A 144,179-nucleotide genomic window follows, 5' to 3' on the forward strand; every position below is an offset into this window, starting at 1 on the left:
TGAATCGAATTTAAATTTTATTAATAAAATATTTGATTTTTACTAATTCAACATTGAGAAAAACAAGAAAAAATAAAACTCATGAAAATTTAACTATGGTCAATGACTAGATACAACAATATTAAATAAAGGTTATTTTTGGGAATAAAAAAAATTGTTGGAAATTTAAAAGTGAAAAATAAAATTTTTTGATTTCTCATTAAAATTCTTTAAGGATTTCTCTAAAATTCCACCTTACCAATTATTTAAGAGAAATAATATAATATTTATTACTTAATTATAATTTATAATGTCTTGCTTAATGCTCTTTATTCGTTAATAAAAAACATATATTTGACAAAAAAAATTAATGAAGTCAATTGGAGAATAATTGGTTTGCAATCTTAATGCTTTGATATATTCTTTTATTCTAGTTGGTTGGGAGGACCATTTATTAAGGAATTTCAATTGTTATTTTATTTAGGAATTTCTTTTTTAAAATTAATGTTAGTTTTTTTTTTTTATCAATTTTATAAGAAAAATGGTGCATGTTTAAGAATAATGAAAATGAAAATATAATTTGGCTTAATTGTAAGTGAATGTATTAACTTTTCAATTTGTAAGTTTGAATTTTAATAATTATTTAAATTTTTTAGCATGATATTACAATTAAATAAGTACTAAATTTTTTATTTTTAATTAATTAATTTTTTAAATATTTATTTTTATTCAATTAAATTTTTAAATATTTATTTCACTCTAATTAAATTTTTTATTAAACCAAAAGTAAATTTTAATAATTTAACAATTTCATTTAATAAGAGTTCAATGGATAAAAATAAAATATTTTAAATAATTATTAAATGTTTATTTAAAAATTTTTTTAACCTTTTAACCTAGCGTTTATTCTTTGAAACAGTCAAGATTATATCACTTAAAGTAAAAGTTTATGTAAAAAATTTAATAGTTTAACATTTTATATAAAATATTAAAAAATTAATGCCACCTTGCATTTAAAAATCTAACATACAGGTAAGATATTCTCTTAAAATAAAAACAAAATAAATAAATAAATAAAAATGAAAAAGAGAAACCCTAATTGAATAAATACAAGCAACGATATTCCTTTTCATTATTCTTTAGCCTTACGCTGAACACACTGTTCTTTCTTTCTTTCCTTTCACTTCTTAAAACGTAAAATACAGCTAAGCCTTGTTCAAAACAACAACCAAACACCAACGTTGTCAGATAATCAAAACTATTTTGGCTTCTCAAACCAACCGAAATGCCCTGCCACCAACATCTCCTCCTCCCACTCCTCCTTCTCTCTGCCGTTTTGGCTGCCGCGGACGACGGCGCAACAATTCTAAAACTAGCTTCATCGTTCAGTCCTGCTCCCAGCGGGTGGTCTTCCACATCTTCAGACAACTACTGCAACTGGCCAGGCATAAACTGTGACAAATCCAACCGTGTTACTTCCATCAACCTGTCTTCCAAATCCCTGTCTGGAACCGTTGCTCCTGACATCTCCGCCTTATCGGAACTCCGTAGTGTGTCTCTTCAAAGCAACTCTTTATCTGGGACCATCCCGTCTTTCGCCAACCTCTCCAACTTACAATCCGTTTACCTAGACGGCAACGCGTTCACCTCAGTCTCTGCAAACGCGTTTTCAGGATTGACGAGCTTGCAGACGTTGAGTTTGAGTGAAAATGCGAAGCTTAGTCCATGGACTTTCCCAGATTTGTCCCAATCTACAAGCCTCGTCGAACTTCAACTAGACAACACCAGCTTGTATGGCAACTTGCCCGATATCTTCGAATCTATGAACAGTTTACAAAGTATAAGGTTGTCTTACAACAATCTGAGCGGTACATTGCCGGCTTCTCTTGGTGGTTCCATGATTCAGAATCTTTGGATCAACAATCAGAATGGTGGGTTCTCGGGAACTTTAGAAGTTTTGTCCAACATGACAGAGTTGTCTCAGGTTTGGCTTCATAAAAACATGTTTACGGGTCCCATCCCAGATTTGTCTAAATGTTTGGGTCTGTTCGATCTGCAGCTTAGAGACAACCAGTTGACAGGGCCTGTTCCGGAATCTTTGATTAATCTTCCGAATTTGAAGAATATTTCATTGTCTAATAATAAATTGCAAGGTCCTTTACCAAAGTTTCCTAGCTCAGTTGAGAAAGTTGTTGTTAATGGAACCAATAATTTCTGTACGACTAATGGGGATCCTTGTGATCCTCAAGTTACTACATTGCTTGAGATTGCGGGTGGTTTTGGATACCCTGTTTTTCTTTCTGATGATTGGGCTGGAAATGATTCTTGCCAATGGGCTTTTGTTACTTGCGATACAAAAGGGAGTGTGATTACAGTGAATCTCGCAAAGAAAATTTTGGTTGGGACGATTTCTCCGGCGTTTGGGAATCTCACGGCCTTGATGAATTTGAATCTGAATGATAATCAATTAACAGGTTCGATTCCTGGTGGTCTGACTAAGCTGAGTAGTTTGCAGCTTCTTGATGTGTCTAATAACAATCTTACTGGAGACATCCCAACATTTCCAAGTTCAGTAAAATTTGCTTACTCGGGGAATAGTTTACTTGGAAAATCTAGTGGTTCTGGTGATGGAGGAACTTCAGGTTCTGGAGCATCCGGTGGAGGTTCTGCTGGTAACTCAAAAAGTGGTGGCAAGGGTAAGAATTCGATTGCTTTGATTGTAGGAATTGTTGTTGGAGTATTGATTTTCGTTGCTGTTGTCTGCTTTGTTTCTTTTAAGTATATTAAGAACAAGAGGTATGGAAATTTTGGTAAGATGGAGGGCAGTGATGCTGAGAAAGGAGTTCTTAAGAATGGGGCTATGGGTGGTGGAAAGAATGGGTATGGGGGAGTTCCTGGTGAAATGCAAAGCCAAAGCAGTGGTGATCATAGCGACCGCTATTTCTTCGAGGGTGGAAATGTTGTGATATCAATTCAAGTCCTAAGACAGGTGACAGATAATTTCAGTGAGGCTAATATTTTAGGAAGAGGGGGTTTCGGGGTTGTGTATAAAGGGGAATTGCATGATGGCACACAGATTGCTGTCAAGAGGATGGAGTGTGTGGCAACAGGTACTAAAGGAATGAATGAGTTTCAGGCTGAAATTGCAGTGCTTACAAAAGTTAGGCATAGGCATCTGGTTGCACTTCTGGGTTATTGTATTAATGGTAATGAAAGGCTCCTGGTTTATGAGTATATGCCTCAAGGTACCCTTGGTCAGCATCTGTTTGAATGGCGGGAAAATGGCTATGCTCCACTCACCTGGAAGCAGAGAGTCACCATTGCACTGGATGTTGCACGGGGGGTGGAGTATTTGCACTCTCTTGCACAACAAAGTTTCATTCACAGGGATTTGAAGCCCTCCAACATACTGCTTGGGGATGACATGAGGGCAAAGGTTGCAGATTTTGGACTGGTTAAAAATGCACCCGAGGGCAAATACTCTGTGGAGACAAGATTGGCAGGAACTTTTGGATATCTTGCTCCTGAATATGCTGGTACATGGATGTTTATCTGGAAATGGTTTAAGATTTTATATGAGCTGCTTAGTTCTATATATTCTATAATAATTTGCTTTAGGCAAATCAAACCTTTCAAATCTCAATGTTATTATAAGTGTTCCAATTCCATGAGTAGCTAAGATATTGGCAGTTAATGTGATTTGGGGCTCTTCATGGTGTTATCTGTTTTAGACATGTCAAAATGGTGCTAACAAGCCATTTTTTAGACTTAATTTGCTTAGGGAGGGAAAAAGGGTGGCAGACTTGGGGACAGGTCTCACACAACATGCTTTATAAGTTATGAGGCCTCAAAGAATATTCGGTATTCTTATGAGAAAGATTAAAAATAATGTTTGATTGAAAGAATTGTCTTCTTCTAAGCATTCAGAATATGTAACATTCATAGAAGCATCTTTTAGTGATATGGGAAGGCTTTTATTTGTTGCTAAATTATGTTCTTTGCATTTATTTAGCAAATCATTTTGATAAAACCAATAAATATTTTCTTTTGTCGTCTCCTTTTGCCTGTCTGTTCTCTTCAAAACATTGCCTTATTCTTAAATTTGTTCAGGATTTTATTTTAACTAAGCCTCTGCTGTTTAGCCAACTGATGTTGAATGCAAAATCCGTAATAATTTGATGAATTTTGCATAACTGGAACAGCTAGAAGCAAGTCCATATGAGATAAACTAGGTCAACTTTTAGAGAAGATATAGACTATATGATCTTTTGTTGTTTGGTTAAATGTTGAATTTTCTAAGCAGATATGTTTTTTCTTTTTATTTTTTTAATTTTAACAGCAACTGGAAGGGTGACGACAAAGGTGGATGTTTATGCATTTGGAGTGGTCTTGATGGAGATAATCACTGGCAGAAAAGCTTTAGATGAAACCTTAACTGATGAGAAGTCACATTTGGTCACATGGTTCCGCAGGGTCCTTATCAACAAAGACAACATTCCAAAAGTGGTTGATGAAACAATCAACTGTGATGATGAGACAATGGAAAGCATCTTCAAGGTAGCTGAGCTGGCAGGACATTGCACAGCTCGTGAGCCTTATCAGCGACCCGACATGGGGCATGCAGTCAATGTGCTAGGCCCTCTTGTTGAGCAGTGGAAACCTACCGGCCAAGAGGATGATGAAAACTCAGGCATTGACCTTCACATGAGCCTTCCTCAGGCTCTACAAAGATGGCAAGCGGATGAAGGTACTTCAACAATGTATGGAGATATATCATACTCTGAAACCCAGTCAAGCATCCCGGCAAAGCCCTTGGGATTTCCACACACGTTTAGCTCATCTGATGGCCGGTGATGGAAATGGTATAATCGGCATAAACTTGATGAGGTAAGCACTGTAAAAATTGTGATGAGGCCGAAAAAAGCTAGGTTCAGCTACTGTTGAGTTGATAACAAAGAGTATTATGGTCATATTATGTTTAATAATTCAGGTTGTTTCTCTTATCTTTGTTGTGCTAAACCTGAGCCAATAGAGCTGTTGTTGTTTCTTCTTACATTCTTCAAAAGCTAACCAATTAATTTGCTTTGTTTGGTGGAGCATTTACTCAGGACAGGGGTCGGGGGCCGGGGGGGGGGGGGAGGGAGAGAAAAATTGTATCATATTTTCTTAACCTTTTCCATTGTAATGTATAATTATGTTGTTCAATCATGTTTGGTTGGTGCACAACTTACTTTCTGTTCTTCCCCTCCTCTCCTTTGCTAACTTCTCTTGTTCTTCATGTTTGATTTACTTAAAAAAAAGTCAGTTCATAGTTCATGCTTTAGCCTGTAAAGAGTTGGGTGGGTCTGAAAGCTTGAAAGCTTGAAAGTCATAACACATGGCCAAGTTACATAGTTGCTTTAAAAAGTATGGAACTTTCCATTGGAAGTATGACTTTTGTTAGTGCTACTGCACATGTTGTGGGGCCCTTTTTTTTTTCTTACAAGAAATCATGGGTTGATTTGATGTTCTAGATACCCACCATTGGCCAGCAGACCAACAAAATTATGGTTTGGAACTATGAAAATGACAGGAATATTTTTTATTATATTGAGTAGGAAGAATGGAAGCCGATCTGTTGATAACTTGAATATGAATATGAGATCATCTGTCTTAAGCTGTCACAACTCACTGCCCACAAACCACAATGTGGTGGTTGAACCTGAAATTCGGTAATGGATTTCTTTGAATTGACTGCTTGAAGGGGATATATGATTAAACAAACTAAGTTTGGTTTATTTGTCTTGGCAGCAACTGTTATGTTTAACACACACAATCATCTTTTGGTTGAATAATGCCTAGTTTGATACCACAAATTCAATTAGTCACAATCAATTAAAATTTTGTTATTATAATTAAATTACGTCAAAATTTCATGATAATTTTCACGGAATTAAATTTATTAAATCGGAATTTAAATTATGTAAAAACCCATTTTTTAATTTTTTTTTGGATTTATGATAATATTAATCATAAATGTTTAATTTGATATACGTGGATTGTCTAATTACTATTTAGTAGGAACAATTTTTTTTAATTTTAATAAACAGTCTTCTTTTTCTTTTATTGAATCTAAATATAGTAGTAGTAATTAAAATTTTACGCTAATAATATATTAAATATTAATTTATAAAATAATATTATTTTGATTAAAATTATAAATGTGTCAATTTGGTTGTAGACCAACATCTCATTAGGAAAAACTATTAATTATTGATGGCACTTATCATTAAGTGAAATTTGTCAAACAGTATCAAACTTGATTTTAACAAATTTTAGCTGTATATTACCTACTTTTGCAACTTTGCATGAAACTGGTAGGTCCCATGAAGACACTTGGGCTTTGTTTGTTACAGATGATGAAAAGAGATGAGAATAAAAAATTTGTTAATTTAATTATTAAAATTTATTTTTTTATATTTTAAAATTTAATTATTAAATTAATAAATTTTTTTATCTTTTATCTCTTTCTACTCTCTTTGTCAAACAAAGCCTTATGGTTCATTTGGATTCAACCATGGCGTTTGGAGTTATTTTTTTTAAATTTGATAATTTATGTATTTTTATCATGTAAAATATTTATAATTTGTGTATTCGTATCATATTTTATATAAAAATTACGTGTCATAATTAATATTAATATGAAAATATAAAATATTTTTTAAAATTTTATTAAACTTATTTATAATTTTTACTAAAATTTTAAATTGTATTATTTTTAAATTTTAAATTTTTATTATTTTTATATTGTATTATTATATCATATTTAAAATTATTAGTTCTTCTTTTTTGTTCGGTAGCAATCGCACCATTAAGCCTTTTTGGATATCATGGGTTATGATGCAATTGGACTTTTCAAATGTCCTGGACCCATGATTTTGGGCTGGAGGGTATACGGTCCAATGAGTCATTGCAGTGCTTCCTGACCATAGTACCCTCAATGTACATTATTTGATTCCTTAAATATCTCTCAAGCTAAAATCTTTTATTTTTTATTTTGTTTTTTATATTTCATTTTTTAAATATATACTCAAAATTTTTATTAGTATTATTTCTTTAAATATTTTAATTTTAATATTTAAAAGCCTAATTATTATTTTCAAAATTTTAAATACATTAAAATATACATAAAAAATATTTTACTAATAGACTTTTAGATTAAAATAAAACATTAGTTATTTTTATATGAATATATGCATTATTATCTTTTTAAGAAAAAAACTACAATTTTAATATAAAAGTTATCATATAAAAATATTTTAATATTTTAATAATTTATTAATTTCATTTTATACAATTTTTAATCTAATTTTTTAATGATAATTTTTTTTCACTATACTTTACTTCATTGCCACCATTGCATTTGTAATCAAATAACTATCTTACCACTAATTTTAATTTAACCGCTATAGTAACTAATCTTATTATTATAATAATCAATTTTATTTTCATCGTTATTTTTAATTTCACTGAAATCAATCTTATCATCCATCAAAATAGACCTATATTAATATATATTGTTAGTTTTTGAGATAAAATTTAAGCACAAATTCTTTTGTATTTAAATTACATCTTTCTCTATATAAAAAAAAGTAATTGCTTTAACCTTTGACATAAGCTTAATATCTAAAAATGTGGTTCATAAAAAATGTGGTTATTAAATTAATGATAAGTAATGTCATAATAAATTGCACCATCATTGATGGTAAGCAAATTGACCATTTAAAAATTTTTTGTGATTTGTTGATGTCAACTACCTCAAATAATTGTTGGGCCAAAAAAAAAATTCCTCAAATAAAGATTTTGGATATATTTTCATTTTAATTTGATTAATCAAACTTTATTTTTCTAAATAAGTTTAAACACCTTTATTGATTTTTTTTTATAAAAAAATCATATTATCCTATTTTTCCATATTTAATTATATTATTTTAGGTAACATTTTTATAAATAAAAGATACAAATATTTTCCATATCAGCAAGACCAAACAAATAAAAAAGAATTTTAATTGAAATATTCTATTTTCATCATGGATTATTAAAATTGTATAAAAAATATAATAATATTTTAATTTTTGAATGATATTTTATTTTTAACATTAAATATCATAAAACTTTAATTTTATAAAAAATTTAAATTTAATATTAAACACATTAAATTAAATTTTTTAAAATTTTCATAAAAAAATCTAAATAATTTAATTCAGAGTAAGTAGTTGGTATTTGGCAGTGGGGGGTGAAAGTTGGTTTCTTAGGACCGGCACTTTAATGTTGGCATCAAAAGGCAAAGGTTTTAATGCCAACACTGTTGGTTAGGGCAACATACGAATGATATCATTAACTCATTTGTCTGAGATTCCCTCCATTACAACAGTGTTTATTGAACCTACCATGAATCACCTTTCCTTTTTACTATAAGAAGCCCATCAAAGGATTTGATCTCAAGCACAAGAAACAGATGTTGACTGTAGTGGAAGATATACAGGAAATTAATTGAAGAAGATACATATGTAGTCACTAATAATTAGATTTCATAATTTTAAATATTACATGATAAGATAATATAAAAAAAATACAAAAATGATGTGATTTAAAATTTTTAATAAAAATTATATATAAAATTAAAAAAGAATGAAAAAATATTTATAATTTTGTAATATTTTAATCTCATATTAGAAGAATATATGAATATAATATGATATATATGTAAAATTTTAAATCCAAAATTATGAGGCGTTTTTTGTGAGATAAAATCATGAGACTTTTGGATCAAAGTAGATAATAATTCATAAATTGGGTGTGGATCTCTATAAATGGTGTCAAAGTGATCATCAATTGACAAGAACTAAATGTTATATCGTGAAAGTCACTAAATACTGTATGGTAAAGAGTTTAAAATCTCAACGTCTAATATGATATATATGTAGAGATCTAAATTCAACTAAAATCTTAACATTTAGTATAATATATATATATATCTAAATCTAAATTTATGATGTACCTTTTATAAGATAAAATCGTGAGACCTTCTGGTTATAATAGATAATATCTTATAAGTTGAGTGTGAATCTTCATGTATTAACACGTTAACATAAATTATATTATAATATTTTTTATATTTTATAAATATTTAATATAAAATAAATATGATATAAAAATGATATAAATATTTTTAAAAAAATTAAATCGATTTATTGGGAGTAAAAAAAATCTAGAGTGCGAAGGAAACATTAATAAAATAGCAAAGAAAATCTAAACTTTTTTCTTTCTTATTGAAGTTAAGCATTAATAAAATAGTGCTAGAAATATCTTTATTATCTAATTAAAAAAGTTCCCAATTCTCACGCATTACTATTAAAAAATCAAGAATAATTTGTTTAATTTAAAGGTCTAAGTTCAACGTAAGTTGGATTTTGAATATATGTTCAAATTCGATTTAATTCATTTAAAAATTTTATTTTATTAATAAAATTTTATTTTTTAAAATATATTAAAATTAATAAAAATATAATATTTATATTATTTTAAATATTTTAACATATATAAAAATTTAAAATTTTTAAAATTTAACAGATCAGATAAATTTTTGTATAAAACTTTTAAATAATCAATCAAGCAGATTTGATTCAATCATAAACAGTTTTTCTATTGTTGTTTGTTTGTACTCAATGTCAACGGCGATAAGATTTTCTTTTAATTGTGTTTGTTTTTACATTGATACGAGGATTAATATACTTTTGTATAATATAAATTATTAAAATTTATATATTTATTTCATATTTTATATAAAAATTATTTATTATAATTTATATTAATTCAAAATATAAAATATATATTATTAATTATATATATTTATTCAATTTTATTAAATTTATACATAATTATTATTAAAATATTAAACAGTATTATTTTTATATATTATTTTCGTATCACGTTAATACCATATCCATATTTGACAGGTTTATTTGTACAACCAGTGTCGTTCCAGTACCTACGATAAATAAATTTTCCATTTTTTTTTTTAAAGGACTTCGGTTACTTCAAGATCCCATCTTTCGCTCCTGACAATAACCCCATTGCTTCTTTGCCTTCTTTCTCTCTCTGTTACTCTCTATGTTTGTTTTTTGTATGTGAAAATGCTGGAACTTCGATAAGTCCCATATAAGCAACTTCTTTTTCTTCTGGCTGTTCTTCTTGTGAGCAGAGAATGGCAACCATGTTGGTCTCCGCATCTTCTTTTGATAATTATAAATACTCTTATCAGTTTCTTTTCTCTCGTTCTAAATTGCACTGCTCCAAAACTTTGGCCACCAAGCTCCCTGGAGTCAGGTTCCGGGTCTCCCCAGGATCTAAATTTCGAGTTTTCTGTGAATCCAAGGTGATTCTCACATACCCTTTTTATAACTCCTTGAATTTTTTTACTGAATTATGATGGGATCATAACAGATGATAGGCTGTAATGGGTTCTTATCAGAATTGTGTAAAGATAAGGTTTTGGATGTCTTCAGTTCCTTCAATTTGGCCTTTTTTTTTTTATCAGTTCTGTTCTTCAATTCTGTAGCTTTTTTAAGCGTACGTTAGCTGTGGAGTTTTGGCTTTGAATGGACTTAATACTTCTGAGTTTAGATTAAAACCTTTGAATTTTGGTGAATAGGAAAAATTTTCAACAGTTTTAGAAAGTATAATAGTGTAAAGTTGAGAATTGAATTATTTAATGCCTACCCAAATGAAGTTAGTTGGGGTTTAATCAACCACCCAACTTCTCGTGGTCTTTTGTTTCAACCCAAGTTTTTTGTTATTTGACATTGTTTTTAGTTCTTTTTATTGAAAAAAAACAAAAAACAAATAGCAAAAGCATTAATCAGAGGAAGCCTAAGACAGTGTCAGCATATCACATGGTCCTTACCAACTATTTACTAGCAATTAAGGCTTCCTTTTATTGGTTTTCTTTTCTATTTATCTTTTACTTCTTCCTAAAATGTTGCTATAAAGTAAAGCAAATACTTAGAAAGCAAAACTGTAATTGATTAAAATGAATAAATGACAAAAATCAAACACTAATTCTACCATTAAGTGTTCTGTATAAGAACTAAAGAAAACTATCCAATACACCATTGGTGAACTCCACAAGTAGGTTTTGAGGGTTACCCCATGTCCATTAGGCTATAACTAAGGAAATTAACAAATTATTTAACATAATTACTAGATGGATGTGGTGTTTCTATAAAACTGCTTGTTGCGTTTAAAAACTCTGTTGTCTGTATATAGAATACTACTTATAAAGTAAAATCATGTATTTTGTTTCCACAATTTTCGTTTTTCACTTTTAATTCTTAAAAAAATTTTGTTTGCTTTTTGTATTCAAGTGCTTTTTACCTTTTTTTTTTTTCTTTTGGAAGCAAAAGCAACTACCAAAAGTAACTACCAAACAGTATCTTAAGATTTATAGTCACCACTTCTGTTGAAAAATAAGTTTTTCTTTTCCTTGTAAGTGTTACAATATTGATATTGCCATATTCCTAGTTCATAGGGGCATTACCTGCATTCCATTATAGATGGTTTAACCCTGTATTTCATTTTTATAGCAACACCATGTGGACCATGCCATTGCATTTACAATTCACTTGTAATCTGGATTGCCCATTTTTTTGTATCATTGCTGTCAATAGGCTTACTCCTTGTTGGCTTTATCTAGTTGAACTTTTACCCCTTGAAGCTACAATATTTTAAATTCCTTGTGGATCCCTGTATAATACTCTTATAGTTAGCCTGAGCTTGCTAGTCTTATTGCAATTATTTAAATGGATGTTAAAATACTTTTTCTCAAAGATTTTAAAATTTCTTTTCCTTGAAAAACTTTTTAGTTTTTGTATACATGTTCCAATGGAGCCAGAGGTATATTTTGGGGTCTTACCATCTATCCATGTTCTTTTTTATGTCCTAGATGCAGGAGTTGCAGATCAGAAGGTGTTCACCTTTACTAGAAAAAGAATCACTGTCAAGTAATGGTGCACTGGTCTCTGATGAATGGAAAGCAGTCCCTGATATTTGGAGGTCTTCAGCAGAAAAGTATTGTGATCAAGTAGCAGTGGTGGATCCATATCATGATCCACCTTCCACCATGACTTATAAACAGGTAAATTTTACCCCTATTCTTCTATTAGTTATTACAAAAACTAATTATACGTTGAAATAGAAAAAGAGAAGTGCATTGCATAATTTGTTAAAATAATATCTGAATACTTATTCCTTTCATAATTTGTTTTTATTGTATTATCTCAAATTTTATTAGTAGTTCAGAAACTGATGCTTCTTTTCCAGTTTTTAGCAAAACAAGTCATTATATCTTTTCAATAACCTTATTTTCAACTCCTTCCATACTGCAGCTAGAGCTGGAAATATTGGACTTTACTGAAGGTTTAAGGGTTATTGGACTAAAGCCAGAAGAAAAGCTTGCACTTTTTGCTGATAATTCATGCCGATGGCTTGTTGCAGATCAAGGTGTGTGTCATTTTGTAATTTGCCCTTGACTTGCTTAACTCCAATAGCTAAAAAATAGGGTTCCTTGGTTGTGTAATTTTGTTACCATATATTATACAATCATTTCATTGCTAGTTTAAAATACATTTATGATCTTGTTAAAGGGATTCAATATTTTCTGTTTTTCATAGTAAGACTCTGGCTTTAGATAGATTCCTTTATTTGCTTTTGAATCAGAGGTACTTAAATCTGTTTCTGTAGAACTGATAAAGGATGAAGATAGTATATTCTATATAAAAACAAGTGAGATTGGATTGGCACACAGATTGAGAGAAAAGTTGGTTAATGTGCTATTGAATATTAAGAGCCTAAAACATGTGCATTTTGAATTCAAGCAATAATTATGCAGGACTTTTAAAGCTCATGCAGCTGTGTTCGCATGCATTCTCTCTTACCTGGCCGTATATCTTCTATTTCATTTCTAGATGTTCCACTTCCAATGAATTCAATACCTATTGGTCCCCATGAATTTACACTATCTATTTTTGGAACCAGATGACTTATGCTTGAGCCTTATTGCAGCGTCAAATTCAGTTTTTTCTATTGAACTTGTTTCATACTGAAACACTAAGTTTATTAAGAGTTTTTTCCTGAACAACTTGGAATTTTTGTTATGAATTTTGTATGCTTTAGGTTATAACCATCAAAGGTGTTTGTCTGATTTTATGATCTTATTTTTTCTTGTGGGAGGTAAAAGATTTCCCTGTAGATAGCAGATCTATTCCGCTTTGAGTCTTGAAACTTCTATGTTTTTATTATGAAAGTAGTGTGACTATTCAATATTATATCTTTCAATTTGATATAATAGGACCTCTTTTATCTTTCACTCAGTTACAATCTTATTAGTATTGAATTTCTGAAATTTGAAAATAATTTCGCTGCTTACTTTGACCAAGGTATAATGGCAACGGGAGCAATTAATGTTGTCAGAGGGTCAAGATCAGCTTTGGAAGAGCTTTTACATATATACAATCATTCGGAAAGGTTTGGGGAAATAAGTGCTTTTGTAATATACTTCAATTTCTCTTAAAAAAAGAAAAATTGAAGTTTTATGTTTCAAGTGAACATCTCTTGTTCCCTTGTTATCCAAGCAAAAGATGTCCTAAAATCATGTGTTTTGCTTGAATTTGATATATATAAATATATATATATATATATATCCATAGATTTCATTGCAATTTCAACCTACATAGACTTGCTATCTGATGTTTATTGTGCACTTACAGTTTCAATTTGCTCTGTAGTTTACATCCGCATGTATGTGTCCTGGAGCCTTCCTCTTGTGGGATTTATCCTGACTGAACATTATTAATTCTGATGATTTGTAGTATTTTCAACTGTTAATTTGATATTCAAATATAATCTGCATATAATCATGACAAAAGATGTTTTCATAGGTAATGATTGTTGATAATCATTGCTTACAATGTATAACACACATATACTCATGCAAACTCATATGAATCTCATGTCTTCTGATCAGCTATAGTTCCTATTTGTGAAGTTGTAAATGCTTCTTCAGGTTTCTTTACCTGGACTATTTTGTCTTCATTGTGATTAGTATTACAGAAGTTGCTGATTTTATGTTATTATTGTGGCAGTGTTGGGCTTGTTGTCGACAATCCTGAATTTTTCAATCGTCTTGCTGGAACATTTTGTTCCAAGGCAACGATGAGATTTATTGTTCTACTTTGGGGGGAGAAATCATGCCTCGCCAGTGATGAAACACTGGATGTTCCTATATTCAGTTATAAAGAGATTATGGAGTTAGGAAGAAAAAGCCGTGTTGCTCTTATTGATTCTCATGATGCTAGTAAGTTGATTAACATGCTCAAATTTTGGATCATATATTTGACCTTTTCACTTCATTATCCTCGAGTTCATTACTTAATTATGTATTTTCATATTCTCTTCTGTGTTGTTTCGCTGTTTGGTTGCCCAAAGTGTAAATTGATAGAAACTAAGATCTTATCCGTCCAAATGGAGCTTTGGAATCAAAATTGTGTTGAAACTTTTTCATTTTGGGATTACCTGCAAATTTTGCATGCACAAATGATCAGTTTAATACAAGTTTTGACCTGTTGCTGGTTCTTACTTCATTGAAGGGCTTCTGATTTAAGAAGTGTTCGTTCCAACAAAGCCTTGATGTGTTGTTATTTATGGAATGGTCCTTGGTTGTGAAAGTAAATATCTATATGAATTTATGATAGCTTCTATGTGAAACATATAGTGATGAAATTGTAGTTAAATATTGGGCTAGCTAGCTCCTAAAATGATTTGAAGATAGGGATTCTCTTCTCCCAATATTCTACTTAATGTTATTTTAAAAGAAAATTATGTTTACTTTATTGATTAACACAATGTTGGGAAATTTTGTTTTGTTTTGTTTTTTTTTTTTTTAAATCTGGTTGGTGGTAAGCCCAATGCATTCAAGAATTTTCATTCACTGAGATGACAAAACCTGGAGCATTGAGCCCATGGATGGAGGGTGTTACACCTTTGTCTATTTATGTCCTCCATGTTCTTCATTCTTACTACCTTAAATTTCATCCAGGCCTAAATAGCCCACTTCGTATGGTTTTTTATATGTTACTTTTATTTAATCATGCACATCTTACTACTTGTCTAAAACATATAGTTTTACCGTTAGTCAACATTTTAAAGAGAAGTGTAATAGTGATTGTATTACTTATTTTGTGTTGAATACATGATAACTATAACATTTTAGAATGAATACAACTGTTTTAGCAAGGAAATTAAGAGTGTGCTTATTGGGGACAAGGACACTATCTTATGATTGGAACCTCATATCTTATGAACTTATCTGTCTGTAGAGTTCCCCTTTCCTTTGTAGAATTATAGCAGTTGGCTACATGTGATTTTAGGACAAGGTTACAAATATGAAGCCATCAGCTCAGATGATATTGCTACCCTTGTATATACAAGTGGAACCACTGGTAATCCAAAAGGAGTTATGCTCACACATAAGAATTTATTACACCAGGTAACTGCTTACTACTGATTACATACCTTTTAGGTATTTTAATTTTGGAAAGTTCCATAATGATTGAGTACTAAGCCATTTTTGTCTCATCTGAAGTAATATGCTGGATATAAGGGATGAATTAGCGAATACAGCAAAATTGTTAGTAGCGATGTATCTGTGAAATTGTTTTCTGGGCAAAGTTTTTGCTTTTGTCAGTGGGTTAATAAAGTTTCAATTTTTGTAACTTGTGTCATTCTTGTTTTACGTCCGGTTTATTCCAAACCTAGGCTGACCAAAATTTATCCAGGGACTTTGAAGTTCAGGTTGTTTGAAATCTAGAGTAGGACATGTTGCCAAAGCTGTGTATTTGTGGCTTATCTTTCGGTATAGAACATTCAACTATTTCATTTCTGATCATTGAAAGCAACATCTTGCTTAATTTAATCTGCTGTATAGTATTATTTCCTGTCTGAATTATTTTCCAGGTAGGAAATTTGTGGGATACTGTACCTGCTGAAGCTGGGGATAGATTTCTAAGCATCCTTCCTACTTGGCATGCATATGAGCGAGCTTGTGAGTATTTCATATTTACTCATGGAATTGAGCAAGTATACACAAGTGTGAGAAATTTGAAGGTATTATTTGTTGGTTATATATGATTATAGGTTCTCTTTGAAGCATGAAAGTTCTTTAAATTATCGTAAATGAATGGGAAGTTACAAAACAGTTTTACTTATCCACTACCATGTTCTACTTTGTTTACATAATGATTCTCCCCATGGCATGGTTATTAGTTTATTACTTATTTATATCTTGATTACATATTTTGGTTTTGCCTTGTAGGATGATTTGAGACATTATCAGCCACAATACCTGATTTCTGTACCTTTAGTCTATGAGACACTCTATAGGTATGTCCTTTACTCAGGATTTCTACAATATTAATTAATCATCTCCAGAAAAGTTTTTTGGGATACATTACTATGCAAACAATCATTGATTATTATATTTGTCACTGCAATTTTAGGATGACTGGTTTCTCTTAAACTCACTTAAGAAAAGAAAATGCTAATAGTAAGTGTTGCATCCATATGTGCTATAATTTCATGTGTTCCATCAGTTTTCAGTCTTGTAGTATATCTGATGAATATGATAAACTATATCATGGTATATTCATCTTGTGTAAAAAAATTTCCCTGCATTTTTTAAAGTTATAAAATCATATTTAAATTTTCTCGTTATACAGTCTGACGAGGAAACCTATTTCAGAGAAGTAATCTCTTGATCAGAGCTTAGATTGTACTCGAAATCTTTTATATAAAATTTCCTTGATACTTTTTTGCACATATTCTTGTGGCATTGAGACGTGATAGCTCATAAACTTTTAAAAAGTTTGTTGAAGTACGATGTAAAAGGAGTCAATGTTATAGCACTCAGTTAAACAATATAATAATTTTTTTTTTCTAAAGATTGTTGGAACATACAAGTCTCTACTTTATGAAAAAATTGTTTTGATTCAGGTTGAAACTGATAAGAACTACATAGGAATGGCATCTTGATAATCATTTTCTTAGATATGAGAGTTGTGTTTGTAATTCTAGGTTCCAGCTGCATCATGCATTTAGTTTATTAAATACTAACTTACTCCATTGAATCAAAATAAATTTGTTTTATGATTAATTTTCGTCTCTCTCTCTCTCTCTGTCATCATGTTTGTTGGACTGACTTTCATGTCTAAACTATCAGACTTAAATGATAATTATGCAGCCATGATAAGTCTCCAGTTCAACTTATTGTGTAGGGAAACTAGATTCTAAATGCAGCCCTTAAATTTTTTGAATTACCTTGCAGTGGGATTCAAAAACAGCTTTCTACAAGCTCCACTGCTCGTAAATTAATAGCACTTTCATTCATAAGGGTCAGCTTGGCATATATGGAGTTGAAGAGAATTTACGAGGTGGCGACACTGAGCAAGTCTTGTTCATGTTTTCAAGCCTTCTACTATTTTATGAAACTAAAGTTGAATTGTGCAGATTCCTTGTTTATGCTTTATGTTCGTCCAATAATGTTCTTTAATTAGTTACTTGTTTCTACTTTTTTTTTTCTTTTGCTTTTATTCGATTAACAGGGACTATACCTAACAAGGAATCAGAAGCAACCTTCATATCTTGTATCCATGTTAGATTGGTTATGGGCAAGAATTATTGCTACAATATTGTGGCCATTGCATGTGTTAGCAAAGAAGCTTGTCTATGAAAAAATTCACTCTGCTATTGGAATATCAAAGGTTTGATCTATTTGCCATATAAACTTGTTATTGAATATTTCTTCTTTAAGATATTCAAGTTATCTCTATTTATCAAATGTTAAGTATTTAGGTTAAATGGCATATTAGTCATTTGAACTACTTAATGTTCAAATATAAATACATAGTAGACTACCACGTAGGTAGACGCTATTTTTTCTCCATTAACATCAACCAATAAGAATCTGTATGTATTGTAATAAAAAAATAAGAAAAGGGAAAAAGGAAAAAAAAAAAAAAAGAAGAGTAACCCATATTGTTGTTTGTTCATATGTGCAAAGTTAATGGTTGCTATGTGCTTCTTATTTTTCTGTGTACAATATTTATAGTATATTTGTTCTGGGTTTTATTGATTGTTTTCTTAATCATCCTCCAGGCTGGCATAAGTGGGGGTGGAAGTTTGCCTATGCATATTGACAAGTTTTTTGAGGTTAGTTGCTAGTATGTTCTTAGTATTTGAATCAAAAGGTTAGTAGTCATTAACTCTTACTTTATGGAGTCATGTACATGCAGGCAATTGGTGTGAAAGTACAGAATGGATATGGTTTAACAGAATCATCACCTGTCATTGCAGCACGAAGACCTTACTGTAATGTACGTCACCTCTAGCTTTTTCTGGTGTATTTTTTTTTTATACTACTCTCTTTCTTCCATGTCACCTGTGATAGTGCATGCAGTTTCTCATAACCAATGTGAATAAATTCTCATAAGAGAATTAGTAGTTGCATAATGGCAATCTACTTTTCTAAATCCAAGACATTGCGAAAGAAATGTGTTTTAGATCAATTGTGCGGGTACTATCTTTTTTCCTTTTCTTGCTAAGTTCCTTATTAAGATCAAAGGAAAAGGATGTCCCTAGGTGCTTTGGGATTAAAGTCTTAGTTGAGTGGTCTCGACTTTTCTTCTTCTTTTTTTTTTTTTTTGGGTACAGTGGATTTTGATAACCCCAAGTTCTTGCAGGATCTGGGGCTTGAACCCCAGACTTGCTGGAATCCTTTTTTATGTTGAAAAGAATGGTGACACATTTTCCTCATGTAATCATCAAAATTGGTGATTGCACAACTTCAGATGTTTGAGAATTCTTTATGTCCCTGAATGAAAATGCAAGGTACTAAATTTGTACACACCATATTACACAACAAAGAATTTCATCCGATTGATTTTCTTGAAATAGAATAAAACCTGGATTTTCTAGGTGCAACCACTTAAACTATACCAAACAATAACTATCTAGTCCTTGGTAAAACCTTGTTAAACACATACTTACTAAATTGTCTAGTTGCATTAACTTACTAATCTGTGTCATTATGTTAATCTTTTTACATGTTAAATGTATCTTAATGGGTTCAACTGTAACTTTTTCCAAAATTTTAATTTTTTTAGTTTATCTATGTAAACCTTCTGCATATTATGCACTAATTTTCTATATTAAGTTGAACAACCATTTTGATCATAAACTCTTCTTACCACCTTTTGTTTTTGAGGTTGTCTTCATATCATCTAGTGTTGGTCATGTACTTTTCTTTTTGTCTAAATTGTGTCTATCTCTAGAAAGAGTGTTCCATCATATGACAATCTCTCATATTTGAATTTTGAAGGTTCTTGGTTCAGTTGGGCATCCAATTCAGCACACAGAATTCAAAATCGTAGATGCTGAAACTGATGAAATTCTCCCACCTGGCTCCACAGGCATTGTGAAGGTTAGGGGGCCACAAGTGATGAAAGGTTACTATAAGGTAATACTAAAGTGAAATATGTTCAAGAGTTTAACCAATGAAAGCATAGTATCTGTGATAAATGTAGGCAAATGTTCATATATTATGCAGTTTTTACAACATTCCTCTTGAGTTAGTATTATAATCTTTGTTATTTTTTATTTTATAAAGTGAAGGAAAGATAAAATCGAAAAATTTAGGCATTAGCCACAAGTGATTAATGATTGAAATAAATATGGGGTCAATTACAGATTTAGTATTCAAACCATGACCAAATGTTTGATTTAGTATCTAAAGTTTAAAAATTCGCAATTTGATACTCAAACTTTGCTTCATTTAGTAGTTTGCACCTAAGACTAACTCCATTAGTCCAAAAGGTTATGTGGCATAAAACAGGCAATAGGAATGCACCACATGTCTAACTCCTATTTGCTGTTTTTTGCCATGACACTCATTTGACTAACGAAGTTAGCAAGGTGTACAATCTGCTTAACAGAATGAAAGTTGGAGTATTTAACTGTGAATTTATTTTCTTCAAGTACCAAATTGACAAGTTTATTATAGTTCTGATACTAAATGTGTAATTGACTTATAAAGATGTTATAAAATTGGTCTTGCGTACAGCAAATCTTTTGTGTCATAAGTTATGCTTTTGGAATTTGGATGACTCAACCAAGAAACTGAACCTAATCAGTTTTAACTTTAGACTATTTCAGGATTGTGTTTAAGGATTCAAAACCGGTAATTAAAAAGTCAATATATTTGCTGTTCTTGGTTGTGTAGAAAATGAAAAACCTGAATGAAGCCAAGTAAATAATAACACATAATCTATATTTTGCATATAACAAACACCAATATTGTTTCATTGAACAGATGTTGTCAGATTAAGAATTAAAAAATTATGTGAGTATACAACTGTTAATCTTCTAGGATTTCCTATTTCCAATTAGAAGTTTCATTGTTTGTCACTGTCATATTACGTGCATATGAGTTATTGTGGCATCTCAGATGATGTACTTTGCTTGTTCTTTGTATTAGAATCCACTGGCTACAAAGCATGCCCTAGATGAAGATGGTTGGCTAAACACTGGAGATATAGGTTGGATTGCTCCTCATCATTCGGTAGGGCGAAGTCATCGATGTGGAGGTGTGATAGTTATTGAAGGACGTGCCAAGGACACCATTGTTCTTTCTTCTGGTATAAAGCCTACTTAACTCGTGTAACCTTGCAAGTGCAATCTTTTTACAAGCAATTTAAAACAATCATCTCCTTGTGGTTCTGATTTGATCATTTGGGTCCTTTATGCATATTGTTTTATGTCAGTTCAGTTAGAGTATTGAATGTTTTAGATTTTAACTATCCACCGTATATCTGTATGCACTCTTCTCTCACTTTTTAGTATGAGACCATTTTATTTCTTTGCTGTATGCTTGTAGATTTCTAGTTATAATTTTGGCAAAGTTATCTTCCACAATTTAACTACTTAGGGCCTCAATTTCATACTCAATTTATGCTTTTAATATGATTATAATAATATAAATCTCTTCTTAGAATTTGGCATTTTTTTCAATATCCATCAAACCTGATAAGAGTTACCTAGGCTCAGTTCATGTGTTTGGACAAGGGGGTTTTTAGCGGAGATTATCAGTTTGAGAGATAGTGCTCTCTCCTTCTCTTCCTAGTTGGGAAAAAACTTATGTGATAGCACATTGCCAGTGGAAGTTTACTAAGTTGAACTCTGATGCTGCAATCCTGCCTTGAAGTCTTTCTTTTTCTTAACTCTGTTAAACACTCATTTGACATACTTTCCTTTATTAACTAAATGGATTTCTTTGGAGAAAATAGGTGAAAATGTTGAACCTTTGGAGATTGAAGAAGCTGCCATGAGGAGTAGTCTTATTCAACAAATTGTTGTCATTGGCCAGGCAAGTTGGACACCTTTCTTTCCACAAAGTTGCTTGTGGATTTTACACGTAGTTTCTTTCTTTATTTACATGTATCATTGTTTATCGACATATTCTGTACAGGATCAACGACGCCTTGCAGCTATCATTGTCCCAAACAAAGATGAGGTGCTCCAGGCTGCAAAAAATTCCTCTATCGTAGATGCAGATGCCGTAGATCTTGGCAGGGACAAAATGACAAGCCTGTTATATGAAGAATTGAAGAAGAGGTAATACTTCCAAATTCAGTTATTTGAATTATTTTAGTTCGGATTTAAGGCCTTCAACGGGTGTCATTTCCTCCTCTCTCTTTGCTTTCTTCCTGTTGCAGTACTTAAGACAGGGAGGGACAGAATTTTTGGTTTTGAGGAAATATGGATCAACAGTTAATAGGTTTAATGTGCTATGAACCCTGCAGAGATATAGATTCCATTATTAATAATGCAACTTGCCCTCTCAGAAAAATTGCCTGCAAGTTCCTTAACTCTCCAGGAGTAGACTCATTTTTTTATGCAAAACATGTCAAAAAAATTAGACATAGTTTTCCTGCTTGTTTCATGTCATTGGATTTGTTTCTGAACCCTTCAAATTTTTTCCAGTTTTATTTAGGGATTTTTTTTCTCAATAGATAGCTACAGTAGTATCTGCATATATGTTGCCAGCACTCCTATTTTCCAAAAATAGTGATGAAATGTATCTTGTTATTAGGAGATGTTTACAGTCCACAGCCGATTTTGTGCAAGGCTGTTGTCTGACTTGATTCTCTTTTGCACAGGACCTCGGAGTGTTTGTTTCAAATTGGACCTATCCTTATTGTGGATGAACCGTTTACGGTAAGACTTTCATGCCGGCAATGCAGGATCAACAATTCCGCATAAATTATGTTAGACTTAAGTATATGCGCAAAATTTTTTTGCAGATTGATGGTGGCTTAATGACCCCAACCATGAAAATCCGAAGAGACAGAGTTGTAGCTCAATACAAGGAGGAAATAGCCAATCTCTACAAGTAAATTCCCTTTGACAAATATGATTATAACTTAATTGTATACTTGAAGACTATAATATGAACCTAATTATGTAAGTTACACCAATAATTTTGTAACTTTATGAAATTGTATATTCTTCAAATTTTAAGTATTTGGCTTTTCTTGTTTTCATGCATTTTATCTTTGTTTTTATTTGGTAATGGAGGATTGCATATTATGCATACAAAATAGTTTCAAATAGCAAAGGAAATATCAGGATGAAATGAGAATTGGGTTACTTGGGTGCCCAAATGGGACAAATTAATGGTGGAAGACTATTCTGAAACTAATTCTTTGAGTAATGAAACAAAGCATGGAATGCATTGCATCAATCATTGATTTTTTTTTTTTGAAACAGTATCAATCAATGAATGAAATGTTTGGATTTTTCAAATAAAAATTTATTAACTCGATTCCATTTAAGCCTGATGAATACACATGGGCAGCATTGTTAAGTGTTTGTAATTAAGCATTATGGAAATGCCAAAATGGCTATTAGGTTTGCTGACCATCTACTGAGCTTGAAACCTAAAGAACCTTCAACATTTATTCTGTTATCTAAGATTTATGTTAGTTCCAGTTTGTGGGAACATGCTTCAAAAGCAAAGCACATGCTGGAAACTTTGAAAGTCAGAAAGGAACTGGGTTATAGCTCCATTGATTTTGGCAAAGCAAGCCAAAGGAAACATCTCATCCCATGAAGGATGAGAATTTTGGTTTGCTTAAGGAGTTAAATGATACGAGAGTTAATGAAGTAAATGAAAATGTTGTTATTGTTGATAGAAATGAGTAATGTAAAAAGATTTAAAACTATAATTTTACTTTTTTGTTTTTAACCTTTCAATATAGTTCGATTTCAGAATTATGAGATAAAAGGCTTAGTTTATTGTTGAAGGAGTTGGATGTAGAGACGAGAAGAAGAGGTTGATGTTCCTGATAGCTGCTGTGTTTTGCATAACATGGAACAGCAAGAGGAGGGCCAATTATTTTGGCATAGTGAGAGATTGGCTGTGGCTTATGGGCTTCTGAAATTTGTTCCAGGAACTGTTATTTGGACAGTGAAGAATCTTCCTGTATGTGGAGACCGTCATGCTGTCTTAAAATTCATTAGTCACATTGTCAAGGGAGAAATTATTGTCATATATGCCAAAAGATGTCACCATTTTAAAGATAGGAAGTGTTCATGCAATGATTTTTTGGTGAATTTATGATTTTTTTTTTTTGGGTTCCCTCGTTTAACTGTCTATTAAAGTCATAGAGATTGGTAAAAATTAATTCGATTTTAATTATCGATTCGATAAATTTAAATTTAAATATGATCAATTTGATTGGATATAACATAAATTTATATTATTAGTAAATTATTTTTTAATTATTTAACGTTGATATTTTAATTTTTATATAATTTAATTATATTTATTAAATTTTATATTTATTTTTAAAAAATTAGTCAAATCTAAAATATCAATTCATAAATCTAAATTTAAATACGATCGATTTGATTTGATATAACATAATTTTATATTATTAATAAATTATTTTTAAATAATTTAATGATGATATTTTAATTTTTATATAACTTAATTATATTTATTAAATTTTAAAAATTAATAAATTGAATATAAATAATAATTAAACCCTAATGGTATGAACGTTAAATCAAATTGATCTAAATCCAATCTAATCTAAATTTGAAAATGATTAGATTTTTTTTAATCCAATGCTCTAATCCGAAATATAATGCAATTGTTGTGTTGTGATTAAGGGTATAAATGATACATTAGTATTCGTAAGTTACTCGGATTCGATTCGAATAAAACTCGAATTCGATTCGATTATTATCGAGTCGAGCTCGAGTTCGAGTAGCTTGACTCATCGATCAAGTCGAATTCGAATATTCTTATACTCAGTTCGATTAGCTCGCGAGCCTAATCGAGCTTTTATATTTAAAATTTTTTTATTATTTTAATTAATAAAATATCTCGAATTCGAGCTCAACTTCGAACACAAATAATCAAACTCTTGTCAAGTATAAGAATTGAGTTTATTTTTACATATTTTTAAACTTAATCGAGCGAGTTCGAGTAGCTTAAATTCGATCATAAATCGAGTTCAAAATACGTATCGAACCGTGAATCGAAAGTCGAATTCGAATTTAAATTTTTCATTATATCGATTCGATTTGACTCGTTTACGCATCTAATCGTAACTTTACGGAGATAAAAAGACAAATTTATTGGTATAAAATAATGGATATAAATAATTATGATGGTACAATTTAAAAAAAAAAAAAGGATAAATGAATTGAATCATAGAAAAGTCGACAATGCAAAATTTTCAAACTGTCCAATCTTTGGAAGATAGCATTTCAACTTTTCCATGGACAATATCATGGAAAAATCAACAAGGCAAAAATTTCCTTTAATATGATAAGATTTTTTTTTTTTTTGGTGGACTTGGCACTATCTATAGTGCTAAATGCAATCATTGTTATACTTATTCATCTAATTTACATTTTTTTAGTTTTTTTGTTAATATTTATTTAAAAAATATTAATATAAAAATTGAAGTCATAATTAAGTATTATTATTATATGTAAATTTTAGATCATAAATAAAAAATTAATGAATTAAATTATCAACCAATAAATTAATATATAATTAGATAAATCAATAAAATTAAATTAAAATTACATATGATGGAATTTAAACTTGAAACCTCAAAGTAATTTTTAATTTAGTTTTTCTTTCCACAAGGTAATTATATGGATGATGTTGCTTACTCACCACTATACCTTGTTCAATATCTTCAAAAAATTCATTACTAAATTTCATTTGTTTAATTTCATACGGATTTCATTTTTTTTTCTCAAATGGATAAGGTTTTATTATTAAATTTTTTCTTAAAATTTATTAAATAATAGTTAAAATTTTAAATATTAATTATAATTAAATTAAAAATATTAATTTTTTAAAAAAACGTGCTTTGAAAATTTTAAAAGTCAAACTTTACAAATTTTATTTTAAAAAATTTTATAATTTTATTAAAAATATAATAAAATTAAAAAAAATTGACTAAAAAATAATAAAATATAAATAAATTAAAAAAATAATATTTTAAAAACCACAAAAACAAATCAAATCATAACTTACAATAGAAAAAAAAATTACAAATATTAAATACTAAATTATATTTTTTCTAATCCAAAATGCTTAACCTAATTATAGACTAATATTTTAATCGTCATTCTCGTCAAATCAAATCAAATCACGTGACAGTTCAATCCGATATGCCACGTGTACCAACGGGTCCCACTTCTGCCTCAGCTAAAGATTCCATAGAACAAACAAAACTGCCGCAATTTACGAAACACACCCGACAGGTGTCAATCTGAACACTGTCAGATGAGATAATGCTGACACGGATGTGGAAAATCGGAAATCTCTATACATCGCACCTAGACATGTTGCATGGAGACAAAACTCATAGCCATATTCAGAAAAAAAAAAAAAGAAAAAAAAGATACTCGATGTAACGTAATTTCCACTTTACCCAGTTTTATCACCATAAATTACAGAGATTTCCTATGTATCAGTGAGTTTCTGTTGGAAAAGCTTTTTATAAAATAAGTTTGGTATTGAAAGAAAATAGAAGAAAAAGAGAGATTTTGCCATGGCTACAGAAACTGAGTGTTGCAAGACTTCAGGACCAGGGTATGGTTCTCCATTGGAAGCCATGTCTGGTCCTAGAGAAGCTCTTATTTATGTTACTTGTGTTTATACTGGTACTTTACTTTCCTTATTTCTTTTTTTTTTTTCTTTTTCTGGGTGTGATTTTTACTATATGTTATTTGCAAGAAACGTTTATGTGCAATTTTTCTGGGAAGTTTGAATAATTTTTTGATTTGATCCATGTGTTCCTAGAATTATAGATTGTTATGTGTTCATTACTAGTTATAAAAAATTTTAGAAAAAGTTGTGTGGGTGGGTTTCTTTCTACTTTTAACAATTAAGGAAAGTAGACTTTTTTCATACTTTTTTTTTACATCTTTCCATTTTATTTTTCTACTTATAGCTAGAAATTTTTGGTCATTTTAAGACAAGGAATTTCTAAGTTCTTCCGCTTTTGATTTCTTCTAAAGAAATTTTAACCATAATTTTATTGTTTAGGGCCTCACTTTCCAACAAAAATTTTCCTCACATAACAAATTTAGTCGCAATTTGATTGAGTGAGATCTTTAAAAGTTATTTGATTATCCCAAGCCTCTACTGGAATGTGAATTTTTATGCTGCCTGACATGTTAGCAGGCTTTGACCTCTGTTTTGCATCCACAAGGAACTGGTTAATTGTCATCACTCTGCTTTGTTTCATCATTCATCTCAAATAAAAGTACATTTGATCCTTTTCTTGAAGCAAAACTTGCCGGGTTATTTAATTACTTGTGTTCATCTTTGTGGTTATTTTGGGCTGGTTTTCTTAGTTTTGAAGTTGTAAAACGAGTTTTGAATGGTTCAGTATCTATGCAGGAACTGGAAGAGAGAAGCCTGATTACCTTGCAACAGTTGATGTTGATCCAAATTCACCTACTTATTCTAAAATTATAAACAGGCTACCTGTGCCATATTTTGGTGATGAACTACACCACTCAGGATGGAATGCATGCAGCTCTTGTCATGGAGATCCATCTGCAGATCGACGATTTCTGATCCTGCCTTCATTGATGTAAGAGACTGTATTTTTTTACTTAATTCTGGATTTTCATTTCCCTTTCGGCTGTAATAAATAGCATTATTGTGGTGAACTGAAGCAAGCGGAGAGGAGAGAAGAAATCAATGTAGCAAAAAAGTACTGCAAATACAATTGAAAAGGCTACCATTTAAATTTCAGCATAATATGTCTAAAATTAATTGGTTGGAGCCTGGACCAATACAAACTGCTGAAGGTTACTGATTGTGTTTACCATTTTCCATTTCTTCCAAGTAGTCAGTTTTGTTTCTACATATATCCTGAAGGTGATGGGTATTTCTACCCATGTTAGATGCATTCTCATACCTCTTTGTGAGATTTGAATGCTTGACTCAAATTTTCTTCAAGATTTCTTCTTTGGTTGCATGTGTCACGGGCTGAGACTCGTGTGTGCGGGTCGTGACACATGCCTCTGCGTACTGATCATATACTATTCACTGCAGTATAGGATATTATATGTCTCTCACCTCAGACTGTCAGACATGTCTCTATCAAACTGAATAAATGAATTATGATGTCTATTTCTTACATCATCTATCTTTTATAACGATAAACAATGTGCTTTCAATTGTAGCATTAGCTATTGAGATAGTAGAATTTTTATTATACAGACATAATTTAACTGTTCCACTTCCACGATGTTAAGGTACCGAAATTTCATTATATAGTATTCTGCTTCTTTCAGATCTGGTCGTATCTATGTGGTTGACACAAAGAAGAATCCCAAGGCTCCCTCATTGCATAAAGTGGTGCAGCCTGAGGATATCGTTAAGAAGACAGGCCTAGCATATCCGCACACATCTCACTGCCTAGCCTCTGGAGATATAATGGTGTCATGTCTCGGGGACAAAGATGGAAATGCTGAAGGAAATGGATTTCTTCTCCTTGATTCTGAATTTAATGTGAAAGGAAGGTAATGCCAAAAACCCAAAAAAAAAAAAGGAAAATGATTGTGAATGATAGAAATGATTGCTAGCTGTGGTTTTTGGTTTATGATATAAGCTTTGAAACAATCAGATTCAACCTATTAACTACTATTGTGTTCTTCAGGTGGGAGAAACCAGGGCATAGTCCGCTGTTTGGCTATGACTTTTGGTACCAACCTCTACATAAAACAATGATCAGCTCATCATGGGGTGCTCCTGCAGCCTTCACCAAAGGTTTCAACCTTCAGCATGTCACAGATGGTCTGTATGGGAGACATCTGTATGTGTATAGCTGGCCTGATGGTGAATTGAAACAAACATTGGATCTCGGTGACACTGGTCTCATACCATTAGAGGTGTATTACATGTTAACATTATGAACATGTTATTATGTTTTAAGACTAGATTTTGCTTAAAGATAATATGTAGTTCTGTTTCATTTTCATTGTTATAATGATACAGTGAGATCCTGGATTCACTGCATATAATTTTGTCATTTCTATGCAGATAAGATTCCTGCATGATCCCTCTAAAGATACAGGGTATGTTGGGTGTGCGTTGACAAGTAACATGGTGCGGTTTTTCAAAACCCAAGATGGATCATGGAGCCATGAGGTGTGCGCATAAATAACTTTTTATTGTTTTTGTATTGTTATTGTTTATGGTTTTTGCAAGTCTTTGCATTCCACAAGCCTAATAATATGAATATCCTAATCAACTTCTACAGGTGGCAATCTCAGTGAAATCATTGAAGGTGCAAAACTGGATTCTTCCTGAAATGCCTGGACTTATAACCGACTTTCTAATCTCTCTTGATGATCGTTTTCTGTATTTTGTCAACTGGCTTCATGGAGATGTCCGACAATATAATATTGAGGACCCTAAATATCCAGTCTTGGCTGGCCAAGTGTCGGTTGGAGGACTGATTCAAAATGGAAGCCCTATACTGGCAGTGACAGAAGATGGTAAAACGTGGCAATCCAATGTTCCTGAGATCCAGGTCGGTTCTGATATTCATGTTAGTTATAAACTAGAAGTTTGAGTAGTAGTTAAGAAAAAGGCAAAATGACGTATGACCTCATCAGGGCTACACCTCCTAATTTTAAACATAACATGATAACACAACACGAAAGAAGACACAAATTATCAGGTTTAATCAGGGCATAATGATAGGTTTGATAGATTCTTAACATTGTTTTAGAAGTTAGAAAACAAGATTGTCTATCCCCACATTGAATAAACAAAAACAAGAAATAGGCCAGGAGATGCATGGAGAGGGGGGGGGGGGGGGGTTGAGGTTCAATCTGGTTCTTTTTGGCCTGATTGCTACGGCTACTGACTTATCATTTGATGCTCAGGCTACCTAGACAAACAGCCTGGTTTGACACTTGACAGGCTGCTGTGCTCGCTAATTCTTAGGAATGGTATCACATCAGCCAATTAACCATATTCACTACAAAAACCCCTTCTTTTAACTTAATTGTTAGGTGGTAAACTTCTTATCTTCTTTATAGGGACACCGTCTCAGAGGGGGACCCCAGATGATCCAATTGAGCTTAGATGGGAAGAGGCTATATGTAACGAACTCACTGTTCAGCACATGGGATCGCCAATTCTATCCTGATCTTGTGGAGAAGGGTTCCCACATGTTACAAATTGATGTTGACACTGAGAAAGGTGGTCTTAAAATAAACCCGAACTTTTTTGTTGACTTTGGAGCTGAACCTGATGGCCCTTCTCTGGCTCATGAGATGAGATATCCAGGTGGTGACTGCACTTCAGATATTTGGATTTAAGCACCCTGAACCAATTTAGCAGTGAAGAATCATCCTTTATTGTAGTAGGACAAAAAAAAAAAAAAAATCAATGCAATTCCAGTTACAATGTGTTGAGGCAGGATCATCTGGAAAGATATAATGTATGAATAAACTGTAGATCAGCATGTCTATGTAAAATTATAACCAGCTGAAAGTAGTCAATAAAGAGTCCAAATTGCATTGTCTGAGCTAATTCTCTTTTTAAGCTTTTAGGTATTGGAAGATTGTTTTTAAAACAGAATTATAGTAGTATCATTTTAAAATCTGATATATAATAGCCAGTTACATATAAATATGACAGATTCCATAGGTAGACTCTTGAAAGAACAAGGTACCTGTTGCAGGAATCCTAATTGACAGAATTGTCAGACTCTTGAAGAAACTGCTTATGGCTTCTTGAGCCTGAAGAAAACAGATAATAACAGAATATGACTCCAATTGAAAACACAATAACAGACCCCACCACCAACCATAAAATGCTGTCTCTAGGAATGAACCATCTTCCGATCATAGCAATTCCGTTGCCCGTGAAGGAAAATGAGATCTCTATCAGAGGAGGAACATAATTCTCTTCTGATGAATTACTTCTTTGCTGACCTTCAACTTTCTTCAAACCAACCCAATTTTGATACGAAATGTGGATGCAATAAAACGAAAGAAATAATACCCCCCAAAAAAAATTAAGTTCCCTTTTTCAAAGTCTTGGTCATTGCTCTCGCAAACTGCAGTAAGATGAGCTGCCACGAACAATAAATGGTGCCAACAGAGGTTGGCAAATGATTTTTTCCATTTCCGGACAATTAGAGATGATGAAGAAGCAGGAAGGTACTGATAGAAAAGCCACCAGCAATGTTAAATGGCATGGTAGGGAAAGCTGACAGATGAGGGCAAACCATGACTAAAAGCAAGGAAAGCTCTGTTGCGTGGAGAGTTGGTCATGGTTTTGTCATCTTTGGTATAGAAAATGAACAATTAATCCGATGGAAAGAATTGAGAAAAATGAAGATGATGGGGCTTTGTTTGCTTCAAATTGAGGTAAGTTCATTTCTCGGATGACTTCATTTACTAGCATTTTCAGTCAACGGGAAGGTATGAGCAAGTTAGATCAAGATTAGGACCACTTGACATGTGACAGCTGCGATGGTCATTTTTAAAGGCAGTGAGTCAGTGAATTCAACTATATTGGCTTGGTTTTTTTCCTTTGATTTCATTTATTTTTTTTTCCATTGTCCATCGATATTTTCAAAGCAGGGCCCCACTGATTTAATGAACTTTTTTGGTGCGGTTCCTAATCATACTAACAGCCCAAAAAAAAAAAAAAAAAATTAATGTGAATACTAGTAACGATCTTGACAGTGTAATTTCCAGATGGATGTACTAAATTTTCAAAAATCATTTTTTCCATTGCATTTTTTTCTTTGACTTTCCTGGCTGTCAAAGGTTTCTCTGAAACATCTTCGTTAATTTTTTTTTAATTTCTTTTTTAAAGTAAATTCTAAGAAAAACAAAAGACAAGACCTAAGTGAATGAAAATTGTCTATCAATGATCTCTTTAATTTTTAAAATAATATAAATTATTTGAATTTAAGTTTATATATTTTCTTATTTATGTATGAAGATATAAATATATATAAAGTACAATATTAATTAAAAAAAGAAAAGTAGTCTTTTAAAGAGCTAATTATTTGACACTCACCACGCAATTATTAATATTTTATAATTTTTTTGTAATTTTTTACAAAAAACTTTTTTGTTTTAATCTAAAAGCTTATTTAGACAGTTTAATTTTAACTTTATTTTTAATTAATATAAAAAATTATTAAACATCCAATCATAAGATGACAAATGTCATCAAATTAGATGTCTTATGAATAGTAATAAATTTGGAGATTTTTTTTTTTTATTTAGAGGTATGAGGTTTTTGGATTCTACCAAATACATCTTTTTCTAGATCAATTTTAAATAGGTTTATTTATATTGGGTCTAATAAATTCACGAGAAGTTATCTTTGCTTAACCTTTCAGTGGATTCGAACCTAGGTAACAAAGAGAAAACACACTTTATTTGCCATTTAAATTAACCATCTGTTAATAAATTTGGGAACTACTTTAAATAATAATAATAGATTTATTAAATTTTAAAATAAAATTTAATTGAAGGGTAATTATAAAGCAACAAGTGTTATACAATGGAAACTTCAATTGAACAATTATTTAATGTTTTAATTAGGGGATAACTTTTACATTATGGTATAGATTTTAGAAAATATAACATAAAAATATATGTAAATATCGCTCAACACTAATGGAGTTCAAATTTTAGATATTTAAGATAGTGTCGAGTCTTGTAATTAGTAATTTTTACACTTTATGAAAAATCAAATATTAAAATTTAAAAGATTATCTCTATATGTGGTTGACAATGATAAGATCTTGTTTTAATAATAAAAGTAAGATTTTAAAATTTGTAAATTTAAGTTCAAATCGTACCACATATTCATTTAATTTTTTTTTATATTGGTTTTGCTTATTAATTTATTTTTTTATATATAATAGGCATAGTTATAGAGGAAGAGAGAGGAGATCTTAGTTTTGAAATCAAGATTTTTACGTTATTCTAAAAATTCTTTAATCACTAAATCAAGAAATTCTTTAATTACTAAATTAAGAAGTTGAGGATAAAATATTATATAATATATTATTTAAATTCAAATAAAATATTACTCACACTTTGTAATAATAATGTTAATGTTTATGTAATCAGATAATATATAGAAGGGAGAAATCAACTTACACTAATGATTTCTATATTACACACTTTTTTTTTTTTAACAATTGATTTTTATAGATCTAAGGGATGGGAGACATAAGTGAAAAAAAAAAGTTTTACACTTTTTTTTAATTATTAATTTTAATAGATCTAAGGGATGAAAGACACAAGTTAAAAAAGAAAGTTTAATCTCATCCTTTAAATTTATTGAAATCAATACTCAAAAATACATATAAAACTTTTTTAGTGTAAGTTAATTTTTCTCCATATATATATAAAATTGGTGGTCAATGCTTTATAAATTCTAAACCAGCAATAACATAGATATGTAGTGATATATGTTTTTAACATCTTAAACTAAAACTTTTAAATTAATTGAATATTTTTCCTAAGAAAAAAAAGAATATTTTTCAACCATATGCATTTTAAGATAAGATATACATATATATATATATATATATCCTTTTAACAAAAATTCAAAAATATAAAAAACTTAAATTTGTATTTACTAGACCATGAAATAGACTATAATTAACTTTGATACATATATAAATCCCGATACAAATATATAATATATTTATATATTATTAGTAAAAAACTTATATATTGTAGTAAAAATATAAGTATTTTTAGTAAAAAACTTAACAATTGTTTTTCTGTTAAATAAGTATTTATCAAATTTGAATTACAAATAATTTTTTTAATAATTTTTTTACATATCATTGATCTACTCAATGAAATGTATCAATCATTCAATTTTTATTTTTTATTTTAAATTCTATTTAATTATTTTTAATAAAAAATTTCACAAATTTCACTAAAAATTTTCATACCTTAATATTTCCTAGCCACCAACATCTTCTCCTTTGTTATTTCTTCTAACAAAGTAACAACATAAAAAAGGTTTACGGTCCACATAATTTAACTTTACCATTGTCCAACTAGTATTTAAGGCTTTTTTTCAATGCAGTCAAACTAAACTTTCATAAAGGAGAACAGAGTTGCCATTAACATTGAAAATAATATTGAAGTTCACATCACAATGCACCCACTCTTCCTTCAAGTCATTTCCCATTAATTTCCACTCCGCGTATGAATTTCTTGGTGGGTTCCTAGTCATTAACTTGAATAGTAACGATTAGTAATGACCCTTATATTTTAATTTTCAGATGGATGTACTAAGTTTCCGAAAACCATTTTTTCCATTGCAATTTTTTGTTTGACTTTCAATGGCTGCCAAAGGTTTCTCTGAAGCATCTTCTTCTGGCTTCAAATGGAACCATGATGTCTTTCTAAGTTTCAGAGGTGAAGACACACGGAAGAACTTCACGCATCATCTCTACGGAGCTTTGGTGAGAGATGGAGTGGTTACCTTCAGAGATGACAATGACCTTCCCAGGGGAAAAGACATCTCCTCGGAGCTCCTCAAAGCAATCGAAGAATCAAAACTTTCTATTGTGGTTTTCTCTAAAAGCTATGCTTCTTCCAGGTGGTGTCTTGATGAGCTTGTCAAGATTATTGAGTGCAAAAACGCAACAGGCCAGGTCGTTATTCCAGTCTTCTACGATGTTGATCCATCTGATGTCCGGAAACAGATCGGAAGTTATGAAGAAGCTTTTGCTAAACATGAAGAACGGTTTAAAGATAAGATGGAAAGGATCAAAAAGTGGAGAGAAGCTCTTACAGAAGCTGGAAATTTATCCGGCTGGGACCTTCGAAACATGACAAATGGGTAATATTTAACTTTTAAGATGAATCATCCAAAAAATTCTAAGATATATATATATATATATATATGTATATATGTACATCTTCGTTTTTAATTGATTTTTTTATGTTTGACGATTTAAACCTTAAAATTAAAAATGGAAATTCTACCCAAACTATAAATACCTGAAAAAAATGTCGAATTTATTTTTGTTGTAAAATTGTTTTTTTGTAGAGTATAATGAGAATATATCATACATAATTATTGTAGCATAATTAATCAATTATAATTTAGTATAGTGAAGTGTCCATCAAAAAATTATTTAAATCTCATTTATATATTAAGTGATGAATTCCTAAATAATTTTTTATTGTAATTGATTAATTTTAGTATTGTAAGCAAGAGAATCACAAAAATTATATAACTAAAAGTATGTGTTTACTGATAATCAAATTTTCTTATGTTTTTTTTGTGTTCTTTTATCACAAATGATTTCACAGGTATGAATCGAGATTTATCCAAGAGATTGTCAAAGATGTGATCGAAAATTTAAATCGTAATATTCGCAATAGCTTGCATATCGTCGCTCACCCAGTAGCTCTAGAATCACGTGTCGAAAAGGTGATGAGATTATTAGATATTGGGTCTGAAGAAGTTCGCGTAGTGGGCATCTATGGAATGAGCGGGATAGGTAAGACCATCATCGCAAAAGCTGTCTACAACCTAATGGTCTGTGAAGGATTTGAAGGATGCAGTTTCCTTTCAAATATTAAAGATGACTCGCAGCAACCTAATGGTCTTGCTAGAATGCAAGAGCAGCTCCTTTCTGATATCTTGAATTGGAAAAAAATCAAGATAGATAATATTGACAGGGGTGTCAATTTAATCAAGGAGAGGCTTTGTTGTAGAAGAGTTTTTATAGTTCTTGATGACTTGGATGAGTCAGCACAATGGAGACCATTAGTTGGTGATCGGAAGTGGTTCGGTCGGGGAAGTAGGATTCTCGTCACAACCAGAGATGAACATTTGCTGACTGAATTAGAGGTGGATGAAAGATATAAGGTTAAGCAATTGAATCATATGGATTCAATTCAGCTTTTAAGTTGGCATGCATTTAGGGGGCCTGCTCCAGAAAAAGATTACTTCGAACTTTCCAATAGTTTGGTGGAGCATGCTGAAGGACTCCCTTTAGCTCTTGAAAATTTTGGTTCTTCTTTGTTTAAAAGAAGCCTACCAGAATGGGAAAATTTTGTGGAAAAATTACAAAAGGTCCCTCACCAACAAATTCAAAAGAAGCTTAGGATAAGCTTTGACACACTAGATGATGATTTATTGAAAGCCATATTTCTTGATATTGCATGTTTTTATGTTGGGATGGATAAAGATTATGTGATGACAATACTAGATGGTTGTGGATTCTTTCCAAAAATTGGTATTAAAGTTCTTCTTGAAAGGTCTCTTATAGCAATTGACCCACATGATCAAAAGCTACAAATGCATAATCTACTCCGAGAAATGGGAAGAGAGATTGTTCGTGAAGTATCACCATCTCACCCTGGATATCGAAGTAGGCTTTGGTTTCATCAGGATGTTGTAGATGTATTAACAAAACACACGGTAAAAAGTTAAATGCATTTCGTATATAGATATAAAAATGCACTATATGCTATACTAAACTAGAATTAATAAAATTTTTATTTGTATATAGGGGATGGAAGCAGTGGAAGGTCTCAGCTTAGATGTACCAGCACTAGAAGATGACCCTATAAGCACCGAAGCATTTGCAAAGATGATCAACTTAAGATTGCTAAAAATCGATTCTGTACGTTTCACTGGTTCCTATGAAAAATTTTCTAGAAAGTTAAGATGGCTCTGGTGGCGTCGATGTCCACTAATGGTTTTACCGCCCAACCTTCATCTATACAACTTAGTTGCTCTTGAAATGCGAGACAGTAGTATCAAAAAAGTTTGGACGGAGACAAAAGTAATTAAAATCACTCTGACAATGCTATGTGTTATCTTTCTATTTTGATATTCTAGATTTTTTTTTCTTAGCCGATATTATGGATTTATTGTTGTTTTCTTTTCCTTGTTTTAACAGGCTCTTCACAAGCTTAAAATACTAGATCTGAGTTATTCGGTATACCTTGGAGAGACACCAAACTTTGCAAGACTCTCAAGCCTACAAAGACTTGAACTTGAAGGTTGCACAGGTTTAGTTGGGGTTGATCAATCTATTGGACAACTGGAAAAACTTGAATTCTTGAATTTGGCAGAGTGCAAGAACATAAGTGAACTTCCAGACAGCATTTGCAACTTAAGGTCTCTTGAGACAATGAACCTCAATGGCTGCTCAAAACTTTGTAGTTTGCCAGAGCATTTGGGTAAATTGGAAGCTTTGAGAAAGCTTGTTTTAAGTGGATCTGCTGTTACAGAGTTGCCTACTTCGATCGGACTTTTGAAGAACCTTGAACAACTATCTTTGGCTGGACTGAGAGAAGAGTTACCTTTGAAGTCTTGTTTCTCTTTCTTTTCCTCGTGGATCTCTCCAAAATGTAGTGTGGGTCCTTCTTCTTTACTGCTACCAGCAACGTTCTCTCAGTTAAGCTCATTAAGAAAGCTTAATCTATGTGACCTCAACTTGTATGACCATGAAATTTCTATTGATTTTGGGAGTTTCCGTTTTTTGTGGAGTTTGACATTAGAGGGAAACAAATTCTGCAACCTACCAGCAGGAATCAGCAACCATCCAAGGTTAGAGACACTTGAGTTGAATAACTGCAGAAACCTTCGATCCCTTACAGAGCTTCCTAAAAATTTAAGGACCTTAGAGGCAAAGCAATGCACATCACTTGAGAGATACCCAAACGTAAACAAAGGTAGAAAACTTCATATAATCGCAATTCGTAATTGTCGCGAAGTAGCTAACATTCAAGATTGTGATTTTCGCTCATTTCATCAATCGCCTTTTAGATGGAATCTGGGACCAGATGTTAACCAGCCAGAGGTCTTTCTCTATCTCTCTCTGTATACGTATAATATATATTATGATGCATGATAATGTTCATAACTAAAAGTATTTCTTTGAAACAGATGTGCTTTTATTCCAAGTGGAAGTATTTGGAAGCTTACTTCCCAGCAAGAGAGGTGCCAGATTGGTTCGACTACAAAGAAATTGGATCTTCAATACTGTTTTGTATGCCTTCAATCCCGATTGGTATAAGTCGAGCTACAATTGTGTGCGCAATCTATTCGGTTAATGAAGAATGTAATGACGAAAGTACTTCTGAAGCTTCTCTTACCATATGTTTTAAGAATAAAACAAAGGGCTGTGAGACTTTTGATAGGTCAGACAATTCCATTGATGGTAATAATATATGTCAAGATCATGCGTGGGTGAGTTACATGGCACCTTTTGTTACCGACGGTGAAAACAACTTGATCGATGGTGTAAACGCTGAAGAAGGAGATGAAATTGAAGTTTCAATTGAGCCGCATGGTGGAATTATTGTGAAGAAATGTGGTATTCATCTGCGAATTCATGATAGATGGGGTTTTAAGAGCCTTAATTGATTTATTTTATTTATTGTTGAGACCAATATTAATTTTATTTGTTGTCAATATCATGATAGTTTAACTATATATATTGAAAACAAATATGTTCAAAATATTGATATCAAAATTATTACACAAATATTTTTAAAATATGAAATTACATCAAATAATTGTAAAATTTTTAACAATTACGAGTGAATATGAAAGTTTTAATTTTTACTAGTATTATTTTATTCTTATTTTATTTTAAATTTAATGTATTTAAATTAAACTAGTAAAATTTCTAACTACGTTGCTAATTACCAATTCCTTGTAAGCCAACCACCCACCCAAAATTGAATTATTCCAATATTAATGCAGAACAAAGAAGATCGTTGAGCACGAAAAGCAACAATCTAAAAGACAAAAAGCTGGAAAGTGCACAAAAGTAAAAAGAAGTGTGACCTGTTTCGTTCTCTACAAAGCATGCACACTTGGGTTAGTTTCCTTTTTATTTCATGGTTTATGCTTCGGCCTCCAATTCTACATCTCTCATCTGTTTTCTTATATATGGAGGTAAGAAGAATGAACTTAGGTTTGGACCTTGAATCTCAATTTTTTGGGTGAATTGTTAGGTTTTTAAACTCAAATTTATTTCAGTAAAGTTGTTTAGTAACATTTTTATTTTGATAAATTAATTTAAGATTTTTTTTACTGTCTATAAATAAGTGATTATGTTTAAGGTTAATAATAATATTTGGTAAGATACTCATAAGCTATTATTATCCATGAAACCATGTTTGTTGACATTATTTTTGTTAAAAAATGAACCACTATTTATTAATTTATCATTTTTAAGATGTTTATTAAATACAATAAAACAAATAAAATTAATTTTAAAAGATAATAATTGATGCAACAATATAATTACATGCACCCTATAAGAAATTGAAAATATATAAAACCAAAAAATCTGCTTAATTTTTCTCCATAATTTAGAATAAAAATATATAATTATATGTTTTTAATTTAGTTATTGATTTTTTTTGCATTAAATTCATAATTTAAATCTTTGCAAATGAGTATAAAATTTTCTTTATAGCTGATTTTAGACAATTACAATATTCATTACCACCTAATATGCATAGCACCTTTTATTTGAAATATTCAAACTTGCCACTATCAATCATTGACCATATCATTACCACCAAGCAATAATTTTGTGGTTTCCATAATTTCATATAGTAAATTTTTTTAATTTAAAATTTTAAGTTTTGATTAAAAAAATATGAAATATGCAATAAAGTCGACAATTATATAGTAAAAAAATAAATAATTTTAAAATATTGGTTGTAAAAAATATAAAAATTATAAAAAATGATTTTAAGTGAAAAAATTTGTAAAAAAAAATTTTCAATTTTAACAATAATAATGATAAATATTAATAATTTAAATTTTATTTTAATATAAATATAAGTAAAATTTGATAATTTTTTTTATATAATTTTGATTTTGATAACTTTTAATAAAATTTTGTAACCTCTAACACAATTTTGGTAACATTTAATATTTGGTAACTTATAATATAATTTTGATAACTATTAATAAAATTTTGATAATCTCTTGATTTAATTTTTGTAATTAACCTTCTAGTAACTTATAGTATATTTTTAGTAATCATTAATAAAATTTGTGTCATCATATATTTAGCAATGCATTACTATAAGAAAGTGTAATTTCAATTGTAATATAAGGTACTTTTTTATATAATAATAATATTGTTTCATTTAAATTTAGAATTTTTTACTAATTTTTTTATTAAATAGATTCGTGGTAGGTTTATCCTAATTTCTCAAGATGAAATTTTTAGTTTCATTTTTGCTAATTAAGAAAGTTCAATTTCTAACAGTTTTAAGTATAAAAATTTGTTCAATGATTGATAATTAAGTTATTATTGATTTACTATTTTTTTTGGTGGCATTTTAGCTCAGCTAGATGTGAATGCCCCCTACTTGGTATGTCAAAATGTTTGTACTAAGCTGTCAGAGAAAGGTAAAACCCTTAAAACATAATAAAGAGAAATCAGTGAACAATAAAGATCGTGAGTGATTCTAGCATTTGTGCTCCACTTAAGTCAGAGTTTGGTCTAGGAAAAGGAAGGGGAATAAAGCTTAAAAGCTAAGAGTCTACTTAGAAATACCTAGATGAAACTATTTATACCTGTGTGATCGGGATTTTGGGCCTACATAGACCAAGGTTAGCATAGGAAATTAAGGCTAATTTTATAGGCTCGAGCTAAGCTGGTAGTTGATTGTTCACTCAAGGCATATAAGTCAACACCTTAGGGCATTAGCTAGTAGGTTACTAAAAGAGTCGAGTTGATGTGGATCTCGATATTTCATATTGACCCGATATGTTAGCTCGATCGAAATGATTAGAATGACCCTTTTTGTCAATAGACTTATACTCTGGAAAGAAATGTTTATTTTATCTTTTAGAGACTAAAATGCCTTTAATAGTTCCATTGTTTTATTCTTTTATTACTCTTTTTTTGTCTGTTTTCCTTTGGGAAAATTGAGGAGCTTGTTTATTTCTCTAGCAATGATAGCTCAAAGTATCAGCCAATTAATTTTGCTAGAAATTCAATTTATACTAAAACTCCATTAGATAACTCAAAGAAGAAGATTTCTAGTTTTATTGGTTAAAATTCAATGAATATGTGTTGGGTCATTACATTTATGATTATGATCTTCCTAAAAAATTCAATGAAGATGTGCTCAAAGATTGTTAGTTGATTTCTAGGGCTACTGATAAATCCAGTATGTGTTCATATATAAAAAAGTCTGGTTAAGGTCCTCAGATTGAAAGTTCTATGCTTTGGATTTATGGAATAGCAATTGGTTTTCAACAAACCAAATCTTACTTGAGGTTATTTTCCATAATAGAATGAAGAAATACAAGTGCTTAACCAATGATTTGACCCTCGCCTCTGCTATTTTTATGCCATATTATACTAGCTTGGACCTTCATTATCTATAGGGATTCAATACCTTTATAAGAGATTCATTTGGTCTTAATTTTGGTTAAATGGCTTGCAAGAAAACCTGAGTGGAAAAGAATGTGGGGTAATGATCATTTCTTGATTTCAAGTAGGATTGCTCGAGATTTCAGGAGACAATCAAACAGGAAGTCTGATTGGGGTAGCAACTTCAAGTTCCTAACAAAATATGAGAACATGTCAATGTTAACAATTGTAGACACCCATTTGTGTCCAGGCTTGATTAGGCCTAATCGATGTTCGAGCCTGATTAGGTCCATTGATGTCTCGGCCTAATTAGGCCCATCCTTGCCATGGTCTAATTAAATGGTTTTTAAGTTGATTATATATTATTATTATTATTATTATTATTATTTTTCATTTTCATTTTCTATTTTTTTCCATTTACTGTTTTTTTTTCTATTTTAATCCACACATGCTCAAAAGAGTGAATCATGATCAGAATCCCTTGGTCAAATTAAATCAATGATTGCTAAAATTTTGGACCTAAAATCTCGTTCGGACAAAATGCAATCCCAGGATTCAAGCTTGAGATTGATTCTATTCATTTCCTAAAATCATTTTTAAGGCTACCTATAAATTACACTAATTTCTACACAGAAACATAGAGAAAGTTGAGAGAAAATTATTGGAAAATTTTTGAAAAATTTTAGGTAGAAAAGGTTCTGGGAGGTTAATTCTGAGATTCAATGTTTGATTCATAGTTCTAGGTTGATTCTAGGCTTCTGGAGGTGAATTTAAGGTTGTAGAAGGTTTGGAGAAGGTTTCAAGTTATCTAGGAATTTTTTTGGATTTTTTTTGAATTTTTAAAAATTTTTTTGGGTTTTTCTAGGTTTTTTTAAAGAACTTTGAATTTTTCGTTGAAATTTTCTGGCAAAGGTTGAAGTTTTTGACAATATTCTAGCAAGATTTCCAAAATTTAACATGTTTTCTAGAAATCAATAGTTTTTTCAGTTTTCAGTTGAATTTTCCAACGACATTCTCAAAAATCGATGAGATTTCTAGTTTTCGGTTGAATATGCCAGTGGATTTTCTAGAGAAAAGGTAGAGAAAAAATCGACTAGAGAAAGAGAGGAAAAGAGGCATCTGAAGGAAAACACTGAAACTTGACTTTTATACTACAATGAAACGATGTCATTTTGAATAAGCTAGGATCCACTGTAGTCCCAATGACCCGTGTACAGACCCGCGCTCCAACCCAACTCGATCACAAGTTTTTTTTTTCATTTTATTTTATTTTTTGATTTCTATTTTATTTTATTTTTAGCCTATTTTTTATTTTTTGGATTTAAAAAAATGAAAAATGAGGAAAAAAGTTATTTCTGCCACTTTTATTAAAAAAAAGTTAAAAAAATAATTCTACAAAAAAATGAAAAATTTTTTTAATAAAAAATAATAATTTTTATCCTCTAAACTATTGAATGATTGCTTTGATGTGAGCCCTACCAAACTATTGGGAGGCTTCACTAATTTTTCTAGAATAAAATTAATAAATTCAATAATGAAGCCTCTTCAGAGTGGGACACTAGTCTCCATGAATACTCTTGAAGTGAGAGAATTATCTTAAATTGCTACCAAACTATTAGGACAATTCTAGGGTTAATTTTAAATATTAAATTATTTGGTAAACCATAAACATGATCAAGGCTTGGATAATTTAAAATCAAACTGGTACCATCCTTTGGGTGGACATTATGGGGGTGCTACAACCTTTCCCATATGTAACCGACTCTCAAACTTAACATCTATTTTGTAGAACAGATTCAATCAAGTGATTAATCACACCTAGATAAAAAAAGATTGGTGGCAACTCCTCTAATCCATGTCTAGCAGTAGGTCCATGGATCTATACGTTATGACAGTTTGGTGACTCCATTGGGGACATAGAAAGTCAAGTTAGTAAATGATTTTTTATTATCCAAGCCTTGCTTAATAAATTTGGAATTATTCCCTTTCATTGCTTATATTTGCTTTATTATTTATTTTCCTTATGTATACCTGTTTATTTATTTATTCATATGTGTTTGATTCTTTGTTTATTGTATATATGTATCTGTCATTTATATATATATGCATAACATAAGCCTTCCACTCGGGCTCTACCTTAAAGGGGGAGTGAAGTACATATGCCCTTGTGAGATTTCATGTCTTCGTATGGGCTTGTGAAACACTCTCACTCAGATTGAACCCTTTCCACTTGTAGCTTATGATAGGTGAGGATCGGGGTGCCTTACTAGTCTATAATGGACTGTGATGTAGGGAACAATTTGGAAACCTTTTAGAATTGACCTAAATTGCTTATAGTCAACTTTAAGAACCCAACTATAGATAAAGCCTTGTCTTTTTACCCTATATAGATAATCCAAGATTCAAGGTCATACTATTATCTTACTTGCTATGTGATGTTTACTTTATGTTTTATTGAAATGACTAACTAATCTCTTTGTCTTTTTTTATTTTTTTTCTTTTTGTGCACATTCATAAACATATTTATAGATTGTATAGTGTTCTTATCCCAAAGCTATTTTAATAAAAGCCTTATGGATTCCATAAAATTTCAAGTTTGCACCTCATCTATACTATTCAAATGTGACTCTCCCCTAGATGTAAGGATGGAATAAAAAAAAAAGGCAGCTAGAAGAGGGAGATTGTTTGCCACTGGGTTATGTCCCTACACTATTAGAAGAAGTCCATCTACTCAAACATAATGATCTAAAAGTTTATTAGATATATAGAATAATATGACCTTTTCAAAGTAGGAGGCTTTTTGTGAGAAATTTGGGCACATGGCATATCTCATGTCAATAGAGGTTGACTACTCACTTATTAGGGTGATGGTACAGTTTTGGGATCATTCCTACCAATGTTTCATCTGTAATGAGGTTGATATAGTACCAACAATAGAGGAGTACTCAACTCTAGTGGGTATGCATCTACTATATCCAGATAGGATATACATGAAGAAACATAAATCAAAAAGTCATAAAAAGTTAGGTTAAATGTTAGGAATGGGAAAGGAGGTCATAGATTCATACATTCGAAAGAAATGAGACCATAAGGGTATTCCATGAGAGGTTTTTTGGGATTTCATTATCAAGCATCCAGATGATGATCAGGGAATGAATGCATATGCTCTAGCCATATATGGGTTGGTCATTTTCCCCAAGGTCTTAGGACACATTAAGATAGAAGTGATGGATTTATTTGAGTAGATTGAAAGGGGGTGTAATCTTTCACCAACTAGATTGGTAGAAACTATCAGATCTCTGAATTTTATTGACAGATGGACAAAACACATTTCATGAGCTGTATACCTTTATTATTTGTATGGATGAAGAGCCATTTTGAATGCAAGACAAGTGTTTTTATGAAACTTTATTTCTACACTTGGAGTTCGATTAGGGAATTTTGTCAGAGCACTTGGCCAGAAACAAAGACTCAAAAAGAGTGGAAATATCTGCTACAAGGGCTCATAACTAGTCAGATAAAATGGTTAGCTCTGTGGATGGATAGGGAACCTATTTTGTATCAATGTGGAGATGAGATAGGGGTTTCACTTTTAAGTCTATGAGGGTCAACAAGTTATGCACCAATGATAGTAAAGAGATACCATAGAGCTAAACAGTTTACTCTTATGACCTGTAAGCTCAACTAGTTTGACTGCTTATATGGGGAACCCAAAACTTTCTAAAAGATTGATGGCATGATTAAGGCCTGGAAAAAGCCCAAGAGAGTAAGCCCAAGACCATTCATTAATCGAGTCACTTAGGGGTATTTGATTTGGAGAAATAAAAAGAGTTAGGAAATTACATTTATGCCTTAAGATCTTCACTTGCCAGTAGGTTAAGAGTCAGACAAAAAGCTTCCTAAGTTAGAGCATGAAATGGAGAAGAAGAAACTGAGACAAGAAATTTTGAAGCTATAGAAAGAAAAGGACCAATGGTAAAATAAAGCAGAGAAATTAAAAATGCAAGTCCATAAGATTTCCAAGAAATACAGTAAGGCTCAAAAAGTTCTTAGAGAATAGGATGATACCCTTAAAGAGCTGAAAGAGCTATAACAAGAGCATTAGAGATTTTGCATATAGGTGTAGGCCAAAGAAATAAATAACGCAGAGCTAGCTCATGAGAAAGAAGATTGAAGAAAGAGTGTGCCTAAATAGAATAGGGCTTCATAGAGGTTGAGTAGGAGAATCGGGTGCTTGCAGATTACATTTTAACTTTGACATTGAAGTTAATTGAACAAAAAAATTGTGTTAGAACCGTCACAAAAAGGCAAAGAAAACTATTTTATCAAGTGTGGTGTGGCAAAAGAGAAGGGTTGGGAAGACAAAGATACATAGAGTAACTCACAGCTCAGATAAGCAAGGTCATGGTCAAAGTGGGTGAGATGGTAGAAAAGGCTGAGGCATTGAGAGCTTTGGTTACACCAATAAGTATCATAACATATAGATCCGTAAATCTATAGCTAGATTTAACAAATAAATGGAGTCGTCACCAATCATTTTTTTACTAGGTGTGATTGGTCACCTAAAGAATCTATCCTTTTAAGGAACTCCTAAGCTTGACTAAGGGTCCCTAAAAAAAAATAAGTTTGGGTCTACTAACCAAAACAGGGTTCGAGAGTCAATTACATATGGGGAAGGTTATAGCACCCTCACATGCCCATCCAAAGGGTGGTACCATATTATTTTGAATTCATCCTATGGTCTTGAGTCTAATGGTTTTAAATTTTTATGTTGAAATATTGGACATAATTTATAATATTCTCCATCAATCTAGTAGAATTCTTAAAAAATATTTTTCACTCAAGAGTATTCAAGAATCCAATTTGATTTCTTGAAGAGGCTCCATCGTCAAAAAAAGATTTATTTATTATTTTTTAGTAAAAAACATATCTAATTATTCCACTATTTGGGCTAAATTAGAAATATTTTCTCTTTTTGAATTTCTAAAATTTCCCCCATTTGAGCCTACTTAGAAATTCTTTTTATTTTTCTTTGGAAAGAAAATAATATGACAATTACTTTTATTGAAATTTTTCATCTAAACTATTCCACCATTTGGGCCAAATTTAGAGAAAAATTTTCACCTAGAGATTTCTTAGAAAATTTACCATTTGAAATTTCTAAAAATCTCATCCTTGGATAATTTGTATTTAATTCCAAAATTGTATATTTTTTATTATATTTTATATATTTTTTAATTTTTTTTGGATTGAAAATAAATATTAATTATTGTTATTGAAACCTTGTCTAAATTATTCCACAATTTGGGTCAAATTAGACAAAATTTCTCACCTAGGAATTTTATAAAAATTTACCATTTGAAATTTTTATAAATTCCATCATTGGATAATTAATATTTATTCCCAAAATTTTATTTTTTATTTTTACTTTTTTTATTTTATTTAATATCAAATAATGAAAATCATAAAATAAAGTGAATAAATAAACAATTATGCATAAAATAAAAAAAATGAATAAACAATCAATTAAAGAAAAAAACAAGTACCAAACAAATTAAAAAGAAACTAAATAAAAGTAAGAAAAAGTACCAAAATTGATGTAAGCCTTTGAAATTCTACCAAATCAATGTGCTAGCCTATCACATGACACTAAGGCATCAAAGCACACTAAGGCACCTGCTCCACACGTACGTGGTTCCCCTCCACTGTTGCTTTCCACTATTTTTTGGTTCCTGCTAGCTTCTTCTATTCTTGGTGTTTAATCTTCTTTTTGGTTCCACTGTTGCCTTCCACTATTTTTTGGTTCCTACTAGCTTCTTCCATTTTTGTTGTTCAATCTTCTTTTTGGTTTTTCTTTTTTTTTTTAGTGCCAGCAATTTCACATTCCTTTGCCTGCCGCCAATTTTTTATTTCTCTCCCTAATTTTTTTTTATGTGTTTGTGTGATATGTGTAGGCATGTATTTATAGGGTTCTGAATATGAGAACTCCAATCCAGAAAGTAATCCTAATTTATTTTGAATTCTAAACTTAAACCCAACTCTAACTTTACAAACCAATTCCAATAATTTCGCACAAACTCAACCATCTATTTTTTTCATTTTTTATTTTTTTTCATTATTTTTTATGCGTAAAAATCAAAAGTAGACCTAGACAAATTGGGTGTCTACAATAGGGAAGCATGGACAAAAGCTACTAAACTTCATTGAGAAAGCTAAGGGCCAGTATGAGCAAGTTAGGCGTTTCTATAAAAGGGATAGTACTAGATTCAATGTAAAATAAATTTTTATGGAATAAATGAAAGTTTCTTTTTGTTGGATTTATTTTAAAGGGGTAAATAGTTTTTTTTCTTTTCTTTTCTGTTCTTTTTCATGCATTTGGATCACACTCATTCACTCATTATCATAACATCATCATTGAATCTTCAATTATGGTACTAAGGTGCAAAAATACTACACTTCAATATAATACCCGAGCTAGAACCAAGAGGATGGAATAGGACAATGCAAGTCACCTTGAAAGGATAGAAAAAGCTCAAGAAGCATTAAAAGAAAAGTTGAGCAGGATTCTAAAAGCCATGGAAAAGGCAAATAGAGGAAAAAAAATAGAAGGGGATGCCTTACCGAAAGCTATTGAATCAATATATCCTCTAGGTTTTGATCCATAACAAACTCAAACTGCCCTAATATTCCAACCTCAATAGGCAGCTTTTCCAAAGTACAATTACCTAAGAATGACCTATGCACCAGGTCATGAGAATGTCCAAAGTTATGATAATCTTGTCTTTGTTGAAAAGGTAATTGAGCCCATTCAATTCCTTACTGTAGATGAAGTAAAGGAGAAAAAAAAACCATAAAAAGAAAAGCCACAGATAGCTATGCCCTTAGAGAGTTCTAAAATTGATCAGGCCATAAGCAGGCTTAAGCAAAGATTAAAAGCTGTAAAAGGAATGGATTTCTATGGATCCAAGGATATAGTAAGACTTTAACTAGTACCAGATGTGGTGATGCCATCAAAGTTTAAAGTATCATAGTTTGAGAAGTATGACAATTCTAAGTATCCTATCGCACATATTACCATATACTATCGCAAAATGGCAGCACATGCTAGTAATGAGAAGTTGCTTATACATGTGTTTCAAGATAGCTTAACTGGGTCAGCGACAAGGTGGTATATCCAGTTAGATGAGACCCACATAAAGACATGAAAAGATCTTACTAGATCTTTTATTAATTAGTACCATCACATTATTGATATGGCCCTCGACTGTTTTTCCTTACAAGCAATGGAAAAGAAAGCATCTGAATCTTTCAAGCAATACGCTCAAAAGTGACAAGATGTAGCTGTCAAGTACAACCTCTTTTGACAAAGAAAGAAATTACTATGTTGTTTCTGAGCACTCTAACGTCACCCTATTATGAGAGGATGATCGAAAATGCAACTAAAAACTTTATTGATATGGTGATTTTGGGAGAGGTCATCGAAAATACCATAAAAATGGTAAGCTTGAATGAGGTGAGTCTTTTTAAAGAGCACTTAAGAAGAAGAAAAGTGAGACTTAAGCTGTGAGTCTTGAAAAATAGTAATTCAAAAACTACTCTTGACCTACCTACCCTACATACCATCACACGATAAACTATACTTCTATATCCCCTTACCAATCAACCACCCGACCATTCTACCCAACTTCACTAAAATCCCTGCTTATCCAATCAACACTAAAAGTAATACGAGAAAACCATGAACCAGATAAAAACTTACATTCAACTTTATCTTAAAGTTACATGGAGCTATATTAAGAACTCTACAAGAACCATTTAATTACTCATGTCCCCGCCAAACAACTTGAGCCTTCTTATCCTAAATGGTATGATTCTAATGCTCACTGCGACTACCATTTTGGAGTAGCATGACATTCTACTGAAAACTGTGTTCCTTTCAAGCATAGGGTATAAAGCTTGATTAAGAAAAGGGTTGACAAGTTTCGACATTCATGGGAATTCAGCACCTAATGTTAGTGGAAACCCTTTGCCTAGTCATATGATCAATGCCTTGGATACGGGTGAAAAACATGTGAGAAAGAAAGTAAAGAAGCTTAAGATGCCATTTGACTAACTATATAAAGCCTTATATAGAACTGGGATGATACAACTTGTGGCTCTAAGTACTTATGTGGAGAGATGCATCTCAAATCAAAGATATAAGTATCATGGCAGGGCCTTAGAACACTCAATTGATGTCTGTAAGTAATTTTGTGATAAAGTTTAGAAGCTGATGGACTCTTACCAAATAGAATTATATGAAGAGTTAAGAGCCTCGGAAGACATTGGGATGGCTATGGTAGACAGGTGGGTGTCGAAACCCATCACTATACGCTGCAAGAAAAAGCCACAATCAGTTGGAATAAGTTTGTTCCTAAACCAATAGCTCTCAAAGTTCCATGCCCATTTCTTTATAAAGATAACAAAGCAATACATTAAATATATAAGTGTGAAAATGATGCCTTAAGGGCAGCAAAGGCCTAAAGCTGTAACTACCAATATAACAGGAGTAAGGGGCATAACTAAAAGTGAAAAATGTTACACTTCAGCACCCTTAAAAAAAGAAAAAGAGAAGCAGATTGAACCAACTACTCCAAAGAAAGATGCCTCGACATCAATGCCTGAAAAAAAGGCCTATGAGTTTTTAAAGTTAGTCAAGCACAACGAATATTCTGTGGTGGAGCAACTGAATAAGATGCTAGCTATAATTTCTTTACTATCACTTTTTTTGAACTCTGAATCACATCACAATGCCTTGCTAAAGGTATTAAATCAGGCTTATGTATCCCATAATGTCTCCGTAGAGAGTGTGAATCACTTGGCAGGGAATCTGGTAATGCCACACCATATCTTTTTCAGCGATGATGAGATTTCGCCTGAGGGTAGAAAAAGCACCAATGCATTGCACATCACCATTAAATGTAAAGGCCATATAGTAGCTAAGGTTCTTATTGATAATGGATTAGCTATTAATGTTATGCCTATGTCCACTTGTCATAACGTCTAGATTCGGAGATCTATCGCTAGATATTGACTTTAAGGAGTCACCACCAATCTTTTTTATCTAGGTGTGATTGGCCACCTAAGGAATCTATCCTTTTAAGAAACACCTAAGCTTAAGGGTCCCTAAAAAAATAGGTTCAGGTCTACTAACCAGAACAGGGTTCGAGAGTTTGATTACGTGTGAGGAAGGTTATAGCACCCTCACAACGCCCATCGAAAGATGGTACCAACTTAATTTTATGTTATCCAATAAGCCTTAAAAATTTACCAAGTAATTAATTATTGGAAATTATTCTCAATTGACTCTAATACTTTTAGCAGAAAATTAAAAAAATTTTCTCATCTCAAGAGTATGCAAGAAAACTACTGTTTCACTTGCAGAGGCTCTATCGTCGGATTATTTAACATTAAAGAAAATCCAAGAAAATAAAAAAGAAAAAAAATAATTACTTTTGTACAGAAAAAATTGATACTTTCAAATTTTTCCTAAAAATATTTTTTTTGAAAAGCTTATTTTCAAGAAAAATTGATACTTTCAACTTTTCCTCAAAATTTTTTTTTTTGAAAAAAAATTATTTTCAAGGAAAATTTATACTTTCAACTTTTCCTTAAAAATATTTTTTTGAATTTTATTTAAAGAAAATAAAATTAAAAAAATAAAATAAAATAAAAATAAAAATAAAAGTATTAAACAATTCTAATATAATCAATAAATAATAGTAATAATAAATAAATAAATAAAATGAAAAAAAAACCTGGGAACGGCTCGGCTCGGCTCAGCTTGAGGAAGAAAGGATGACTCGAAGATGCAGCTCGGCTCGGCTCGGCTTGACTTCAGACACGGCTCGCACTCAGGTTGCACGTGGGTCGAAAGCGAGTTGACGCTCAGGTTAGGTCGTCTGATTTTAAAACGCGAGGATCTTTTGGGCACAGTAACGTTAAAATGACATCGTTTTCAACAGGTATAAAAGGCTAATTCCTCTATTTTTCAGTAGACTGAGCCTTTTCTCTCTCTTTTTTCCCTTCTTTTCCTCTCTCTTCTCTCTAAACAGAAAAAGAACTCTGATTGAATTCTCACCGGATTCTGGAAATTTTCACCAGAATCTAAGTTTTTTGTCGAAAGTTGATCGAAAAGTTGGTCGGTTTTTAAAAATAGTTACCGAAAACTGGGTAGCTGGCCGAAAAATTCAAACTTGGCTGAAAAAGTTGTCAAAAAATTCAAACTTCGTCGAAAAATTCAACCGAAGTATGGAAATTTTCCAGAAATTTCCAAAAAAAAATTTATCAAAAATTCTAAAAAATTCTAATCGATTCTTAGAGCTATTCTAACGCACTAAAACCCTTTTTTTAGCTTCTGTTTCTTCTCTATGTCTGCGTTTCTGTGTTCTGGTCCTTTGATTTGTGGAACTATTTATAGGAATTAATCAGAAGAGTTTCTAATCAATCCCAACTCCTCCTTGGATTGGGATTCAATCCTTGAATCCAATATAGACTCTGATTGAATCTCAAATCCACGGTAGAATTTTCAAATTCCATCCCAATCTCAATCGAATAAAAAGAAAAAGAAAATCAAATCAAATAATGTTAACAGATAATTAAAAGAAAATAATTAGATAAATAAAAATAGTAACAGATAAATAAAAAAATAGATAAATTATAATATATAAATAGATAAATAATAAAAATACATATATATAATAATATATAAATAGATAAATAATAAAAATACATATATATAATAATATATAAATAGATAAATAATGAATATATATTAACAGATAAATAATAAAATAAAAAATAAAATAAATATATATTAATGAATAATAATAATAATAAATAAATAAATAAATAAATACATAAGATACAAAATATATATAAATAAATAAATAAATAAAAATAAAAAAATAAAATGGGCCTACCCATTTGGACCAGGCCCAATTGATCTGGGCCTAGACTAAATTGGGTGTCTACAACTACCCCTTTTTGTATATTTTTTGTGAAACAGAAAATTACGCAAAGACGTAGACACCCATTCAAGACTCCACTTGACCCTTTTTTTTCATTTTTCATTAAAATTCTGATCAAAGCTCCTCTAAGCAGAGGCTCTATGACTTTGAAAAACATAAACAAAGCTCTTCTAATCAGAGGCTCAACAACTTTGAAAATAAATAAAGCTCCTCTAATCAGAGGCTCAACAACTTTGGAAAATAAATAAAGCTCCTATAAACAAAGGCTCAACGGTTTTGAAAATAAATAAAGCTCCTCTAAGTAGAGGCTCAACCACTTTGAAAAGTAAATTGCTCCTCTAATCAGAGGCTCAATGACTTTTAAAATAAATTGCTCCTCTAAACAGAGGCATCACAACTTTGAAAAATAAATTGCTCCTTACAATCATGTCCCAAGGAGTTGAAAATCGTGTTTAAAGAAATTTCAGAAGATTATGCCCAAAGGTCTTACAAATCAACCTTGATACCGAGAGACATCCTATTTCAAGGATTAGAAACTTACCTGACAAGCTTTTTCTCAAATTTGAAAATGTCTTCACATCCGTCTTCTCTATGTGGGATGTTGGAATACCCCTGTTTCTTGAATTTATGCACTATATTTTCTTGAATGTAGTTTATGCTATGCAATGCATGTGAAATTCAATGCATGCTATGCAAATATTGGCTAATTAATTCCTATTCAATTGTGGTACTCAAGTTTCTCAAGCTCTTTTCTTAGGCATCACCTTTTATTTTTCAAAGACCAAATTATGCTGTTCTTCTAAGATCGAGCCATTGTAGCTCTCAATCATCTCTTCCACTTATATTTTTCTTGTAAGAAATCTCTTTTCAAGTTCAATGTCTTTATCAGGAACTGAACATCTCGATTTTACCTTTATCACTCTTGACTTTTTCAATGTAATGTAAAATCTTTCATGCCATTATTCATTTATCAATCATTATTTCAAACTCAACAAGTAAGAATGCATTTGCACATTTCTTCCATTGTAGGTTATTAAGAAGAAAAGAATAAGAATGGTTGAGAAACAGTCAATAGAAGCGGCACACAAAGAGTGAAGTAAAATGTCTTTTATTAACAAAATGTTGGCAAACTTTGGCTAAGAAAGAAATACAAGGATAAGTATTGGGAAACAAAACCCAAAAATGAATAATCGAACAATCATGATAACACATCTTAAGGTTTTTCTGAAAACCCAACCATCTGATGTACTTAACAACTTAGAGCTCTTCCGAATTTGCTGGTCTCCATGCCAATAGATTTTTAAATTTGATGCTGTATTCTTTTTATCTAAACTGCTTTTTCAGGTTTTCAACTTAAATAAACCCCTTATGACTCAAACCGTCCTTTTAGGGTTTTCGCCTTGAGTCATCCTTTTTCATTCACTTTTTTTTTCTTTTTTCCATTTCATTTTCTCTTTTTTTTTTCAAGCATAATATTTCTTCACAGCATCAAAATTTATAGGATGAGGTAAATCATTTCCATCCATCTTAGTCAGTATCAGCGTTTCACCCAAGAAAGCCCATTTCACCACATACGGCTCTTCTCAATTCGAAGTCCATTTTCCTCTATTATTGTGTTGGATTGGGAGGATTCTTTTCAAGATCAACTCTCCTTCTTGAAAGTAATGGGATCGAATCTTTTTGTCATGAGCCCTCATCATTCTTCTTTGGTATAGCTGATCATGGCACAGTGCAATCAATCTCTTTTCTTCTATGAAATTTAACTGTTCATAGCATTCTCGAATCCATTCAGCTTCTTCCAATCCAACCTATTTTAGAACCCTCAAGGATGGGATCTTCACTTTCACTGGTAGTACAGCTTCCATCCCATAAACCAAAGAAAATGGGGTTGCCCTAGTAGAGGTGTGCATTGATGTTCAATATGTATGCAGTGCAAATGGCAACTTCTTATGCCAATCTTTATAAGTCTCAGTCATCTTTTCAAGAACTCTTTTTATGTTTTTGTTGGCTGCCTCAACTGTCCCATTCATTTTTGAACAGTATGGTGTCGAGTTATAATGCTTGATCTTGTATTGAGCACATATTTCTTGCATCATCTTACTATTTAGATCTTGGTATTATCTGAAATAATTCTCTCTAAAAGTCTATATCTACAGATGATATCTCTCTTTATGAACTTGTAAACCACAAATTATGTTACATTTGCATATGATGCCACTTTCACCCATTTTGTGAAGTAATCTATCATCACAAAAATGAATCTATGCCCGTTAGAAACCTTTGGGGTGATAGGACCAATGACCTTCATACCCCACATTGAGAATGGCTAAGGTGGTGCCATAACATGTAAAGCAGATGGCGGTGCATAGATCTTATCATCATATATTCGACATTTTATGGCACTTATGAGCATAATTAATGCAATCACTCTCCATTGTTAACCAGTAGTATCCTGCTCTTATGATCTATCTCGTTATCATATGTCCACTGGTATGTGCCCCACATATTCTATCATGCATATCTTCAATGATTTTCTTTGCTTCAACCTTACTTATGCATCTTAGTAATACTTGATCACGACTTCTTTTGTACAGAACATCCCCATCCAGGAAGAAACTCATAGCTAATCTTCGGATGACCCTTTTATCATTTTTTGTTGCTTGAACTAGGTATTGCTGATCCTTACTATACTGTAAGATATCATAATACCAAGGCTTCATATCTTCCTCTTCTTTTATATTGGAGCAATGAGCTGGCATATCCTTAACATCTAGCTTGATAGGTTGAATGTCAGTATTATCATTAATTCGAATCATTACAGCTATAGTAGCCAAGACATCGGTAATTAAATTTTTTTCTCGAGGTAAATGGTCAAATTGGATATCTTCAAATTATTTTATCAACTCTAGAATATACTTATGATATGGAATAAGTTTTGAATCTCTCGTCTCCCATTCCCCTTTCAACTAATATAACTAGAACTGAGTCCCCAAACAATTTTAGTGCTTTCACTCTTCTATCTATAGCAGCTTGTAAGCCCATGACACATGCCTCATATTTAGTAATGTTATTTGTGCAATTAAAATTTAACCTTGCTATTATAGGGCAGTATTGTTTTTTTGGAGAGATCAGAATTACCTCAATTCTGTGTCTCAAGGCATTAGCAGCTCCATCAAAATACATTCTCTAACATTTTCTTTCATGCTCCCTTTTTTCCTATTGGGAAATAGTCATTATATCTTCATCAGGGAATTCCAATCTCATTGGTTCATATTCATCAATAGCACGATCTGCAAAGAACTCCGCTATAGCACCCCATTTTATTACTTTTTGGCTTACATATATAATATCATACTTCGAGAGCATTACTTGCCATCAGCAATCTTTTCAGACAAAAAAGGTTTCTCAAAGATGTATTTAATTAGATCCAATTTTGCTATGAGCCATGTGGTATGATAGAGGATATATTGTCTGAGTCTTTTGGCAGTCCATGCTAATGCACAACATATTTTCTCCAATAAAGAATACTTGGATTCATATTCTGTGAACTTTTTACTCAGATAGTAAATAGCTTTCTCCTTTCGACTAGACTCATCTTGTTGCCCCAGCACACATCCCATTGAATTTTCACCCACTGTCAAGTATAGAATTAAAAGTTTCTTTAGAACAGGTGGCACCAACACTGGAGGGTTTAACAAGTATTGCTTAATTTTATCAAAAGTCACTTGACATTCCTCATTCTATTTTTCAGGATTATTCTTGTGGAGAAGCTTAAATATGGGATCACATTTGTAGGTAAGTTAAGAGATAAACCGAGAAATATAATTCAATCTTTTCAGAAAACCTCAAACTTCCTTTGGTGTACTCAGAGGTGATAAATTTTGAATGGCCTGTATCTTGTCTGGATCAACTTTAATTCCTCTTTCACTGACCACAAAGCCTAGTAACTTCCCTGATTTTACCCCAAAGATACACTTGGTTGGGTTTAACTTGAGCTGTAACCTTCTTAATCTCTCAAATAACTTTCTGAGGTTGGTGACATGATCTTCACTCTCGTAAAATTTTACAATCATATCGTCTATATATACCTCGATCTCTTTATGCATCATGTCATGAAAGAGTGTTACCATGGCCCTTTGATATGTTACCCCAGCATTTTTTAACCCAAAAGGCATGACTTTGTAACAAAAGGTTTCTCACATGTCATGAAAGTGGTTTTTTTTATATCATTTGCAGTCATTTTTATCTGATTAGACCTTGAGAAACTATCCATAAAGGAGAAAATTGAATGCCTAGTCGTGTTATCTACTAGTGTGTCAATATAAGGCAAAGAAAAGTTATCCTTTGGACTAGCCTTATTCAAGTCACGATAGTCTACACATATTCATACCTTTCCGTCTTTCTTAAAAACTGGTACTATATTGGCTACCCACTCTGGATACTTAGCCACTTGTAGAAAACCTGCATCAAACTATTTTTTCACCTTTTTTTTTTTTATCTTTAGTAGCATTTTAGGCTTCATCCATCTCAGTTTCTATTGAATTGGCTTACATTCTGGCTTTAGGGGTAATCTGTGCTTCACTATCTCCGTGCTCAGCCCTAGCATATCCTGGTAAGATCAAGCAAATACATCTATGAATTTTTGAAATAGATCTGCTAAACATTGTCTATCTTCTGATGAAAGTGAAATGTCAATTCTGACATCTTTCTTATTCTCTTCATCTCTCAGATTCACTAAGTCAACTATCTCCTGATGAGGCTCAATTGGCTTATTTTCTTGTTCAATCAATCTCATTAGGTTCGGAGGCATAACATATTCCTCAAAATTCTCTTCATTGTCAAGTTCATCAGTGTTAATTGAATTCTCAAAACTAACCTCTTGATTGTTATCATAATTATCTTCATGTTCATTTAATGACCTAAAATTAGATGAAATGGGATATGTTGGCAAGATGTGTTTGAAAAAATGGCAATAATGAAGACACAAGAAGAAATGAATGAAAATGCATCCTTCCTAATTTTTATTAAAATAATAAAAGATAAATGACCCAAACAAGAAAGATCACCCAATGCTTTAGGCAATAGCTATTGGGATGTTACAATTACATTGTATTAGTTTCAATAGTCACAAGTATTTCAATGGTACTCCAATTGTTCAGCTCATAATCTGGCAGACAAAGGTAGACCCACCCCTCTTGATTAAACCCTACTTCATCTTCAATAGCATTAATGGTTAACTGGGTAAAAGTTTTTTTTACGTTTTTTTTGTATCTGGGTACATGAATCCTCCAGGTCTGAAAGTCTTGTACAGGTGTGGGATAACTATTAGTCTTACTGTTTTTCCTGTTGGCCTTCTCTTGATCTCCCATTCTGCTCCCTCATAGCCTAGGCCTAACCTTTCACTATTGTCTATCACTGTCAGGGGTTCCTTTATTCCCTGTAAGTTCTTACCCAACCTTAATCTTGGATACCAGCCCTTATTGATGACTTGGCTCATCACTATTCTTGAAAAAAGCTAATTTTTAAGTCCTTCACCTACAAAATTAACTAGCTTAAAAGATCGATAGGAGCATTCTACAGCTTTTTTGACAGCCTCTACATACAGAGCATTCAACGGTTGGGTCACTAGCACGTCTTTCTCCCTAACTACCATTACTAATTGACCTTCTACATTAAACTTGATCTTTTGGTGCAAGGTAGAGGGTACAGCTCCTGTCATGTGAATCTATAACCTTCCTAATAGATAGCCGTAAGATGGAGAGATATCCATCACTTGAAACTTCATATTAAAAATGCACGACCTAATTTGTAGGGGCATCTCGATATCCTTTAAGACTTCTTTTTTGGTCTCATCGAAAGCTTTCATGATCATCTGACTATCTTTCATATAAGAATAGTCAATGGGTAACCTTGCCAAAGTTGATATAGGCATGACGTTGATAGCAGAGCCATTATCAATAAGGACCTTGGCTATAATATGGCTCTTGCACTTGACCATGATATGCAAAGCCTTGGCATTTCTTTTTTTCTCTAAGGGAATCTCATCATCGCTGAATGAAATGTGATTCGACATGACTAGATTTTCAGCCAGGTGGTTCACATATTCAATAGATATATTATGTGCCACGTATGCTTGATTCAACACTTTCAACAGGGCATTTTGGTGTGGCTCTGAATTTAATAATAGGGATAATAATGAAATTCGTGTTGACATTTTATTCAACTATTCAACAACTGAATACTAGTTATGTTTTACCAGCTTCAAGAATTCATAAGCCTCTTTTTCTGACACTAGCTTTGGGTGATCTTCTTCAGGGTCTACTTTCAGATTATTTCATTCTTCCTCTTTCTTGGCTTTTTCTCTTCTAGCCTTCTTCAATATTTCAGGAGTGTAGCACCTTCCACTTCAGGTAATGCCTCCTACACCAGTTATATTGAAAGCGTTAGCTTTAGAGACATTCCCTTTTTGCCCCTGAACTACTGTATCACAGCCATATCTCTAAGGTATAACTTTATCATCCTTGTATGAAAAAAGAGTCAAAACTTTAAAAGTTACTGACCTGGGAATGAGTTTGTCTATGATTGACTTTGGTTTGTTCCCACAATGAATTGTCACTGGCTTTGGAAACAGCTTTGCAGGCTTATCAGTCATGGACACCTCAATACTTTTTAAGTATTCTCCTCTTTCATAGACCTTCATCTAGTATGAATCCAAGAGTTTTTGCACTTCTTGGTGAAACTGCTCACAAGTTTAAATAGAATGACCCATTACCCCACTATGATATTTACAACTAGTACCGACTATATATGCTCCATGATAGCTGTGTGGACCCACTGGTTGTATCATGTCAGCTTTTCATAAAACGTCAAACAGTTGGCTAAGAGGTGTCTTAATATCTGTCATTTTTTTTTCACATGACGTTCCTATTCTTCACTCAAAGCATTCACATTATGATTGGATAAGGGATTGCCACTAACATTTAGTGCAGTCATCCCTTTTGTATCAAAGGTAATCATTCCATCCTTGATCAATCATTGCACTTTGTGTTTCAAGGTGGTGTAATTCTTAGTGGAATGACCAGCAATCCTATAGTGATAGTCGCAATGGGCTATGGGATCGTACCACTTAGGATAAGGTGGCTTGAGGGGTTTTAACTTACTAGGAGCAATCAAATGACTATTGTAAAGCTTTCGATATAATTTTGTATAAGTTATTGGGATTGGGTCAAATACAAATTTTTCGCGAGTAGTTCGTTGCTCCCGTGAACCACCAATTGGGTTAGTTGGATGAGTTTGGGGTCTTGGGGTAGGCTGAGTGTTAGGACTATATGTGGTATTTTGAGGCTTAAGAGGAGGTTGATATGTTTGGGGATAAGGTGATTGTACAAATGGTTGGTATGGGTAAAGGAAAATGTTATTTACAGTAGGGTAATATGAAAGGTATCCTTGTGGTGAGTAGGGTTGATAACCCTTAAATTACTGTCTATCAAAGCTCACAGCCTAAGCTTCAGTCTCTTTCTTCTTTGGGACTCTTTTGTTGGATGCTTCACTTCCTTTCAACTTGCCATTCTTGATGGCACTATCAATAATTTCTCTTAAAATTATCATATCAGTAAAATTTTTGGTTGTATTTCCTATCATCTTTTCATAATAGGGAGGTTTCAAAGTGCTAACAAATAGTACTATAGTTTTTTTCTCAGTCATAAGAGGTTGTACTTGAGAAGTTAAATCTTTCTATCTCTGGGTGTATTCTTTAAAGGACTTATTTGCCTTTTTCTCCAGGTTCTGTAAAGATAAACAATCAGAAGTCAGATCGATAATATGTCGATATTGGCTGATAAAGTCATGAGCCATATCACTCTAAGAGCGAATACGGGTTCGATCCAGCTGGACATACTATCTAGCAGTAGAGACTGTAAGGCTATCTTGAAAAACATGCATTAAGATTTTTTCATTATGAGCATGGGCTGCCATTTTCCGGCAATACATGGTGATGTGAGTTTTGGGGCATTTTGTATCATCGTATTTCTTAAATTCTAGTACTTTGAACTTTGGTGAAACGACACATCCGGGACTAAGCACAACCCAGCAACATCAACAAAACCATAAAATCCAATCCCTTCCATAGCCTGTAACCTTTGTTCCATCATACTAATCTTTGTATCTTCTTGAGACTTTATCGCTTTTATTTTTTTCTTATTTTTCAAGTCATCTAGATCAGGAACCAATTCTATTACCTTTTTAGTAAAGACAGGATTTACATAGCTATGGTAATGCCTTGGATTGGAGGCTGATGGCATTCCAGGATATGTAGGATATGTGAAGTGTTGTGGTGAAACCTCTTGTGTAAACTGGGCTTGAGGTGAACCAAAACCTAAAGGAGACAAAGGGTCAGCCACTTTTTGTAATGGGAGAACTTGTTGGCTTGTATTTTCTTCTACTCTTTTTCCCTTGTTCAGCTTATTGAAAGCATCTAAAATCTTGCTCAACTCATTTTCAATCTTTTCCTGTGCTTTTTCTAGCTTCTCAAATCTATGAAAGTTGTTTTGCTCCATTTGTCTGGCTCTTGTGTTGTATCGATGAATACGGTTCCTGCTAGATGAAGCTATCCTTGAACCTTGAGTGCCATATCTTAAAATTAGTAAATTTGCATGACTATCTCATGGTTATTTTGTTAAGTGTAATGAGTGAGAATGCAATGAATGAAAATGCATGTATGCAAAGAGCATTTGGCTTAAAGACGTTATTTAACTAAAAGATTTCATTTATTCCAAAAAAAACTTTTATTTACATTGAGTTTATCATCCTAGAGTTATAACCATAAAATTGCTTGATTTGTTTATACTGGGCCTTGGTTTTTTTGATGAAGTTCAACAGATGCTGTCCATGTTCTCCTACTGGGGCCACCACTTGTTTCAATGCCTCTGCCTCTTTCACCATCTCTCTTGTCTTGCATACCCTTTTACAGATTTGGATCGTTAGGTGCTCAATGTATTTCTATCTTCCTAAGTTCTCTCGTTTACCACACCAGACTTGGTATGATAACTCTCTATGCTCTCTAACCAATGCAACAATGTGGTCTTCTTGTTCATTCAACTTTTGTCTCGGCCTGTTTAGATAGCTATTCAGCATGTTATTCTCTGTCTGTACTTAAGTACTTTTTTTTTTCAATTTAGCATACTCTTGCTTTAATCTTACATTTTCTTCAGTTAGCTTAACAATGGTTATCTCTTTGGCCCTTTCTCTCACACATAACCTTTTATGTTTTTGATGTAGCTCAGCTAAGTCTTTAATAGTTGTATCACGTTCTCTAGCAATCTTATGAACTCTAGCTTCATGACTTTCAGCTCTATCTTTCCACTAGTTTTTTTTTCTCGAAGCGTCTAGATTTCTTGCTTTAACTTACCTTTTTCAGGCTCAAATTCTTTTGTTGCGAGCTCTAATTCTAATGGTGTCTCTTCAAGTTTTTCTCCTTTTGGAGGTTGAAAGCTTTCATAAGTGAATACCATTTTTTATCTTTGTTTTGCTCTCTAAACCAAATATCCTGGAGTGACTTTATCAGTAAACGGTCCAAGACTCACTCTTCTAGGATTTTTCCATGCTTTAATCATCTCATTCATCCTCTGAAATACTTTTGGCTCACTGTAAGAAAAATCTAACTGATGAAGCCCATGCGTCATAGGAATGAACTATTCTATCCCAAACTGCCTTCTTACTAGGAGTGGTGTATAATTTGTCGCTCCCCATAAACCTAGAAGTGGGACCACTGTATTATCCCCATATTGATACAACATAGGCTCATGATTCATCCATGGGGCCAACCATCTTACTTCGACACTGGTCAATCTTTGTAGGAAAGTTATCCATTCCTTTTTAGACTTCGTTCTGACCACCCACTTTCACAGAATTCTTTGATCGGAGCTTGATTGTGGATATAAAGCTTCGAGAAAACACCTTTTTCCCGATCGAAATGGCTTTTCATCCATAAGTATAATAACTGCATACAGCCTATCCCCTCTATTCTGACGATAGTAACTCAAAGATCTGATAGTCTCTGCTAATATTACTGTTGAAGGGTTACAGCCATTGATCACACTTTCAAAGAAGTCAACCACCGCTATCTCAATATAACTCAAAACCTTTGGGAAGATCACCATTCCGTATATGGCTAAGGCAAATATATCTAACCCCCATTCTTCGTTGGCATATTGCACTAAAAACTTATGAAAGAACTTTCAAGGTAAGCAAATCTGTTCTTGTTTCTTCTTTGTATGAGAATTCATAACTTTTTTGTCTATCCCCATGAGTTGAGCCAAACCCTTACGAAATCCTGACTTGTGTTTTTTGACATATATCTTATCAGGAGCCTTGAGGTGCAAACCCAATAAAATCGAATATTCTTCGATGGTTGGTGTCATATCAACTTCATTGAAGATGAAACACTTGTATGCAGGATCTTAGAATTACGCTGCAGTTCTGATTAGTTGATCGTCATGACTATTGTAAGAAGGTGTGCTATATGCCCATATCTCTAGCAAAACTGCTCTTGTCTTGACAGACTCATCTTCTTCCATATGTTAACCAAATCCTCTAGATTATTTTGTTTGAAGAGGATAGATGTTTCTTAAGACAAGGTAGAATCATATCCAATTGGTAAACAATCCTCCATTTTCAGTTGAATCTTTTCTGACTAGATTCTTACTTCGTTAGGTGTCTCACAAGGTGCTAATATGGATGAAGAACAAACTAGTCATTGGGGTCCATGAAAAATTTTTATTGAAGACCATCTTTCAAGCAAATGTTCTTTATGCAACTTTATGACATGAGCATGAACCAATGCAAAAGAATGAGAGAAAAGGTTAGTATGCCCAGAAAAAAGAAATAAATAAATAACTAAGTAAATTAAAACATCACATAGAATAAGAGGAATGAATCCTATGCTTTTGGTCAATTCTAAAAGGGAAGAGTAACGGCTCTATCTATAGGTTAGGCACTCTTAAGGTTCACTATATGTGGTTTAAGGTTAAAGTCTAAAGGTTCCTAAATTGCTCCTTACATCATTGTCCATCACAGACTAGTAAGGCACCCTAATCCTCACCTATTACAGGCTGCAAGCGAAAAAGGTTCAATTTGAATGAGAGTATTTCGCTAGCCACTGTGGAGACATTAAACCTCACGAAAGCAATATGTACTTTACTCCCTCCTAGAGGGATGGAGCTCCGATATAGAGCTCATGTTATGCATATGAATGACATAATTAATAAAATAAGTAAATATGAATGAATAAAAAAATCTATACAAAAGGTTCAATCTTATTAGGCTTTTAGATAACACAAATTTATTTGCTGGCTTGACTCTCAGACATCCCCAATAGAGTTGTCAAGTTGTCATAACGTCTAGATCCAGGGATTTATCGCTAGACATTGACTTGAAGGAGTCGTCACCAATCTTTTTTATCTAGGTGCGATTGGCCACCTTAGGAATCTATCCTTTTAAGGAACACCTAAGCTTAAGGGTCCCTAAAAGAATAAGTTCAGTTCTACTAACTTGAATAGGGTTCGGGAGTTCAGTTACGTGTGAGAAAGGTTATAGCACCCTCACAACGCCCATCGAAAGATGGTACCAGCTTAATTTGTGTTATCTAATAAGCTTTAAAAATTTACCAAGTAATTAATTATTGAAAATTATTCTCAATTGACTCTAATACTTTTAGCAAAAAATTGAAAAAATTCCCTCACCTCAAGAGTATGCAAGAAAACTACTATTTCACTTGCAAAGGCTCCATCGTCAGATTATTTAACATTAAAGAAAATCCAAGAAAATAAAAAGAAAAAAAATGATTGCTTTTGTATAGGAAAAATTGATACTTTCAACTTTTCCCCAAAATATTTTTTAGAAACTTTAATTTCGAAAAAAATTGATACTTTCAACTTTTCTTCAAAAATCCATTTTTAAAAACTTATTTTTTAAAAAAAATTGGTACTTTCAACTTTTCCTCAAAAATCCATTTTTGAAAACTTATTTTTAAGAAAAATTGATACTTTCAACTTTTTCCCAAAAATATTTTTTTTGGAAAGCTTATTTTCAAGGAAAATTGATACTTTCAACTTTTCCTTAAAAATATTTTTTTGAATTTTGTTTAAAGAAAATAAAATAAATAAAATGAAAATGAAAATAAAATAAAGAAAAATAAAATAAAAAGTATTAAACAATTCTAATCTAATAAATAATAATAATAATAATAATAATAATAATAAATAACAATAAATAATAAATAAATAAATTTAAAAAATGAAAAAAAAACCTGGGAACGGCTTGGCTTAGCGGCTCGGCTCGGCTCGGCTCGGCTTAGCTTGAGGAAGAAAGGATGGCTCGAAGACGTGGCTCGGCTCGACTTCGAAAACGGCTCGCACTTGGGTTACACGCAGGTTGACGCTCGGGTCAGGTCACCCGATTTCAAAACGCTTGGATCTTTTGGGCACAGTAACGCCAAAACGACGTCATTTTCAACAAGTATAAAAGGCTAATTCCTCTGTTTTTAGCAGATCAAGCCTTCCCCCTCTCTCTCTCTTTCTTTTTTTTCTCTCCCTTCTTTCTAAACAAACGAAGAACTCCGGTTGAATTCTCGTTGGATTTTGGAAAATTTCACCGAAATATGGGTTTTTCATCATAAGTTCATTGAAAAGTTGGTCGGTTTCTAGAAATAGTTGTTGGAAACTGGGTAGCTGGCTGAAAAATTCAAACTTGGCTGAAAAAGTCACCGAAAAATTCAAACTTTGTTGAAAAATTCAACCGAAATCTGAAAATTTTTTGAAAATTTCCAAAAAAAAATTCACCAAAAATTCTAAAAAATTCTCACCGATTCCTAGAGCTATTCTAACGCACCAAAACCCTTTTTTAGCTTCTATTTCTTTTCTGTGTCTACGTTTCTATGTTCTGGTCCTTTGATTCATGGAACTATTTATAGGGATTGATCAAAAGAGTTTCTGATCAATCCCAACTCCTCCTTAGATTGGGATTCAATCTTTGAATCCAATATGGACTATGATTGAATCCCAAATCCACGGTAAAATTCCCAAATTCCATCCCAATCTCAGCCGAATAAAAAGAAAAAGAAAATCAAATCAAATAAAAATGTTAACAGATAATTAAAAAAAATAATTAGATAAATAAAAATATTAACAGATAAATAAAAATAATAATAGATAAATTATAATATATAAATAGATAAATAATAATAAATACATATATATAATAGTATATAAACAGATAAATAATAATAAATACATATATATAATAATATATAGATAGATAAATAATAAATATATATTAACAGATAAATAATAAAATAAAATAAATAAAATAAATATATATTAATGAATAATAATAATAAACAAATACATAAGATACAAAAAAATAGAAATAAATAAATAAAAATATAAAATATAAAAATAAAAAAATAAAATGGGCCTACCCATTTGGACCAGGCCCAATTTATCCGAGCCTGGACCAAATTGGGTGTCTACACCACTCTAGCTAAGCTACCCTTTGATATGTCCCATATCCAAAATAGTCAGCTAGTGGTTCGAACATTTGACAGGACTAGATGAGAGGTTTTGAGAGATGTTGAATTGCCTATATAGATTAGGTCATATGTCTTCAACATAAAATTCTAGGTCATGGATATCTTTCCATCATATAGCTATTTATTGAAAAGGCCATGGATTCACAAGGTAGGCATCATCCCTTCTTCATTGCATTAAAAAATAAATTCAACGTAAAAGGATAATTGGTGATCATGTCTTAGGAAGAAGGTTTGCTAGTGACCCAACCCATAAATGCCCCATATAAGGAAGTAGCAAAAGAATCATTGAAGTGCTCTTATAGATCTTTTGAACCTATTAATGTAGTAGGTGAAGGGTTCAAATTCAACCGAATTATGATCAATCAAATGGTTAACAAAGGTTGGAGTATCAGGTTTGACTTGGGCAAAAACTTGCAAGGGATAAGAGAGATTCCTAGGATTAAAAATTATAGTTGTGATCTAGATTAGGTTATGAAATGCAGAACAATAGCAGAAAGTCAAAAAAAGAATTGATGATCTTTCCTCATTCAAATGAAACTTTTATTCCTAAAGGGTATATGCACCAAGAAGCTGAAGATGATACAAAAGAAAAACCAAAATGGGAGGAAGCTTTTGTCAAGTTATCCATTCATATGGTGGATAATGAAAGTTAAAATGAAAAAGCTGTGGTTTACCCATGCCTACCAGGATATGAATTACAGAATTGGAAGGTCATCCAAATGCCTATTATTTTTTATTTTCCTTCAATGTAATCACATCTCCTAATTGCTTATGCCTGAAAGCATTAGAATGAACTTTTATGTTTGGGCTTTTTATTTTTTATTGTTTTAATAAAAGTAGGAGCATGCATTTTGTTCATTTCTTCCATTCCATTCATCACTCCATCAAAATTTCTTGCCAATACTTCCTATTCTATTAATTTTTAGGTCCCAAATGAATGTAAAGGTAATCATGACAATGATCCAGGATTTAACTTTGAAAACTCAATTAATACTGATGAACTTGATATTGAAAAAGACTCTAAAGAATACACTTTATCCCTGAATTTAATGGGCTAATTGAGTAGGAAAATAAATCCATTGAACCTTATTAAGAAATTGTTAAATTAATCAATTTGGTTGATGCCGAAAACAAGAAAGAAGTTAAGATTGGTACTTCACTCTTAGCGGTTGACCGACAGGGATTAGAGAATTTGCCTTAAGAGTTCATAGATGTATTTGCCTGGTCCTACCAAGATATGCCTAGACTCAACACTGAAATAGTGGAGCATAGGCTACCATTGAAGTCAGAATGTAAATCGGTGCAGCAAAAGCTGAGAAAATGAAACTGGAGATGCTATTGAAAATCAAGGAGGAAGTTAAAAAGCAATTTGATGCAGGCTTTTTGAAAGTGGCTAAACATCCTGAATGGGTAGCTAATATAGTACCTATTCTCAAAAAAAATGAAAAGGTATGAATGTATATAGACTATCGAGATTTGAATAGAGCTAATCCAAAGGATAATTTCTCTCTACCTCACATAGATACACTGGTGGACAATATGACCCGACATTCAATGCTCTCTTTTATGGATGGATTCTTTAACTATAATCAGATAAAAATGGCCCTAGATGGTATGGAAAAGACCACATTTATCACTATATGAGAAACTTTCTGCTACAAAGTTATGCTTTTTTTATTGAAGAAGACCGCGGTAACTTATCAAAGAGCTATGGTGACCCTTTTCCATGATATGATACATAAAGAGATTAAAGTATATATGGATGACATGATTACCAAATCCCAAAAAGGAGAGGATTATATAGTCAATCTCAAAAAATTATTTGAAAGATTAAAGAAGTTCTAGCTCAAATTAAATTCGATCAAATGTAAATTTGGAGCCAGGTCAAGAAAGTTGTTAGGAATTATAGTCAGTGAATGAAGAATAGAAGTTGATGTAGACAAAATTCAGGCCATCTAGAATCTATCCCTTTTAAGCACACAAAAGGAGGTTCGAGGCTTCTTAGGTAGATTGAATTATATTTCCCAGTTCATTTCTCAACTCACTCTTAAATGCGACCTCATTTTCAAACTCCTTCGAAAGAATAATCTTAGGGAGTGGAATGAACAATGTCTAGAAGCTTTCGATAAGATCAAGCAATATTTATCAAATCCTCTAATATTAGCACTCTTTGTTCTGAACAAAACCATTGATTCTATATATAGTGGTACATGAGGGATCAATAAGCTGTATGCTGGGCCAATAAGATGAATCTGATAAGAAAGAGAGCTATTTATTACTTAAGCAAGAAATTCATGTAGTATAAGTCCAAGTATTCATCATTAGAGAAAATATGTTATGCTTTGGCTTGGACAGCTAAAAGACTTAAGTAATAAATGCTCTACCACACAACTTGGCTCATAGCTAAACTGGATCCCATCAAATACATCATCAAGAACCATCATTATTAGAAAGAATCGTAATATAGCAAGTGATGCTTTTTGAATATGACATAGTATATGTAAGCCAAAAAGTAATAAAAAAAGTGTCATTACTGAATTCTTGACAGATAGGGCCACTAATGATTATGAACCCATGAAGCTTGATTTTTCAAATGAGGAACTAATGGCCATTTTGGAGTTAGAAAAAGATGAAGAGATATGGAGAATGTATTTTGATGAGGTTGCTAATGCCATGGGACATAGGATCGGAGCAGTCTTAATATCTCCAATGGAGCACTGCTACCCTGTTACAACAAGATTGAATTTCAACTACACCAATAATGTAGCCAAATATAAAGCTTGTGTTATGGGGCTGCATTCTGCTTTGGATAAAAAATTGAAACATTAAGGATATTTAGGGATTCAGCTCTAGTTATTTATCAATTAAAAGGTGAATAGGAAACAAGGGATTCCAAACTCATCCCTTATCACAAATACATCTTAAAGCAATTTGATTTGAACACTTGCCTCAAGAAAAAAATCAGATTGCAAATACTTTGGCTACAATGGTACAAATTGGTGATACTGTAAAAATTCAACCTATCAAATTAGATATCAAAGATATGCCAGTCCATTATGCTAACTTGAAAGGGAAAGAGGATGGCCACCCCTGGTGCCATGATATTATACGATATTTAAAGAATCAGCAGTACTTAGATCAAGCAACAAAAAATGATAAGAGAATCTTGAAAAGGTTGGCTATGGGATTCTTCTTGGATGGGGAAATTCTGTACAAACAAGATAAAGACCAAGTGTTATTACGTTATGTAGGCACTTCTGAGGCTAAAAAGATTATTGAGGAAGTTTATTATGGTGCATATGGAGCACATGCAAATGGGCACATGATGGCAAGATAGGCTATACGAGCTAGATATTACTGGTTGACAATGAAAAAAGATTGCATTGATTATGCTTGAAAATATCATAAATGCTAGATTTATGCTGACAAGATTCATGCTCTGCCTAGTGCTTTACATGTCATCGTACCTCATTGGCCATTTTCTATATAGGGTATGGATGTCATTGGTCTCATCACACCAAAAGCCTTAAATGGGAATAGATTCATTTTTGTGATGATTGATTACTTCACTAAGTGGGTCGAAGTCACTTTTTTCATAACTGTGACAAGATCAGTGGTCTACATATTCATCAAAAGAGAAATAATTTACAGATATGGCTCTAAGAAAGAATCATCTCAGACAATTCAAAAAATTTGAATAGCAAGATAATGCAAGAAATATGTCTTCAGTTCAAGATCAAACACCATAATTCAGCTCTATATCACCTAAAAATGAATGAAACAGTGGAAGCTGTAAATAAGAACATCAAAAAGATTTTGGAGAAGATGACTAAAAGATACAAGGACTGGTACGAAAAATTACCTTTTACTCTATATGCATATCAAACTTTTGTACGCACCTCTACTAGGGCAACTCTTTTTTCCCTAGTATATGAAATGAAAGTTGTGCTATCAGTAAAAGTAAAAATCCCATCACTAAAGGTTTTAAGGGAATTGAGATTAGAAAAAGCTAAATGGATTTAAGAATGCTATGTGCAATTGAACTTTATCAAGGAGAAGAGATTGACGGCACTTTGCCATGGCCAATTGTACCAAAAGAGAATGATGAGAGCTCATGACAAAAAGGTCAAACCTTGTCAGTTTTGAGAAGGAAAGTTGGTATTGAAAACGATTCTTCCAAGTTAGCACAATAATAGGAGAAAATATACTTTGAATTAGGAAAGACCATATGTTGTAAAAATAGCCTTTTCAAGATAAGCCTAAATCTTGTCAGAAATGGATGGAGATGAACTTCTTAATCTTGTTAATTCTGATGCGATGAAAAAGTACTTTGCTTGATTTCAAAAAAAAAAAGAGTTCAAGTTGAAAACTCGAAAGGGTGGCTTGAAGTCCAAAAAAAAGGGGGGGAAAAAAGTTCAAGTTGAAAACTTAAAAAGGTAACTTGGATCCAAAAGAAGAGGTTCAGGTTGAAACCCTGAAAGATAGCTTGAATTGAATAGAGTATGGCCTCACTTGGGAAAGCATACCAAGGACAGTGAATTCCAAATAGCTTTGAAATGTCAGAGCATCTAGTTTTGATTGAGTTTTTGAAGAAGATCTAATATTTGTTGTCATGGTTATTTAATCATTTGTCTTAGGACATAGCTACCCTAAATAGCCACTCCTAAATACTTTCTTTTTATCTTTACATCATTATTTGTAATTTATTGCTTATCCCAGTAAATGAAAGTCATTCTATTATTCTCTTAGTTCTATACATTGCCAATATATTTGTCCTTTTTCTTTATACCTTGCCATGAATGAAAGAAGTGAAAAATTTGCATTCCCCACTTTGAAATTGGGATAATAGTTAATAATTGAATGAAGTCATAAGAAATTGTGATTACTTTAAAAGATTAAAGGAGACAAAGACCAAAGATGAGCTCTTTCCAAATAAGAGCAAAATAGTTTCCATAGCCCTCTTGGGAATAAAGACAAATATTCAGATTGATGAAAGATGGTTTCTTTGCCAAAGACGTGCATTCATGATGGTTTCTTCGCTAAAATGTAATGAAGATAAATATTCAGGGTAAAAGAGGATGGTTTTTTTATTAAAGAAGTGCAGAACTAAGAATACGAAGGCCTTAGTACCACAATTGATGTTTCATTTGCATTCTAGATAGGACATGTACTTACATTATTCACTTACTTGATCTTGGCTCAGTTTAGATAATTTTTTATGATTCGTGGTTTTGTCCCGATCATTTATTCTCGACTCAATCTTGGTTGCTTTAGTTTGACTTATGGTTTCATCTCGGTTACTTGGTCTTGGCTCAGTTCAGATCATTTCTTTTGATTCGTGGTTTCATTCCGATCACTTATTTTCAACCTCGACTCAATCCTGGTCGCTTTATTTTGACTCATGATTTCATTCCAATCAAATTGATTCATGGTTTCATCTCGTTCACTTATTTTCGACTTTGACTCAGTCTTGATTACTTTATTTTGACTAATGGTTTCATCTCGGTCACATGATTCATGGTTTCATCCTCATCACTTATTTTCAACCTCAACTTGATCCTGGTTACTCTCTTATGACTCGTGATTTCATCCTAGTCACATGATTCTTGGTTTCATTTCGATCACTTATTTTTTACCTTGACTAGGTCCTAGTCACTTTATTTTGACTCATGGTTTCATTTCGATTACTTATTTCTAACTTCGACTCAATCCTAGTTATTTTATTTTGACTTGTGGTTTCGTCCCGATCACATGATTGTGGTTTCATCCCAATCACTTATTTCCAACCTCAACTCGGTCCTGATAATTTTATTTTGACTCGTGATTTTGTTTTGGTCACGTGATTCGTGGTTTTGTCCCGATCATTTATTTTTGACCTCGACTCGATCTTGGTCACTTTATTTTAACTCATGATTTCACCCTAGTCACCTGATCTTGGTTCAATCTAGGTCATTTCTTAGATTTACAGATTATTCTTAATTTGACCCGAACAGAATGGGTGTCTAGGTCTTTGTAACATCTATCTGACAAAGATGTGCAAAGAGGGACAGTTGTAGACACTCATTTATATCTGGGTACGATTAGGTCGAGTCGATATTCAGGCCTAATTTTGGACCCAATTAAATCTATTTGTGCCTAGGCCCGATTAGGCCCAATTGATGTTCACGCCCGATTAGGCCCATCATTGCCCAAGTCTAATTAGATGGTTTTTAAGTTGATTATATTATATCATATTATTATTATTATTATTTTTTATTTTTCATTTTCATTTTTTGTTTTCTTTTTTTCCTTTACTACTTTCCTTTTTTGTTTCAATCCACATGTGCACAAAATAGTGAACCATGATCAGAATCCTTTGGTCAAATTCAATCAATGATTGCTAAAATTTTGGACCTAAAATTCTTTTAGATAGAATGCAAACCTAGGATTCAAGCTTGGGATTGATTCTGTATGTTTCCTAAAATCATTCTTAAGACTGCTTATAAATTGGACTAATTTATACACAGAAACACAGAGAAAATGGGAGAAATTATTAGAAAAATTATGGAAAATTTTAGATAGAAAAGGTTCTAGGAGGTTAATTCTGGGATTCAAGATTTGATTCATAGTTCTGGGGTGATTCTAGGCTTTTGAAAATGAATTTAAGGTTGCAGAAGGTTTGGGGAAGGTTTGGAGCTATCTGAGAATTTTTTTGGATTTTTTTATAGAATTTTTTGGGTTTCTTTGGGTTTGTTGAAGAACTTTGAATTTTTTTATAAAATTTTTTGGAGAAGGTTGAAGTTTTCAATGGGATTCCGACAAGATTTCTAGAATCAGACATATTTTCCAAAAACTGATGGGTTTTCCAATTTTTGGTTGAACTTTTTGGCAACATTCCCAGAAATCAATGAGATTTTCAGTTTTCGGTTGAATTTGCTGGTGGGTTTTCTAGAGAGAAGATAGAGGAAAAATCGGCTAAAGAGAGAAAAAGGAAGAGGCATCTGAAGGAAAACGCTAAAACTTGACTTTTATACTACAATCGAACAACGTCATTTTGAATAAGCTAGGATCCGCGCATAAACTCGCGCTCCAACCCGACCCAATCACATGTTTTTTTGATTTTATTTTATTTTTTGATTTCTATTTTATTTTATTTTATTTTAAACTTTTTTAATTTTTTGGATTTAGAAAAAAAACAAAAAACAAGGAAAAAAGTTATTTCTGCCACTTCTATTAAAAAAAGTAAAAAAAATGAAGTTTAAAAAAAATAATTCTACAAAAAAAAAAGAAAAATTCTTTTAATAAAAAAATAAAAAAATAAAAAAATAATATTTTTCTTCTAAACTATTGGAGGATTGCTTTGAAGTGAGCCTTACTAAACTATTGGAAAGTTTCGCTAATTTTTCTAGAATAAAATTAATAAATCCAACGACACAGCCTTTTTAAAGTGGGACATTAGTCTTCATGAATACTCTTGAGGTGAGAGAATTATCCTAAATTGCTACCAAACTATTGGGACAATTTTAAGGTTAATTTTCAATATTAAATTATTTGGTAAACCATAAACATGATGTAGGCTTGGATAATTTGAAATCAAACTGATATCATCCTTTGGATGGGTGTTATGGGGATGCTACAACCTTTCTTATGTGCAACCGACTCCTGAATCTAATATCTATTTTGCATATCAGATTCAATCAGGTGGCCAATCACACCTAGACAAAAAAATATTGGTGGTGACTCCTCTAATTCATGTCTAGCGGTAGGTCCACGGATCTATACGTTACAACAACGATTGAATAAGGATCCTGGAAAAATGACTTTGCTGTGTCAGACCACACATACTTCCATCCTTCAACAGATAATGATGTTTTTCAATGGCAGAAAATCATGAGAATCCAAAACCTGCCTTTCTTATTCTCTTTTGCTGGTGCCCAAGATCCAGACAGAAAGGCTCAATAAGGGGTGAGATTATCAGCCGATGCCAGCCTTCAAACAACTTATGCAATTTACTAGACTGTGGTTCCATTGGGCATAAATGCGATGATCCAATTAATCTGATGAAGCTGCTTCAAAGCTCAGTGTTCTGCTTGGAGCCTCCATGGGATTCATTGACAAGAAGGTCAGCTTTTGATTCCATTTTGGCTGGTTGTATTCATTGACCTGAATGGAAATAGATGGTCACTATTTTTTTCCCAGGTAATTCTCACAGAACTGCCACCATTTGTGCTATCCTTGAGCCAGCAATGCGGAGTCATAATTAGGTTCCAGAGGTCAATGCATGCCAAGAGGATGAAAAAGGACGAAATCCCATTGTAAGTCTGATTCAAAACAAATGCATTTCGGTGGTCTATATTAAACTTAAATATGATAATTTATGTATTTATATCATATTTATTTTATATTAAATACATATAAAATATAATTATTATATTATCATAATTTGTTATAAGTCAAACAGGAAATATATTTTTTATTTTTATCAAACTTATAATTTTTAAAAAAAATTTTAAATCATATAATTTTTATATAATTTTTATATTATATCATCGTTTTATGTATAAAATTATTTAATATAATTAAATCCAATTCAAAAAAATGGAAAAGTGTATAGCACAATCTCCAGCCCCCCAAAGTTGACTCGTTTGTAGCATTCCCCAAAGGGACGAGAAAATATTTTGGCGAATGAGGACAAACCGAAGGGCGATTAAAGTTCAATTTCCGAATACAAAAATCTCTTGGCATGTGCCAAAGAGTAATCCAAGGCTCCGGCCGGGATCTGTTTGTTCAGGTATCGATCGCGGCCGCCTTGGGCACTTCGACATCAAGATGTTTGCATTGGGACTGATTATGAGTCTATTTTCTCTCGAGCGGTGGCCTGCCAGAAGAAAAGGTCAATAGCTAATTTTCAATCTTATTTGTAAAATAAAAAAATATGTTGCCAGTATATCAGACAACGAACGAGGTGATTAAACTTTAATCTTGTAGGATATTGTTACTTCTTTGATTAAAGTGAAATATTCTCTCTATTCGTGGATTTAGACTTTTATTTATGAATAATACGTTCTTTTATGTGCTTAATATCTTTACTTTGAGTTTAATTAGCTGCACTATGTTGATCTTTATGGACCCAAATATTTCAATAAGTGCAAAAATGCAATAGGTCATCTTCAAATTAATGCTCATGTACAACCAATATATATCCATTAGATTATAATAAATTTAACGGTAATTAAAAATCATACTTTAATACCATTATTATAGCAATGGAATTTGTTGTTTTATATGCATAACTTGTGAACGGATTCTGAATTTAATTAGGTAAAACAAATAATTAAAAAGAAAAATATGAGAAGATTGGATTAAAAATTATGGTAGAATTGCAGAGCTTCCCTCTGATTTGAGCTCTATTCCTACTTACTACATACCATGTTTTGAATAAAATTCGTATTTAAAATAAATTTTTTATCGTAAAATATTCAACTTTCAATTTTCTTGAGCATAAATCAAATCCTAAGATTCTCATTTAAATTATAACTAACAACTTGGTTTTGTTTGGCAATATTCTCACATTGTCTGTTATCAACATGGTCTTATATTAGTTGAAATTTAATCTTAAATTTTATATCTGCCTCATTGAAAATTTTATTTGATTGGCTATGCAAACTGCTTCTAATTTTTAATTGTGAACGATAAAATCCAGTAATTATCCTATAGTCTTCACTATCTAAGATCATTACTCAATTAAAAAGATCTTAAAGTTGTTTTCAATTTCCATCCCTCCAATGAATTTCTCTGATCTGTCCAATCATTTGGTGATTTGGGGATAACATCTTCTAGGGAATCATTTAGTAGAAAAAATAACAGTCCAAAAATTAAAATATAATAGATGAGAATAGTACAACAATTAGGTCGTTTTTACATTTTGTTGTGTTTTTTGTAAAAAAAATGAATGAAATTGAAAAAACAAAAAATAAAATTTGAATAGAAAATTTCAAAACAAATAACAAAAAGCAAAATCGTTTGTCAGACGATACTTAATTTTTCACAATGATTTAATTATATAATAAAGACACCATAGAGCATATATTTACAATTCGAATGTCCAAAGTTTCCAAAAACCTTGACAATTTTTTCATCTCAACAAACAAATTTGTTCCTAAAAAATAACGCAAACATGAGTTATTCAACAGATTTAGATACAAGATCCTAAAATTCTATATTTTTATGTACATTGTGAATGCATTTCGATCTCTTTACTATATATACAATGATTTAACTTAAATTAATAAAAAGATAATATTGAAGTCTACATCATTATGCACCTGGTTCTCCTCCAAGTCATTTCCCATTAATTTTCATTCCACCTATGAATTTTTTGGATCAGACAATGATTTAATGAAGCATTTTCTTGGCGGGTTCCTAGTGATAGTAACGCTCCCAATAAAAACTACATTAATTTGAATAGTAAGGATTAGTGTTGATCCTTATATTGTAATTCTCAGATGGATGTACTAAGTTTCCAAAAACCATTTTCTCCATTGCATTTTTTTTTGTTTGACTTTCCACGGCTACCAACGGTTTCTCTGAAGCATCTTCTTCTGGCTTCAAATGGAAGCATGACGTCTTTCTAAGTTTCAGAGGGTAAGACACTCGCTTTTTGGAAACTTAGTTCAAGTTTGATACAATTTTAAATTTTAAATTTGAGATTAACTCGAGATAAAATTAAGTTATTCAAATTTGTTTGATTAAATTTATTTATCGAATAAAAAAATTAACTTAATTTTTATATTCGATTTGAAACTCAATTATTTGGATTCAAATTCGAGCTTGAACTTATATATATATATCAACATATATATAAGGTAAAATAATAAATTTTTAATAAAAATAGTAAAAACATATATTAAATTATAAAAACTAAATTAGACTTGTGAGTTACTTAAACTGGATATTAAAAAATTTGAATTCGGTTCATTCAATAAATTAAATTGCTTGAGCTTAAATTGACAATTATATCATTTACATCCATAGACCATAAGGCATGCTCTTTTTATTGTCCTTTTAAAGTGACTTTTATGTCATTTATTCGAGAAAGAAGAAATCAGAAGCAAACTCTACAACTCAATCAAATGAAAACCCTGACCCAAAACCCAACCATTAAATGCTACTACATTTATCTATTTGAATTATTTTCTATTGTCCCTTTCTTGTGTTGTAGGGTTTGAATTTCTATGTCGTGATTAACTAAAATTAGCAGAATATTATCATCTGAATCAGAGAAGTAGGAGTAGGAATTACATGACATTATCAACTGTCAGAGGTAAAACTATTTTAAAAATAAATATCAGAAATTTAAACATAACAAAAAATAATTTTGTTTTTTTTTTCAATTTTAAGGACTGTAATTTTCATGTTTAAACTACGACAGAAATCCAAAATTCTTTTGTTGTTCTTAAGAGCCTCGAGATGTCTTTCTCTTTTTGAACAGTGATGGATTCAGATTTTTTTTTTTGTATCTATTTTTAATATATATAAGAAGTTATTAAAAGATTTATCAACTTTGTCAATGTAAAAAGTGTTTAAAAAAAATTAGAGTGTTCAAAAAATTTCTTTTAAATTTAAAATTTTTGAACTTTTAAAGATATTCATAGAATATCCTACCTCAAAACATGGATCGCCTTCGGTTTACGAAGTTCGTCGTTATCTCCAAAGGTATGAACTCCGAGTAGCTTTCGAAGGCCATGGTCTCCATGGAGAGGCAACAAAATTCTTAATAATTGCCTTGATCAGCTCTAACAAGGCCTAGAAGCTTTGGGTGGTTAACAAAGACAAAGGAAAAAGAATCATTGGTGCTCAATCCAAATATAAAATGTGCTTGATCTCATATTATAGCGACGAATTAAAAGACAATAAAAATTTTAAAAGGTAACATACAGTAAATTTAAATTCTCAACTAAATGATATAAAAGTCATTTTAAAAAGACATAAAAGGTGAAATAAAAGTCACTTTTATATATTTTATCAGTAGACATTCTTGTTGACATTATTCTCACATTGTCTATTATCAGCATGGTACCATATCAGTTGAACTTGTATCTTAAATTTGGCATGAAAATTTATTGGAGTAGCTCTTGACTATGTTTCTGGTTTCATTTTTCAAACAATTGAGGACCAAGACCTATCATTCTAATTTGTAATTGTGAACGATAAAATTGAATAATTATCTTGTAGTCTCCACTATGTAAGATCACTACACAATTGAAAAAAAATCTTAAAGTTGTTTTCAATTTCCGTCCCTCCAATGAATTTCTTTGATCTGTTCAAATCATTTGTTGATTTTGGGATAAAATTTAATATTAAATGACAATAGCGAATAAAATTATCTTAATTTATGTTCAAAATAAAAAAAAATAACAACTTGATTTTGTTTGACATTATTCTCACATTACCTGTTATCAAGTTGGTCCCATATTAGTTGAAATTGAATCTCAAATTTGAAATCCGCCTCATCTAGCATAAAAATTTGTTTGTAATTATGAACGACCTATAGACTCCACTATGTAAGATTATTACTCAATTAAAAAAACTGAAAGTTGTTTTCAATTTCTATCTCCCCAATGAATTTCTTTGATTGTCCAAATCATTTGATGATTTTGGAATAACATTTTTTAAGGATTTTCGTAGAAAAAGTAACAATCCAAAAATAAAATATAATAAACGAGAATAGTATAACAATTAGGTCGCTTTTACTTTTTGTTGTGTTCTTTGTAAAAAAAAAAAAAATGAAATTGAAAAAACAAAAAACAAAATTTGAATATAAATTCAAAACAAATAACAAAAAGCAAAATCATTTATCAAATGAAGCTTAATTTTTCACAATGATTTTACTATATAATACAAACACCATAGAGCATAAATTTACTATTCGATTATCCAAAGTTTCTAACAACTTTGATAAGTTTTTCATCTCAACAAACAAGTTTGCTCCTAAAGAATAGTACAAACATGAGTTATTCAACATATTTAAATATAAGATCCCAAAATTCTATATTTTTATATACATTGTGAAAACATTCAATCACTTTACTATATATATATATATAATGATTTAAGTTAAATTAATAAAATGCGAAGGACGAGAGCAGGTTGAATTAAAAAGATATTATATATTGAAGTCTACATCACTATGCACCTGGTACTCTTCCCAAGTCATTTCCCATTAATTTCCATTCCGCCTATGAATTTCTTGGATCAGAAAATGACTTAATGAAACTCTTTCTTGGAGGGTTCCTAGTGATAGTAACTTTCCCAAAAAGAAAAATACATTAATTTGAATAGTAACGATTAGTAATGACCCTTATATTGTAATTTTCAGATGGATGTACCAAGTTTCCAACAACCATATTCTCCATTGCATTATTTTGTTCGACTTTCCATGGCTGCCAAAGGTTTCTCTAAAGCATCTTCTTCTGGCTTCAAATGGAAGCATGACGTCTTTCTAAGTTTCAGAGGGGAAGACACTCGGAAGAGCTTCACTGGTCATCTCTACGAAGCTTTGGTTAGAGGTGGAGTGGTTACCTTCAGAGATGACGATGAACTTCCCAGAGGAAAAGACATCTCCTCAGAACTTCTCAGAGCAATCGAAGAATCAAAACTTTCTATGGTGGTTTTCTCTAAAAACTATGCTTCTTCTAGGTGGTGTCTTGATGAGCTTGTCAAGATTATTGAGTGCAAAAACACAACAGGCCAGGTTGTTATTCCAGTCTTCTACGATGTTGATCCATCTGATGTTCGGAAACAGATTGGAAGTTATGCAGAAGCTTTTGCTAAACACGAAGAACGGTTTAAAGATAAGATGGAATTAATCAAAAAGTGGAGAGAAGCTCTTACAGAAGCTGGAAATTTATCGGGTTGGGACCTTCGAAACATGGCAAACGGGTAATATTTAATTTTTAAGAATAATCATCTAAAAATTCTAAGATACGTGTGTGTGTATATCTTCATTTCTGAATAACAAGAAAATTAAATGAAATAACCAATTTTAATTGCTAGTTAGTGCTAGAAAGGTTATGTTTGGTGTATAGTTTGATTGGTAGGATATAACAACAATCATTTTATATTATATTTAATTTACATCTAAAGAAAATGATGGAATTACAAGGAAGATTAATCATCCTCTTGATATAAGATGATGCAATCCTCCCAATATAAAAAGAATTATTTTTAATCCATGAGATTAAACTCATATATCATATTATATCTTTAAAAATTACATCAATAATTTAAATTATAAAAACTTTGAGAAATGATAACTTTGACCAATAAATAAATTATTCTATCATAATCCTTGCACACATCTAACACTAGATAAGATGACATTATTTAATCTAATCTTATTTATAATATATCTTATCTTATCCTATCATGATTTTATGTACCAAACACATTTTTAATTATTATATGTGCCTAATTTTAAATTATTGCAGTCAATTTATATCTTAGTATATATAAATTTTATCTTTGATGACTTAATCCTTAAAATTAAGAGTGGAAATTCTACCCAAACTATATATAGTTGAAAAAAATGTTTATTTTATTTTTGTTGTAAAGTTGTTTGAATGATGTGTGTCATAAGAATATATTATGTATAATTATTATAATATAAATAACCAATCATAATTTAGTATTGTGAAGTTTTCATAAAAAAAAAATTATATAAAGCTCGTACTTTTAAATGGTGGACCTTTACATAAGTTTTTATTATGATTGGTTAATTGTAGTATTATAATAAAGAGAATTGTAAAAATTAAATAACTAAAAGTGGGTGTTTACTGATAATCAAAATTTTTTATATTTTTCTTGTGTTCTTTCATCACTAATAATTTTATAGGTATGAATCGAGATTCATTCAAAAGATAGTCAAAGATGTCATCGGAAAATTGAACTGTAATATTCGTAATGGCTTGCATGTTGCCATTCACCCAGTAGCTCTAGAATCACGTGTCAAATGGGTGATGAGATTATTAGATATTGGATCAGAAGAAGTTCGTGTAGTGGGCATCTATGGAATGAGCGGGATAGGAAAGACCACCATTGCAAAAGCTGTCTACAACATAGTTTGTGAACGATTTGAAGGATGCAGTTTCCTTTCAAATATTAAAGATGACTCGCAGCAACCTAATGGTCTTGCTAGGATGCAAGAGCAGCTCCTTTCTGATATCTTGAATTGGAAAAAAGTCAAGATAGATAATATTCACAGGGGTGTCAATTTAATCAAAGAGAGGCTTTGTTGTAGAAGAGTTTTTATAGTTATTGACGACATGGATGAGTTAGCACAATGGAGACCATTAGTTGGTGATCGGAAGTGGTTCGGTCGAGGAAGTAGGATTCTTGTCACAACTAGAGATGAACATTTGCTGACTGAATTAGAGGTGGATGAAAGATATAAGGTAGAAAAATTGAATCATATGGATTCAATTCAGCTTTTAAGTTGGTATGCATTTAGTGGGCCTACTCCAGAAATAGATTACTTTGAACTTTGCAACAGATTGGTGGAGCATGCTGAAGGACTCCCGTTAGCTCTTGCAATTTTTGGTTCTTCTTTGTTTAAAAGAAGCCTACCAGAATGGGAAAGTTTTGTGGAAAAATTACAAAAGGTACCTCACCATCAAATTCAAAAGACGCTTAGGATAAGCTTTGACACACTAGATGATGATTTATTGAAAGCCATATTTCTTGATATTGCATGTTTTTTTGTTGGGATGGATAAAGATTATGTGATGACAATACTAGATGGTTGTGGATTCTTTCCAAAAATTGGTATTAAAGTTCTTCTTGAAAGGTCCCTTATAGCAATTGACCCACTTAATCAAAAGCTACAAATGCATAACCTACTACGGGACATGGGAAGAAAGATTGTTCATGAAGTATCACCATCTCACCCTGGATGTCGAAGCCGGCTTTGGTTTCATCAGGATGTTGTAGATGTATTAACGAAACACATGGTAAAATGTTAAATGCATTTCGTAAAGAGATCTAAAAATGTACTATATGCTATACTTAAGTAGAATTAATAAAATTCTTTATTTGTATTTAGGGGATGGAAGCTGTGGAAGGTCTCAGCTTAGATGTACCAGCACAAGAAGATGAACTTATAAGCACCGAAGCATTTGCAAAGATGATCAACTTAAGATTGCTGAAAATCGATTCTGTACGTTTCACTGGTTCCTATGAAAAATTTTCTAGAAAGTTAAGATGGCTCTGGTGGCGTCGATGTCCACTAATGGTTTTACCGCCCAACCTTCATCTAGACAACGTAGTTGCTCTTGAAATGCGACACAGTAGTATCAAAAAAGTTTGGAAGGAGACAAAAGTAATTAAAATCACTCTCACAATGCTATGTGTTTTCTTTTTATTTTGATATTCTAGATTTCTTTTTAGCGGATATTATGGATTTATTGTTGTTTTCTTTTCCTTGTTTTAACAGGCTCTTCACAAGCTTAAAATACTAGATCTGAGTTATTCGGTATACCTTAGAGAGACACCAAACTTTACAAGACTCTCAAGCCTACAAAGACTTGAACTTGAAGGTTGCACAGGTTTAGTTGGGGTTGATCAATCTATTGGACATCTGGAAAAACTTGAATTCTTGAATTTGGCAGGGTGCAAGAACATAAGTGAACTTCCAGACAGCATTTGCAACTTAAGGTCTCTTGAGACAATGAACCTCAATGGCTGCTCAAAACTTTGTAGTTTGCCAGAGCATTTGGGTAAATTGGAAGCTTTGAGAAAGCTTATTTTAAGTGGATCTGCTATTACAGAGTTGCCTACTTCGATGGGACTTTTGAAGAATCTTAAACATCTATCTTTGGCTGAACTGAGAGAAGAGTTACCTTTGAAGTCTTGTTTCTCTTTCTTTTCCTCATGGATCTCTCCAAAAAGTAGTGCGGGTTCTTCTTCTTTACTGCTACCACCAACGCTCTCTCAGTTAAGCTCATTAAAAAGGCTTAATCTTTGTGACCTCAACTTGTCTGACCATGAAACTTCTATTGATTTTGGGAGTTTTCGTTTTTTGTGGAATTTGCAACTAAGGGGAAACAAATTCTGCAACCTACCAGCAGGAATCAGCAACCATCCAAGGTTAGAGATACTTGAGTTGAATAACTGCAAAAACCTTCGATCCCTTACAGAGCTTCCTAAAAATTTACGGATCTTAGAAGCAAAGCAATGCACATCAATTGAGAGTTACCCAAACTTATCAAACATAGGTAGAAAACTTCTTATAATCGCAATGAGTAATTGTCGCGAAGTAGCTGACATTCAAGATTGTGATTTTCGCTTATTTCATCAATTGTCTTTTAGATGGTATCGTAGACCAGATCTTAACCAGCCAGAGGTCTTTCTCTTCTCTCTCTGTATACATATAATATATTATGATGCATGATAATGTTCATAACTAATAGTATTTCTTTGAAACAGATGTGGTTTTATTCCAAGCCGAGGTATTTGGAAGCTTACTTCCCAGCAAGAGAGGTGCCAGATTGGTTCGACTACAAAGAAATTGGATCTTCAATACTGTTTTGTATGCCTTCAAACCCGATTGGTTTAGATCAAGGTATGATTGTGTGCGCAATCTATTCGGTCAATGAAGAATGTAATGACGAAAGCACTTCTAGAGCTTCTCTTACCATATATTTTAAGAATAAAACAAAGGGCTGTGAGACTTTTGACTGGTCAGCCAATTTCATTGATGGTAATATATGTCAAGATCATGCGTGGGTGAGTTACATGTTACCTAGTTTTGGTACCGATGGTGAAAACAACTTGATCGAAGGTGTAAACGCTGAAGAAGGAGATGAAATTGAAGTTTCAATTGAGCCGCACGGTGGAATTCTTGTGAAGAAATGTGGTATTCATCTGCAAAGTCATAATAGATAGGGTTTTAAGAGCCTTAATTGATTTATTTTATTTATTGTTGAGACCAATATTAATTTTGTTAGTTGTCAATATCATAATAGTTTAACTATATATATTGAAAACAAATATGTTCAAAATATTGATGTCAAAATTATTATACAAATATTTTTAAAATATGAAATTACGTCAAAAATAATTGTAAAATTTTCAACAATTATGAGTGAATATATAAGTATTAATTTTTACCAGTATTATCTTATTCTTATTTTATTTTTAATTTAATATATTTAAATTAAACTAGTAAAATTTCTAACTACGTTGCTAATAACCAATTCCTTGTAAGCCAAGCACCCAGCCAAAATCAAACTATTCCAATATTAATGCAGAACAAAGAAGATCGTTGAGCACGAAAAGCAACAATCTAAAGACAAAAAGTTGGAAAGTGCACAAAAGTAAAAAGGAAGTGTGGCCTGTTTCGTTCCATACAAATTAAGCACACTTGGGTTAGTTTTCTTTTCATTTCGTGGTTTATGTTTCGACTTCCGATTCTACATTTGTGTTTTCGGTAGCTTCCAATTCAACATCTCTCATCTGTTTTCTTATATATGGAGGTAAGAAGAATGTATTAGGCAAAAAAACCTCAATCCAATCACACCAACAAAAGTATAATTAAATGATTAATCAATCAAGCACACAAGAGATAATAATTTAACGTGGTTCAATTTAACCGACCTACGTCCACTTATGAAAAACAAGATCTATTCATTGTAGAGAATTACAAACAGACAAATCATATCAACCTCACTAAACAATCAATACTCATAAAACCCTCTCAATCTCCTCTTGTCCTATAGAATATTTTCAATCCAAACAAACACATATCCTTGTACACCCATGCACCATATTTATGTGGACCCTCTCAATCTCCTCTAGTCCACTCAAACATACATACTCATAAGGACGTTAAATCCCCAGTAGTCCTATAAGGTGTCTATCCTATAAAACCTTACAACTCTCTTACATCTTTTTCTCATACCTAACCTTACAAAACTTCATCTATTTATAATCATACAAACTTGCCTATTAAGAATCCCTCTCCTCTTAGAATTCTTCTTTTGTAAATCTTCTTGTCCATCAAATAATATCTAACAAATTTCAAAATAAATCTCTTATGGAATTTAAGTCATTATTCTTAACAATCTCTACCTTGACTCAAATTTCACAAAATCATCTGTCTTCATACTAGACATGCTTATCTCCACCTGCAATGGAAGTCTCACAATCATCTTCTCTTGTGTCTTCTTGCTTTATGCTTTACACAAATCGATCTTCAAAATACGAACTTAAACTTTTTCCTTAAGTCAAGGTCCTCTAGGCTTGCCTCTTTCCATGATTCAAACCATGCTTTGATACCACTTGCTAGGGATCACCACAGCTCTAGTACCACTTGTTAGGGCAAAAAGGCTTAATTTAATCACATCAATGAAAGCGAAATCAAATAATCAATCAATCAATCAATCAAGCACATAAGAGATAACAATTTAACATGGTTCGATCCAACTGACCTACGTCCATGGATGAGAAACAAGATCCATTAGTTGTAGAAAATTACAAACATATAAATCATATCAACCACGCTCAATGATTAATACTCATAAGACCCTATCAATCTCTTCCTCTAGTTCTATAGAGTATTCTCAACCCAAACAAACACATACCCTTATACACCCATGCACCATACCTATATGAACTCTCTCAATCTCCTCTAGTCCACTCAAACATACACACTCATAAGGATTTTAATTCGCAGTAGTCCTATGAGATGTCATCGCATAAAACCCTATAACTCTCTTACATTTTTTTTTCATACCTAACTCTACAAAGACTTCACCTATTTATAATCATACAAACTTGCCTATTAAGAATCCCTTTCTCTTAAAATTCTTATTCTGCAAGTCTTCTTATCCATCAAATAATATTTAACAAATCTTTTATGTGATTTGAGTCATTATTCCTAACAGAATGAACAAGGTTTGGATCTTAAATCTCAAATTTTTAGGTGAATTGTTAGGTTTTTTGAACTCAAATTTATTTTAGTAAAGTTATTTAGTAACATTTTTATTTTTATAAATTCGTTGAAGGTTTTTTAACTATTTATAAATATGTGATTATGTTTAAGATTAAGAGTATTATTTTATGAGATACTGATAAGCTATTATTACATACGAAATCATGTTTGTTGACATATTTTTCTATTAAAAAATCAACCACTATCTATTAATTTATCATTTTTAAAATGATTATCAAACACAATATAAATCAAGTAAACTTAATTCCAAAAGGTAATAATTGATGCAACAATATAATTATATGCACCCCATATGAAATTGAGAATATATAAAACCAAAAAATCTACTCAATTTTTCTCCATGATTTAGAATAAAAATATATATAATTATATGTTTTTATTTAGTTATTAATTTTTTTGCATTAAATTCAAAATTCAAATATAGGGATATCAATCTTACTCATACCTAATCGGGAATCCGATTTTTTATCCGAATGGAGATGGGGATGATATCATATTATGGGTATAGAGATGGAGATGGGTATGATTTTAAATTTTTACTAAGTATGGGGATGGGGCAGATAATAGAGTACCCATCCCATACCCATACCCTATATATATTTTTATATATTTAGTAAATAGATTTTTTATTAAATAATATAAATTATTATTTTAGATTAATTAGAATTAATATATTTTATCGAAAAAATATATGTTAATAAAAAAATTATTTAAATATACAAGATAAAAATAAAAAATATTTAAAAAATAAATTTTAGTTTTTATTTTTTAAAAAAGTTATGGGTATAGAAATTATCCCTACTTATTAAATACCCGTGGAGATAGAGATGAGGATAAATTTAAAATATCCGTTAAGTATGGGTACGGAGATGAGTATAATATAAAAATCAGGGGATGGGGATGCGGAATGCTTACCCTACCCATGTCCAATCCATTGACATCCCTATTCAAATCTTTGCAAATAAGTATAAAATTTTCTATATAGCATGATTTTAGACAATTGCAATATTCATTACCACCTAATATGTATGGCACCTTTTTATTTGAAATATGGCTCTGCCTCTGCATACTGATTATAATTCACCACAGTATAGGATATTATGTCTCTCACCTCCAACATATCTCTTTCAAACTGAATAAATGAATCATGATGTCTATTTCTTGCATCATCTATCTTCTATAACGATAAACAATGTGGTTCCAATGTAGCATTAGCTATTGAGTTAGTAGAATTTTTATCATACAGATATTTTAACTGTTCCACTTCCATTATGCTAACTATTTCAATCAGATCTGGTTGTATCTATGTGGTTGACACAGAAGAATCCCAAGGCTCCCCCCTTGCATAAAGTGGTGCAGCCTGAGGATATTGTTATGAAGACAGGCCTAGCTTATCAGCACACATCCCACTGCCTTGCCTCTGGAGATATAATGGTGTCATGTCTCGGGCACAAAGATGGAAATGCTGAAGGAAATGTATTTCTTCTCCTTGATTCTGAACTTAATGTGAAAGGAAGGTAATACCAAAAACCCATTAAAAAAAAAAAGGAAAATGATTGTGAATAATAGAGATGATTGCTAGCTGTGGTTTTTGGTGTATGATATTGTGATTGAACTTTGAAACAATCAGATTCAATCTATTAGCTACTATTGTGTTCTTCAGGTGGGAGAAACCAGGGCATAGTCCTCTGTTGGGCTATGACTTTTGGTACCAACCTCGACATAAAACAATGATCAGCTATCATGGGGTTCTCCTGCAGCCTTCACCAAAGGTTTTAACCTTCAGCATGTCACAGATGGTCTGTGTGGGAGACATTTGTATGTGTATGGTTGGCCTGATGGTGAATTGAAACAAACATTGGATCTCGGTGACACTGGTCTCATACCATTAGAGGTGTATTACATGTTAACATTATAAACATGTTACTATGTTTTAAGACTAGATTTTGCTTAAAGGTAATGCGTATTCTGCTTCGTTTTCATTGTTATATTGATACAGCCAGATCCTGGATTCACTGCATATAATTTTGTCATTTCTATGCAGATAAGATTCCTGCATGATCCCTCTAAAGCTACCGGGTTTGTTGGGTGTGCCTTGACAAGTAACATGTTGGGGTTTTTCAGAACCCAAGATGGATCACGGAGCCATGAGGTGTGCGCATAAATAACTTTTTGTTGTTTTTGTATGTTATTGTTTATGGTTTTTGCAAGTCTTTGCATTCCACAAGCCTAATAATATGAATATCCTAATCAACTTCTACAGGTGGCAATCTCAGTGAAACCATTGAAGGTGCAAAACTGGATTCTTCCAGAAATGCCTGGACTTATAACCGACTGTCTAATTTCTCTTGACGATCGTTTTTTTGTATTTTGTCAACTGGCTTCATGGAGATGTCCGACAATATAATATTGAGGACCCTAAATATCCAGTATTGGCTGGCCAAATATGGGTTGGAGGACTGATTCAAAATGGAAGCCCTGAACTGGCTGTGACAGAAGACGGTAAAACGTGGCAATCCAATGTTCCTGAGATCCAGGTTGGTTCTGATACTCATGTTACTTATAAACTATAAGTTTGAGTAGTAGTTAAGAGAAAGGCAGAATGACGTATGACCTCATTAGGGCCACACCTGCTAATTTTAAACACAATATGATAAAACGACATGAAAGAAAAACACGAATTGTCAAGTTTATTCAGGGCATAATGATAGGTTTTATATATTCTTGACATTGTTTTGAAGTTAGAAAACAAGATTGTCTATTCCCACATTGAATAAACAAAAACAAGAAATAGGCCTGGAGATGCATTGAGAGAGGGGGGTGTGAGGTTCAATCTGTTTCTTTTTGGCCTGATTTGTATGACTACTCGACTTATCATTTGATGCTCAGGCTACCTCGACAAACAGCCTGGCTTGACACTGGACGGGCTGTGTGTGCTTTGCTAATTCTTAGGAATGGTATCACATAGGCCGATTAATTCAGTACAAAAAACCCTTCTTTTTAACTTAATTGTTAGGTGATAAACTTCTTATCTTCTTTATAAGGACACCGTCTGAGAAGGGGACCCCAGAATAAAATAAAAATTAATTGAAGGTTAATTATTAAGCAATATGTGTCATGCAATGGAAGTTTCAATTGAACAAATATTTACGGTTACAATTAGGAAATAACTTTTATATTATGGTAAGGATTTTACAATACGTAAAATAACAATATATGTAAATATTGCTCAACACTAATGGAGTTCAAATTTTAGAGATTTAAGATAGTATTGAGTCTAATAATTAGTAGCTTTTACCCTTTATGAAAAATCAAAATTTAAAATATAAAAGATTGTCCTCTATATATGGTTGATAACAATGAGATCTTGTTTTAATAATAAAAGTAAAGCTTTAAAATTTATAAATTTTAAGTTCATATCGCACCGCATATCCATTTAATTTAATCCTATATTGGTTTTACCTATTAATTTATTTTTGTACATCGAGTGGGCATAGTTTATAGAGGAAGAGAGAGGAGATCTTGGTTTGGAAATCAAGATTTCTACATTCTTGTAAAAACTCTTTTATCACCAAATCAAGAAGTTGAGGATAAAATATTATGTAATATATTATTTAAATTGAAACAAAATATTACAAACGCTTTGTAATAATAAAGTTAATGTTTATGTAATCAAAATATATATATATATATATATATATATAAGGGAGGAATTAACTTACACTTGTTTAAAACTTTAGTTTTAAAACACTAGTCTAAAGCTTTTTAGTTATATACTTTTTTTAATTATTGATTTTAATAGATCTAAGGGATGAAAGACACAAGTGACAAAAATGGTTTAATCTTATCCCTTGAATTTATTAAAATAAATAGTTAAAAAAATATATAAAACTTTTTTTGTATAACTTAATTTTTCTCCATATATATATATATATATATATATATATATATATATATATGATTGGTGGTCTAGACTTAGGGGTGTAAATGATACATTAGTACTCGTAAGCTACTCGGGTTCGATTCGAAAAAAATTCGAATTCGGTTCGATTATTGTTGAGTCAAGCTCGAGCTCGAGTAGTTCGACTTATCGATCGAGCCGAATTCGAGTATTCTTATATCTGACTCGAGTAGCTCGCGAGCCTAATCGAGCTTTTATATTTAAATATATTTTTATTATTTTAATTAATAAAATATTTCGAGTCTGAGTTCGAGTTCGAATTCGAACATGAACAATCGAACTCTTGTCGAATATACGAATCGAGTTTATTTTTACATATTAATCGAGCTTAATCGAGCGAGCTCGAGTAGCTCGAATTCGATCACGAATCCAGCTCGAGCTTGAAAAATAAAACTCGATCGAGCTCGAGTCGAATATCGAACCCTGAGTTGTGAGTCGAGCTCGAGCTTCTCACTATTCGGCTCGGCTCAGTCATTTACACCCCTATCTAGACTATGCTTTATAAATTATAAACCAATAATAACCTAGATATGTAGGGACATCATGTTTTTAACATCTTAAACTAAAACTTTTAAATTAATGGAATATTTTTCCTAAGAAAAAAAAAGAATATTTTTCAACCATATGCATTTTAAGATAAGAAATATATATATCCTTTTAATAAAAATTCAAAAATATAAAAAAAAACTTAAATTTTTATTTACTAAACCATGTAATAGACTATAACTAACATTGATACATATATAGATCTCGATACAAATACAAATATATAATATAATTATATATTAAAAGTCAGGCATGAATGATTAAAGAAGTAAAAAATAAGCCAAAATATTTTGTTTATGAACTTGGATCTCAATTTAATTTATTCACATAAATGTATTTTAAAAAATAATATCTAACATATTTAAAATTTAAATCTTAATATTTATAATCATTGCTCTTATTTCTAAACTGTGATTTGCTTTACGAATATATATTCTTTATATTTGATAACAAGCAGAATATTTTTTTGCTAAAACTTTTAATGATTCTTCTTTGTTACTTCTTTTCTGGAATCTCCAAAAGTGAAGTTTTTTATGTAAAATTTATGAAATTCTTTAATAAAAATGATTCAATAAAAATTAAAATTTGAAATTAAAATTGAAAGATTAAAATATCTTATTATATTGATTAACTATATAAATTTTTAAAAAATTAATAAAAATTGATATATTTTTTAGATAGATATTTTTAATTAAAATTTTAACAAAATTTTTATTATTAAATAAGTATTTATCAAATTTCAATTACAAATAATATTTTTAATATTTTTTAATATAATATTAATCTTTTTATTAAACTTGATCTATTTTTATTAAATTATTTTTAATAAAAAAATTTTACAAACTTTATCTAAATAAGTTTGTTGAGAATTTCCCTCCCTTAATATCACTTAGCCATCGACATCTACTCGTTTGTTATTTCTTCTAACAATGTAAGATCCACGTAATTTAGCTTCACCATCCTCCAAGTTGCTTTTGGCCTTTTTATATATGGTCAAAAGAAACTTTCAAAAAGGACGATAAAGTTGTCTTTTTCATGGAAAATAATATTGAAGTCCACATCACTATGGACCCACTACTAAGTCATTTCCCATTAATTTCCAGTTCGCGTATGAATTTCTTGGATCAGACAAAATGATTTAATGGACTTTTTTCCTGGTCGGCTCCTACCCGTGGTAACAGCGCCGCCCCCCCCCCCCCCCCCCCCCACCAAATATATATATATATATATATATAATGTGAATACTAACAATTAGTAACGATCCTTACGATGTAATTTTCAGATGGATGTAAACCATTTTCTCCATTGCATTTTTTTTTCTTTGACTTTCCATGGCTGCCAAAGGTTTCTCTCAAGCATCTTCTTCAAATTTTTTTATTTCTTTTCTAAAGCAAATTCTAATAAAAACAAAAGGTAAGACCTAATTGAATGAAAATTGTCTATCAATGATACCTTTAATTTTTAAAATAATATAAATTATTTGAATTTAAATTTATATATTTTCTTATTTATGTATGAAGATATAAATATATATAAAGTACAATATTAATTATTAAAAAAAAAGAAAAGTAGTCTTTTAAAGAGCTAATTATGTGACACTCATTAAGCAATTATTAATATTTTATAATTTTTGTAATTTTTTTTATAAAAATATTTTTTGAAAAGTATTTATATTAATTTTTAAATTTATTTTTGTAATTTTTTACCCAAATTTTTTTATTTAAAAGCTTATTTAAACAGTTTAGTTTTATCTTTATTTTTAATTAATATAAAAAATTTATTAAACATGATAACAAATGTTATCAAATTGGATGCCGTTATGAATAGTAATAAATTTGGAGACTACTTATTTTTATTTAGGTATTTAGGTATTTCTTGGTTGATTGTGCTGGTGGTGACTTGTTTCTGGATTGATATCTTTGGTTTCCATATTTGGATCTGAGGAAATGTGATGGCTGTCACTTGAAATTTAGCTCATTTGATTTGTTACCCTTTGTGTTCTCAGGAACCAAACAGATTATTAGCCATTCTTTGAATTTTGAATGCTGATTTTTTATCTGATCTTTTATTTGGCTTTGTATGTATTTGGATAGTTAGGTTTTTTTCTTTTGGAAAGTTTTTTTATTTTTTTGTGAAACATGGTTTTGGGTCCAGATGTGACGATTTGGGGGGTTTTTGGGTGATTAACGGTGATGGTAACTGCGATGGTTGTGGGAGTGGTGATTAAAAATTTTTTAATCACTAAATCAAGAGATTCTTTAATCACTAAATTAAGAAGTTGAGGATAAAATATTATATAATATATTATTTAAATTCAAACAAAATAGTACACACACTTTGTAATAATAATGTTAATGTTTATGTAATCAGATAATATATATAGGGGAGGAATCAACTTTCACAAGTGATTTTTATATTACACAAAATATTACACACTTTTTTTTTTTTTTAACAATTGATTTCCATAGATCTAAGAGATGGGAGGCATAAGTGAAAAAAAAAAAGTTTTACACTTGTTTTTTAATTATTAATTTTAATAGATCTAAGGGATGAGAGACACAAGTTAAAAAAAAAAAAGTTTAATCTCATCCCTTAAATTTATTGAACTCAATAGTAAAAAAAAGATACATAAAACTTTTTGGGTTTAACTTAATTCTTCTCCATATATATATATATGTAAAATTGGTGGTCTATGCATTATAAATTCTAAACCAACAATAACATAGATATGTAGTGATATAATGTTTTTAACATCTTAAACTAAAACTTTTAAATTAATTGAATATTGTTCCTAAGAAAAAAAAGAATATTTTTCAACCATATGCATTTTAAAATAAGAAATACATATATATATATATATATATCCTTTTAACAAAAATTCAAAAATATAAAAAACTTAAATTTGTATTTACTAGATCATGTAATAGACTATAATTAACATTGATACATATATAGATCCCGATACAAATATATAATATAATTATATATTATTAGTAAAATACTTATATATTATTAGTAAAAATATAGTTATTTTTAGTTAAAAAAACTTAACAAATTTTTTACTGTTAATTAAGTATTTATCAAATTTGAATTATAAATAATATGTTTAATAATTATTTTACTTATTATTGATCTTCTCAATTAAATCTATTAATTATTCTTTTTTTATTTTTATTTTAAAATTTATTAAACTATTTTTAATAAAAAATTTCACAAATTTCATTTAAATAATTTCGCTAAAAATTTTCAAACCTTAGTATTTCCTAGCCACCAACATCTTCTCCTTTGTTATTTCTTCTAACAAAGTAACGATATAAAAAAGGTTTAACTTTACCATTGTCCAACTAATAGTAGTTAAGGCTTTTTTTCTATATAGTCAAAAGAAACTTTCATAAAGGAGAATAGAGTTGCCTTTATCATTGAAGATAATATAGAAGTCCACGTCACTATGCACCAACTCCTCCTTCAAGTCATTTCCCATTAATTTTCATTCCGCGTATGAATTTCTTGGTGGGCTCCTAGTCATTAATTTGAATAGTAACTATTAGTAATGACCCTTATATTTTAATTTTCAGATGGATGTACTAAGTTTCCAAAAGCCATTTTCTCCATTGCAATTTTTTGTTTGACTTTCCATGGCTGCCAAAGGTTTCTCTGAAGCATCTTCTTCTGGCTTCAAATGGAGCCATGATGTCTTTCTAAGTTTCAGAGGTGAAGACACTCGGAAGAACTTCACGGATCATCTCTACGAAGCTTTGGTGAGAAATGGAGTGGTTACCTTCAGAGATGATGATGAACTTCCCAGGGGAAAAGACATCTCCTCGGAGCTCCTCAAAGCAATTGAAGAATCAAGAATTTCTATAGTGGTTTTCTCTAAAAACTATGCTTCTTCCAGGTGGTGTCTTGATGAGCTTGTCAAGATTATTGAGTGCAAAAACACAACAAGCCAGGTTGTTATTCCAGTCTTCTACAATGTTGATCCATCTGATGTCCGAAAACAGAGCGGAAGTTATGAAGAAGCTTTTGCTAAACACGAAGAACGGTATAAAGATAAGATGGAGAGGATCAAAAAGTGGAGAGAAGCACTTACAGAAGCTGGAAATTTATCGCGTTGGGACCTTCGAAACCTGGCAAATGGGTAATGTTTAATTTTTAAGATGAATCATCCAAAAAATTCTAAGATATATATTTACATACATATATATATATATATATGTATGTACATCGTCGTTTTTAAATAAAAAAATTAAATGAAACTAATTTTAATTGCTAGTTAGTTCTATTATAATTGTAATATGCACCTAATTTTAAGTTCTTGTAGTCAATTTATATCTTACTATAGTTTTTTTTTTTTTTTTAATGTTTGACGATTTAAACCTTAAAATTAAAATTAAAAGTGGAAATTCTACCGAACTATAAATACCTGAAAAAATGTTTAATTTATTTTTGTTGTAAAATTGTTTGTTTGAAGTGTATATATCATATATAATTATGGGAATATAATTAATCAATTATAATTTAGTATTGTGAAGTGTCCATAAAAAATTATTGAAATCTCATTTATATTTTAAGTGATGAATTCTTAAATAATTTTTTATTATAATGGATTAATTGTAGTATTGTAATCAAGAGAATTATAAAAATTATATAACCAAAAGTGGGTGTTTACTGATAATCAAATTTTCTTATGTTTTTTGTGTTCTTTCATCGCAAATGATTTCACAGGTATGAATCGAAATTCATCCAAGAGATTGTCGATGATGTTATCAGAAAATTAAACCGCAATATTTACAATGGCTTGCACGTCGCCACTCACCCAGTAGCTCTAGAATCACGTACTACAGGGGTGATGGGATTATTAGATATTAGATCTGAAAAAGTTCGCGCAGTGGGCATCTATGGAATGAGCGGGATTGGTAAGACCACCATCGCAAAAGCTGTCTACAACCTAATGGTCTGTGAAGGATTCGAAGGATGCAGTTTCCTTTCAAATATTAAAGATGACTCGCAGCAACCTAATGGTCTTGCTAGGATGCAAGAGAAGCTCCTTTCTGATATCTTGAATGGGAAAAAATTCAAGATAGATAATATTGACAGGGGTGTCAATTTAATCAAGGAGAGGCTTAGCTATAGAAGAGTTTTTATAGTTCTGGATGACTTGGATGAGTCAGCACAATGGAGACCATTAGTTTGTGATCGGAAATGGTTTGGTCGAGGAAGTAGGATTCTCGTCACAACTAGAGATGAACATTTGCTGACTGAATTAGAGGTGGATGAAAGATATAAGGTTGAACAATTGAATCATGAGGAATCAATTCAGCTTTTAAGTTGGTATGCATTTAGGGGGCCTGCTCCAGAAAAAGATTTCTTGGAAATTTCCAACAGTTTGGTGGAGCATGCTGAGGGACTCCCGTTAGCTCTTGAAATTTTCGGTTCTTCTTTGTTTAAAAGAAGCCTACCAGAATGGGAAAGTTTTGTGGAAAAATTACAGAAGGTACCTGACCAAAAAATTCAAAAGAAGCTTAGGATAAGCTTTGACACACTAGGTGATGATTTAATGAAAGCCATGTTTCTTGATATTGCATGTTTCTATATTGGGATGGATAAAGATTATGTGATGGCAATACTAGATGGTTGTGGATTCTTTCCAGAGATTGGTATGAAAGTTCTTGAGAGGTCTCTTATAGCAATTAACCCATGTAATAAGCTAGAAATGCATAACCTACTCCGTGACATGGGAAGAGAGATTGTTCATGAAGTATCGCCATCTTACCCAGGATATCGCAGAAGGCTTTGGTTTCACCAGGATGTAGTAAATGTATTAACGAAACACATGGTAAAAAGTTAAATGCATTTCGTAAATAAATCTAAAACTGTACTATATGCTATACTTAACTAGAATTAATAATATTCTTTATTTGTATTTAGGGGACGGAGGCTGTGGAAGGTCTCAGCTTAGGTGTGCCAGCACTAGAAGATGATCTCATACGCACCAAAGCATTTGCAAGGATGATCAACTTAAGATTGCTGAAAATCGATTCTGTACATTTCACCGGTTCCTATGAAAATATTTCAAAAGAATTAAGATGGCTCTGTTGGCGTCGATGTCCTCTAATGGTTTTACCGCCCAATCTTTATCTAGACAACTTGGTTGTTCTTGACATGCAATACAGTAGTATCAAAAAAGTTTGGAAGGAGACAAAAGTAATTAAAATCACTCTCACAATGCTATGTTTTTTTCTTTTTATTTTGATATTCTAGATCCTTTTTTCCATAGCCCATATTATGGATTCACTGTTATTTTCTTGTTCTTATTTCAACAGGCTCTTCACAAGCTTAAAATACTAGATCTGAGCTATTCGGTATACCTTGGCGAGACACCAAACTTTGCAAAACTCTCAAGCCTACAAAGACTTGAACTTGAAGGTTGCACAGGTTTAGTTGAGGTTGATCAATCTATTGGACATCTGGAAAAACTTGAATTCTTGAATTTGTCAGAGTGCAAGAACATAAGTGAACTTCCAGACAGCATTTGCAACTTAAGGTCTCTTGAGACAATGAACCTCAATGGCTGCTCAAAACTTTGTAGTTTGCCAGAGCATTTGGGTAAATTGGAAGCTTTGAGAAAGCTTGTTTTAAGTGGATCTGCTATTACAGAGTTGCCTACTTCGATCGGACTCTTGAAGAACCTTGAAGATCTATCTTTGGCTGGACTTAGAAAAGAGTTTCCTTCTAAGTCTTGGTTCTCATACTTTTCCTCATGGATCTCACCAAAAAGTAGTGTGGGTTCCTCTTCTTTTCTGCTACCAGCAACGTTCACTCAGTTAAGTTCATTAAGAAACCTTAATCTTTGTGACCTCAACTTGTCTGACCATGAAATTTCCATTGACTTTGGGAGTTTGCATTTTTTGACGAGTTTGGATTTACGGGGAAACAACTTCTGTAACCTACCCCCAGGAATCAGCAACCATCCAAGGTTAGAGGGACTTGCTTTGAATAACTGCAAAAACCTTCGATCCATTACAGAGCTTCCTAAAAATTTAACGGCCTTATTCGCAGAGCAATGCACATCAATTGAGAGATACCCAAACTTATCAAACATAGGTAGAAAACTTTTTAGAATCGCAATTAGTAATTGTCGCGAAGTATCTGACATTCAAGATTTGGATTTTCGCTCATTTCATAAATCGTCTTCTTGTTGGCCTCTTGTAGGAGATCTTAACCAGCCAGAGGTTTATCTCTATCTCTCTCTGTATACATATAGTATATATTATCATGCATGATAATGTTCATAACTATTAGTATTTCTTTGAAACAGAAGTGGTTGTATTCCAAGCCGAAGTATTTGGAAGCATGCTTCCCAGCAAGGGAGGTGCCAGATTGGTTCGACTACAAAGAAAATGGATCTTTAATACTGTTTTGTATGCCTTCAATCCCCATTGGTTTAGATCGAGCTATGAAATGTAATGACGAAAGCATTCCTGGAGCTTCTCTTACCATATATTTTAAGAATAAAACAAAGGGCTGTAAGGCTTTTGATAGGTTACGTGGTTTCCTCGATAGCAATATATGCCAAGATCACGCGTGGGTAAGTTACATGGCACCTAGTGTTAGCGATAATCGAAAAGATTTTATCGAGGATGTAAACGCTGAAGAAGGAGATGAAATTGAAGTTTCAATTAAGCCGCATTGTGGAATTCTTGTGAAGAAATGTGGTATTCATCTGCGAAGTCATGGGTAGATGGGGTTAAGTTTTAACAGCCTTCGCTGATTTTTTTTATTTATTGTTGAGACCAACATTAACTTTATTAGTCGTCAATATCATAATAGAGATTCTATATTTTCATAAGTAAATTACATTTTAAAGATTTATTTGCATGATTACTGAGATATCAATGATTAAATGATTGTTTAATTATATATATTAAAAAAATGTTAAAAATATTGATATCGAAATTATTGTACAAATATTTTTAAAATATGAAATCATATTAAAAATAATTATAAATTTTTTAACAATTACGAGTAAATATGAAAATTTTAATTTTTATTACCATTATCTTATTCTTATTTTATTTTTAATTTAATATATTTAAATTAAACTAGTAAAATTTTAACTACATTGCTAATAACCAATTCCTTGCAAGCCAACCACCCAGCCAAAATCAAACTATTCCGATATTGATGCAAAACAAAAAAGATCATTGAAGATTTTTTTTTAATATCTATAAATATGTGATTATGTTTAAGGTTAAGAGTATTATTTTATGAGATACTGATAAATTATTATTATCCATGAAATCATGTTTATTGAAATTGTTTTTGTTAAAAAATAACCATTATTTATTAATTTATCATTTTTAAAATGATTATCAAATACAATATAAATCAAATAAAATTAATTTCAAAAGGTAATAATTGATGCAACAATATATAAAACCAAAAAATCAACTTAATTTTTCTCCATGATTTAGAATAAAAATATATAATTATATGTTTTCATTTAATTATTGATTTTCTTGCATTAAATTTAGAATTTAAATCTTTGCAAATAAGTACAAAATTTTCTTTATAGCATGGTTTAAGACAATTGCAATATTCATTACCACCCAGCATGCATGACACCTTTTATTTGAAATATTCAAACTTGTCACTGACGATCATTGACCATATTATTACCACTAACAATCTCTTCTATGTAGCAACAATTTTGTGGTTTCTATAGTTTCATATAATAAATTTTTTAATTTAAAATTTTAAGTTTTTATTAAAAAAAATGAAATATGCACTAATAAAGTCCACAATTATATAGTAAAAAATTAAAAAATTTTGAAATATTGCTTGTAAAAAAGTATAAAAAATCGATTTTAAGTTAAATAAATTTCAATTACTTAGATTCAAATATTATTTAATTTTATTTAAATATCATTATTAAATGAGATACGATAAAAAAATTATCTTTATTTAAACTTTCTTATGTAACAACATGTTGATCTACCATATTTATTTTCCTCATTTTATATTGAATTTTTATATTTTTATATTAAATTTACTAATTATATTATAATTGCATTTTCATATATATATATATATATAATTGCATAAAATTAATTTAAATAATATCCACGATGCAAAAATAATTTTAATTTTTTCCGACATAAAATTAACCGATGCAAAGCCGCCGGTGATACCGCCCAATTCGACACAACTTGACGCTTCTTCCGTTGACACGCTTTCCATAAACCTCTTTCTCTACTAAACGAAAAAGCACCTTTCAAAATGGACACAACAGCACCATCCGCAACCGGAGGCCGTGGCGGCGGAGGAGGGCCTGCACCTTTCCTCCCAAAGACATACGACATGGTGGAGGACTCTTCGACCGACGAGATCTTGTCATGGAGCCCCAACAAAAGCAGCTTTGTCGTTTGGAACCTGAATTTGCCCGCCTTTTGCTGCCCACCTAATTCAAGCAGAATAACTTCTCCAGCTTCGTCAGGCAGCTTGATACCTATGTGGGTTTCTCTTCTTTTTGCTTTTTTTTAAAGGATTTTCTTTCTGGGTTCTTTTATTCATTTAGCTTGATTGAATTCTTTGATAATTATGGGAAATTATGGGTTTTTATTTACCGTTTAACTTCATTTCTTCATGGGTTTTCATTTGTAACTGTAACAATTTTGATTTAAAGCTGATTATGATAGCTTGGCCTGAAGCCGGCACAAAAATTTAAGGTCAACCAATGTCTTCTGTTTTCATTTATAAGGTGATTTCTATGAGAGTTGTGTCGTTTTCTTGGTCAATGAACTATGGAGGTGAATCAACCTTGTACAGAAACATGGGGATTGTAATTAGTCTTTTCTAATTTGGATTTAGGAATCTTCTGCGTAATTGTTTCAGATTTTCATTTTTCTTTGTTGTGCATTTCTTCTATGAATAACAGAAACTTTTGATCTTTTCTAGTGAAGAGAATTGATTCTTCATTGAATTGGGGCTCAGTCCAGTTAGTTCATGCGGCTACTTTATGAGTTGGCATCTGGTAGGTCTAGGATTCGAATCCCAATATCGCAACCATTTCCCCTATATCTAGGTTTTGGCCTCTTTGTATAAAAAAATTTGATCCGTCAATAACGTATCACTTGCATGTTTATCTGCGATTCATAGGGCTGTTCATATGAATGTTACCAATAGTTTTCTATTACCTTTAGTTTGCTTAGGTTAGATATATGAGGATTGGAGTGGTCAAGCATGATCTGAGTGCATATGAATGTAATTTGGCGACAGGGGTTCCATAAGATTGATCCTGAAAGATGGGAATTTGCTAATGAAGATTTTGTGAAAGACCAAAAGCATCTTCTTAAGAATATCCACCGTAAAAAACCTATTCACAGCCACAGTAATCCTCAGGGTTCTATGATAGATCCGGAAAGAGCTGGATTTGAAGAAGAAATAGAAAAGCTTTCAAGTGAGAAAGCTGCACTTCAGGCTAATGTTTTGAGGTTTAGACGAGCAATCAGCTGTGAAGCATCAATTGGAAGAACTGACAGTGCGAGCTGATCAAATGGAGCGGAGGCAGGACCCTTTGTTTAATTTCTTACAAAAGGCTGTTCAAGACCCTACTTTTGTTGAACATCTTGTTCATAAGATTGAATCTATGGATGTTGCAGCATACAATAAGAAAAGACGATTGCCTTATATTGATCAAACCAAGCCAGGTGGAGAAAATAGTCTTTTGGAGAACAACAGTAGTTCTAGACCTGAGATAGGAAATATTTTCCATCCAAATTTCTCAATCATGCTAAGACTAGAATTGTCGCCTGCTGTTTCAGTTATTAACTTGGTTTCTCATAGCACACAAAGTTCTAATGAAGATAAAGCAAGTCCACAGAGAAGGGTCTCTGAAGGAGAACCAAAGGATGCTCAGACCTGATCAGAGGGCCTTTTATTCGCACCCAAAATGTTAGACCCTTCAGATACGGGCGCATCTTTTACATTCAAAATGGATTCATCTTTCACTTAAAGAGTACAAATGAACGAATCCCAACAGTACATTCCCTGCAACAGGGATTAAATTCCATTGAAGAACCTGATAGTCATATTTCCTTTCAATTAAACCTAACTCTGGCATCTTCTTCATTACAAGTCAATAGAAGTCCTAGCTTAACTATGATGTCCCAACTAGGTCAGGAAATTGGAAAAGTCCCAGAGTCAGGGTTTGATGCCAACACTAAAGACTCTGATGCTAGAGCTTCCAGCAACAGCAGAAACATGATTAATGAGGAAGCAACATTATCTTCACCAAAAGAAGGCCCTAATACAAATCAAGAGCCTGCGGCTCCTCCAGTTAGAGTGAATGATGTATTTTGGGAACAGTTCCTCACTGAAAGACCAGGTTCCTCTGACAATGAAGAGGCCAGTTCCAATTATCGAGCAAACCCATACGAAGAGCAGGAAGACAAAAGGTCAGGTCATGGACTACCAAGTAATGCTAAGAACATGGATCAGCTTAGTCTTTGAGTAGCAAAGTTGCCCATTTTCCATAAATCCAATGCCAAGTCTATAAATGTCTCTCTTACTCCTTTTCTAAAATTGGTTTGAATAAAACAATGTTGGACTCCATTTGTGGTTCCATGTTGATAAAAGTGCTCACATTGGAGAGATAACAACCTTTTGGCATTAGTAAAATCAAATTATGTAGTTGTACCATCTAGTTTTCAAGGTTTCAATAACCAAGCAACAGGCACTTATCCTGAGAAACTGAAGTAATCTGCTTTTATCTTCCTTTATCAGAACTGAAGTCTTCCCTTAGTGTTGCATTTGACTTTCTTAATTTTCTTTTCGGTACCTAGAACTTTCATTTTTGGCAAATTGGTGCAAAATCGATGTGTCTGTCTTAAGATGTTTATCTGATATTTCATCTCATACATTTTGTAGGTTGTTTGTTGTTACATCTTTCTTGAGATATCATATTTTTCCCTTTCGACCAATTGATTTATAGATTATTCGTTAGTTGGTGCAGTGAACATTATGCATGATACAAGATCTTAAATCTTTTGAAAATTACATTATCATAATACAGTGATAATGTGATAGGTAAAATAAAAAATTGGAAAACTACCATTGCTTATGTGGTTGTTAGATTTAGAGTAAAAGGGTCAACCGAGTGTTACATTCAAGCATTACTTCATCTACCTAGGTCTTGCAAGCAATTATGGATGAGTTGGCCTTGACAGGCTTTCTGGAGAATAAGAATGAATACATGGAATCAGTTCTCGTGAAATGATTAGACAACCCAAGTGCACAGATATGCTTTCGTTCTTCCATGGCATTGGAAAAATGTTCAACTTATGTAACAAATGCTGCTCTGGTAAATAACTACTGACAGGAAATTTTAATTTCCCTATGGTTTTATTGTCAATCCTCCATGCTTTTATTTTATTGATAAAAACTTAAAAATACGTTGGAAAAGGTTGGAGCTTCCAATCCAACTTGGACAAAAAATGGTGGCTGTGGCTACTGAGATGTTTCAAAAGGAAGAAAGCAGGCTGCAACAAGTAGGTTGTCATTGGGATATATCAAGTGCTGCATGGATAGCCGCCCGGTTGTTGCTTAGCTCCAACAAGACAAATTGCCAGCTCCTAGTCTTGTTAATTTCCACTTTTATCATGTGTTCAACTTAGAGCCGATAAATTTGACTTGAACTTGAAAATTCCATCGGAATCCAATCCTGATCTAATCTGAGTTGATGAGGAAAAAAATAACACTTGAGCTCATTCAGGGAAAATTTTAAATAAAATAAAGTTCAAGAATTTTCTTATTAAAACTGATTTAATAAAAAATTTAAATCGAAAAATTAATATTCAATAATAACCTTAATAATTTATAAAATAATTTATTAAAAATATCATTTATAATTAAAATTTGATCAAAGGTTATTTAACGATAAAATTTAATCAAACTTTTTATTAAAAATATTTATCTAAAAAATATATAATTTTTTTTTTCAAAATTTGCATGCTTGATTTATGTAATAAAATTTTTTAATTTATCATATTTAATTTTTAATTTTAATTATTATATAATCGATTTTAATAAAAAAATTTATGAATTTCATTTCAAAAACATAATGTAAGTTTTTCTCAATTCATTTAGCCCAAACATGAATGTTTCAAAAGAACTCAAAATTTAAATTGATCTAACCTAATTTGATATAACCTCATTCAATCCAAATTTAAATTATTCGAAACAAACTGAACTTAAAATCAATATGCTTCAAATTCAAATTACCAAAACTTATAAAGACATGAATTTCTTTGATCATGAAGTGACCTAACTCAACCCGTCAAATTTCTACCAACTTAAAGTTAACATTACATTCACAACTCAGCTTGAATGTAAGTCAAACCAGCTGGAGTCTCCCACTCGTTTATAAGCAATTGTTAATAAGTGTTTTCTTCTGTTCGGTTATTTGTCTAGTGAAAGACTACAGTATAGAGTGGGAAAATGAAAGATTTTATTACAGTTTCCATGAATAATTGTGAGGAAAATCAATTACGACATAATAAGCCCTAGTAATACTAGAATCCTTGGCAAGCAAGAAAGCCATTATTCTCATTGCTGACAGTAAAACAAACAACAGTCAAGAAAACCAGTTTACAGCTATGAAGTAGATACGGATAAACAATACGAGTATAAGATGATATGAACACAATGATATAGTATTTTTTTAAAAAATAAAGGTATAGATATATTAAGATACGGTAATAAAATATTTTGTTATATATTATAATCATCAATTAAAAATATATAATAGATTTTGAGCTAATTTTGAAAAGATAATTACTTTTGCATAAAAAATTGATGGTAGACACAATAATAAAAGAAAATAAAGTGTTAATATCTACACATTGATTATTTATTTATATCTGGCCAAGTTTAATACTATTTCAATGTATCAAAAACGTCGAAGTATTTAACACGGATACAATAAGGATATAGAAGGGGTCATAGGTTTAACGATTATCAATATTTTAACATGGATGGAATGTCAACTAGTACTATTGGAACTCGAGATTTTCCTAGTAATCCATAACACTCTTAAATCAATCTTAGTTATAGAAGACATGTGTTCAATTTTAGAAGTGTCAAATGTGTGAGATAGTTTATGATACAATATAATTTGGTAACGTATTGATCGTACTTGACATAATTTATTGTCATAATAATATGTCATGTCAAGTACAATTCATATATATGTATTGTATTCAGCTAGAGATTTAGGTTCATTAGATTAACACAACATGACTCATCAAGAGCTAGTGCCAGCATATGACATATGGATTGACATGGTATGATACACAATAATTATTAATATGTCGGTAAGTTCATAAATATTATGAATGAGTTTAGTATGTTAATCCTTACTTGTATTTTATGTTATTCTTATCATATGATGGATGTTCTTTTATCCTTTTAATACTCTACATTAACAATTTATAAAAATTAAATTGTATCAATAAATTTACTTATAAAATATTTAAACTATTAATAGATAAAAATTACAAGTTTTTCAGTTTGAAGTATCATTTTCTAAAAATAAGAACTATAAAATGTATACTATTTAAAAATTGATTATGAAAAAACCAAAAAATAATTAAAAAAACACATAATATAAATGAACCGTCATACGGTGAAAATGAAAAATAAAATAATAATGTGATATCCATTTTTTTAATTTAAAGAAGTAATATTAGTATTTGTTAATTTTAACATATTTGATGAATTTTTTTACCTTTTACTGGTAAACACAGATATTTTATCGAATTATATGAATTATATGCCTCATGTATTAATTTTATATATTAATTTTTAAAGATAGTTGAACAACCAAAAAAAAAATCCTCAAAAAAATGATACAAAAATTAAGAAACTATTAATAGATCATACTTAACTGAGATGACATGAAAAATAGTGCCATGTTAGATCCGGCTTGACCCTAAAGGCTAAAACTCATATATCGTGTTGGACCATACTCTTAGTTTTCATGAGCCGTATCAACCTGACACATTAAATAATATTGTTGGCTAACACGATCCATTATACACATGGGCTATTGTTTTAATGGATTGTGCTAGCCTAGACTCATTTGACACCTCTATTTAGTGTAAATTCAAGTGCCACATTGAATCGAATTTGCCTTAACTTGGAAATTAAGATTTATGGAACTCAAATCAAAGAATGTCAACTAGGAAGTATTGGTGGGATATTGACTCAAATCCTAAAAGATTTGGTAAGAGAAATTTTTTAAATTAATTAGATATGACTTAACTAAGAAGAAGACTTATAATAGAAGAATTTTATAAGGAAAGAAATTTTTTGTGGGTAACTTAGTAGTCATATAAATAATGAGAGTCTCAGTAAAGTTAGGTATAATATAAAGATGTATGAGAATTATAAGATTTTATCGAGATAGAAATACATAAGATTAAAGGAGATTGAGAGGATACTTATAGATGTGTGTATTCAAATTTTAATGTGTGATACTCCAAAGGACTAGATGAAAAAAAAAAAGGATCCATGAGTGTGATGATTGTTATGTTTGTGAATAAATTAGATGAGAATGAGAGAAGCCGCATAAATATGTATGTGTTTTATTTGGGATAGTTAGAGATTAATTTGGAAGTATTAAATATCAATTTGGGATGTTTAAAGATTGGCTTGGGATTGAGATTGTATGATTGTAATTTTTAATAACTAATGAATTTCCATTCCACCTATGAATTTCTTGGATCAGACAAAATGATTTAATCAACCATTTTCTTGTTCGGTTCCTAGTCATAGTAACAGCCCCCCCAAAAAATATATTAATGTGAATACTAACGATTAGTAACAATCCTTAGAGTGTAATTTTCAGATGGATGTAGTAAGTTTCCAAAAAACCATTTTCTTCATTGCATTTTTTTGTTTGACTTTCCATGGCTGCCAAAGGTTTCTCTGAGGCATCTTCTTTAATTTTTTTTATTTCTTTTTTAAAGCAAATTCTAATAAAAACAACAGGCAAATGAAAAATTTCTATCAATGATATCTGTAATTTATAAAGTAATATAAATTAATTTGAATTTAAGTTTATATATTTTCTTATTTATGTATGAAGATATAAATATATATAAGTACAATATTAATTAAAAAAAAGAAAAGTAGTCTTTTAAAGAGCTAATTATTTGACACTAACCAAGCAATTATTAATATTATAATTCTTGCAATTTTTTATAAAATATTTTTCAAAAAGTATTTATATTAGTTTTTTAAATTTTTTGGTAATTTTTACCCAAAAACTTTTTTTTTTTTTATCTAGAAGCTTATTTAAACAATTTAGTTTTACTTTTATTTTTAATTAATATAAAAAAATTATTAAACATCCAATCATAAGATGACAAATGTCATCAAATTGGATGCTTTATGAATAATAATAAATTTGGAGACCACTTTTTTTTTTTTATTTAGAGGTATGAGGTTCTTGGATTCTACCAAGTACATCTTTCTCTAGATCGATTTTAAGTAGGTTTATATATGTTGGGTCTAACAAATTCATAAGAAGTTATCTTTCCATAGCCTTTGAATGGATTTGAACTTAGGTAACAAAGAGAAAACACACTTTGTTTGCCATTTAAATTAACCATCTGTTAATAGATTCGGGAACTACTTTAAATAATAATAATAGATTTATTAAATTTTAAAATAAAATTTAATTGAAGGGTAATTATAAAGCAACAAGTGTCATACAATGGAAACTTCAATTGAACAATTATTTGCTATTTTAATTAGGGGATAACTTTTATATTATGGTATAGATTTTAGAATATGTAAAATAGCAATACACGTAAATATTGCTCAACACTAGTGGAGTTCAAATTTTAGAGATTTAAAATAGTGTCGAGTCTAGTAATTAGTAGCTTTTACCCTTATGGAAAATCAAATATTAAATTAAAAATATTATCTCTATATGTGGTTGATAATGATGAGCTTTTGTTTTAATAATAAAAGTAAGGTTTTAAAATTTATAAATTTAAGTTCAAATCACACCATAGATTCATTTAATTTAATTTTATATTGGTTTTGCTGATTAATTTATTTTTTTATATAGAATGGGCATAATTTATAAGGGAAGAGAGAGGAGATCTTAGTTTCGAAATCAAGATTTTTATGTTATTTTAAAAAAATTTTAATTACTAAATCAAGAAATTCTTTGATCACTAAATTAAGAAGTTGAGAATAAAATATTATATAATATATTATTTAAATTCAAACAAAATATTACACACACTTTCTTTTGTTAACAATTGATTTTCATAGATCTAGGGGATAAGAGACATAAGTGAAAAAAAAAAAGTTTTACACTTTTTTTTAATTATTAATTTTAATAGATCTAAGGGATGAGAGGCACAAGTGGAAAAAAAATTTAATCTCATCCTTTAAATTTATTGAAATCAATAGTTAAAAATATACATAAAACTTTTTTTTGTGTAACTTAATTCTTCTGCATATATATATATATAAATATATATATATATATATATATATATATAATTGGTGGTCTAGGCCTTATAAATTCTAAACCAACAATAACATAGCTATGTAGCGATATCATGTTTTTAACATCTTAAACTAAAACTTTTAAATTAATTGAATTTTTTCCTAAAAAATATATATATATATTTTTTCAACCATATGCATTTTAAGATCAGAAATACATACATATATATATATATATCCTTTTAACAAAAATTCAAAATATAAAAAACTTAAATTTGTATTTTCAAGACCATGTAATAGACTATAATTAACATTGATACATATATGAATCCCGATACAAATATATAATATAATTATATATTATTTGTAAAAAACTTGTATATTATTAGTAAAAATATAGGTATTTTTAGTAAAAAAAACTTAACAAATTTTTTATTGTTAATTAAGTATTTATCAAATTTGAATTATAAATAATATTTTTAATAATTTTTTTTACTTATTATTGATCTTCTCAATGAAATCTATTAATTATTCAATTTTCATTTTTATTTTTAATTTTATTAAATTATTTTTAATAAAAAATTTCACAAATTTCATTTAAATAACTTCTCTGAAAATTTTCATACCTTAATATTTCCTAGCTACCAACGTCTTCTCCTTTGTTATTTCTTCTAACAAAGTAACAATATAAAAAAGGTTTAACTTTACCATTGTCCAACTAATAGTATTTAAGGCATCTTTTGCATGTACTAAAAAAAAACGTTCATAAAGGAGAATAGAGTTGCCTTTATCATTGAAGATAATATTGAAGTCCACATCACTACGCACCCACTCCTCCTTCAAGTCATTTCCCATTAATTTCCATTCCGCGTATGAATTTCTTGGTGAGTTCCTAGTCATTAATTTAAATAGTAACGACTAGTACTGACCCTTGTATTTTAATTTTCAGATGGTTGTACTAAGTTTCCAAAAACCATTTTCTCCATTGCAATTTTTTGTTTGACTTTCCATGGCTGCCAAAGGTTTCCCTGAAGCATCTTCTTCTGTCTTCAAATGGAACCATGATGTCTTTCTAAGTTTCAGAGGTGAAGACACTCGGATGAACTTCACAGATCATCTCTACGCAGCTTTGGTGAGAGATGGAGTGGTTACCTTCAGAGATGACGATGAACTTCCCAGGGGAAAAGACATCTCCTCGGAGCTCCTCAAAGCAATCGAAGAATCAAAACTTTCTATTGTGGTTTTCTGTAAAAACTATGCTTCTTCTAGGTGGTGTCTTGATGAGCTTGTCAAGATTATTGAGTGCAAAAACACAACAGGCCAGGTTGTTATTCCAGTCTTCTACGATGTTGATCCATCTGATGTCCGGAAACAGATCGGAAGTTATGAAGAAGCTTTTGCTAAACACGAAGAACGGTTTAAAGATAAGACGGAAAGGATCAAAAAGTGGAAAGAAGCTCTTATAGAAGCTGGAAATTTATCGGGTTGGAACCTTCGAAACATGGCAAACAGGTAATATTTAATTTTAAAGACGAATCATCCAAAAAATTCTAAGATATATATATATATATATATATATATATATATACATACATCTTCGTTTTTAAATAAAAAATTAAATGAAACTAATATTAATTGCTAGTTAGTGCTATTAAAATTATTATATGCGCCTAATTTTAAATTATTGTAGTCAATTTATATCTAAGTGTAAATTGATTTTTTATGTTTGATGATTTAAACCTTAAAATTAAGAGTGGAAACTCTACCCAAAAAAATGTCTAATTTATTTTTGTTGTAAAGTTGTTTGTTTGAAGTGTATCATGAGAAAATATTATATATATAATTATTGTAATATAATTAATCAATTATAATTTAGTATTATGAAGTGTCCATCAAAAAATTATTTAAACCCCATTTTATATTTAAGTGATGAACTCTTAAATAATATTTGATTATAATTGATTAATTGTAGTATTGTAATCAAGAGAATTATAAAAATTAAATAAACAAAAGTAGGTGTTTACTCATAATCAAATTTTCTTATGTTTTTCTTGTTTCTTTCATTACAAATGATTTCATAGGTATGAATCGAGATTCATCCAAGAGGTTATCAAAGATGTTATGAAAAAATTAAATCGCAACATTCGCAACCGCTTGCACGTCGCCACTCACCCAGTAGCTTTAGAATCACGTGTTGAAAGGGTGATGAAATTATTAGATATTAGATATGAAGAAGTTCGCGTCGTGGGCATCTATGGAATGAGCGGGATGGGTAAGACCACCATCGCTAAAGCTGTCTACAACATGGTTTGCGAAGGATTTGAAGGATGCAGTTTCCTTGCAAATATTAAAGATGACACGCAGCAGCTTAAGTGTCTTGCTAGGATGCAAGAGCAGCTCCTTTCTGATATCTTGAATTGGAAAAAATTCAGGATAGATAATATTGACAGGGGTGTCAATTTAATCAAGGAAAGTTTTTGTTGTAGAAGAGTTTTTATAGTTCTTGATGACTTGGATGAGTCAGCACAATGGAGACCATTAGTTGGTGATCGGAAGTGGTTCGGTCGAGGAAGTAGGATTCTCGTGACAACTAGAGATGAACATTTGCTGACTGAATTAGAGGTGGATGAAAGATACAAGGTTGAACAATTGTATCATGAGGAATCAATTCAACTTTTAAGTTGGTTTGCATTTAGGAGGCCTGATCCAGAAAAAGATTACTTCGAACTTTCCAACAGTTTGGTGGAGTATGCTCAAGGACTTCCCTTAGCTCTTGAAATTTGGGGTTCTTATTTGTTTAAAAGAAGCATACCAGAATGGGAAAGTTTTGTGGAAAAATTACAGAAGGTAGCTCACCAACAAATTCAAAAGAAGCTTAGGATAAGCTTTGACAGACTAGATGATCATTTATTGAAAGCCATGTTTCTTGATATTGCATGTTTCTATATCGGGATGGATAAAGATTATGTGATGACAATGCTAGATGGTTGTGGATTCTTTCCAAAATTTGGTATGAAAGTTCTTCTTGAAAGGTCTCTTATAGCAATTGACCCATATAATCATAAGCTACAAATGCATAACCTACTCCGGGATATGGGAAGAGAGATTGTTTATGAAGTATCACCATTTCACCCATGATATCGTAGCAGGCTTTGGTTTCACCAAGATGTGGTAGATGTATTAACTAAGCACATGGTAAAAAGTTAAATGCATTTCGTAAATAGATCTAAAAATGTACTAGAATTCATACCAATACTAGAATTCATAATATACTTTATTTGTATTTAGGGGATGGAACCGGTGGAAGGTCTCAGCTTAGATGCACCAATACTAGAAGATGACCTTATAAGCACAGAAGCATTTGCAAAGATGATCAACTTAAGATTGCTGAAAATTGATTCTGTACATTTCACTGGTTCCAATGAAAAAATTTCAAAAGAATTAAGATGGCTCTGTTGGTGTCGATGTCCACTAATGGTTTTACTGCCCAATCTTTATCTAGACAACTTGGTTGTTCTTGACATGCAATACAGTAGTATCAAAAAAGTTTGGAAGGAGACAAAAGTAATTAAAATCACTCCCACACTGCTATGTTTTTTCTTTTTATTTTGATATTCTAGATCTTTTTTTCCTTAGCGCATATTATGGATTTACTGTTATTTTCTTTTTCTTATTTCAGCAGGCTCTTCACAAGCTTAAAATACTAGATCTGAGCTATTCGGTATACCTTGGAGAGACACCAAACTTTGCAAAACTCTCAAGCCTACAAAGACTTGAACTTGAAGGTTTAGTTGAAGTTGATCAGTCTATTGGACATCTGGAAAAACTTGAATTCTTGAATTTGGTAAAGTGCAAGAACATAAGTGAACTTCCAGACAGCATTCGCAACTTAAGGTCTCGAGAGACTATGAACCTCAATGGCTGCTCAAAACTTTGTAGTTTGCCAGAGCATTTGGGTAAATTGGAAGCTTTGAGAAAGCTTGTTTTAAGTGGATCTGCTATTACAGAGTTGCCTTCTTCGATCGGACTTTTGAAGAACCTTGAACATCTATCTTTGGCTGGACTTAGAAAAGAGTTACCTTCTAAGTCTTGGTTCTCATACTTTTCCTCATGGATCTCACCAAAACGTAGTGTGGGTTCTTCTTCTTTACTGCTACCAGCAACGTTCTCTCAGTTAAGCTCATTAAGAGAGCTTAATCTTGGTGACCTCAACTTGTCTGACCATGAAATTTCCATTGACTTTGGGATTTTCCATTTTTTGCGGAGATTGGATTTACGGGGAAACAACTTCTGTAACCTACCTGCAGGAATCAGCAAACATCCAAGGTTAGAGAGACTTGTATTGAATGACTGCAAAAACCTTCGATCCATTACAGAGCTTCCTAAAAATTTAAGGGAATTATACGCAGAGCAATGCACATCAATTGAGAGATACCCAAACTTATCAAACATAGGTAGAGATCTTCATAGAATCGCATTTAGTAATTGTCGCGAAGTAGCTGACATTCAAGGTTGGGATTTTCGCTCATTTTATAAATCGTCGTTTTGTTCGCCACTTCGACCAGATCCTAACGAGCCAGAGCTCTTTCTCTATCTCTCTCTGTATACATATAATATATATTATCATGCATGATAATGTTCATAACTACTAGTATTTCTTTAAAACAGAAGTGGTTGTTTTCCAAGTTGAAGTATTTGGAAGCTAACTTCCCAGCAAGAGAGGTGCCAGATTGGTTCGACTATAAAGAAATTGGATCTTCAATACTGTTTTGTATGCCTTCAATCCCGATTGGTTTAGATCGAGGTATGATTGTATGCGCAATCTATTCGGTCAATGAAGAATGTAATGACGAAAGCACTTCTGCAGCTTCTCTTACCATATATTTTAAGAATAAAACAAAGGGCTGTGAGACTTTTGATGTGTCATGTGGTTCCGTCGATGGGAATATATGTCAAGATCATGCGTGGGTGAGTTACATGGCACCTAGTTTTAGAGATGATGTAAAAGCTTTTATCGATGATGTAAACGCTGAAGAAGGAGATGAAATTGAAGTTTCAATTGAGCCGCATGGTGGAATTCTTGTGAAGAAATATGGTATTCATCTGCGAATTCATGGGCAGATGGGGTTAAGTTTTAAGAGCCTTTATTGATTTATTTTATTTATTGTTGAGACCAATATTAATTTTATTAGTTGTCAATATCATAATAGAGAAATATTTTCAGAAATAAATTACATCTTAAAGATTTATTTGCATGATAATTGAGAGGTCAATGATTGAATGATAATTTAATTTTATATATTGAAACAAATATGTTAAAATATTGATATTGAAATTATTGTACAAATATTTTTAAAATATGAAATCATGTTAAAAATAATTGTAAAATTTTTAAAAATTGTAAGTGAAGATGGAAGTTTTAATTTTTATTAGCATTATCTTATTTTTATTTTATTTTTAATTTAATATATTTAAATTAAACCAATAAAATTTCTAACTATGTTATTAATAACCAATACCTTGTAGCCAACCACCTAGCCAAAATCGAATTATTCCAATATTGATGCAGAACAAAGAAGATTGTTGAGCAAGAAGAGCAAAAATCTAGAAGGCAAAAGGTTGGAAAAGTGCACAAAAGTAAAAGGAAGTGTGACTTGTTTCGTTCCGTACAAATTAAGCACACTTGGATTAGTTTCCTTTTTATTTCATGGTTTATGCTTCAGCCTCCAATTCTACATTTGTGTTCTCAGTAGCTTCTAATTCAACGTCTCCCATCTGTTTTCTTATATATGGAGGTAAGAAGAATGAACAAGGTTTGGATCTTGATTCTCAATTTTTTTAGGTGAATTGTTAGGTTTTTAAACTCAAATTTATTATAGTAAAGTTGTTTAGTAACATTTTTATTTTGATAAATTAATTTAAGATTTTTTTACTGTCTATAAACAAGTGATTATGTTTAAGGTTAATAGTATTGTTTGATAAGATACTCATAAGCTACAATTATACATGAAATCATGTTTGTTGACATTTTTCTTTTGTTAAAAAATCAACCACTATTTATTAATTTATCATTTTTAAAATGTTTATCAAATACAATAAAACAAATAAAATTAATTTTAAAAGGTAATAACTGATGCAACAATATAATTATATGCACCCTATAAGAAATTGAAAATATATAAAACCAAAAAATCTGCTTAATTTTTCTCCATAATTTAGAATAAAAATATATAATTATATGTTTTTATTTAGTTATTGATTTTTTTTTGCATTAAATTCAGAATTTAAATCTTTGCAAATGAGTATAAATTTTTCTTTATAGCATGATTTTAGTCTCGATTACAAGATTCATTACCACCTAATATGCATGGCACCTTTTATTTGAAATATTCAAACTTGCCTCTATCAATCATTGACCATATTATTGCCACTAAGCAATAATTTTGGTTTCCATAATTTCATATAGTAATTTTTTTAATTTAAAATTTTAAGTTTTGATTAAAAAAATATGAAATAGGCGCTAATAAAGTCAACAATTATATAGTAAAAAAATAAAGAATTTTGAAATATTGGTTGTAAAAAAAATATAAAAATTATAAAAAAAATGATTTTAAGTGAAATAATTTGTAAAAAAAATTCAATTTTAACGATAATAACGATAAATATTAATAATAATGATAAATATTAATAATTTAAATTTTATTTTAATATAATATAAGTAAATTTTGATAATTTTTTTTATAAGTTTGATTGTGATAACTTTTGATAAAATTTTGTAACCTCTAACACAATTTTGGTAACCTTTAAAATTAATTTGGTAACTTATAATATAATTTTGATAGCTATTAATAACATTTTTTGTAATCTCTTGATGTAGTTTTAGTAATTAACCTTCTAATAACTTATAATATATTTTTAGTAACATTAATAAAATTTTTGTAATTATATATTTAACAATTCTTTACGGTAAAAAAGTGTAATTTCAATTCTAATATAAGGTAATTTTTTTTTTATATAATAACAATATTGTTTCATTTAAATTTAAAATTTTTTTACTAATTTTTTTATTAAATAGGTTAATGATAAGTTTATCCTAATTTTTCAAGATAAAATTTTTTATTTCATTTTGTTAATTAAAAATGTTTAATTTCTAATAACTTTAAGTATAAAACTTTTTTTAATAATTGATAATTAAATTATTATTAATTTATTATTCTTTCTAGGTGACATTTTAGCTCAGCTAGATGGGAATGCCTCTTACTTGGCACGTCAAAATATGTGTCAATTTGCCTGAGAGGGATATACCCTTAAAACATAAGAAAAAGAGATCGATGAACGACAAAAGTTGGGAGTGATTCGCATTTGTGCTCTGCTCAAGTCAAAGTTTGGTCTAGGAAAAGGAAGGAGAATAAAGGCTTAAAAGCTAAGAGTCTAGTATATTTAGAAATGTCTAGATGAAGCTATTTATACCCATGTGATGAGAGATCTTGTGTCTAGATAGACCAAGGTTAGCATAGGAGATTAAGGTTAATTTTATAAGCTTGAGCTGAGTTGACAGTTGCCTGTTCACCCAAGGCATACAAGTCAACACCCTAAGGCACTAACTGGCAGGTTACTCAAATAGCGGAGTTGATGTGGACCCGAGATTTCAGATTAATACGACATGTTAGCTGGTTGAAATTATCAAAATGACCTCATTTGTCAGTTGATTTATACAAGGAAATGTCTAATTTATCCTTTGGACACTAAAATGCCCTTAGAGTTCCATTGTTTTATTCCTTTTATTACTCTATCTTCGTCCGTTCTCCTTTGGGAAGATTGAGGAGTTCGTTTATTTCTCTAGCAGTTATAGCTCAAAGTATCAGCCAATTAATTTTTCTAGAAATTCAATTGATACTAAAACTCCATTAGACAACTCAAAGAAGAAGATTTCTAGTTTTGTTGGTTAAAATTCAATGAAGATGTGCTCAAAGATTGTCAGCTGATTACGAGGGCCACTGATAAATCCAGTATGTGTTCATATATAGAAAACTCTGGTTTAGGTCCTCAGATTGAAAGTTCTGATGCTTTGGATTTATGGAATCGCAGTTGGTTTTCAACAAACCAATTCTTACTTGAGGTTATTTTCCATAACAGAATGACGAAATACAAGTGCTTAACCAATGAATTGACCCTCGTCTCTGCTATTTTTGTGCCATATTATGCTGGTCTGGACCTTCGCTATCTATGGGGATTTAATACCTTTATGAGAGATTCATCTGGCCTTGATTTGGTTAAATGGCTTGCTGGAAAACCTGAATTGAAAAGAATGCAGGGTGAGGATCATTTCCTGATTTCAGGGTGGATTGCTCACGATTTCAGGAGACAATCAAACAGGAAGTCTGATTGGGGCAGCAACTTCAGGTTCCTGCCAGAATCTGAGAAAATGTCCATGTTGACAATTGAATCAGGATCCTGGAAATATGATTTTGCTGTACCAACCCCACATACTTCCATCCTTCAACAGATACAGATGATTTTCAATGGCAGGAACTCATGAGAATCCAAAACCGGCCTTTCTTATTCTCCTTTGTTGGTGCCCCAAGATCCAGACATAAAGGCTTAATAAGGAGTGAGATTATCAGCCAATGTCAAGCTTCGAACAATTGATGCAATTTACTAGACTGTGGTTCCATTGGGCATAAATGTGATGATCCAGTTAATCTGATGAAGCTGTTTCAAAGTTCAGTGTTTTACTTGCAACGTCTAAGGGATTCATTGACAAGAAGGTCAACTTTTGATTCCATTTTGGCTAGTTGTATTCCACTCTTTTTCCATCCAGGGAGTGGTATTCACAATATGTATGGCATTAACCAAAAAAACATACCAAGTATTCAGTGTTCATATCACCAAAGAAATTGAGACTAGGAAAAGTTCGCATTAACCAGACGTTGCTTCAAGTTTCGAAGGATGAAGAATAAGCAATGAGAGAAGAGGTCATAAGATTGATTCCAAGGATTATTTATGCCGATCCTCGGTCTAGATTTGAGACTGTTGAAGATGCATTTGATTTAGCAAAGGGAATTCCAAAGAGAATAGAGACATTAAGAAAGGTAAGTAGAAATTTAAAAATCATTTGTACATTTCAAAGTTTTAAACTATAGTAGGTGAAAATTTTGTGATTGTAAACCAAATCGGATATAAATGTTCAATTTATTTTTCCCAGGTAATTCTCACAGAATTTGTACATGTAGCGATTTACTTTGATCACCAAAGTATGCAACTGCCACCATGTGTGCTAGCTTTGAGCCAGCAATGTGGAGGCACTTTTAGCTTCCAAAGTCAATTTATGCCAAGTGGATGAAATAGGATGAAATCCTAACCAAGTCTGATTCAAAATAAATGCATTTTGGTGATCTACATTAAACTTAAATATAGTCATTTGTAAATTTATATAATTTTGTTTCATATCAAATATATATAAAATAAAAAAAATATTATTTACAAGTCAAATATATAATATATATTTTTTATTTTTTTAAAATTTTAAGTTATATTATTTTTATATTATATCTACGTATTTTATGCCAAATTATCTAATGAAATTAAACCCAAATCCAAATAATGGGAAAGTGTATAGCACAATCTCTCGCCCTCCAATGTTGACTTGTTTGTAACATTCCCCGAAGCCAATGAGGACAGTGTGAAAGACGATTAAAGTTCAATTTCGGAATACAAAAATCTCCTTAGTCAGGTATCGATCAGCGCCCCCTTGGTAAAACGTTTGTACTGGGACTGATAACGAGTCTCTATTCTCTGGAGTCGTGGCCTAGAAGAAAAGTATCCACTTCTTGAGGACGTCAAGGTTGACAAGTTCTAAAGTTGACAAGTTACAAGGGTGAAAATTTTTATTAGGCTTTAGTACTGTATTTTATCATAATTAATTACAACAATTGACAAATTAAAATACAATTAAATAATAAAATTTATATACAATGAAATTTGCACCTAAAATCCTAATATTCTATATTTTTATATATATTATGAATGCATTTCGATCACTTTATTATATATAATGATTTAAGTTAAATTAATAAAATGCGAACGACGAAAGCAGGTTGAATCGAAAAGATAATATTGAAGTCTACATCACTGTACATCCACTACTCCTCAAAGTCATTTTTCATTAATTTTCATTCCGCGTATGAATTGGTCAGACAAAATGATTTAATGAACCTGATAGTAACTCTCCCAAAAAAAAAAATTGCATTAATTTGAATAGTAACAATTAGTAATGACCCTTATTTGTAATTTTCAGATGGATGTACTAAGTTTCCACAAACCATTTTCTCCATCGCATTCTTTTGTTTGTTCCATGGCTGCCAAAGGTTTCTCCGAAGCATCTTCTTCTGGCTTCAAATGGAACCATGATGTCTTTCTAAGTTTCAGAGGCGAAGACACTCGGAAGAACTTCACGGATCATCTCTATGCAGCTTTGGTGAGAGATGGAGTGGTTACCTTCAGAGATGACGATGCACTTCCCAGAGGAAAAGACGTCTCTTCGGAGCTCCTCAAAGCAATCGAAGAATCAAAACTTTCTATGGTGGTTTTCTCTAAAAACTATGCTTCTTCCAGGTGGTGTCTTGATGAGCTTGTCAAGATTATTGAGTGCAAAAACACAACAGGCCAGGCTGTTATTCCAGTCTTTTACGATGTTGATCCATCTGATGTCCGGAAACAGATCGGAAGTTATGAAGAAGCTTTCGCTAAACACGAAGAACAGTTTAAAGATAAGATGGAAATGATCAAAAAATGGAGAGAAGCACTTATGGAAGCTGGAAATTTATCGGGTTGGGACCTTCGAAGCATGGCAAACGGGTAATATTTAATTTTTAAGATGAATCATCCAAAAATTTTAAAAAATATATATGTGTGTACATCTTCGTTTTTAAATAAAAAAATTAAATGAAACTAATTTTAATTGCTAGTTAGTGCTATTAAAATTATTATGTGCGCCTAATTTTAAATTCTTGTAGTCAATTTATATCTTAATATAAATTGTTTTTTTATGTTTGACGATTTAAATGTTAAAATTAATCGTGAAATACCTGAAAAAAGTGACTAATTTATTTTTGTTGTAAAATTGTCTGTTTGAAGAGTATAATGAGAATATATCATAGATAATTATTGTAATATAATTAATCAATTATAATTGAGTATTGTGAAGTGTCCATCAAAAAATTATCGAAATCTCATTTATATATTAAGTGATGAATCTTAAATAATATTTATGATAATTGATTAATTGTAGTATTGTAATCAAGATAATTAAAACTATTATATAACCAAAAGTGAGTGTTTACTGATAATCAAATTTTCTTATGTTTTTTTTGTATTCTTTATTGTAAATGATTTCACAGATATGAATCGAAATTCATTCAAGAGATTGTCGATGATGTTATCAAAAAATTAAACCGCAATATTCACAATATCTTGCACGTCGCCACTTATCCAGTAGGTCTAGAATCACGTATCAAAAGGGTGATGAGATTATTAGATATTAGATCTGAAGAAGTTAGCGTAGTGGGCATCTATGGAATGAGCGGGATAGGTAAGACTACCATCGCAAAAGCTGTCTACAACCTAATGGTCTGTGAAGGATTTGAAGGATGCAGTTTCCTTTCAAATATTAAAGATGAATCGCAGCAACCTAATGGTCTTGCTAGGATGCAAGAGAGGCTCCTTTCTGATATCTTGAATGGGAAAAAATTCAAGATAGATAATATTGACAGGGGTGTCAATTTAATCAAGGAGAGGCTTTGTTGTAGAAGAGTTTTTATAGTTCTTGATGACTTGGATGAGTCAGCACAATGGAGACCAATAGTTGGTGATCGGAAGTGGTTCGGTCGAGGAAGTAGGATTCTCGTCACAACCAGAGATGAACATTTGCTGACTGAATTAGAGGTGGATGAAAGATATAAGGTTGAACAATTGAATCATGAGGAATCAATTCAGCTTTTAAGTTGGTATGCATTTAGGAGGCCTGCTCCAGAAAAAGATTACTTCAAACTTTCCAATAGTTTGGCGGAGCATGCTCAAGGACTCCCCTTAGCTCTTGAAATTTGGGGTTCTTATTTGTTTAAAAGAAGTCAACCAGAATGGGAAAGTTTTGTTGGAAAATTACGAAAGGCACCTCACCAACAAATTCAAAAGAAGCTTAGGATAAGCTTTGACACACTAGATGATGATCTTCTGAAAGCCATATTTCTTGATATTGCATGTTTCTATGTTGGGATGGATAAAGATTATGTGATGACAATACTAGATGGTTGTGGATTCTTTCCAGAAATTGGTATGAAAGTTCTTCTTGAAAGGTCTCTTATAGCAGTTAACCCATTTAATAAGCTAGAAATGCATAACCTACTCCGAGACATGGGAAGAGAGATTGTTCATGAAGTATCACCATCTCACCCAGGATATCGCAGCAGGCTTTGGTTTCACCAGGATGTAGTAAATGTATTAACGAAACACATGGTAAAAAGTTAAATGCATTTCGTAAATAAATCTAAAAATGTACTATATGCTACACTTAACTAGAATTAGTAATATTCTTTATTTGTATTTAGGGGACGGAGGCTGTGGAAGGTCTCAGCTTAGGTGTGCCAGCACTAGAAGATGATCTTATAACCACCAAAGCATTTGCAAGGATGATCAACTTAAGATTGCTGGAAATCGATTCTGTACATTTCATCGGTTCCTATGAAAAAATTTCAGAAGAATTAAGATGGCTCTGTTGGCGTCGATGTCCTCTAATGGTTTTACCGCCCAATCTTTATCTAGACAACTTGGTTGTTCTTGACATGCAATACAGTAGTATCAAAAAAGTTTGGAAGGAGACAAAAGTAATTAAAATCACTCTCACAATGCTATGTTTTTTCTTTTTATTTTGACGTTCTAGATCTTTTTTTCCTTAGCGCATATTATGGATTTACTGTTATTTTCTTTTTCTTATTTCAACAGGCTCTTCACAAGCTTAAAATACTAGATCTGCGCTATTCGGTATACCTTGGAGAGACACCAAACTTTGCCAAAATCTCAAGCCTACAAAGACTTGAACTTGAAGGTTGCACAGGTTTAGTTGAGGTTGATCAATCTATTGGACATCTGGAAAAACTTGAATTCTTGAATTTGGCAGAGTGCAAGAACATAAGTGAACTTCCAGACAGCATTTGCAACTTAAGATCTCTTGAGACAATGAACCTCAATGGCTGCTCGAAACTTTGTAGTTTGCCAGAGCATTTGGGTAAACTGGAAGCTTTGAGAAAGCTTGTTTTAAGTGGATCTGCTGTTACAGAGTTGCCTACTTCGATCGGACTTTTGAAGAACCTTGAAGATCTATCTTTGGCTGGACTTAGAAAAGAGTTACCTTCTAAGTCTTGGTTCTCATACTTTTTCTCATGGATCTCACCAAAAATTAGTGTGGGTTCTTCTTCTTTACTGCTACCAGCGACGTTCTCTCAGTTAAGCTCAGTAAGAAAGCTTAATCTTTGTGACCTCAACTTGTCTGACCATGAAATTTCCATTGACTTTGGGAGTTTCCATTTTTTGTGGAGCTTGAATTTAGGGGGAAACAACTTCTGTAACCTACCCGCAGGAATCAGCAACCATCCAAGGTTAGAGAGACTCGTATTGAATAACTGCAAAAACGTTCGATCCATTACAGAGCTTCCTAAAAATTTAACGGTCTTATACGCAAAGCATTGCACATCAATTGAGAGATACCCAAACTTATCAAACATAGGTAGAAAACTTTTTAGAGTCGCAATTAGTAATTGTCCCAAAGTAGCTGACATTCAGGGTTGGGATTGTCGCTCATTTCATAAATTGTTTTCTTGTTGGCCTCTTGGACGAGATCTTAACCACCCAGAGGTCTCTCTCTATCTCTCTTTATACGCAAAGCAATGCACATCAATTGAGAGATACCCAAACTTATCAAATATAGGTAGAAAACTTTTTAGAGTCTCAATTAGCAATTGTCGCGAAGTAGCTGACATTCAAGGTTGGGATTTTCGCTCAATTCATAAATTGTCTTCTTGTGGGCCTCTTGGACGGGATCTTAACCAGCAAGAGGTCTTTCTCTATCTCTCTCTTTATACGTATAATGTATATTATCATGCATGATAATGTTCATAACTACTAGTATTTCTTTGAAACAGAAGTCGTTGTATTCCAACTTTAGGTATTTGGAAGCTAACTTCCCAGCAAGAGAGTTGCCAGATTGGTTCGACTATAAAGAAATTGGATCTTCAATACTGTTTTGTATGCCTTCAATCCCTATTGGTTTAGATCGAGGTATGATTGTGTGCGCAATCTATTCGGTCAATGAAGAATGTAATGACGAAAGCACTTCTGGAGCTTCTTTTACCATATATTTTAAGAATAAAACAAAGGGCTGCCAGACTTTTGATAGGTCACATCATGGTTCCCTCGATGGGAATATATTGCAAGATCACGCGTGGGTGAGTTACATGGCACCTGGTTTGATCGATGATGTAAACGCTTTTATCGATGATGTAAACGCTGAAGAAGGAGATGACATTGAAGTTTCAATTAAGCCGCATGGCGGAATTCTTGTGAAGAAATGTGGTATTCATCTGCGAACTCATGGGTAGATGGGGTTAAGTTTTAAGAGCCTTTATTGATTTATTTTATTTATTGTCGAGACCAATATTAATTTCATTAGTTGTCAATATCATAATTGAGAAATATTTTCAAAAATAAATTGCATCTTAAAGATTTATTTGCATGATAATTGAGAGGTCAATAATTGAATGATAGTTTAATTATATATCTATTTATATATAAAAATATGAATTCTAAAACTTTTAAAAGTGAACGACATAAATATACTTACAAATTTTAAGAAATAACAAATTTATCTTTAAATTTTTAGCATTTTTTATTTATGTATTAAAGATTATTTTTCATTAAATATATATAATTTATTAGTTAATTATTTAAATCAATCCAAAAGTGTTAAAAGTGAATAGCATAATTATCGTTAAGAATTTTAAAAAATAACAAATTTGCCATTAAATATATAACCTTTTATTCGATAGTTATTTAAATTTAAATCAATTAAAAATTTATTAATAGAATTTATATCAAATTAAATTACATTAAAAGTTTCCTTTTGGGAAAATGGTGGATGTGTTATCGAAAATTAACCCAAATTTACTCTTATCTTTTTTTTGTTTAATTTCATAAGTAATAATTCAATTAAATTCATATAAAACATATTTCTCATCTTATAGGCTATGGCATACTATGAGTCCTTGATATTGAACAAAACATAGGTAAAATCTTTCTTTTGTTACTCAATGAGTCATTATTTTAGTCTAAATTATTATATCATAACATTTATAACCCAAAAACATTTAATTTTATCTTCAGTAAAATATAAAATTTTTTTTTCAAGATACAACCTAATTTACTCTTTATCTTCTTTAATAGTACATATCATAAGTCTTTAAATATATTTATAATATTTATTTATTTAATTTAGATCAATTAAAATTAAAGTTCATACAAAATTATTAATTAAATTACCAAATATTATTGAGAAAGAGTAATACATATATTGTGGTATGTTTGTATGTTTGAATTTTTTTTTATTTTTTATGATAAATATACATTTATATGTTTAATGATTGCAATGGTTGATTTATTTTACTATAATATTTCTAATCACTTTATGCAATCACGTTTTAACATTATAATGACTAAATGAATCTTTGCTTTATGAACATAATCTCCTGTATATGTGAATTGTTACTGAACTTAGATTTTATTTTGTCTTCTATAGATTGATTCTATATTACATTAAAGTTAATTTCAGTTAATCCTTATTTTTTATTTTTAATTTTAAATATTTTTTACTTAAGATATTTTTATGAAACCATAGTCAATATTGTTAAGAAACATTAATCTTAAAGAAGAAAAATTATTTGATATAATGTTAGTTGAGTTTTTTTTAATTCCATAAGTGGGTTAAAAAATTAACACATCACTCACTTATTTTTTCAATTAAATTTTTTTTTTAATATCACTCACTTATTTTTTCAATTAGTCTTTTTTAATATACTCTTAAGCTTAAAGGGTATGTGTGTTATGTTACTAATATCAATTGTGAAATTTAAAAACTCTACTATCAATATATTTTATAATTTTTCCTTGAATAATATAAATTTATTTTTTTCAATTAAGAATGCTCTAGAATATTTTTGTATTTTGATAGTGAAAAATATTTTAATCACATGATTAATTGTGCACGTTTTGTTGAATAATCAAAGCTTTGTTAGTTTTGTAACCAATTATTATATTCTTTGAATCAATAATGTTATAGTTTATTTTTTGTTATTTGTTTATATTCTTTAAGTATATGATTATTAATTTGTACTCTTATCATGAAAGCATCTATTTAATAATTGTTGTACTTTATCATTTATGATAAATACATATATCATTTATGATATCTACATATAAAAGTGTGAACTCTAAATAATGTTAAAAGTGATTTTTTTTATTTGTTACACTCCTATTGATAATACATTGCATGCCAATCATGCATGTCCAACCAATTCTTCAATTCATAAAGAAAAGAAGACTTACAATTAAACTTATTAGTTGCATAATAATAAATTTGAAGTATGAGGATGTGAAATAAAATATGTTTATTTATATAATCTTACAATTAAGATCATAAATTAATTCAATTAATAATGTTAAATTATATATATAAATAAATAAGTGAATCAATTAATATTTCATATAGATCGTAAAATTATTAAATTAATCTTTTTATTATTCAATGGGTCAATGTATCATAATATATATGAAAATGATTAAAAAAAAAGTGTTGGATGACAAATGATAACATGACCTTTAATTTTTTTTTTCTCTTAATGCGTAAAAAGTGCATCACTTGGAATTTAGCCAACTTTACTATAAAAAATTTTATTTAAATTTTAGCTAAATATTTAGAATACTCACAAACATATACATACTTTAGATTTTATAGCCTACCTTAAATAAGACATTCTATAATTAAGAAAATGTTTAATATATATCTATATTATATATAAAAAGTGATAATTTATTAAATTATCTCTATTTATTTTTATTTAATATTTTTTAATAAATTAAAATATTATCTATTTTTTATTTATTTTCTTATTAAAATAATTTTTCTTTGGTTAAGTCATTCATGCCTCAATTAACGCAAGCAATACGGTTAGAAGGCTTAAAATAGCTTTTCTACAAATAAATAATTTATTGCTTATAATATATTACACCTATTAATATGATTTACACAATTATATTAATTATAGAAGATTTAATGGTAAATCAATTATAACTTAGTAGTAAATGTATAACAATATAGTAGCAAATTATTGATAATTTTGTTATAAATTGTGATAATTTAGACAAAATCAGTAATAACTTTATACTAAATTAATGATAACTGTATAGTAAATTATGGATAACTTAATAGTAAAATAATAATAACTTAATAGTAAATAAATAATAATTTAGTAGTAAATAATTGATAAAATAGTGTATGATAACATAATAATAAATACATAATAACATAGTGGGAAATAACAAATAACTTAACAATAAAATCGTTTATACATAATTGTAAATGTATAACACATATTAGTAAATTAAAGATAACTTAATAAAAAATAAATGATAATTTAGTACTTAATTATTGATAACTTAGTAATAAATCAATGATAACTTAATAGTAAATTAATGATAACTTAATAGTAAATTAATGATAACTTAATAGTAAATAAAATTCAGTTGAATATTCTCTCCATCCTAATAAAATTGTCACATTTTGATTTTTGTTGGTCAATTTTTTTTCAATTTTAATCACCTATTATTTTTTATTTATTATTGATAAAAATATGAAAACAATATTTTAAAAACTTTTAATGAAGTGGTTTCTAAATATATTTTTTGTAAAATTTAATTTATTAAAATATTTAAAATAATAGATGTCAAAGTCAAAAAAATTTAACTAAAAAGATCAACTGTGGCAATTTAATTGGGATAGATAAAGGGAGTAGTAATTAATTAACAAATTTAGTAATAAATCATAAACCGCTTAGTAATAAATTAATGATAATTTAATAGTAAATAATTTATAACTAAGTAGTAATTAATAATTAGAAATTAAAAGTAAATCAATATAACTTAATAGTAATCATCAGTAAATTAATAGTTAATCAATAATAATTTAATATAGTAAATTAGAGATATAACTTAATAGTATATCAATTATAATTTAGTAGTAAATTAGTAATAATATAATAGTCAAATCATAATAACTTAATAATAAATCAATTATAACATTGTTGTAAATGCATAATAACATTGTTGTAAATTAACGATAACTTCATAAAAAAATGATAACTTAATAGTTAATCGTTAATAATTTAGTAGTAAATCAATGAAAACTTAGTAGTAAATTAGTGATAGCATAATAGTAAATTTAGTTTAGTTTAATAGTAATTAAATTATAAATTTAGTAGTAAATCATAAATAACTTAGTGATAAATCAATGATAATTTAATAGCTAATCACTAAAATTAAACAGTAAATCAATGATAACAAAATAGCAAATGCATAATAGTATCATAGTAAATCATTAATAATTTAGTAGTAAATTATTGATAACTTAGTAGTAAATCACTAATAACATAATAGTAAAACATTGATAACTTAGTTATAAATCAGTGATAATTTAGTTATAAATCAATGATAATTTAGTTGTAAATTAGTTAATTATTAATAACTTTATAGTAAATCATTAACAACTTTATAGTAAATCAATAATAACATTATAATAAATTATTAACAACTTAATAGTAAATTATCAATAACTAAGTAATAAATTATTTATAACTTAGCAGTAAATCATCTATAACTTAGTGATAAATCATGATAATTTAGTAATAAATCAGTGATAAGATAGTAGCAAGTGAGTAGTAACTTATTTGTTAATTAGTGATAACATTTTTTTTATACTTAAAGTTACTAATGATTGAACCTTGGTTACTAGAAAGAGAAAAGGATTAGGATAAACTTACCATGAACTTATTCATTAAAAAAAGTTAGTAAAAAAATTCTAAATTTAAATGAAACAACAATTTTATATTATATAAAAAGAAAATTATCTCATATATTGTAATTAATTGATAAAATTAGTAGTATATCATAAATAACTTGTAGTAATTCAATAATAATTTAGTATAAATAATTGATAACTTAATAGCTAACTATTGAAAACATAGTAATAAATCAATGGTAATTAGTAAATGCATAATAATATAATAGTAAATCACTAAATTTAGAAATAAATCGCCAATAATGTAGTAGTAAGTCACTTATAACTTAGTTATATATCAACGATAATTTTATCGTAAATCATCAATAACTTCACAATAAATTAGTTATAACTTTATAATAAATTATCAATAACTTGTACTAAATCATCAATAACTTAGTAGTAAATTATTTATAACTTAATAGTAAATCATTAATAATTTAATAATAAACCACTGATAACGTAGTAATAAATTAGTAATGACTTAATTGTCAATTGATGATAAGGTTTTTAATATTTGAAGTTTTTAGGGATTGAACTCCAGTTACTAACAAGAGTAAAGTAAAAACTTAGTAATAAATTAGTTACAATAATAAATTAGAGTTAACTTAGACGTAATTTGTTGATAACTAAATGCTAAATCACTTATAATTTAGTTGTAAATCAATAATAACTTAGTAGTAAATCAGTTTTAGCTTAATAGCGAAGTCTAGATAACTTCATAGTAAATTATTCATATTTTAATACTAAATTAGTAATATAACTTAGCATCAAATCATCGATAACATGTAGTAGTAAATCATTACTAACTTAGTAGGTTTTTTTTTTTGGTTAAATATTGATATAGAGCTATATTTTTTAATATGTCTAACATATTTAATTCATTTAAAAATTTATACTAATTGCCATTTAATACTAAGGTATTGAGTTATAATACTTGTGGATATTTTTCACATATATAAATAATTAAAACAATATTCATGTACCAATTACTATAACAACATATTTTTATTAAAAAAATCAAATTTTGAAGTGAAAATTTGAAATAACTTTATCTATATTTGTATGACATTGATTGTCTATTTGATAATATTTTAATAGTAACTAGAATAATGCTATATCTTTACTAAAATAAATTGTTGTGTTTTATGGTATCATTTATAACATTATAGCAATTATACAAAAAATTATTGTCTTTAAATATATTTTTAAAATGATAGAGAAAAATAATGAGTCTAAATTTATTAGAAAATACCATAGAAAAATTACCTATTAGTTATTTTCTCAGGTACATAATATTTTAAGTTAAAATATATGATCTACTAATACTAATAATAGTATGAATTCTATAAATTATAATTTTAAAACAATATTGTTTAAATGATGAATTTTTTGTATGACTTATATTTAATATATAATTAAGTGTTCATCGAATAATGAAATTACTCCAGTTTAATTAAAAAAGAGTTCAAATATTAAAAATACATTCACTATCAATTTTAAAGTCTAAGATTTAAAACATAGTTTACCTTTAAAATATATCTTTTGATATTTGTCTAAAATAGATCATATCTTATTAATCTTAAAATTATGATATTTCATTATTTAATAAACAATAATAATATTGAACCAAAGTTAATTGGAAAAAGTATTTGAATATTTAAAGAACTACATAAAAAACTATTTGATTAGGATAAGGTATACCTTTAAGTAAAGTTTGTTATTTAAACTCTTAGTATAACATATTTTAGTAAGTTTTGTATATTTAACTGCTTTTTAAGAAATCAATATTCAATACTAAAAGTAGTTTTAGTCAATATCTCTTATAAATACATAAATAAACATCATGATTATTACATCAAGATACTAATAGTTTTTATTACTTCATATCCTATTTTTAGAATATGTTTACAAATTAGTATTTTTAATTAGTAAAATTCATGTAAGTATACATTTTTTTACTATAAAATGAAATTACAAAATGATTTATATTACATAAATAAGTACATGTTTAAAACAAAAGTTAGTAATGAAAAAAAATTATATATTTACTTTGTTTCAAGTAACAAAAACTTTATAACAATTTGATTTCAAATCAAGATAACGAATTTAAATTTTTAATTGCAAATATATGAAAAGTAATAGTTTGAATGAGTTCAGAAATGATCAATTGTCTAAAAAATTTATAAAATTGAAGTTAAAAGTCCACCACTAAAAAAGCTTTAAAAAGCTCTAGAAAAAACATAAAATAGCGAAGAAAGAAAGTACAAACTCCAATTTAATTGTGATAGAAGATAATCTTTTATAGTTGAAAAAATTTTAATATATATATATATATAAAAGAATGAAGATGATGACTTAACACTAAAAGACTTAAAAGAAAACTTCTAAAAAGATTCAAAATAAAGAAAGATTAAATATTTATTTTTTGTTGGAATTTTAATTTTAATTTTTTGTTATATTTATTTTTTTAAACTTAAATTTACATTTTTAATTTAATTTAGTATGATGATAATTATTTCGATTTTATTATTATAAAGTATCAAAATTATTATATTATATTATAATTATAATTTGGTTAATAATTATGTGCATAGCACGTGGAATAGAACTAGTATATTGAAAAAAATATGTTAAAAATATTGATATTGAAATTATTGTACAAATATTTTTAAAATATGAAATCACATTAAAAATAATTGTAAAATTTTTAACAATTATGAGTGAATATGAAAATTTTAATTTTTATTAACATTATCTTGTTCTTATTTTATTTTTAATTTAATATATTTAAATTAAATTGATAAAATTTTTAATTATGTTGCTAATAATCAATTCCTTGTAAGCCAACTACCCAACCAAAATCGAACTATTCCAATATTGATGCGGAACAAAGAAGATCATTGAGCACGAAAAGCAACAATCTAAATGACAAAAAGTTGGAAAGTGCACAAAAGTAAAAAGAAATGTGACCTGTTTCGTTCCGTACAAATTAAACACACTTGGGTTGGTTTCCTTTTCCATTTGTGTTCTCAGTTGCTTCCAATTCAAAATCTCCCATCTGTTTTCCTACATATGGGCGTACAAAGAAAGAACGAGGTTTGGATTTTGAATCTCCAGTTTTTAGGTGAATTGTTAGGTTTTTAAACTTAAATTTATTTCAGTAAACTTGTTTAGTAATATTTTTATTTAGATAAATTCGTTTAAGGGTTTTTTTACTGTCTATAAATAAGTGATTGTATTTAAAATTAATAGTATTGTTTCATGAGACACTCATAAGCTATTATTATACATCAAACCATGTTTATTGACTTTTTTTTATTGAAAAATCAACCACTATTTATTAATTTATCATTTTTAAAATGATTATCAAATACAATAAAACAAATATAATTAATTTTGAAAGGTAATATTTGATGCAACAATATAATTAATTATATACACCCCAGATGATATTGAAAATATATAAAACCCAAAAATCTGCTTCATTTTTCTCCAAGATTTAGAATAAAAATATATGATTATATGTTTTTATTCAGTTATTGATTTTTTTGCATTAAATTCAGAATTTGAATCTTTGCAAATGAGTATAAATTTTTCTTTATAGCACGGTTTTAGACAATTACAATATTCATTACCACTTTACATGCATGGCACCCTTTACTTGAAATATTCAAACTTGTCACTGACAATCACTGACCATATTATTACCACTAACAATCTCTTCCATGTAGCGATAATTTTGTGGTTTCTATAGTTTCATATAATAAATTTTTTAATTTAAAATTTTAAGTTTTTATTAAAAAAATATGAAATATGCACTAATAAAGTCCACAATTATATAGTAAAAAATAAAGTATTTTGAAATATTGCTTGTAAAAAAAGTATAAAAAATTAATTTTAAGTGAAAGAAATTTCAATTATTTGGATTCAAGCAATATTTAATTTTTTTAAAATATCACTATTAAATGAGAAATGATAAAAAAAATCTTTATTTAAACTTTTTTATGAAGAATCAAAATAGAAAATCTAACTTATTTATATTGTCTGCTTCTGAACCTTATGCATAGAAGACTAACCGAAACAATAATGCAGCTATTTGGCATGCAAGATTAGGCCATGTTGGATATCAGTAATAGAAGGAAATCGCGTCCAAGCAGATGGTTGATGGCGTTCCTATTCTGAAAAGCATATCTCTAGACTTAGTTTGCCAAGGATGTCAATTTTGCAAATCTCAACGCTTGTCTTTCAATACATCGCAAAATCAAAGATCAAAATCTTTTGATTTGATTCATTGGACTTGATAGGACCAACCAAAACATCAAGTTACAGCAATTATCACTACATGATGATTTTTGTTGATTATTTTTCCAGGTTTTGCTTGGGTGTATTTTCTGAAGCAGATGATGAGGCTTTCAACAAGTTTCTTGGGTTCAAGAAGTAAGTTGAGAAGGAACTTGAAGTTCAGAGCAAGTGCCTAGGAACAAACAATGGGCTCGGGTACACGGAAACAGACTTTCTCAAGTTTTGTGGAGAGAATGGGATTCGAAAGTAGTTAACATGTTGAAAGACTCCTCAACAAAATGGAGTTGCTGAAAGGATTGCACATCTCTCAAAGACAAGTTTGTTATGGATACATAACAAGAATCTCCCTCGACAATTGTGGGTTAAAGCTATCAGTTGCTCATGTCATGCAGTGAACTATTTACCTCCGTGGCAACGTAACCAATCTCCCTTTCAGCTTGTATACGATAAGAAGCCATATGTGAGTTACTTGCGAGTTTTGGGTTCAGTTTGTTATGCTTTTGTTTCAACAAGTGACAGAACAAAACTAGATCCAAATGCAAAAAGGCGTGTTTCTGCCGGTTATGATCAGCATCAGAAGGATTGGAGGTGCATGATCTAGAAACCAAGAGGTTCACTACCTCTCGAGATGTGGTATTTGATGATGTTTCACTTTCCTATAAAACCTTAGAAAAGATTGAGTCAAACATCAAAGTTAATGATGTTGCAAAGTTTAAACTAAGCCTACATGACGACTTTTTCAATCATGAAGAATTCTAAGAGTCTAGAGAAAGGGGGAGCAGCAAAGAAAAAGGCTGCAACAACAAATTTGAAAGTCAACAATAGGAACAAGAAAGAGATGATCAGATTACGGTCTAGCCGAGAAAGAAAGCAACCAGCTTGGCAAAAAGACTATAAAGTCCAACCAAATAAGTCCACTATAACCCAATGCTGTTTTATAGGTCCAATTGACTCTCGTGAACCTACATGATTTGGAAAGGCTAGAAGGCACCTAAGATGCGAAGTAGCAATGCAACAGAAAATTTCAGCATTCATAAAGAATAATACATGGGAGCTTGTGCCAAAGCCCAATGACATTGAACCAGTAACATGCAAATGGGTTTACAAGTTTAAGAAAAAGGAGGAAGGATCAGTGGATCGATACGAAGCACTTTTGGTCGCTGGAGATTTCTCACAACATTATGGACTGGATTATAAAGAGACATTTAACTCAGTTGCCAAGATGACGACCGTCAGATCTCTCATCTCTTTGGCTGCCCATAAGGAGTGGAATTTGTGGCAAACATAAAAAATGCATTTCTTTATAGAGAATTAGATAGAGAAGTGTTTATGAATCAAACGCACGGTTTTGTCTCTAAGGAATTTCCTCACTATGTTTGCCAGCTTAAGAAAGTTTAATATGGCCTCAAGTAAGCTCCGCGTGCATCCTATAGAAAAATCTCTGAATACTTAATCCTTCGAGGATTCGAAGTTTTTGGTTCTGACTCAAGTATATTTGTCAAGCATATAATTAACTAAAATCAGCAGAATATTATAATCTAAATCAAGGGAGTATGGCATTATCAACTGTTAGAGGTAAAACTATTTCAAAAAAATTTCATAGATTTAAATATAATAAAAAATAATTATGTATCTTTTTTTGTATTTTTAAAAACCGAAATTTTCATGTTTCAAAGATAAAAAAAAGAGATTAATGGAATGACACATATCTCTTAAGCCTTAAGGTGTAATAAAAAATATATAAAAAAAACACGTAATAGTCTTTTTAATTTAGCTTGTAAAATTAAAAATTACACTATTAATATATCAAAAACGAACTCTTATTCTTCGGTGATTAGAACTTTGATCTTGTAGGATTGTTACTTCTTTGATTAGAGTGAAATATTCTCTCATTCTCTCTGTTCGCGGATATAGACTTTTATTTATGAATAACACTTTCTTTTATGTGCTTGCTATCTTTACTTTGAATTTAATTAGTTGAATTATGTTAATCCGTTTAAACCCCAATATTTCAACAAGTGCAAAAATACAATAGGTCATCTTCAAAAGAGTATAGATGGAATTTGTTGTTTTATATGCATTAATTGTCAATGGATTCTGAAATTAACTAGGTAAAAAATAATTAAAAGGAAAAATATGAGTTGCAGAGCTTGCCTTCGATTCGAGCTCTATTCCTGCTTACTACATCCCATGCTTTGAGTAAAATTCTCATTTAAAATAAAAAATTCTTATCAGTGAAGTATTGGAATTTTAGTTTCACTGAGCATAAATCAAATCCTAAGAGCCTCGTTTACAAAAATAAATAAATAACAACTTGGTTTTGTTTGACAATATTCTCAAATTGCCTGTTATCAGCGTGATCCCATATCATTTGAAACTGTATCTCAAATTTTATATCAACCTCATCTGGCTAGAAAGTTTTTTTGATTAGCTATTGACATAGTTTCTAATTTTTAATTGTGAACGATAAAATCGAAGAATTAACCTATAGACTCCACTATGTAAGATCATTACTCAATTATAAAAAATATTAAAGTTGTTTTCAATTTCCATCCCTCCAATGAATTTCTTTGATCTGTCCTATTCATTTGGTGATTTTGGGATAACATTTTCTAGGAAACTTTCGTAGAAAGAGTAACAATCCAAAAATAAAATATAATAGTAAATGACAAAAGTGAATAAATTTTTCTTAATTTATATTCAAAATAAAAAAAATAACAACTTGGTTTTTCTTATATTATTCTCACGTTACTTCTTATCAGGCTGATTATATTAGTTGAAATTGAATCTCAAATTTGAATCTCAAATTGAATAGCCAAGTTTAATACTATTTCAATGTATCAAAAATGTCAAAGTATTTAGCACGGATATGATAAGGATATAGAAGGGGTCATAGGTTTACCGATTATCAATATTTTAACATGGATGGAATGTCAACTAGTACTATTGGAACTTGAGATTTTCCTAAGTAATCCATAACACTTTTGAATCAATCTTAGTCATAGAAGACAAGTGTTCAATTTTAGAAGTGTCAAATGGGTTAGATAGTTCATGATATGATATAATTTGGTATCGTATTGATCATACTTGACATAATTTATTGTCATAATAATGGGTCATGCCAAGCACAATTCATATATATGTATTGTATTCAGCTAGAGATTTAGGTTCATTAAATTGACACAAAATGACTCATCAAGGGCTAGTGCCAGCATATGACATATGGATTGGCATGGTATGATAAACAATAATTAATATGTCGTGTTGCACAGGTTCATAAATATTATGAATGAGTTTAGTATGTTAATCCTTACTTGTATTTTATGTTATTCTTATCATACGATGGACGTTCTTTTATCCTTTTAATACTCTACATTAACAATTTATAAAAATTAAATTGTATCAATAAATTTACTTATAAAATATTTAAACTATTAATAGATAAAAATTACAAGTTTTTCATTTATAATTATCATTTTCTAAAAACAAGAACTACAAAATGTATATTATTTAAAAATTGATTATGAAAAAACCAAAAATAATATAAAAAGCACATAATATAAATGAACTGTCATATGGTGAAAATGAAAAATAAAATAATAATGTGATATCCATTTTTTTAATTTAAAGAAGTAATATTAGTATTTGTTAATTTTAACATATTTGATGAATTTTTTTACCTTTTACTAGTAAACATAGATATTTTATCGAATCATATGAATTATATGCCTCATGTATTAATTTCATATATTAATTTTTAAAGATAGTTGAAAAACAAAAAAAAATATTCCTCAAAAAAATGATACAAAAATTAAGAGACTATTAATGGATCGTACTTGACTGATATGACACAAAAAATAGTGCTATGTTAGATCTAGCATGACCCATAAAGGCTAAAAATTATATGTCGTGTTGGACCATACTCTTAGTTTTCATGAGCCGTATCAACTCGGCACATTAAATAATAGTGTTGGCTAACATGACTCATTATACACATGGGCTATTTTTTTTAATGAATTGTGCTAGCCTAGCATGACTCATTTGACACCTCTATTTAGTGTAAATTTAAGTGCCACAATGAATCAAATTTGCCTTAACTTTCAAATTAAGATTTATGGAACTCAAATCAAAGAATGTCAACTAGGAAGTATTGGTGGGATATTGACTCAAATCCTAAAAGATTTGGTAAGAGAAATTTTTTAAATTAATTGGATATCACTTAACTAAGAAGAGGACTTATAATAGAAGAATTTTATAAGGAAAGATATTTTTGGTGGGTAAATTAGTAGTCTTATAAATAATAGGAGTCTCAGTAAAATTAAGTATAAGATAAGGATATATGAGAATTATAAGATTTTATCGAGATAGAAACACATAAGACTAAAGGAGATTGAGATGATACTTATAGGTGTGTGTATTTGAATATTTAATGTGTGATACTCAAAGGACTAGATGAAAAAAAGAGGATCCATGAGTATGATAATTGTTATGTTTGTGAATAAATTAGATGAGAATAAGAGAATCCACATAAATATGTATGTGTTTTATTTGGGATAGTTAGAGATTAATTTAGAAGTATTAAATATCAATTTGGGATGTTTAAAGATTGGCTTGGGATTGAGACTATATGATTATAATTTTTTATAACTAATGAATTTCCATTCCGCCTATGAATTTCTTGGATCAGTCAAAATGATTTAATGAACCTTTTTCTTGTTCGGTTCCTAGTCATAGTAACAGCCCCCCCAAAAAATATATTAATGTGAATACTAACGATTAGTAACATTCCTTACAGTGTAATTTTCAGATGGAAGTACTAAGTTTCCAAAAACCATTTTCTCTATTGCATATTTTTTGTTTGACTTTCCATGGCTGCCAAAGGTTTCTCTGAAGCATCTTCTTCAAATTTTTTTTTATTTCTTTTTTAAATCAAATTCTAATAAAAACAACAGGCAAATGAAAATTGTCAATCAATGATATCTGTAATTTTTAAAGTAACATAAATTAATTTGAATTTAAGTTTATATATTTTCTTATTTATGTATGAAGATATAAAAATATAGAAAGTACAATATTAATTAAAAAAAGAAAAGTAGTCCTTTAAAGAGCTAATTATTTGACACTCACCAAGCAATTATTAATATTATAATTTTTGCAATTTTTTTATAAAATATTTTTCAAAAAGTATTTATATTAATTTTTTTAATTTCTTGGTAATTTTTTACCGAAAAACTGTTTTTTATCTAGAAGCTTATGTAAATAGTTTAGTTTTACCTTTATTTTTAATTAATATAAAAAATTTATTAAACATACAATCATAAGATGACAAATGTCATCAAATTGGATGCTTTATGAATAATTATAAATTTAGAGACTACTTTTTTTTTTATTTTGAGGTACGAGGTTATTGGATTCTACCAAGTACATCTTTCTCTAGATCGATTTTAAATTAGTTTATTTATGTTGGGTCTAATAAATTCATGAGAAGTTATCTTTCCATAGCCTTTCAATGGATTTGAACTTGGGTAACAAAGAGAAAACACACTTTGTTTGCCATTTAAATTAATCATCTGTTAATAGATTTGGAAACTGCTTTAAATAATAATAATAGATTTATTAAATTTTAAAATAAAATTTAATTGAAGGGTAATTATAAAGCAACAAGTGTCATACAATGGGAACTTCAATTAAACAATTATTTACTGTTTTAATTAGGAGATAACTTTTATCTTATGGTATAGATTTTAGAATATGTAAAATAACAATATATGTAAATATTGCTCAACATTAATGGAGTTCAAATTTTAGAGATTTAAGATAGTGTCGGGTCTAGTAATTTGTAGCTTTTACTCTTTATGGAAATCAAATATTAAATTTAAAATATTATCTCTATATGTGGTTGATAATGATGAGTTCTTGTTGTAATAATAAAAGTAAGGTTTTAAAATTTATAAATTTAAATTCAAATGCACCCCATATTCATTTAATTTAATTTTATATTGGTTTTGCCTATTAATTTATTTTTTATATAGAATGGGCATAATTTATAGGGAAAGAGAGAGGACATCTTAGTTTTGGAATCAAGATTTTTTTTTTTATTTTAAAAATTTTTTAATCACTAAATTAAGAAGTTGAGACTAAAATATTATATAATATATTATTTTAATTCAAACAAAATATTACACACACTTTGTAATAATAATGTTAATGTTTAGGTAATCAGAATATATATAAGGGAGGAATCAACTTACACTAGTGATTTCTATATTACATAAAATATTACACACTTTTTTTTTTTTAACAATTGATTTCCATAGATCTAGGGCATAAGAGACATAAGTGAAAAAAAAAAGTTTTACACTTTTTTTAATTATTAATTTTAATAGATCTAAGGGATGAGAGGCATAAGTGAAAAAAAAAAGTTTAATCTCATCCTTTAAATTTATTGAAATCAATAGTTTAAAAAATATATAAAACTTTTTTTGTGTAACTTAATTCTTCTCTCTCCCTCTCTCTCTCTCTATATATATATAATTGGTGGTCTAGGCTTTATAAATTCTAAACCAACATTAACATAGATATGTAGGGATATCATGTTTTTAACATCTTAAACTAAAACTTTTAAATTAATTGAATATTTTTCTTAAGAAAAAAAACGAATATTTTTCAACCATATGCATTTTAAGATAAGAAATACACACACACACACACACACACACACATATATATATATATATATATATATCCTTTTAACAAAAATTCAAAAATATAAAAAACTTAAATTTGTATTTACTAGACCATGTAATACACTATAATTAACATTGATACATATATTGATCCCGATACAAATATATAATATAATTATATATTATTAGTAAAATACTTATATATTATTAGTAAAAATATAATTATTTTTAGTTAAAAAAACTTAACAAATTTTTTACTGTTAATTAAGTATTTATCAAATTTGAATTATAAATAATATGTTTAATAATTATTTTACTTATTATTGATCTTCTCAATGAAATCTATTAATTATTCTTTTTTTATTTTTATTTTAAAATTTATTAAACTATTTTTAATAAAAAATTTCACAAATTTCATTTAAATAATTTCGCTAAAAATTTTCAAACCTGAATATTTCCTAGCCACCAACATCTTCTCCTTTGTTATTTCTTCTAACAAAGTAACAATATAAAAAAGGTTTAACTTTACCATTGTCCAACTAATAGTATTTAAGGCTTTTTTTCTATGTAGTCAAAAGAAACTTTCATAAAGAGAATACAGTTGCCTTTATCATTGAAGATAATATAGAAGTCCACATCACTATGCACCAACTCCTCCTTCAAGTCATTTCCCATTAATTTCCATTCCGCGTATGAATTTCTTGGTGGGTTCCTAGTCATTAATTTGAATAGTAACTATTAGTAATGACCCTTATATTTTAAATTTCAGATGGATGTACTAAGTTTCCAAAAGCCATTTTCTCCATTGCAATTTTTTGTTTGACTTTCCATGGCTGCCAAAGGTTTCTCTGAAGCATCTTTTTCTGGCTTCAAATGGAACCATGATGTCTTTCTAAGTTTCAGCGGTGAAGACACTCGGAAGAACTTCACGGATCATCTCTACGCAGCTTTGGTGAGAGATGGAGTGCTTACCTTCAGAGATTACGATGAACTTCCCAGGGGAAAAGACATCTCCTCGGAGCTCCTCAAAGCAATTGAAGAATCAAGACTTTCTATAGTGGTTTTCTCTAAAAACTATGCTTCTTCCAGGTGGTGTCTTGATGAGATTGTCAAGATTATTGAGTGCAAAAACACAACAGGCCAAGTTGTTATTCCAGTCTTCTACGATGTTGATCCATCTGATGTCCGGAAACAGATCGGAAGTTATGAACAAGCTTTTGCTAAACACGAAGAACGGTTTAAAGATAAGATGGAAAGGATCAAAAAGTGGAGAGAAGCTCTTACAGAAGCCGGAAATTTATCCGGTTGGGACCTTCGAAACATGACAAATGGGTAATATTTGAGTTTTAAGATGAATCATCCAAAAAATTCTAAGATATATATATATATATATATGTACATCTTCGTTTTTAATTGATTTTTTTTTATGTTTGACGATTTAAACCTTAAAACTAAAAGTGGAAATTCTACCCAAGCTATAAATACCTGAAAAAAATGTCTAATTTATTTTTGCTGTAAAATTGTTTGTTTGTAAAGTATAATGAGAATATATTATACATAATTATTGGAGTATAATTAATCAATTATAATTTAGTATCGTGAAGTGTCCATCAAAAAATCATTTAAATCTCATTTATATATTAAGTGATGAATTCTTAAATAATTTTTTATTATAATTGATTAATTGTAGTGTTGTAACCAAGAGAATTATAAAAATTATATAACTAAAAGTGGGTGTTTACTGATAATCAAATTTTCTTATGTTTTTCTTGTGTTCTTTCATTGCAAATGATTTCATAGGTATGAATCGAGATTTATCCAAGAAATTGTCAAAGATGTGATCGAAAATTTAAACCGTAATATTCGCAATAGCTTACATGTCGCCACTCACCCAGTAGCTCTAGAATCACATGTCGAAAAGGTAATAAGATTATTAGATATTGGATTTGAAGAAGTCCGCGTAGTGGGCATCTATGGAATGACAGGGATAGGTAAGACCACCATCGCAAAAGCTGTCTACAACCTAATGGTCCGTGAAGGATTTGAAGGATGCAGTTTCCTTTCAAATATTAAAGATGACTCGCAGCAACCTAATGGTCCTGCTAGGATGCAAGAGCAGCTCCTTTCTGATATCTTGAATTGGAAAAAAATCAAGATCGATAATATTGACAGGGGTGTCAATTTAATCAAGGAGAGGCTTTGTTGTAGAAGAGTTTTTATAGTTCTTGATGACTTGGATGAGTCAGCACAATGGAGACCATTAGTTGGTGATCGGAAGTGGTTCGGTCAAGGAAGTAGGATTCTCGTCACAACCAGAGATGAACATTTGCTGACTGAATTAGAGGTGGATGAAAGATATAAGGTTAAGCAATTGAATCATATAGATTCAATTCAGCTTTTAAGTTGGTATGCATTTAGGGGCCCTGTTCCAGAAAAAGATTACTTCGAACTTTCCAACAATTTGGTGGAGCATGCTGAAGGACTCCCCTTAGCTCTGGAAATTTTTGGTTCTTCTTTGTTTAAAAGAAGCCTACCAGAATGGGAAAATTTTGTCGAAAAATTACAAAAGGTCCCTCACCAACAAATTCAAAAGAAGCTTAGGATAAGCTTTGACACACTAGATGATGATTTATTGAAAGCCATATTTCTTGATATTGCATGTTTTTTTGTTGGGATGGATAAAGATTATGTAATGACAATACTAGATGGTTGTGGATTCTTCCCAAAAATTGGGATTAAAGTCCTTCTTGAAAGGTCTCTCATAGCAAATGACCCACATGATCAAAAGCTACAAATGCATAACCTACTCCGAGACATGGGAAGAGAGATTGTTCGTGAAGTATCACCATCTCACCCTGGATATCGAAGCAGGCTTTGGTTTCATCAGGATGTTGTAGATGTATTAACGAAACATATGGTAAAAAGTTAAACGCATTTCGTACATAGATATAAAAATGCACTATACGCAATACTTAAGTAGAATTAATAATATTTTTTATTTGTATTTAGGGGATGGAAGCAGTGGAAGGTCTCAGCTTAGATGTACCAGCACTAGAAGATGACCCTATAAGCACCGAAGCATTTGCAAAGATGATCAACTTGAGATTGCTGAAAATCGATTCTGTACGTTTCACTGGTTCCTATGAAAAATTTTCCAGAAAGTTAAGATGGCTCTGGTGGCGTCGATGTCCACTAACGGTTTTACCCCCCAACCTTCATCTAGACAACTTAGTTGCTCTTGAAATGCGACACAGTAGTATCAAAAAAGTTTGGAAGGAGACAAAAGTAATTAAAATCATTCTCACGATGCTATGTGTTTTCTTTTCATTTTGATATTCTAGATTTTTTTTTCTTAGAGGATATTATGGATTTATTGTTGTTTTCTTTTCCTTGTTTTAACAGGCTCTTTACAAGCTTAAAATACTAGATCTGAGTTATTCGGTATACCTTGGAGAGACACCAAACTTTGCAAGACTCTCAAGCCTACAAAGACTTGAACTTGAAGGTTGCACAGGTTTAGTTGGGGTTGATCAATCTATTGGACATCTGGAAAAACTTGAATTCTTGAATTTGGCAGAGTGCAAGAACATAAGTGAACTTCCAGACAGCATTTGCAACTTAAGGTCTCTTGAGACAGTGAACCTCAATGGCTGCTCAAAACTTTGTAGTTTGCCAGAGCATTTGGGTAAATTGGAAGCTTTGAGAAAGCTTGTTTTAAGTGGATCTGCTATTACAGAGTTGCCTACTTCGATCAGACTTTTGAAGAAACTTGAAGATCTATCTTTAGCTGGACTGAGAAAAGAGTTACCCATGAAGTCTTGCTTCTCTTTCTTTTCCTCATGGATCTCTCCAAAAAGTAGTGTGGGTTCTTCTTCTTCGCTGCTACCAGCAACGTTCTCTCAGTTAAGCTCATTGGGAAAGGTTAATCTTTGTGACCTCAACTTGTCTGACCATGAAATTTCCATTGACTTTGGGAGTTTCCATTTTTTGTGTAGTTTGAATTTAGGGGGAAACAACTTCTCTAACCTACCCGCAGGAATCAGCAACCATCCAAGGTTAGAGACACTTGAGTTGAATAACTGCAAAAACCTTCGATCCCTTACAGAGCTTCCTAAAAATTTAAGGGACTTATACGCAAAGCAATGCACATCAATTGAGAGATACCCAAACTTATCAAACATAGGTGGAAAACTTCTTAGAATCGTAATTAGTAATTGTTGCAAAGTAGCAGACACTCAAGGTTTGGATTTGCGCTTTTTTCATAAATTGTCTTCTTGTTGGCCCCTTGGACGAGATCCTAGCCAGCCAGAGGTCTTTCTCTATCTCTCTCTGTATACATATAATATATATTATCATGCATGATAATGTTCATAACTACTAGCATTTCTTTGAAACAGAAGTCGTTGTATTCCAAGTTGAAGTTTTTGGAAGCTTACTTGCCAGCAAGAGAGGTGCCAAATTGGTTCGACTACAAAGAAATTGGATCTTCAATACTGTTTTGTATGCCTTCAATCCCGATTGGTTTAGGTCGAGCTATGATTGTGTGCGCAATCTATTTGGTGAATGAAGAATGTAATGACGAAAGTACTTCTGAAGCTTCTCTTACCATATATTTTAAGAATAAAACAAAGGGCTGTGAGACTTTTGACAGTTCAGACAATTCCTTTGATGGTAATATATGTCAAGATCATGCGTGGGTGAGTTACATGGCACCTAGTTTTGTTACCGATGTTGAAAACAACTTTATCGATGGTGTAAACGCTGAAGAAGGAGATGAAATTGAAGTTTCAATTGAACCGCATGGTGGAATTCTTGTGAAGAAATGTGGTATTCATCTGCCAATTCATGATAGATGGGGTTTTAAGAGCCTTAATTGATTTATTTTGTTTATTGTTGAGACCAATATTAATTTTATTAGTTGTCAATATCATGATAGTTTAACTATATATATTGAAAACAAATATGTTCAAAATATTGATATCAGAATTATTATTCAAATATTTTTAAAATATGAAAGCACGTCAAAAATAATTGTAAAATTTTTAACAATTATGAGTGAATATGAAGGTTTTAATTTTAACTAGTATTATCTTATTCTTATTTTATTTTAAATTTAATATATTTAAATTAAACTAGTAAAATTTCTAATTACGTAGCTAATAACCAATTCCTTGTCAGCCAACTACCCAGCCAAAATTGAACTATTCCAATATTAATGCAGAACAAAGAAGATCGTTGAGCACGAAAAGCAACAATCTAAATGACAAAAAGTTGGAAAGTGCACAAAAGTAAAAAGACCTGTTTCGTTCCATACAAAGTAAGCACACTTGGGTTAGTTTCCTTTTAATTTCATGGTTTATGCTTCGGCCTCCAATTCTACATTTGTGTTCTCAGTAGCTTCCGATTCAACATCTCTCGTCTGTTTTCTTATATATTGAGGTAAGAAGAATGAACTGAGGTTTGGACCTTGAATCTCAATTTTTTAGGTGAATTGTTAGGTTTTTAAACTCAAATTTATTACAGTAAAGTTGTTTACTAACATTTTTATTTTGATAAATTAATTTAAGATTTTTTTACTTTCTATAAATATGTGATTATATTTAAGGTTAATAGTATTGTTTGGTAAGATACTCATAAGTTATTATTATACATGAAACCATGTTTGTTGACATTTTTTTGGTTAAAAAATCAACCACTATTTATTAATTTATCGTTTTTAAAATGTTTATCAAATACAATAAAACAAATAAAATAAAGTAATAATTGATGCAACAATATAATTATATGCACCCTATAAGATATTGAAAATATATAAAACCAAAAAATCTACTTAATTTTTCTCCAAAATTTAGAATAAAAATATATAATTATATGTTTTTATTTAGTTATTGATCTTTTTTTTTCATTAAATTCATAATAAATTTTTCTTTATAGCATGATTTTAGACAATTACAATATTGATTACCACCTAATATGCATAGCAGCTTTTATTTGAAATATTCAAACTTGCCACTATCAATCATTGACCATATTATTACCTCTAAGCAATAATTTTATGGTTTCCATAATTTCATATAGTAAATCTTATTAATTTCAAATTTTAAGTTTTTATTAAAAAAAATGAAATATGCACTAATAAAGTCGCCAATTATATAGTAAAAAAATAAAGAATTTTGAAATATTGGTTGCAAAAAAATATAAAAATTATAAAAAATGATTTTAAGTGAAATAATTTGTAAAAAAAATTCAATTTTAATGATAATAATGATAAATAATAATAATTTAATTTTTTTTAATATAATGTAAGTAAATTTTGATAATTTTTTTATATAATTTTGATTTTCATAACTTTGGATAA

The 144,179-nt window shown here is 30.5% G+C and overlaps 8 protein-coding genes and 5 pseudogenes across 16 annotated transcripts; all 13 read left to right on the plus strand.

Moving 5' to 3' along the window:
- The first annotated feature begins 1,113 nt into the window (after positions 1 to 1,113).
- On the plus strand, positions 1,114 to 5,028 carry LOC111279756 (receptor-like kinase TMK4). The gene is made up of 2 exons (XM_022866784.2): positions 1,114 to 3,515; positions 4,319 to 5,028. Exons 1-2 carry the CDS (start codon positions 1,265 to 1,267, stop codon positions 4,831 to 4,833), a joined length of 2,766 nt encoding a protein of 921 aa, XP_022722519.2. The 5' UTR covers positions 1,114 to 1,264; the 3' UTR covers positions 4,834 to 5,028.
- A 4,959-nt stretch (positions 5,029 to 9,987) lies between these two features.
- On the plus strand, positions 9,988 to 23,868 carry LOC111280076 (putative acyl-activating enzyme 16, chloroplastic). Of its 4 annotated transcripts, none has more exons than XM_022867228.2 (19): positions 10,000 to 10,396; positions 11,963 to 12,154; positions 12,405 to 12,519; positions 13,455 to 13,542; positions 14,160 to 14,371; positions 15,444 to 15,562; positions 16,030 to 16,179; positions 16,388 to 16,455; positions 17,396 to 17,501; positions 17,673 to 17,831; positions 18,226 to 18,279; positions 18,363 to 18,443; positions 19,448 to 19,585; positions 20,603 to 20,762; positions 21,411 to 21,490; positions 21,593 to 21,738; positions 22,284 to 22,341; positions 22,428 to 22,516; positions 23,431 to 23,868. In XM_022867228.2, the coding sequence occupies exons 1-19, from the start codon at positions 10,226 to 10,228 to the stop codon at positions 23,441 to 23,443; spliced, it is 2,199 nt and encodes a 732-aa protein (XP_022722963.2). In that variant the 5' UTR covers positions 10,000 to 10,225; the 3' UTR covers positions 23,444 to 23,868. The 4 variants fall into 4 exon arrangements, with proteins under 4 accessions (XP_022722965.2, XP_022722963.2, XP_022722964.2 ...); XM_022867229.2 differs by having other exon boundaries at positions 10,092 to 10,396; positions 11,969 to 12,154; XM_022867230.2 differs by lacking the exon at positions 23,431 to 23,868 and having other exon boundaries at positions 9,988 to 10,396; positions 22,428 to 22,667.
- Positions 23,869 to 26,131: 2,263 nt separating this feature from the next.
- LOC111279860 (selenium-binding protein 1-like) lies at positions 26,132 to 30,217 on the plus strand. Its single transcript, XM_022866922.2, has 7 exons — positions 26,132 to 26,319; positions 27,062 to 27,257; positions 27,967 to 28,194; positions 28,332 to 28,563; positions 28,715 to 28,822; positions 28,935 to 29,207; positions 29,722 to 30,217. Exons 1-7 carry the CDS (start codon positions 26,208 to 26,210, stop codon positions 30,001 to 30,003), a joined length of 1,431 nt encoding a protein of 476 aa, XP_022722657.2. The 5' UTR covers positions 26,132 to 26,207; the 3' UTR covers positions 30,004 to 30,217.
- A 3,761-nt stretch (positions 30,218 to 33,978) lies between these two features.
- On the plus strand, positions 33,979 to 38,109 carry LOC149511001 (disease resistance protein RPV1-like). The gene is made up of 5 exons (XM_089756563.1): positions 33,979 to 34,525; positions 35,002 to 36,118; positions 36,210 to 36,485; positions 36,603 to 37,508; positions 37,595 to 38,109. The coding sequence occupies exons 1-5, from the start codon at positions 34,023 to 34,025 to the stop codon at positions 38,072 to 38,074; spliced, it is 3,282 nt and encodes a 1,093-aa protein (XP_089612689.1). The 5' UTR covers positions 33,979 to 34,022; the 3' UTR covers positions 38,075 to 38,109.
- Positions 38,110 to 40,060: 1,951 nt separating this feature from the next.
- LOC111279480 (putative xyloglucan galactosyltransferase GT14) lies at positions 40,061 to 73,795 on the plus strand (annotated as a pseudogene).
- A 5,276-nt stretch (positions 73,796 to 79,071) lies between these two features.
- LOC111279483 (disease resistance protein RPV1-like) lies at positions 79,072 to 83,573 on the plus strand. Its single transcript, XM_022866446.2, has 5 exons — positions 79,072 to 79,574; positions 80,527 to 81,640; positions 81,733 to 82,008; positions 82,123 to 83,031; positions 83,115 to 83,573. Exons 1-5 carry the CDS (start codon positions 79,072 to 79,074, stop codon positions 83,571 to 83,573), a joined length of 3,261 nt encoding a protein of 1,086 aa, XP_022722181.2.
- A 2,001-nt stretch (positions 83,574 to 85,574) lies between these two features.
- Positions 85,575 to 88,732, plus strand: LOC111279487 (selenium-binding protein 2-like; annotated as a pseudogene).
- Positions 88,733 to 93,413: 4,681 nt separating this feature from the next.
- On the plus strand, positions 93,414 to 98,026 carry LOC149511002 (disease resistance protein RPV1-like). Of its 3 annotated transcripts, XM_089756567.1 has the most exons (6): positions 93,414 to 94,286; positions 94,874 to 95,984; positions 96,077 to 96,352; positions 96,472 to 97,124; positions 97,208 to 97,252; positions 97,467 to 97,604. In XM_089756567.1, the coding sequence occupies exons 1-5, from the start codon at positions 93,784 to 93,786 to the stop codon at positions 97,224 to 97,226; spliced, it is 2,562 nt and encodes an 853-aa protein (XP_089612693.1). In that variant the 5' UTR covers positions 93,414 to 93,783; the 3' UTR covers positions 97,227 to 97,252; positions 97,467 to 97,604. The 3 variants fall into 3 exon arrangements, with proteins under 3 accessions (XP_089612693.1, XP_089612692.1, XP_089612691.1); XM_089756566.1 differs by having other exon boundaries at positions 93,417 to 94,286; positions 96,472 to 97,252; positions 97,467 to 97,748; XM_089756565.1 differs by having other exon boundaries at positions 93,443 to 94,286; positions 96,472 to 97,380; positions 97,467 to 98,026.
- Positions 98,027 to 99,263: 1,237 nt separating this feature from the next.
- LOC111279764 (heat stress transcription factor A-5-like) lies at positions 99,264 to 102,125 on the plus strand (annotated as a pseudogene). The gene is made up of 2 exons (XR_016334783.1): positions 99,264 to 99,660; positions 100,427 to 102,125. The product of XR_016334783.1 is annotated as a heat stress transcription factor A-5-like (transcript).
- A 6,492-nt stretch (positions 102,126 to 108,617) lies between these two features.
- On the plus strand, positions 108,618 to 112,929 carry LOC111279762 (disease resistance protein RPV1-like; annotated as a pseudogene). The gene is made up of 5 exons (XR_016334782.1): positions 108,618 to 109,186; positions 109,756 to 110,869; positions 110,963 to 111,238; positions 111,357 to 112,254; positions 112,341 to 112,929. The product of XR_016334782.1 is annotated as a disease resistance protein RPV1-like (transcript).
- A 2,473-nt stretch (positions 112,930 to 115,402) lies between these two features.
- Positions 115,403 to 116,746, plus strand: LOC111279489 (putative xyloglucan galactosyltransferase GT14 pseudogene; annotated as a pseudogene).
- A 1,161-nt stretch (positions 116,747 to 117,907) lies between these two features.
- LOC111279490 (disease resistance protein RPV1-like) lies at positions 117,908 to 122,352 on the plus strand. The gene is made up of 5 exons (XM_089756682.1): positions 117,908 to 118,531; positions 119,074 to 120,187; positions 120,280 to 120,555; positions 120,674 to 121,783; positions 121,870 to 122,352. Exons 1-5 carry the CDS (start codon positions 117,948 to 117,950, stop codon positions 122,323 to 122,325), a joined length of 3,540 nt encoding a protein of 1,179 aa, XP_089612808.1. The 5' UTR covers positions 117,908 to 117,947; the 3' UTR covers positions 122,326 to 122,352.
- Positions 122,353 to 138,215: 15,863 nt separating this feature from the next.
- Positions 138,216 to 142,819, plus strand: LOC111279843 (disease resistance protein RPV1-like). 2 transcript variants are annotated; one of them, XM_089756684.1, is made up of 5 exons: positions 138,216 to 139,153; positions 139,622 to 140,738; positions 140,831 to 140,944; positions 141,224 to 142,132; positions 142,219 to 142,819. In XM_089756684.1, the coding sequence occupies exons 1-5, from the start codon at positions 138,651 to 138,653 to the stop codon at positions 142,696 to 142,698; spliced, it is 3,123 nt and encodes a 1,040-aa protein (XP_089612810.1). In that variant the 5' UTR covers positions 138,216 to 138,650; the 3' UTR covers positions 142,699 to 142,819. The 2 variants fall into 2 exon arrangements, with proteins under 2 accessions (XP_089612810.1, XP_089612809.1); XM_089756683.1 differs by having other exon boundaries at positions 138,217 to 139,153; positions 140,831 to 141,106.
- The last annotated feature ends 1,360 nt before the right edge of the window (positions 142,820 to 144,179 follow it).

The sequence above is a fragment of the Durio zibethinus genome, chromosome 27 (assembly GCF_047325235.1).
Source record: "Durio zibethinus cultivar Kanyao isolate XHJ-2024 chromosome 27, ASM4732523v1, whole genome shotgun sequence".
Lineage (NCBI taxonomy): Eukaryota > Viridiplantae > Streptophyta > Magnoliopsida > Malvales > Malvaceae > Durio > Durio zibethinus.

Excerpts from the sequence above, each read along its gene's own strand:
- LOC111279756 (XM_022866784.2), top strand. The coding sequence starts at position 1,265 with ATGCCCTGCCACCAACATCTCCTCCTCCCACTCCTCCTTCTCTCTGCC. Across the intron at positions 3,516-4,318 it reads TCTTGCTCCTGAATATGCTG|CAACTGGAAGGGTGACGACA; the intron begins GTACATGGATGT and ends TAATTTTAACAG.
- LOC111280076 (XM_022867228.2), top strand. The coding sequence starts at position 10,226 with ATGGCAACCATGTTGGTCTCCGCATCTTCTTTTGATAATTATAAATAC. Across the intron at positions 16,456-17,395 it reads GTCTATGAGACACTCTATAG|TGGGATTCAAAAACAGCTTT; the intron begins GTATGTCCTTTA and ends ATTACCTTGCAG. Across the intron at positions 20,763-21,410 it reads CACCATTGTTCTTTCTTCTG|GTGAAAATGTTGAACCTTTG; the intron begins GTATAAAGCCTA and ends TGGAGAAAATAG.
- LOC111279860 (XM_022866922.2), top strand. The coding sequence starts at position 26,208 with ATGGCTACAGAAACTGAGTGTTGCAAGACTTCAGGACCAGGGTATGGT. Across the intron at positions 28,195-28,331 it reads GAATTTAATGTGAAAGGAAG|GTGGGAGAAACCAGGGCATA; the intron begins GTAATGCCAAAA and ends TGTGTTCTTCAG. Across the intron at positions 28,823-28,934 it reads ATGGATCATGGAGCCATGAG|GTGGCAATCTCAGTGAAATC; the intron begins GTGTGCGCATAA and ends CAACTTCTACAG.
- LOC149511001 (XM_089756563.1), top strand. The coding sequence starts at position 34,023 with ATGGCTGCCAAAGGTTTCTCTGAAGCATCTTCTTCTGGCTTCAAATGG. Across the intron at positions 34,526-35,001 it reads CTTCGAAACATGACAAATGG|GTATGAATCGAGATTTATCC; the intron begins GTAATATTTAAC and ends ATGATTTCACAG. Across the intron at positions 37,509-37,594 it reads CAGATGTTAACCAGCCAGAG|ATGTGCTTTTATTCCAAGTG; the intron begins GTCTTTCTCTAT and ends TCTTTGAAACAG.
- LOC111279483 (XM_022866446.2), top strand. The coding sequence starts at position 79,072 with ATGGCTGCCAAAGGTTTCTCTAAAGCATCTTCTTCTGGCTTCAAATGG. Across the intron at positions 79,575-80,526 it reads CTTCGAAACATGGCAAACGG|GTATGAATCGAGATTCATTC; the intron begins GTAATATTTAAT and ends ATAATTTTATAG. Across the intron at positions 81,641-81,732 it reads ATGTATTAACGAAACACATG|GGGATGGAAGCTGTGGAAGG; the intron begins GTAAAATGTTAA and ends ATTTGTATTTAG.
- LOC149511002 (XM_089756565.1), top strand. The coding sequence starts at position 93,784 with ATGGCTGCCAAAGGTTTCTCTGAAGCATCTTCTTCTGGCTTCAAATGG. Across the intron at positions 95,985-96,076 it reads ATGTATTAACGAAACACATG|GGGACGGAGGCTGTGGAAGG; the intron begins GTAAAAAGTTAA and ends ATTTGTATTTAG. Across the intron at positions 96,353-96,471 it reads AAGTTTGGAAGGAGACAAAA|GCTCTTCACAAGCTTAAAAT; the intron begins GTAATTAAAATC and ends TTATTTCAACAG.
- LOC111279490 (XM_089756682.1), top strand. The coding sequence starts at position 117,948 with ATGACCCTTATTTGTAATTTTCAGATGGATGTACTAAGTTTCCACAAA. Across the intron at positions 120,188-120,279 it reads ATGTATTAACGAAACACATG|GGGACGGAGGCTGTGGAAGG; the intron begins GTAAAAAGTTAA and ends ATTTGTATTTAG. Across the intron at positions 120,556-120,673 it reads AAGTTTGGAAGGAGACAAAA|GCTCTTCACAAGCTTAAAAT; the intron begins GTAATTAAAATC and ends TTATTTCAACAG.
- LOC111279843 (XM_089756683.1), top strand. The coding sequence starts at position 138,651 with ATGGCTGCCAAAGGTTTCTCTGAAGCATCTTTTTCTGGCTTCAAATGG. Across the intron at positions 139,154-139,621 it reads CTTCGAAACATGACAAATGG|GTATGAATCGAGATTTATCC; the intron begins GTAATATTTGAG and ends ATGATTTCATAG. Across the intron at positions 140,739-140,830 it reads ATGTATTAACGAAACATATG|GGGATGGAAGCAGTGGAAGG; the intron begins GTAAAAAGTTAA and ends ATTTGTATTTAG.